The sequence below is a fragment of the Pinus tabuliformis genome, chromosome X (assembly GCF_031772625.1).
Source record: "Pinus tabuliformis cultivar Carrire ecotype Pingquan chromosome X, CPIR1, whole genome shotgun sequence".
Taxonomy (NCBI): Eukaryota; Viridiplantae; Streptophyta; class Pinopsida; order Pinales; family Pinaceae; genus Pinus; species Pinus tabuliformis.
The window spans coordinates 278,715,207-278,859,385 of record NC_142308.1 but is presented as its reverse complement, the minus strand read 5'-3'; positions in this window follow the sequence as shown (position 1 = coordinate 278,859,385).

Sequence of the window (144,179 nt, the reverse complement as noted above, 5' to 3'; positions counted from 1 at the left end):
CATCCATGTTTGGCATGGCTATCATGGTGAACATTGACAATGTTATGGTTAATCTTAGTCAACCATGGTTAAGATCAGCTATAGTCAATGATGGTCATGCAACCATCATCAACATATTTAACGTGGTCATAATGGTTGATGTCATCATCCATGATCAACCATGGTCTAACGTGGTCAAATATATAATAGATATTCAATTATTAATTATATTTATATCGTAAATTGTAATCATCCATTTTCATTCGTGGTCAACCATCGTCTAATATGATCATCCATAGTGAACCATATCACATATATTTCATTATTAATTATATTTATATGGTCAACCATTTTCAATCATTGTGATCCATGGTCAAGATAGTGAACCATGGTCAACATCCATGGTTAATATGGTCAACCATATACATGGTCAAGGCTAATTATAGGCAACCATGGTCAAGGTCAACTACAATCAATGATGGTCACAGTCAACACAATCATCCATGACTTTTTAATGGTCACCATGTTCCACGTGTTCAAGCATGGTAAACATTGCCATCCATCATCATCATGGACAACATGGTAAGTATAGTAAAGATATAATTTCGTCAAGGTCATAGTCAATGATGATCATGGTCAACATGGTAATCCATTTTCAACATAACCATCCATCGACAATGTGGTCACCATGGTCTAGAAGGTCAACCCATTTGTAGTGAGCTATGATGAACCATTTCATAATATCTCATTATTAATTACAATTATATTTTAATCAAAATTCTATTAATCCTCCCCCCCACACATCCAATATCAGCTATAAACAACCACATAAGTGAAAGTTGTTCATATAAGTAAATTAATGACATTTTATACCCATGAAAATCAAATGATATTGATCCATGTAATTTGAATTAAAAAAATAAACAAATATTATAAAAACATTTACTTTTATTTATTAAAAAAGAGGTTTGCACCTTGAGGAATTTGATCCCTCTTTGATATATTTAGAGTTAAGATGGATCTACGCTCATTTAATATTTTTACCTATTATGATTATTGGAGTTCTAATTTAATATAAGGGTTTTTAAAACTTAATACACATGTACATTATAGTGTCTTTTACCTTAAACATGTAATCGGTTAAATTCTTCGTGGATTAGAGCCTTGACCCTAAAATTATAATTTAATATAAAGGTTTTAAAACTCAATCCAAATATAGATTATATTGTTTTTGCATGTAACACTAGTTGAATTCTTCATGGATCACAACCCTAACCCTCATATTATAATTTAATATATGGATTTTAAAAACTCAATGCACATATAGGTTATATTTATTTTTACTTAAAACATGTAGTTAGTTGAATTCTTTTTGTAGTAGGACACTAATCTCAAAATATAATTTAATATAGGGGTTCTAAAAACTCAATACATGCATAGTTTCTAGTGTTTTTAACCTAAAATATGTAGTTAAAGTACAAGTTCTCCAACATGAAGCTAATGTACAATTTATATTACCAAACTTGTTTGAATGCTTGGTTTAATTTTTTTAATTACAGAATTGGTATTTAAAATGATTTTTTTTTTGAATAGAAATAAAATTCATTGAAATTTTATACCTTTAAATATATTACTTTAAAGAAGAATGCCATGGGTAAAACTATGGGTTACCAAAACAATCAGTGGGTTGTCAAAACTTAGAGTATGATAGTTAAGGAAGAATGCTATTGGAAAAACTATGGGTTGTTAAAACCATGGGAAAAGCCAAGGGTTGTCGAAAGTTGGATTTCTATAGTTTAATTTATTTAACTTTATGATTACATAGTTAAAAATATAATTATTAAATAGGTTACATTAAGGAAGAAAGCCATGAGAAAAACCCAAAGTACCATAATTTAATTTAGTTAACTATATAATTATATAGTTTAAAAAATAATTATTAATTTTATTTTTATAACTTTAATTATGAAAATATTTGTGTCTCTTCTTTAAACTATGGGTTAAGAAAACTACCCGTACATTGTCAAATATTAGAGTCAGATAGTTAAAGAAGAATACCATGGGAGAAACCGTGGGTTGTTAAAAACATAGAAAAGGTCATGGTTCTGAAAAGTTGGATTTTTATAGTTTAACTTATTCAACTTTATCATTATATATTTAAAATTGAAATTATTAAATATGTTACATTAAAGAAGAATAATATGGGAAAACCCAAAGTCCAATAATTTAATTTATTTAACTTTATAATTATATGCTTAAAATTTTAGTTATTATTATTATTTTTAATTTTATTTATGCAAATATTTGTGTCTCTTATTTAAATTATGGGTCATCAAAACCATATGTGGGTTTTCAAAACTTGGAATTCAATAGTTAAAGAAAAATATCATGAGACAAACCATGGATTGTGAAAACAAAATTTCATGGGTTGTAAAAAGTTGGATTTCAATAGTTTATTTTACTTCTGTATTCAGGTTTCTGTGACTCGTAATGAATTTAGCAAAATCTTTTGGTAGAAATCACATGAGAGAAATTTTTAGTTGAAACGTTTTGAACCAAAAAAAGTGCTGTCTTTAATTCATATAAAAACAAAACAAAATACATTATTTTCATTTATATTAAATTTAATTAATAAAATTATATTATATATATATATTTATTTATTGATTATATTACTATTCTTATTTTCTGTATATCAGAATATAAATATTTAATTTCTAAATATATTTAAATATAAAAAAATTATTAAATATTTTTCTTATAAATTTCACCCCTGTCAAGAAAAGAAAAACCGCATTTTTTTATTAAAAAAATAATAAATCCAATTACATTGAATATGCATTTTTTACAAAGTAATATGTATATTTAAAAGTAACACAATATATTTATGCAAATTGCATGGAAAAAGGATTCTTTAATCAGAGTGGACAAATATCTATATTTAAAAGTCACTACCAAAAAGAAAGTGAAAAGTCCAACATCAAACGTGAACCATGTAAGTGGAAGAAAGCTGTCATTTGTAAAATTGAAAAGTAAGAAATTTTCATTTTGTTAATAGATGTATAACCTCCCCTTTAGAGAGGAACATTCCACGCTTTTTCGACTGTCACTCGTTTATCTGTGGTGTGTACAGCGCCCGGCTGCACTACTGCAAATATTTCGGCAAAAAATTAGGGTAATAAATTTATAATTTTCTATTTTAGGAGCGAGATTCCACATATTTTTGACTGTCAGTCATTATACTAACATCCATGTCATAATGCTGAGTTGGCGATGACGGTTAGTCTTAATATTCATTTCGATGGGATTAACGGGAATCAAACTTGGTTAAGGCTTGAGGTTTGCCATTACACTAAATAAATATAAAGAGGTACGAGTAAATTTCCAAAATGTTATTAGTGAGTAAATTTCCAAAATGAATGTTATTATTGAGTTAAGAAGTTATTTCAGTATGTGTAATTTTGTTTGTCATCAAAATTAAATTGAAATTTTGTTCAAAATCTCTCAAAAACTATATAATTATACAAAGCATTTAAATAATATCCGCTCATAACAAAAATTACATATAAAAAAATTAAATCTAAAGTCTCACTGCTATAAATAATTCCAAAAAAATTCTCTCTAAAATCTCACTGCCATAAATAATTCCAAAAAAACTACTTCAACAGTCTCGCTGAATCGATATGAACTAATTCCGAAAAAAGACTATCGATATGAACTAATTCCGAAAGTAACCGCTTCTACCATCTCACTGAATCGATATCATTAACAGTTGTGATTATGTTATTTTTGGCCAGTCTATTTAGGGAGTGACATTCCATGTTTTTTTAACGGTCACTCTTTTAACATTTCGAAAGTCTGTCGTACTCGCGACGGTACTGCAGCCATCGTCTCCTTCCGGAAGTCTTGGAAAACTCAACTCACCACGCGACAACTACTTCCAGAAATACCGGAAAATGGTGTCCACCGGAGGACGAAGCAAAAGGATCAACCACCCTTGTTCCTTGATCGACAATAAAAAGGTCCTTCCTCTGCTTTGAGCCCCTTTGATCTTTCAACATAAGCTGCCAACAAAATCACCGTCTTCGCCTCCTTCCTGTCAGTGTCACAAACGTCAATTGACCACACGATAACTACCGGAAAGAAGTGGAAAATGGTGTGCACCGCAGAACAGAAGAAAGAAAAATCACCAACTAGCCTTCATTCTAGGATAACCGTCACGTCGACCACATATTCAACTTCGAAAACGAAGATTCGTAAGCTGCACACAAAGTCACCATCTTCATTGGAATATTCTTTGAAGGATAGGTTAAGGTTATTGTTGATTTATCATCCCTCCACAATCTTCAAATTATAATGTCACGTTTTATGAGAAATGGTTGAGATTAAAAGCCAATTATAAGAAATATAAATTGTGCCATTAATGTTTATATTTCACTCAAATTACAGTTAGAAAATAAAAATTAATAGAAATGTTTATATTAATAGTTTTCTTTTAAATTAAAAATAAGGTTAAATTTAATTAATTTGATCTCTATAATTTAAAAGATTGGAAACATATTTATTATTTTACTCATTGGGTAGAGGATAGATAATAATGGGAGAATGTATTGTTAAGTCACTTAGTAATGTGAAAGTTACAGGTTTAAAATTCAGTAGAAAAATGTCATACTCAGTTGGAAGGTGCCATGTACAATGGTATTACACAACTCTAATGACAACATTCTATAACATAATTTTAGTGATACTTTATTACAATTATACATAATATTCTTAAAAATAATATTAAAATTAATCTCTACTTAAACTTAACATAATATATATTATATTTTTGATATTTTTATAATTAATACAAACTTTTATATTAATAAATATATTTATATTAAAACTAATTATATATATATATAATAATTAAACAAGTAGGATATATAATTAATGCCTTGGAAAAAATATTTAAGATATATAATTAATGCCTTGGAAAAAATATTTACTTTTGGAATGTAAAGTTGAACATAAGATAAAAAATCATTTTATACCATTAAACAGTATGATATGGGCTTCTTTAACTTCCTAAATCTTACGGATAGCTAAATTAAATCGTTAAACGTTATGAATATTGGCTTTTCTTTGGCTGCTTCTTGAATCTCAAGAGGAGCTAAATTCATATACAATCTATATTAGTAAATCTTTATGATATAGTAGTTAAGGAACAATAACACTTACCAACTGATGTTACTGTATCAATAACATAAGTACAGAATATAATTTTGATTCATTAGTTTGCTATATTGGCTTTTTTTGGTTGCTTCCTGAATCTTACCAGGAGCTAAATTCATATACAATCTATATAAGTAAATCTTTATGATACAGTAGTTAAGGAACAATAACACTTACCAATTGATGTTACTGTATCAATAACATAAGTACGGAATATAATTTTGATTCATTAGGTTGCTATATTTAGGGAGGGATATTCGACAAATTTTCAACTATCACTCTTTTAAAAGTTTTAAATCTGTCTTACCCAGCAGCGGTCCACATTTTTTTCAACTATCAAAATTTCAAACTTTTACATTTCCCTTACATGGAAGCACTACTATGGCCATCACTTCCTTTGCGGAAATGTCATAAAGCTCAATTTATGACACATGAAAGATAGATTAAAGAACAAAAAAAATGTAGTGACAAAAAAGAAATGAAATTGTTATGTCTTTCACAAATTCAAATTATGAAAATGAATACATATAAGTTGCAAATAAATCATCATGTTCATCAATTACTGGATATTAGAAATTCAAAGAAAATAAAAAATAATGTACAAATGGGGGAAAATCATGCTTTTCTCCCTTTTTTCTTCTCAACCTTGCGCCACTCCCCTTGAGTCGGCATCAAAGATACAAGTGCAAGCAAAGTGTCAACTAAAGGTCGAGGGTTGTCTTTAAAGTAGAGTTGTCTGATGTATGTATCCATTTGGATCCACTGGTATCCATTGTTTCTCGTATCTTTGCCGACTACGAGTCCATTAGATCTTTTAGATTTGATTCTTCCTGCTTATGGTTCTTTGCTCATCTGACTGTTCTCGTTGGGTATGGGATGTTCCACATGAGCTTGATCCTCCTCATCGGACACTGGTGGGGGAAATTGACATCCCTTGGATTGTTTCCTTGTTTTCTTCTTTCTTTTGATATCTTTTTTGGCTTCAGGGCATGTATTTTGTAGATGTCCTGTTTGGTGGCAGATTCTGCATCTGAATGTTTTATTTTCATAAACTAGTATCTGTGTCCAGCAACTCTATTTGTGTTTCACTTGTATTTGGTTTGGCAAGTTTTTTCTGAGATCTACATCCACGCAAATTCGTGCGAATAGGAAAATTCTTTCCTCTAGTCTTTGTGTGTTTGTTTTATAAAATGCCCAATGGTGTTATCAATACCTGCAAGGACTTGTTGGTTTCAAATATGTAATGGGAGATTGTGCAAACAAACCCAAACTCACATCCCGGAAACAACCATTGTATTTACATCAAATTCTGGAAACCATGGTGTGATGAAAAGACCCGTGGATCCCCAAAACCATGGTCCTTCTCATAATATAATGTCTCCGGCTTCTGTTGAAGGGAAATTTGCAATGAAGAAACCCTTCGAAGAGAGGTGAATTTCATAGTGAGTAGTCTAGTTTGTGAAAATCCATTGAAGGAGCTCAACTGGTTTTGGCTAGAAATAGTTGAATTTACAAATTATAGGTTGGTTTCCAAATGCAATACAATGCTCATCTGTTTCTCATATATCTATATTTAGTTATGGGCTATAATTCAGTTGCTCCACAATATATGGACTGGGTTTGGTTCCAGCTTGCTTTGGTGTTGTTGATGGTGTATTTTCCCTTAGAGGATGTTCTTGAAAGAAGGTCCTCCATTTTTGTGCTTCTAATGTGTTTCTGTATTTTTTGTTGAGCTTCTCCCAATGCCCCCTCCCGTATAAATTGTTTCACTGTAGTCTATTGCGCCACCTCTCAGCTTCAGATTGAGTATTATGGTAGACACAGGTAAAATATTGTAGTCCATGAGGGCCTAGGGTCCTAGAGTGCTCTGCCCCCAAAATTTAGATGTTGTAATTCGATAGAATATCCAACATGATGGGAGATGAGATTCTTCAAATACAACAAACAGTCAGTTGCATGTACACATACCAAAAGTGACATCCCGGAAGGTGTTTTAATAAAAACATGAAAATGAAGAGAAATTACCAGAGGTTTGGGTTTTCTGTCTGAAGGTGATCTCCTTTAGGGTTCTTTTGCCATGTTTCCATTGGTTGGTCTCCCTATTATGATCCGTAGAACACCCAAATTTAGGTATCCCAAATAGCGTGGAGGACCAAGGTGTTCGCAAGTTGGTGGGGAGCATTATTTCTGCCCCCACATATGGTCCATGACACAGAACCTACTAGGTCACGTGTATATCCTTGATCTTGAATTACAGAAGGGATGGGAAATATTTGTAGCCGACTAATGCAGAGAGTAACCAACCAAATGGTCCTGCCTCCACCGTGGTGTCGTGATCCCAGTGATCCATCTGCCAAATCTCATCCTCGTTTGATCCATTCCCCCTTACAATGCCCTTGGTCATTAGGAGGCCCAAACTAGGAAGCATTTCACCAATCTGGCAGTAATCAATTGCTTTGTTCCCGGAGTAATATACAGTCTTTGTGGACCATGAATCGATCCAACATAGCCATGGTAGCCAAACCATCTTGAAGGATTTGACCTCTATGAGCTCAGAGAGATAATGAAGCCATGTGCGACAAATCAGCCATATTTGTTCCCATCGAAATGGTTTCTCATATAAACCCCATCCAGGAGACTGGAGCTGCCATCGATCCTATGCATCAGTATCCCTGCATCCCCACGAGCTGTCAAAAGGATGGAATATGGCGGCGATGCCTTAGGCCCCATTGTAGAGCAGAAAAACCCTATCTCTGTTTTCCATTTTCTTCGCTCCCTTCCCTTCTCACTCCCAAAGTCTTTCAATTTTATATATATGTAAGTTAAGTTAAAATTGAGATATATTAAAAATTAAAGAAAAATAAATGAGTCAAAAACGTAGAGTAACACATGTTTTTATTACTATAGTATTTAAGAAAAAAATGGATAATAAAATAGAGATGATTTTAAAAAATTAGTGATTAGCACAATTGAATACTCCTAGGAGCTTTAATCCCTCATCCATCATCTGGGGAAAATTCTTCTCATTCTCGTTATGGATGGACCATCATCCATCATATTCCTAAGCACCACTTTCTTGATGTGTTAGACGTTCAAAGCGCCACTGTTAGTTTTAGACTGATGTCGTATTCTAGGAGACGTGTAGCAGAAATTCATCATAGGAAGCTTCAATAATCACCTTTAAGCACAAATCCCATAGCCATGCTTAACATGAAACTGCTAAGTGGATTGTTTAAGGGGTCTCTAGCCACCTCAAGATCTGATGTCATCATGGCAGATGTGTTGAGGCTAGGATAAATTCCATGAGTACTAGCCAGACATTGGAGGTTACAGTGAACAAGATTGAACCCAGTGAAAGTTGAGTCAATGCTCTTGTTATGCTTGTAGAACTAGGGATGAATAAAAAGAAGAAAACAAAGAAATTAAGAGATGTTTCTAATTTTTTTGGGAATGGAATGAGTCCTACAATATCTTGAACGTAATGTCTTGTGCAATGAGGTAAGATGACTTGACTGCAACCGTAGTGTTGTTATGTCTACCCAAAGGCTTAGCACTAGGGTCTCGAGTCCTTATCATGTCTAATCATTCAACCCTAGAGGTTTTTGATGGCATTGAATCTATTTCCACCATTAAAAACATGATTCAAACATTGCTACTACAAGATTTTTTGAAATGTTTTGCTCAGATCCTGACCACTTTTGACTGTTGGAGTTCCTCAGCCTCGGTATCCTTCTTCTTATTTTTATATTTAATATCTTAAAATGGAGTTTAAGTAAAAGAATAGAAACTTTATCTTCAATTGATGTTGTCCTTGTGAGATTAGATACTAAATTAATGTATGGGATCTTATTATTTCCGGGACCTTCATGATTTGACTTCTAGAGTTTATTGAAGTGTAAATATTTTATTCCCCTTTGGATTTAAGCTTGTGACCTCTTACCAAAAAGAACACATGTTCTTAACCACCATGCACAGGTTTTTTTTAAGTTAATTTTTTTATCAATTATGAAGAGAAAATTTTATACAAAATTTCCAATATTATTAACCTACCACTTGAGAATCTAGATATGCAACATTGCAATTAGTCATTTTTTAAAAGAGTCCCTGCTATCTCCATAATAACAAGAAAATTAAGAAAGTTTTATATCAAAAAATAACATCTCATATTCCATAAAGAGATAGAGATAGAGATAATCGACATATATACTGGAAAAAGAATAAATACAACCCTAGTCATCCAAGAGACTAATCTATAATATAAAAAGAAACACCTAGTGGAGGGGTTGCAAAATATGAAGTTGATGCCTCTAAGATGAACCTAGAAGTCTGATGGACTAGACCTTGTTGAGTAGAATGTGACAACTTGGAAATGATTTCATTAAGTAGTAATTCAATTCTGTCTAATAGTAGCAAGATTTCTTCCTTCACCTCATTGTGACAAATAAGTAGTCTCCTAACAACTATTTTGAGATGCTAATAAAAATCAATGGAATTATAATATTTCACATCCTATGTTTTTTTCCTAGCCCTGCATCAATATATTAGTTTGGTATGGTTTCCTTGTCCTACCTAATTCGATTCTCCACTCTTCAATTTGCACAAAATGTGTGGAGGAACATTCTCTAAGAAGACATTGACCACTTCACAAGCCTAGAGCTAAATTTGAGAAGTGGAAGAATTCTCCTTAGCTCTATAATAATAGAAAAATATTTGTATACCTTATTGATCAAGATGTGAAGATTTATCTTGAGCCATGGAAGCACAAGAAAAGAGTGAGAAAAAGTATAATAGATACATCTCAATTATATAAGAGAAATGAGTGAAAAATATTAGAATAGAAGGGATTCATGACTGTGATGCAGGAAAGTGTTCCCTCTATAGACAGAGGCAACCCCTCTAGCCCTAGAGTGGGTCTAGTCATAGAAAGGACAAATCAATGATAGATTTCCTTAAACAGTCATAGTTGGAGGGGTACCTCAACTGGTGGTTGATGAAGTTCCATTGCGCTGCTCTAGCTTTCGCTTCCTTCTCCTCAATGATTGATCAACCTAAAACAATGCAAAGGAAATACAACAAAGCATGTAACCGGAAAACAACAATGATCTATTTACTCACAAAGTCAAGAAGTCATGAGCTATCAAGTAAATTACATATGAGACATAGGAAAACATCATTGATTGTATTAATAATGAAATAAGAGCAAGCTTACAACCAAAGTCTTGATGTCACAAGCCTTCTCGGAGGGTCCAACCAGTGTGTTTCTCAAGCATTCACTCTTTGAAGATGGATCTCCCAACATACAAAATCTCTCCCTCACTCATAAGCTCTTACACAAAGTTAAGGGCACTTCACAACCTTCCACAAGCTATCAACAATCCCACACTTATCACACCCACACCAACTATCTATTAAACTCAAAAGCACTAACAACACTGCTCAAACCAAGAAATTACCCACTAGCTAATCATAACAATGGTGAGTGTTTAAATAGGAGCAGGAGTCTCCATGAAAGGTGGAAGAGAGAACTTATCCCCAAGGAAGGTAGCACAAATGATGAAACTGCCATACCAAAGGAGGAAGGGCGACACAAACTATGCCAAAAACCAAGTCTAGAGACATCTAGAAGGCTAACTGTTGGAACGAATTCGCCCAATCTGGATCATTGCAAGTTTATAACTAAGATTTAGTGCTGACATCGCTAGTAGTTAATGTAGTCAGTCATACTGTCACTAAAGATAGCAAGTAGCCTAGCACTGTAGAAAGAAATCAGACCGTCGCGAGCAATAGATGTACTTTTGGGTTGGAAGCACGGATGGACTATTTACAACTGCTGTTCATCACGTATATTAAGTCCATTCTCGCGATGAGGTAGAAAACTTAGGAAAAGTGGGTCACTTGGCAACATTAGAGAGCATTTGTTCAGTATGAGCATGTTTTAGTTGGACACATGACACAGTAGAAGGACTGGGATGAAGGCAGTGAAAAATTATTGTGTAACAGATGCCCCCTAAAGTATGAAGCCCAAGAGAGTGGGAGGGGTGAAATTCTTTACGAAACTGACTGAGCTAGAACACCTTCTGGAAGAACCTGTAGGCACAAGTACAACTGATATCTCTAATAGTGAAATACATGTAGTCTAGGCGTGGGCACAACCATCCAAAAGACATACAAACTAGGTCTGTGGTATGGACACAACCACCCAGCTAATAAGACCATAATGATATAGGTATGGTCGTAGCCATCCATGAAGACTTAGGTATTGTTGTAGCCATCCATCAATGAGTCATGTAATCACAAACCAATCCATGCAGCCCGAACATGTGTAATCTGAGTTTGGGTTCTTGAACCCAATCGATCATAGTACAAATTCTAGCATGCGAATAGATGTGCCGAGGTCGAGCATGATAGAAAGTCGCTTGAGTACCAGTCAATGATGAAAAACGTTAACAAGCGCGAGAGAAACCACCAATAATGCCAATGGTTCTCAAGGTATTTTCTAGTATAATCCACGAAGCGTGAAGAATGTGTTGGAGTCAAACACTCGTGGAATCACCCAATCGATGACCAGTGATGAAAGTCGACCGTCAGGTGTGAAGAACTTGCCATTGAGACATGCAAGCTCCAAGGTACCAAAGGGGATCTCTAGATCAATCTCCTGGATAATGAGCTGATGTCGACAGGAGACGATCCGTCGTAGGAGGGCCATAATGTTTCCCCCATCAATGACACGAGATAAGGAACAAGTAGTAGATGGCGAAATAGAGTATCAGAAGAGGAGGTAGGTATGTAAACTGCAGAAGAATTATACTCTTGAACATGTCGGTGACAAGACTCTGGAGGGTGGCAGCATTCAGGTACCAAGGGATTAGAGGCTTGATGGAGACAGCATGGATTAGATGGAATGAGGCTAACTGGAAATCAAAACCCGGAGAAGGCCAAATGACAATGTATGGATGTCCCAACCTGACAAGAAGAAAAAGTGTCGATGTTCAAGAGTGACTAGCTGCCATGATGATTTCCAAAATTTCCCCCACCATTACTGGCGAGTACCCCAATTATTTTTGAAAACAAGCTTGAAGGGGATAGCATATGCTTGTAATATAAGTTCGACCTTCGGCCGAATCCAACCTAGTAATAGCTTAATGAGCCCTAAGAAGGAGAAGCTCGAGTCTCGTCATGGTGACGAGTCCAATGTCGTCAAGGTTTAACGAGCCCAACATAGGTAAAACTTGGAGTCTTTTTCATGTTTAGAGAGTTTGAAAAAGACATGGAAAAGAAAACTCCAGGGGGGTCCTTTTTTCTCTCAAGCCCGAAAAAGTATAAAACAATACCTGAGAGAACCGCTTGATCATTACGATCAAGGAGTACTTTTCGTGATTAGTGACCTCGACCTGAAAGAGTAGAAAAGCGATCGAAGACACGTCATCTCATAACCAATTTCGGACCTGAAACAACAAAAGCCCAGCAATCTTTTTGCGTTTATATGATCGGAAAAGAGCTTAAAGCAGACCTCCATTTTTATTCTCTTTAACGAGTCAAAAAGGGAAAAATACTCGGCAATCTTTTCATCTTTTACGAGTCAAAAAAGAGCTTAAAGTAGACTTTTCCTAGAGAAACGAGTGATATAAAGGGTAGCAACTGGTTCCGGCAATGGTGGAACTACTCAAAATATGTAATGGTCAAGAGGTTGGATAATAAAACCACTCATCATTACGGTTCCTTAGGAAAGGAAAAACGATCAAGTGAAAGCATATGATCGGCCAAAGAGATGGTGGCGATGGAGTGAAACAACCAAGGCTCATCTAGCAGAATTTAGCAGATAAAAATGGCAATCACGAGATGTAAATTGCCTATGGGTTCATTTTTACACAAGCTTGAACCATGGAGAACTTTGCTTGGATTCGGTTTCATGTTTACACAAGCTTGAAACGAAAAACTATGCTTGTTATAAGTTTGCATGCCCCCAGGCATAATGACGCAAATCGAGGTAAATGCCCCCCAAGCATCATTGCATTCAACGAGGTGGATGGAATGAAGGTTCACTTTTGAGATCTTGGAAAGACTCAACTCAGATTTTATCAGATCTTAATCAAAGACTCAATTTGGAAAGTGAGTTGTTTCACTTTTTAATGAGGTTGACTCAACACTCCTTGTTTCATTTTTTAACGAGCTTGACACAAGGTTAGGAACTATGCTCATCACCCCTATTTTCATTTTTTAATGAGGTTGAGATAGGAACAAACTGTCCTCGTAACCCTTGTTTCATTTTTTAACGAGGTTTACATAAGATCAAGAACTTTCCTCAAGACTCCTTGTTTCATTTTTTAACGAGCTTGACACAAGGTCAGGAACTATGCTCGAGGATCCTTGTTTCATTTTTTAATGAGGTTGACACAAGATCAAGCTATCCTCGGGACACTCGGTTTAATTTTTTAATGAGGTTGACATAGGAAAAAACTATCCTTGGGACACCCAGTTTCATTTTTTAGCAAGGTTGACACAGAAACAAACTATCCTCGGGACATCTGATCATGGGCCAAATGAGAACATGGCTCCCAAGAGGTCTTCACTAGATGGAAGAAATGCACTCTCGGAGGAACACATGTCATGAGGCACAAATGACAGATCAGGTTCCAATTCCCCTAGTACATGATGTACGAGATCATTTGCATGATCATCAGCAAAGGTGGAGATGGAACAGGTAGCCACATAATTGACCTGTGGCGAAGAAGGTACTACTTGCGAGCAAGAACCGATAGGGGATGATAGTTGTGCAGGAGGCACTGGGGGACTAAAGAATGATAATTGATCTATGGTCACCATTCTTCCATCATGTGGAAAACAAACCACACAGAAAAGTAAACAAAAGAGGGCCCGCATGGCATAAACATAGTCACGGCCAAGGAGAAGACTAAAATCTAAAGCACCTTGGACAACCATGATGTCTATATAGACAATTTTTCCCCCCAAAGTAACAAGAAGCTTCAAGATGATCCCTAAAGGTTGACTGGTTCCTCCATCAAATGCCAACAGATTCTATGTGACTGGCACAAGCTGTGGGGAGCCCAAAGCTTGCCAAGTAGTGGAAGGCATAAGACTGATAGACGCACCCTCATCCAAGACAGTGCCAGGTACTGCCTTATCATAGGCATGTACTGTAATCTAGAAAGGCACATGGGATGGAAGGCAGAAAGCAGTCAAGTGACTCCAGTTGAAGGAAATGACCAAACTACTTGGTGGGGGTATCATATGATTGCCCCCATGCTCTACAGGAATCGAAGAAGGACTCTCTGAATCAGCTGGGATAGGAGTGTCTTTCTCGAACTCAGCAGAATCTGACAAGACGAGAAGAACATGAGCATGATGCTCTTTCCAAACAGAGTGATCAACAAGTGGTGAACGTAGGTCGACACTCTCTCTGACCAATGGTTGGTCTGGAACAGGCTTAGCACAGCTAGGCTCGGAAGGAGGAGGAAAGAAAAGAGAAGAATCTAAGTCAATCTCTTCGTCGACGGGGAGAGGGTCTAAATAGAGCCTCTGATAACCAATGGGAAGTTGGGGTAAAGAAGCTGTAAGACTTTCCAAAATAGTGGAAGCTTTATCCATGAGCAGACAAAGGTGAAGGGGATGGTTGCCTTCACATAGCCTACAGGGGAATCAAATCTTCGCTTTCTTCTTACCATTGTTAGTTCATACGGTATCATTGCCATGAGCTTCAGAGGATGATGAGGGATGAGCCGGATCACGAGACCATACTTCTAAGATCCTAGGGATGCCAGGACAATCACGAAGAAAATGATCACCCTTGCACAATTTACAAGGAAATTTAACCTTCCGCGGAGGAGAAAAAGGTGGTCCGACCTGAGATGTACTCGGAGCAGGAGCTACACAAGTGGCCTTGCATTTATTGGACTTCTTCTTCTTCTTTAGCTTCTTCTTCTTCTTCTTAGTCTCCTGGTTACTAGATGTGAAACTTTCGCAAGGCAAAGGAGGAGATGAAGGTGAAGAAACAGGGGAAGAAGGCACAGGCTCAACCTTGGAATCAACGTGTCGTGATTCAAACGAAGGAGACGGTGGAATAGGAGTCATGACACTCGAGACCACCGAGGTTGAAAACAATCAAATGGGTAAACCGATGGTTAACACAGGCAAGGATAATGTTTCCATATACGGAGCACCAGCATTTCCAAAAGGTGGAAATGGACCAGGACTTCCATCTGGGGGAATAATTTGGTCGGTAGACTTGGGGAATGTTGGCATCAGGAATGAGCCTAAAAAAAAAGAACTGTAATGAAGACTCTAACTGTTACCAGGAATATTTTGTGGCCAGTAAATTTTTATGACACAGGAAGAAAAATTGACCTTTTCATGTTTCAAGAGTTGAGAAAAGGACGAAAAGGCAACTCTATCTCTTTCGAGGTTTAATGAGCCTGAAAGGACAAGTGCTCAGATGGACCTTTTCTTTTAAGTAGTCTGAAAAGGAACAAAAGTGACTACTCTGGAGAACTAGGCAAAAGGTTTACCAAACATCCCGTAAAACTGCATATACCCCTTGATGATCATATGAAAACCAAGGACTTTTCGTACGGCAGTCAATCTTCTGGAATTCTGTGTTTGGTGCGTTACGGTTTGTAAGGTGGCAGACATGACTTCCTAGGGATATAGGATGATAACCTAGTGGGGTCTCCCAACATATACTTGATGGTACTGGGAGTACAATTCCATGCTAGACCACTACTGAGTCATAGAAGGAGGAATCACCCAACCTTGAGTGAAAACAATAGCGACTAGGTTTAACGACGCCGGAGCACGTCTCTAGCCTAGACCTCTAAATAGTGTGCATTATGTCCCAATGCATTGTTAAGTTCATTCAGTTCATTTTAGATTTGATCTTGAATTATATTTCGGTTTCTAGGCCCTACCGTATGTATATCAAAAAACCTAGGATGCAGCTAGAATGAGTAAAGCATCTTTCATTTCGATGAACACCTACTTAAAGAAAGGCAGAGAGTTCATTCCCAAACCAAGACAACTAAGATAAGTGAATGCAAACACTAAGAAACACAATGCATCAATACACTAATGTCACGATACATTGATTCTACTAATGAAAGATTTAGAGTTCACTTTCCAATTTCTCAAACATGAAAATTCGTAATGCAAATGTACTTTCCCTTTCGTATGCTAAATGAACGCAAACTTTTGATTTTCTTTTTTTGAATTTAAAGAGACAAACAAGCAAGTGTGAACTGATCGATGCAAACAATTGTGATCTATGCTTGGTAGTGAAGAAATCGAATAAACATAAAAAATTGGTTCAATAATCGACACTAAAAATCAACCAGCAAGAAGACAACCAGCGATAAATCCTCAAGCAAATCAATAAGATAGTTGTGGATGAACCTTGAACAGATAAGTTACCCAAGAAAATGGTTTCTCGATGAAACTTCTAAAGGGCCAGGTCACATGGTCTAAAAACACAAGACTCACTCAATGAAATCAAAGAGACAGTACCCTAACCAAAAGCAATTAAAACAAGCTAATGAGAGATAGGAAACAATAGGGAAGTCTCAACCTCAGCCTGCCGCTTGTCCTCTTTTTGCTATTCATCAGATGTTTCCTTGTCTTTCCTTCTTCCTGTGATTGTTTGGCAACCTTTTTCTCTAATTGCTCAGTCTCTCTTAGCTTATCCAGCGTTTCCTGTAGAACAGTCTCAGCATCCTGTAGAGAGGCTGTTGTGTCCAACATTTTCATTCTTTCTCTCTAGGTGGATTTCTTTGTGCTTCCCCGTTCATAGGTGATGGATGCCTTTGAGGGAGACTTTTCCTTTTTTGTAGCTGGGGTGTCTAAAATTGTAATTGGCTCTTTTGACTGTGGTTAGTGTCTGCCAGTTTTTATCCGCATGCTCTTTCTTGCCTTAAAATACATGGAAGGCTCCGTCTTTCGCTGCCCTTTTTGCTTTGGAGATGTGCTAAGGGTAGCCAACATAGTTGTTGCCTCCCTGGCTAAAATATCAGGCGATTTCTCCTTTTTGTTCCTTTGTTTCCATACTTCCTGTAGAAAGTCCCGTCTCAACTGTTTTCTATCTTCCTGTAGAAACTTATTTCTAGCTTCTTGTAGAAACTGTCTTCTGGCTTCCTGTAGAACCTGTCTTCACTGTTTCGGTCTACTTGGCTAGGGGTGTCTTGCCTTTTAATTGTGGTGTGGTTGCCTTGGTTGTGCCCTCACTTGTTTGTACTTTTGCAGTCCTCTCTGCTCTATTCTGCAATCGTTTTTTCGGGGTGTTTGTGCCACTGTTCCTCCACAGTTTTAGGCTTCAACGATTTGGCCTTTGCTCCATTTCCTCTCTGTTCTTGCCTTTCCTAAATGTCTTGCATTTCTTCATCATTGATTTTCTCATCTTTTTCAATGTGTTCTTCTTCCTTGCCATCCTTTATTTTTCTTCAGCACTTCCACTAACTCATCAACATTAGTTCTTTGAGTATCCAGCCTTGTCCTCCCCCTCTCGCTTTTATTTGGCTACTTGTATTTCTTTTGATCATGTAAAAGATCCCACCTATTCATTGTATGACTGTACTATGACAAGACACAAACTTACTCTTCCTCGTCAGTTAATTACATGCCTTGAATGGTCCAATCCTACGACTCATTTCCACCTTACACTTATTTCATCTCATTAGTCTTATGGTGAATTTTAAGTCACACCAATGTTTGCTAAACCTTCATTTGTACAAATTTGGGCACCTTCAATTAATCCTTCTAGCTGTAGTCGGTTGTCAGCTGCCAAACCTGATCTGTTATAGTAAACAAATTTTGCATTCCTAGCCTGATCGCTTTTAGAAGCACTCTCAAAGTATTGTTCCCCTGTTCTCAATTTAGACAATTCCAAACTACCTTGGATCTGTAACAGAATCTTCATGTCTCTTGTTTGATGTGAGACTCTAATTCCATCCTCGAAGTCCCCCACCAACTTTAAGATTTCCATCCCTTTACAAGCCTGGATCACCTGCATCAAATTCTGATATGACGCCTTACTTTGTTTTAACAATTATGTTCATTCCTGCAAAAGACCCTAACCAAGTTTGTTCTTCGGTTCTCTTTTCCAGAAAACCTCCTTAATACCTGCAAAAGTCCATGTCCAAGTTTTTTCTTTTATTCTTTTCTTTTTTGGTAGAAAGAGATCTGAAGGGCATTAAAAATTCTTCAGCTATCTGGTTATGAGAGGAAGAGTTTTGCTTCTACAGCCAGAGGACAGAGACTAAGTTTTCTTCTCAGGACACATTCAGATATGAAAATTTTAAAATTTTCTTCCACAGGCTGGCTCTCCTAGCTGCATATGCCTTCCTTATAAGAGAATTTTAGACCGGAAACGTGGAGAGGAATTTTGATGTAGAAAATCTGAGAAATTTCGTGCAACACATAATCACACTGCTATTTTTGACTTACAGGCAGACTTGTCTCTAACTCTCCTACTCCAGACAGTTCAATTCACCACCTTTCAAAATATATCATGCACGGAAGAGTGTTTTCAAGCCTACCTTTCTCGGAACTCCAAATTTGACGAAGGAAAGCTTAGGTTTCTCTATTCCAGAAGGCTGTGCCATACTTCCTGTAGAAGACCCCCCCGTCATTTCCTATAGAACGCCCTTGCGCCTCAAAGTGAGCTCGATACGCTGGAGAATTTTGAACCAGGCTGAAAATCTCAGTGGAGGATGACGGGTTAATCACTTTGTGGAAGCGGAGGATGCATACTTTAGTTGAGGACGTTGCAAGTGCCAATGAACAACAAGTGGTGTTTCAGCCGAGCATTTTTAATTGCAGTGTGATTTGTGGTGAGGGAGTGAAGTGGCCAGGTGTACATGGCCACATGCAGACGACAATGTTGTTTATGAACTGTATGTTTTCTACCTGTATTCACTACCATCAATTGCACTGAGGTTTAAATGGTCACCACTGTCTGTTTTTTTATTTTTATTTTACGTGAGTTAACTGTACATGCATGCTGCATGATTTCCAGTGGAGCGCTAAAGACTGGAACATGCACTGTCAAGTTACTTTGCTAGCTTCCCGACTTAATCCCACCATTTCATTCGTTTATGCACTTTCCAAATCATATTGATGCAGATAGAGGAACTGGTTTAGATGCATACCTATAAGTCGAGGTGCTGCTGCGTCCTTTTTGCTGCTGCATGCATTTGTTTCTATGGTTGCATGATGGCTTGGTTGCTTATTCATGGCTTTTTTTCTTGTGCAGGTATCCTCCGGTTGGATCCGCACTGTAGGAATTTGTTTCCATGTTCAGATCTGCACCCTCGAGTTGCTGATGTTGAATTTCCACAGGACAGAAACTTATTTTCACCATTGCTCCCGAACGATAGATCGGATCGATCTGAAACTTTCTGAGCATGTTTCTATCATCATTGTGCACCTCCCATAGAAAAATTGTGATCAATGGATGCACAGATTTTGAGAAAAACAGAAAATGGCTGAAGATTACAGAGATCAATTTCTTGGAAACTGTGCATCGGAATCGCTTGACACTACTTGGGTAGGCCACTACCACCCATGTGCATCTCCCCATGAAACAAGTTTTGAAACAGTTGCACGGATATGGAGAAAATGCAAAAATGGCTGAAGGTGATGGGGGTTGATTTCTTGCAAACTGTGCACTGGAATTGGCTAAAATTGCTCGGCCATGTTGCGATCGTCCCTATAAAACTCCTCCTGTAACAATTTTTCAAATGGATGCATGGTTTTCAAGCTAGGGAAAAAACAAATTCTGTTCTATGTATTTTTTCTTCAAAGCATTCTGCAAGTTTTTGCATGGTAAAGAAAAATGAGCTTGGGCTGTGATGCAGGCATGGAGATGCTGGAGGAGGAGTTTGAAGATTGCAGGAAGACTTCTGAACCCTTGAGGAAGCTATCATGTTTGCCAAACAACCTTTTTGAAATCCATTTCTAGCTTCCTGTAGAAATCCTGTAATTTCTATAGGAACTTCCTGTAGAACACGCAGTTTTGAGGAAAGAAGCACAATGAGATGGAAAAAATGATGGAGAAGGGTGAGGGATGGAAACATGGATGCTTGCAGGCCTCATGGACATATTCCTAGCCTTCTGGTCCTCTTCGGAGATCGATTTTGGGTTGTTTGTAGGCTTCCTGTAGAGGACACAGAACTTCCTATAGAAAGCATAGAACTTCCTCTGACTTTGTTTTCAGTGATCCTCCTGACCTGCAATGTCCTTGCTTCAACCTAAAATTATTCAATGGAAATTCGGTTTATTTTTCTTTTTCTTTTTCTCTCTTTTTTTTTGAAAAACAACTAGGGCACCTCATGGAGGTTTTCACCCTAATTGCCTTCCCTGGGCGCCTCCAAGGGAGGTTTTCACCCAGGGATCTTATTCCCTTTTTATTTTCTCTTCTTTCCAACCCATTGACCGCCTCATGGAAGTTTTCAATCAATGAGCCAATCTAAGGTGCCTCCGAGGATGTTTTCACCTTAGATTTTTATTTTCTTCTTATTTTTTTTTTCTCTTTTTATTTTTTTTTCTACCCTACCCCACTTGAAAAACAAAATCATTTTCAAGTGTAAGAATACTTCCAATGGAGCCATGTGCACATCGATATTAGAGAGAAAATGATGTGGAGGCTTGAAATGCATGCTTTGATAGCTATCCGGATTTCAGAGACTAAATGATCTGACTTTGAAGGGATCAAACATAGCTGAGGAAGAGAGTATTACTGCAACTGAGTGACTGTCTGGAACCATATCTCAATATAGCTCTGAAATCCTTGGTCCTCTTGCTGATATGGATCATTCTTCATGTCACCTTCTATCATGACCTTCTCATCTTCCTCTTTTTGCTAATTTTTCTCTTGACCACATGGAGGATTTGATGGTAACCACGAGGGAGCTTTCTCGATCTCTGATTCTGATCTCTTCTCTTCATCAAGTGTAGCCCATGGTTCTTTGATCTCCACTCTTGAATCTTCTTTTGCTCGACGTGATCCTTCAGTGCCGTCAATATAATCTCTTTTCTCTAATACTCTTCTTGAGCTATGGTGAATATCTTGGAGCTCAAGAGGAGTTGTTTGGACATGTTGTGCCTCCACATTGTAATGGAGTTGAGCTACTCCAATGTGTGGATTTGGAAATGGTGGTACGGGTAGTTGAGTGGGGGTGTATATTTGAGATGGATGTGGAAGGGGTTGTGGTTGGGTAGGTGGTGGAGGAAAAAAAGCGGGAGGAGAGTTATACTGGGGCCTCCACCCCTGATGAGGTGCGTTCCACTGAGCCTGTGGCTGAGCATAAGAGTGAAATGAATGAGCAACTGGAGAAGCATGGTATTGAGGAGGATATGACCAAGGAGGGGGTGTGGACCAGGAAAGATGAGTAGGGGGACCCCAAGTAGGCATGGAAGTGGCTTGATAGGGGTCGTAATTGGTCTGGAATGTCCCTTGCATGCCCTGATGGTAAGTTATGGGTCCATGTGGCCTCCTTTGATTCATATAATAGAGTGGTTTAGTGATTCCTTTAGCCCTCTGATATGCGACTTTAATTCTGGGCAAGGAAGGGCACTAGTTTGTAGGATGGTATTCTTCACAGATGAAACACACTTTTAGGGAGTGCATTGGACATTTTTTCCCAGGATTCTTTCTAGTGAACCTGGGAAAAAATATGGCCAAATCCCTCTCTTCTTTCTCTTGCTTCCTGTGGATCCGCAATGTATCTAGTTGCATGGCAAGAAATTGCCTCATCTCGCTCTTGAAATCTTCCATTTGATTTGAAAATTTGTTTTTGGATAAGGTACTGCTCCCAAGATTTCTGTTTGCAGCCATTTGCTCCAGAGGAAGTTTTTCTTCTTCTTCTTCCCTTGAGGTTCTTCAAATATGTCTTGTTGTCCACCTAAGGGTTCTTTAATCACAACCATCGAAGAAGAGAGAAGGTTGGATGTGTGAAGTAGTGGGGGTGTTGTGCAATCATTTTTTTGAATTATCTCTACTCCTACAAGGCATGAATGGAAATCTTTTTGGTTGATTTTTGCTTTTTTCTTCTTGTACCTGTAATACTGAAATAGATTGAACTGAAACTAACTATCTTGCTGAAATGAAAATGCGGATTTGAAATGAAAGTAGGAAATGACTAATCTCTTTTGCTGAAATGAAATTGCAGGAATGAAATGCTAGGCTACGCTTGCAGAATTGAAATGCTAATCTATGCTTGCAGAAATGAAATTTCGGAATTGAAATGCTAATCTATGAAAGCAGGAAATATCTACTCTACTTTTGCAGAAATGAAATTGCAGAATGGAAATGAAATAAGCTACTTAGCAGAAGGTTGTAGTAGAAAATAGAAGAAAAGTAGCAATCACCAATACTCTGACGCTTCCCCGGCAACGATGCCAAAAATAATGGTGGGCCCTAGTATTGCAGCAATAATGTTGCAAATCCTGGAATTCCCTTCTTTAATTTTATCAACCTGGTAGTTCGTAACAAACTTGGAAGCGACAATGTTGTATGAACAAGTACTGGCTCTTGCCGTAGCTATCACTTTGTCAGCTAGCATAAGTCCGCTAGGAGCTTAAGCCAACTTCTATGAGCTCTAAGAAGAAACTTTTTAACTGATGGATGAAAGCTAACTCAAAGAAGGCTAATCTACTTGCAGAAAGAAACTGGAAAGCTGAAAGGAAATGTAAACCCTAGCAAACCCTAATTTTATCAGCTAGCCCTACTGATGCAAGAAAGAGGATGCAAGCTACTGAAAGAGATGCCATTGACTTCTAGGAAGGTAAGATGCATGTGTCTAAGCTACTTCTACAATAACATCTGAAAAGAAACATCTTTTTGTATTTTTGAATAAGTTGTCAGAATTATCATGCATGTGCTTTTAACTAGTTTTTGACTGTGCAGAGGTGGATTGGTGAGAGAAAATGCTTGCAGAAGGTTGGGAAGGTTTGAAGAGGGCCTAAGGGGTCCCTAGCACCCTTCCATAGAGTTTCACAGTGATCGGATCTCAAGAAAACGCTTTCGTGAGCTTCTACAGGAAATTTGCAAGGGTTCTATACGATGTTCTTGGAATTTTCTACAGGATGTCTGTAATTTTCTACAGGATGTTTAGAAATGGGATTTCGGAGGATAGATGGGGGAAGAAAGATGAAGGAGTGGGTATGGAGGTGAGATAAGGGTGTGAGGAGGTCCAGGACTTGGGGAATGGAGCTAAGAAGTGGCGAGGATGGTTGGATTTGTTTAAGGAGAGGTAGAGCAATATTGCACAACAATATGGGAATTTAGGGCAGAGTGAGAAAATAGAAAACGTAAGGCAAGGATTCTAAGTAGAGGATGAAGCAGGTGGGATTGATGGAGAATGGGCAGATAAAGAAGGATAACAGGTGCTCTGCAAGTTGTTTTTTAAACAAAACAAACACGGATTTGGAAAATCAAAGACCTAGTTACGTTATTCTATTCTGACCTAGATAACTGCAAAGAAATGGAACAAATGTTTATTTGTACTAAAATCAGATGAACTAACTATGCAATGAAGCAATCAAGAATCTGAACATGTAACCAACTTCTGCAATTAAAAATCGAACACTAATGATTGCATGGCGAAGCAAAGACAATGTTTTTGGTGGCAGCAAGCTCACCTTGATCCAAGCTCCTGATCCCACTGAGGGAAAGGTGAAATCAAAGGTGCTTGATGGCCCTTTTTCTGAAGATCTTCCCTGTTATTAACCTATCAACTAAATCTAAACATGAAAATCCCTTTTTATCATCAAAAGCAACCTAAATAACAAAACAAAATTTAAATCTAAATAGCAGATTTTATTGTAAGAATGCAGCAAAAACACATAAATGTAAACAAAGGAGGTACTGGGCACTTGAGATGGGCCCAACACTAAGATCTACAGCCTCCTAAGAGAGATTTATATCTGGTGCAAAGCTGGATTCATCTTTATTGATCAGAAGAATAGTTACATTCCAAAAACTGTCCACAAGGAAAACTTGAAAATGCGCTGAAATGCAGAGCTAACTCACTGCCTAAAAAATGACTAAAAGAATGATTAAAATCGAACTACAAACTAGCTAACTTCTACCTACAAAGTGACTAACTGAAATGAGGCCCTAAGCCTTCTTATTTATACAAATTGAGGACCCCAACAACCCTCCTAATCTTTAGGAACTCGGTTGCCAAAACTTGTAGTTAACAGCCACTTTACTAGCCCTTGCTCAGTTGCCCTTGTGATAATCGATTTGGTGGCCATTGAACTTCAAGCTGATGGTGGAGAATTCGAGGTAAGGGTCCATAAATGAAGGGGACACCTTCCTACAAATCCTCTCCCTTGTTCTCCCACAAATTTGGTTGCCAAGTGCTCATTAAAACCTTTGATTTTGTCCCAAAATTGACCAAAAAACTGCACAAAGCACCCATTAGACTCGTTGGCTTAATGACTAACCGAATTCACTCTATTAGCATAAATATAATAAAAAAAATGCAATAAAATAATGAGAATGGTGGATTAATTCGAATTAGGAGGCTGAATGAGCCCATATAATTATCCATTTTTGGGGCTCATCAATTGCAATATGGTATTGTGATTAACTATGCATCTAACTACTACCCACAGGGAAATGGTCTTATTGAATCAATGAACATGAATCTTATTCACATAATTAAGAAGACCATTTACTCTGAGAAATAGAATTGGCATTGCACCATGGAAAGTGCATTATGGGCTGACTCAGTTACACCCAAGCCCTCTTTGAACACATCTCCATACTTCCTTGTGTACTGTAAAGAAGCCATCCTGCTACCCAATATCTACCTTCCTCCTCTTCAATTATCATAAGAATCACGAGGAAAGTCGTTTCTGTTGAGTTGGCGTAGGATGGACACATTATACCAATTACAGGAAGAATGAATGAAAGCAAAAGAAAAATTTACACTTCACTAGAAACGTATCGAGATATGGTTCAGTTGTATGTCTAAAGGGAATGCTAGCTTCATTTTGGGCAAATGAGTCTTGAAATGGGATAAGCCCCATGGAGACAAGGGAAAACACATGAAGTTCCAGTATATGTGGATTGGCCTGTACATGGTTGACAGAAAACTTGGCCAACACAAATATCACTTGCAATCAATTGATGCGAGGATTGAAAACATTCCTTTCAATGGCCAATATTTAGAATGTTATTTTCAATGATCTAAGGCTGCACCCCAACCATGTACATAACATGCTTACTATTTCTCTGTTACTTTGTTGTTTTTTTTTCTACTTTACTTTTATTTTTTTTCTTTGTTTTGGTTGTCTTGTAATTTTATTTTTGTAAATAAGTGTTTTCCTATACCATTCTGGCTTTTGAATAAGCATGTGGCTGAGTTTAAAGAGTCTTGTGACACTACAACACCTGGCCAGTCCTCTGTCCATCTTCTTTATGTTTGGTTGTAATGTTTGGGTGACGAAGCCTAAATGGAAAATATGAACCATCTGTAAGAGAAGCCTTGGTCAAACCATGGAGCTATGTCCACACTAGGAAACCCCATGGCTGTACTCAATCTTCTGTTATGTGTTTTCAAGTTTAATCCAACTAGAAGAAATGGAGAAGGGGAAGATATGAATGAGAAAACATAAATCAAAGGTCTTATATGCTTCTCTGAAGGAACAACCTCTTATGATCTCAATAATTTTGGATCCCTCTTCCTCTCCAAAAATAAATAAGTGCCTATGCATAATCCTTTTTTCAAAAAATTCAAAGGCGAAGGAAGAGAAAGGCTTCATGCACAAAGAGGTGAAGCATGCAACTCCACTTGGGTATTGACCATGCTCACTGGTAGTGGAGCAATGCTTGTGTTCCTGTGTGACTCCACCAGGGTACTATTTAGGCTGACTAGTAGCGAATAAAAACCAGAGATGAAAACTTATACTCTGTGAATCATAAGCCTGCAAACCAAACTACCATTTCCAATTTTGAAACACTGTGATCTAGCTAAAAATTTTTGTATGTTTCACTAAGTTGGTGCACGGTGAACCACGTCTATCCATGGGGTAAGTGGGGATGCGAAAGTGACCTGCACAAGTAATCAATACTTCCTAAAATTCCAAGGCCCTGTACTGCAAATGAACCAAAATAGAGAAGTTAGTATTCAACCACTGTGTCACCAAGTGTTATAGTGGCTAAAACACCCTCCAAAATTTTGACATGCATCCAAACTTCAGAATCTTACTTGGTTTTCAACTTGATGGTTGAAAACACTCAAGCTCATCCCATGATCTCTTGCTGAGTTTTCACACCCTCTTCGCTTGATCAATCACTAGTCATCTTTTCGCATCTTGATCGCTATGTCCTACTTGTGAGTTTGTTATGCCATTTTGATGCTCTATTTTGGTGTGTATAAGTTGTTTTAACTTTGTTGACATTGGTCACACTCACACAATAAGTTGTAAAAATTGTTGCACAAGTGTCGTCATGGTCATTCAAGGACATATTCCAACTATCGCACTTGTCGCTCTTCACCTTTGAGTTAGTCTCACTGAGCACATGGTGTCTTGTTGGTTTGAGGTGTCATGTCATTGAGGCATGCTACTTATGTGATCACATTGTCGTCTCTCCATAAGTACACCTGCTTTCACACTTAATCATTTTTCATGAAAATCTATCTACCAAACAACCCTTCATTAATCGAACCCTATCTCAGTGACCTTGCACTGCTACCCAGAACTACGTAGACCTTGAGGGTGTACTCCAGGAACCCTACTCTATGCAATTCTAGAAATGAGTCAACTGACTCACTCCTAGAATTTTATGAAACCAGCTCAAGAAAAGTTAGATCAACACCTTAGAATTCAGCCTCTTCGAGGGGGAAACCTCCTTTACATTACATAAATGAACAATTCTTTGATGATTCAAATGACAAAACCTCCTTTCTATATATAGGAGTCTAAGGAGTCACAATATAATCCAGCCAACCTAACAATAATAATATAAAGCCACAAAAATAACAATAGAGGGATTCTATGGGGCACAGTAATAACAATATGGGGGCAATATGGGCACAACAATATTAATAAGGGGTATAACTACAATAGTAATGGGGTAATCACTAGTATTATAGGGACCCAACATGCCCCTTTCCTTCACAAAAGTGTTGTCCTCAACGCTTGAGTAGTTCTGGATACTTCTGCATAAAATTCTCATCCTCCCATGTGGAATCTTCAGCGGATAAGTTCTTCCACTTGATAAGATACTCTGAGATTGAACGATTTTGTAGCTATTAAGTTCTTGTTTCTGTGACTGCTTCCGGTTCCAATATAGTTTTTCCTTCCTCGTCAAGTTCTGGCAATATTGTTTGAACTGGGATCTTGTCGCCTATAACCTTCTTTAAACATGAAACATGGAAAACTCGGTGCAATTGAGAAGCTGCAGGAAGCTCCAATTTGTATGCCATAGTACCAATCTTTTGCAACACCTTGTACAGACCATAATACTTTGGTGATAATTTATTATCCTTCTTAGCTTGCTTGAGGGACATTTTCTTATATGGTTGTAGCCGTAGGAATACCCAATCACCTACATCAACACTTCTTTCACTGCGATGTTGATTTGACTGTTGTTTCATTCTATTCTGTGCCAACACGAGGTTATCCTTTAAGAGTTGGAGGACTTGTTGTTGATGTTCGATGTGATGTTCCACTGCCTGAACCTTAGAATTTTCTCTTAAATATGATGTGATGGATGGTGGTTGATACCCATAAAGTGCCATAAATGGGGTCATTTTTGTTGCTGTATGGAAGGAAGTGTTATACCACCTTCAACCAGAGGCAACCATTTGACCCATTGTGTCTGTTTATCAGATACAAAGCAACGAAGATATCCTTCCAAACATTTGTTTACTATCTCAGTTTGCCCATCAGATTGAGGATGATAAGATGAGCTCTGAGCTAACTGAGTACCGAGACAAGAAAATAATTCTGTCCAAAAATTTCTAGTGAAAATGGGATCTCTGTCACATACAATAATCTTTGGGTTTCCATGTAGCTTTTGAATTGTTTCCATAAATGCAGTAGAAACTATACTGGCTTTAAATGGATGTGATAATGCACAAAAGTGTGCATACTTGGTAAGTCTGTCAACTACCACCATGATGACACTCTTTCCATTAGACTTGGGTAAACCTATGATAAAATCCATTGAAACCTCCTCCCAACATTGGCTTGGAATGGATAAAGGTTGTAATAGACCCAGTGTCTTAATTGTTTCAACTTTATTTTGTTGGCAAACCAAACATTCCGCCACAAACTTTTGAATATCTGATTGAATATCTGGTAATTTTTTAAAAATACTGAGTGCCCTTCTAAGGGAGAAGTGTGCAATTCCACAAGAATCTTTTGTTTTAACTGGGAATTCTTACAGAGGTATGAGTGATCTTTGTACCATAACGAATCATTTTGCCAGCTAAATTTATCAGACATGCTGGAATCTTGTTGTAACTTTTGAATAAGTGCCCACACTTCTTCGTCCTTCTTCCATTCCTCCCTTGCTTCGTTTATCCAATCTAGTTGGATAATAGAAATGGCGCACAACAATGCTTCCACATCCTCATCCTTTCTTGAGAGTGCATCTACCACCACATTTTTCTTCCCTTTTTTGTAGATGATTTCAAAATCATAACCCAACATCTTTGTGACCCACTTTTGTTGCTCTTCAGAGGATAATCTTTGTTCTAAAAAGTATTTAAGGCTATCATGATCCGTTTTTACCATTAAGTGTCTTCCCATTAGGTAGGGTCGCCATTTCTTAAGTGCATGGAGTATTGCCAACATTTCCTTCTCATAAATAACTTTTCTTAAAAACTTTCCCTTGATTGGACGACTTTCAAAAGCAATGGGTATTTCATTTTGCATTAGAACAACACCAATTCCATTTCCTAAAGCATCACATTCCACAATAAAGGTTTTTGTGAAGTCCGGTGTAGCTAAGACCAGTGCTTGGCACATTGCCTCTTTAAGATGTTCAAAGGCCTTTGTTGCTTCCGAAGTCCATGAAAATGCATCTTTCTTCAATAATGTTGTTAGAGGTGCTACTATTCTCCCATAATTCTTAACAAACTTGCGATAATACCCTATCAACCTGAGAAATCCTCGTAGATGCTTTATGGATGTGGGGATTTTCCATTCCTTAATGGCTTTAATTTTTCTAGGGTCTACCTTAACTCCTTCATGAGATACAATATGACCCAAATATTCCACCTCCTGGACTCCAAAGAAACATTTGGATCTTTTTGCATATAATTGTTTCTCCTTCAATAGTTGTAGCACCCTGTCAACATGTTCAACATGATCCTTCCAAGACTTGTTGTAGATTAGTATATCATCAAAAAATACTAACACAAATTTTCTAAGGAATGGTTTGAAAATTGAATTCATCAAACCTTGAAATGTTGAAGGTGCATTGGTAAGGCCAAAAGGCATGACAAAAAATTCATAATGACCCTCATGAGTTCTAAATGCTGTTTTCAGAATGTCTTCAATCTTCATTATGATTTGATGATATCCTGAACGAAGATCCAACTTGGTGAAGTAAATTGATCCATGCAATTCATCCAGTAATTCATCAATGACAGGAATGGGGAACTTATCTTTAATAGTGAGCTTGTTGAGCTCCCTATAATCCGGACACATGCACCATGATCCATCCTTCTTGTGCACCAATACTACTGGAGCAGAGAAAGAACTTTGACTTGGTTGAATTATACCAACCTCTAGCATTTCTGCAACCATATGTTCAATTTCACTCTTTTGGACATAGGGATATCTGTACGCCCTGATGTTTGGAGGAACACTTCCTGGAATTAGATGAATAGCATGATCATGATCACGCATAGGTGGGAGACATTTGGGAGTCTCAAATACCTTGGAATGATTTTCCAAGACTTTTTGGAGATCTGGAGAAATAGATGATTCCGATGTGGAAACATCTACCCAGCATAATTATGCAATTACACCTCTTTGCTCCTTTTTTAGAAGCTTTGTCATACCATTGGAGCTGATTATTTTTCCTGGTTTCCCTGGAATACCCCTTAATTCAACTTTCTTTCCTTCCGTAGAAAATTTCATGAAAAGTTCTTGAAAATTAAAAGCTGTTGTACCCAGGGATTGTAGCCATTGGACTCCTAGTACAACATCAACACCTCCCATTGGAATAGAAAGCATTGGGCTAGTCAATACATATTCTCCCATGGATAGCTTGATATTATGGCACTTTCCAGAGCAATTTATTGTTCCTCCATTTGCAATCATTACTTGACACTCTGGTGCTAGATATAGGAAGCAATTCAATTCTTTTGCTACCTTACAATGAATAAAATTGTGGGTGCTTCTTGAATCAATCAAAACTATTACCTTTTTCTTCTTGATTTGTCCTTCTATCTTGATGGTTTGAGGAGTGGTAATTCCTGCTAATGCATTACAAGATATGGTTGGATTTATTTGTTCTTCATCTAGGCTTTGTTCCTGGAGTATATCCTCTTCTTTTGACCTTTCTTGCTCCCTTTCTTCTTCCTCTTCACAATCTATGTAGAATAATTTCTTCTCAGCACACTTATGACCTTTAGTGTATTTGCTATCACAACTGTAACAAAGCCCTTTTACTCTTTTTTCCTCCAATTGTTGTGGTGTCAACCTTATAGGTTGTGGAAGACTAGGGGCAACAACACTTCCATCTTTATAGTTGTGAGTGGTATGCTTCCTGGTTGCCATAATTTTGCTTTCCATTTTTCTTGCTAACCTGATTGCCTTCTCTAATGAATCAGGTTCCCAAAGGCGAACATCATGTTGGATATTATCCTTTAAAGACCCTATGAACATATCAATCCTATGCTCCTCTGGAATATCTTTTAACCTTATGTTCAATTTTTGGAACTCCTCAATGTGGTCCATTATTGAACCCTTTTGTTTGAGACTTATCAATTGGCTAAAAAAAGTGTTGCTTTTTGTATCCTCATAATGTGCTACCAATTCTTCCATAAAAATTGCCCAAGTGATAAATTGTTTATGAGAACAAAGCCATTTATACCATACAAACTGATTTGGTTCCAAATATAAAGTTGCCATACATACCTTTTGTGTGTTTTGCACATTATTGAGATCGAAGAATTGCTCCATCTATAATATCCATGTGGCAGGATCCTTGACATCAAACTCCCTCATATCGATTTTTGGAATATGGTGAGTCTTCGATCCAACATTAGCATCTATGGAATCATGATTAACATTTATTTTATTCTCATCATGAGTTTCCTTTAGTACCCTTTCACCCTTAGTGCCCATTTCTTGTAGCAACTTATTCATATTTATCTTCAATTCGTCCATGTCTGTCTTCAAATCTGTCTTCAAATCTGCCATGTCTCTCTTCAAATCTATCTTCGAATCATCCATCTTAGCTTCCATGCCCTTTATCTTAGATTCCACGCCATTTATCTTAGCTTTTGTTAGCTTTTTGTGAGCGTGACATTTGTTGCACTTGTTCTTGTAATTTTGATATATCATGTAGCATTTCTTCCTCTTCTTCATGAGTCATGCTAGAGCTTTCAAGTTCCTTACTAGGTGTTTTCATTTTCTTTCCTTGGGGCATCAGTTACCGATAATAATGCTTTACTATGCCCTTTGAATTCCTTCAAACCAAGCTTACGCAAAAATTTTAAAAAAACTACACACCTTTTTTCACTTTGTAGAAGCCTGATATTGAATCTGATGTATCTCTGTAATTTAGGATCATCTAGTTCTAAAATTGTGATTTGCAGTATCCTTCTGTGTCCTCTTTCCAATGCCACAATTCTGACACAAATTGGATTCTCCAAGGAAGAGTTATGCGAAATCTCCCACAGTGACTTGATTTTAGACTAGTTCAGTAGAGCAAACTTGTAAGACGTGCCACAAGTCACTGTTTCGACCTCTGGATCTGAAAAATGCATACAAGAAACTAATGTCTGTCCTATTCTTGTACCTTCTTATGAAATTTCAATCTGATATTCAGAGAGAAAGTTATGACAATTTTCCCCAAGTCACCTGTTTAGAATGTAATTCAGGAGTCTGCAAAAAGACCAACTTCCTCAGATCATAGCTCAGCAAATATAGCACGAAAAGATCTGAAATTTGGAGCCAAGGTTCAGCACGATTGCTTCTCAAATGGGTTTTTCTTGTGACTTCTGAAACGTCACAGAAAAAAGGTTATAGTGAAAATTCCACGATGACCTGTTTGGAGCAGCGAAACCCTAGAATCCAAAGCTCTGATACCAAATGTTATGAAATCAGCGCAAGAAAAGATAGAAAAGATAGATCAACGCCTTAGAATTTAGCCTCTTCAAAGGGGCAACCTCCTTTAAATTACATAAATGAATAATTATTTGATGATTCAAATGAAGAAACCTCATTTCTATATATAGGAGTCTAAGGAGTCACAATATAATCCAGTTGACCTAACAATAATAATATAAAGCCACAAAAATAACAATAGAGGGATTCTATGGGGCACAGTAATAACAATATGGGGGAAATAGGGGCACAAAAATATTAATAAGGGGTATAACTACAATAGTAATGGGGTAATCACTAGTATTATAGGGACCCAACATAGAACTACGTAGAAGTTGTCCTAGAAGCTGATCCACTTTGCGCTTCCCACAAGATCTCCCGTCAAGCCTCCCACTGATCAACAAGAGAAAGAACTTGATCTATGACCCCAGGTTGTATTGAGCTCTGGAATTCCATAGACTTGACTTGTCTTGCCCATCTTTCCTACTTTTCAACCAGCTCATAAAATCTGTAGTGTTGTCCATCCAATCCCTCTTTCCCACTCTGAAAATAAGCTAGGAATTGTGCAGTGATGTCCTGACAACCACCCCTTCTTGCCCACTCTACGAAAAAGCTAGGAATTGCACATATATTTCCTCTTTGATCCATTTTCCCCGCTCCGAAATCATCTTAGAAGCTGTCTAGAATGGTCTAGGCCCGAACTCTCTCTTAGGATTATGTAGTTTTGACCAACAACTCTTGCAGCCCGACTTTGTTGTCCTCTCAAAAACTAGTCATAATTTTCTTCCAATGCATCTTGCTTCCCACACTGTCCTCCCTAGAGAAATTTCTAGTTCCCAACTGGGGGACCTACTCAGATCTCCCCTAAAAAAATGTGCAGATTGGCCCAATAGCTCCATGACACCTCACTTGGCCTTCCTTCCGAAAACTGTGCAGTTTTGCCTCTAAGCTGGGTTTTACCCTACAAATGTCACTATTGTCTCAGATTGTGAAAATATTTCTCCCAGTGACATATGCACAGTTTCTCCCAATAGTTCTCTGAAGCCCCACATCATGGCCTGCATTGTGTTCCTGTAGTCTCATTTCCTTATCCATCTCCTAGTCACCTACATCAAAATGGAAAATAATGCATCATGGTAGACTAGGAGAGTTTTGGATTTTGTGTAATCTCATCATGAGTGTTTGAAAGATCAAGTATATCGATGAAACATGGCATGACAATGAATGAGATGGAAGAGAGGTGCATGCTAAAACAATTTCTCATGGTCAAATGAACACATGAAGCACATCGAGAAAGGGAGCGAAAGGGAGGCATGCACTTGCACCATCAAGCAAAGACCAAGACCATCGAAGATGCTGCACAGGTGGGCATGTAGAGTGAAGACATGTTACATGGAGATCATATCATTACATAACAACTTGACATAGACACAACAGTTAGTGAGTACATGTAAGCAGTCACATGTCAAATTGTATCATGAGTTGTCTCAGCCACATCACTACTAAGGGACATACTTGTTGTAACCAATGTAATGTAAAGTGGAAGTCCAAGGGACCCACATATGAAATCGAAGCGTATTGTAAAGTTAAAAATTCATAGGAATTCAAACAGTCATGAGGCAAGTCAAAGAGTCACAAGGGTGAGTTATACCCCCTTGGATATATATACCCCCTCACTGTATGAGAAAAGGACCTTTCACGTTACCTCCTCCCACATAGCCTTGAGAGTCTATAATCTATTCTTTGAGGAGCGAGGAGTGGCACCAATGTCCCACTCCTGGGACTAGTGATGTATGGTGTATAGATGTGTCTTGGATCATTTTCTTAATTTAGTAGTTTGTCTCAATCCCACATGTTTTCACACATGTTTTGTATCTGTTTGTAAGACTACTCTTTAAATGTTTGTAAGGAATGTTTTCTTAACCTGTACAAAGATAGTTGAACTACTTTGGTTATTTTATTACTCATATTGTTGAAGTTGTGTTGTATTATTTATCACTGTTGTCTCATTTGTGTTGACTACACCACCACACATTAGACATACCATCTTTGTGTTTTCTTAGTTTTAACGATCGTCACCCCCATCTGGACTACTCTGTTGAATGGTGTACATGTTTTCCATTAAGCTTTTGTTTTTCATGATTGCCACATCTATTGCAGACTATTCCATTAGATTCCAGGCTGACCCCTCTTGTTGTTCATGTGTTTTTATTCTTGGGTTGGGACTATTCTGTCTCATCAAGAGTCTCACTTTACCTTACCCTCTTGATAGTAAGAGAACCCGGACACAGATTTATATTACGCACTCACCAGGCACAATCACCTTGCTTTCTTAAAGTTACAAGAATAACACTCTCATGGATGAACAACAAGAGCTAAGGTAAATATCTAGGATAATGGCAACTAGGACATCGTATCGGATGGGACTCCTACACCAAGTGGTGTGAGGTCTCGTTAGGAATTCATACTCAGGAGATCCCCTGAATGTTGGTGGGTCCAACACCGTCAACAGATCCATGGTAGCACCATCGTATGATGCAATATGACACAATTATTCCACTTCTTGAACCCCAGCAACACACCTAGAAGTCTTTACATATTGTTGTGTCTCTTCCAATAGTGTTAAGACCATATCAACATGTTGTACATTATCTTCCGAAGATTTGTTATAAATTAGTATTTCATCAGAAAATACTAGCACAAATTTTCTAAGGAAGGGTTTGAAAATAGAGTTCATCAAGTGTTGAAATGTTAAAGGTGCATTTGGAAGTCCAAAATGATGTTCGGAAATGTCTTCTTTCCTTATTATGATTTGATGATATCCAAAATGAAGGTCCAACTCAATAAATAAAATTTCTCCATGTAATTAATCTAACAATTCATCAATGGAAGGAATAGGAAACTTATCTTTGATTTTCATTTCATTAATCTATCTTTAGTCTAGACATATACACCATAAACCATCATTTTTTATAACCATGACCACTCGTGAGAGAAAGCAATATGACTAGGATTAATGATGCTCACCTTTAAAATTTCTTGAATCATATGCTCAATATCACTTTTTTGTCCGTGTGATATTTGTAAGGCCTAATGTCAGATTGTAGAATTCCAAGTTGTAAATGAATAGCATGGTCATCAAGTTAGATAGGTGTTGGACCCTTAGGAATTTCTTCAAATACATTGGCATGAATTTTGATAATTTTTTGAAGATCCACTAAAGTAGAGGATAGATGTTATAACATTTAATGAACGTAATTTTGCAACTACAAATTGGTGTCCCTTATTTAGAAATTTTGTATATCTTATTACTTTACTAGGTTTTCCTTGGATACCTCTGAGCTCAACTTCATTTCCTTTTGAGAAAAATATCCTGAAAAGATATTGGAAATTAAGGGCCATTTCTCCCAATGATTGTAACCATTATACCCCTAATATAACATCAACACCACCAATTTGGATTGCAATGATGGGACTATCCAATAAATACTCCCCTATGTTCAACTTAATATTATTTCACTTCCACGAGAATTTTATGGTACCACCGTCTACTATCATCACTTGAAATATAAGTGTTGGATATATAAAGAAATTAGGAAATTTTTCCTATTTGTAATTGATGAATTTATGGGTACTAGCTAAATTAATCAATATTTTTAACCTTTTCATTTTTATATATCCTTTTATCTTGAGGGCTTGTGGAGTATTGATTCCATCCTATGAATGATAAAATATTGTTGGAGCAGTCTCTTCTAGCTGTAGATCTTATGAAGTTACACTTCTTGATGTTCCACATCTTCGCAACCTATGTAGAATAATTTATTCTCAGTATATTTGTTCCCTTTATTATACTTGTTGTCATAGTTGAAACATAGTCACTTTGTTATTCTCTCATCCATTTACTGAAGAGTCAACCTTTTCATTATTGGAAAGGGACCATGATTTTCTCAAAATTTATTAGTGAATAATTTTCTAGTGCCCATATTTTTTCTTCCAAATTTCCTTTGAAGACTGAAAGGATGATATAGAGATATATGTTCAAAGGGACACACCTCATGCTATATGCTTTCCTTCGATGCCTCCCAATGGTGTATACATATTGATATTTTGGTAGTGGTGCAATATCATTCAAGGTTTATTCAAATATGTATATGCCATGTCTATTGTCAAATAGATTTTGGATGAATTGAGATTAAAAGTAAATATTTTCATTGTAGAGTTCGATGGAGTATTGAAAGGTGTGCATGAATAGAGTACCTTAGAAAATGTATAGTTGTGATGTAGAAGGTAATGTGAGTCAAGCATAGGCATGAATTTTTTTGTTATATCAGAGGTTTTATCCTATAGCAACATCCATTACACCAAGTAGCTACCTGTCTATGGTCAACTTGTAGAAGAATGGAGTGAAATGGAGAATAGAGAATTGGCATATTTGTGTTGATGATAGTATTTTGATATTTTCGGTTGCAAAGATGTTGAGGGTGTGGGTGTTGTGTATTTTATACTGTTGATAACGTTTTGCAGGAAGATGTTTTTATTAGTGATGGTTGAGTTATGTCTTGCAGAGAACTTATATCACTATCATGTATTGTTGTAGATTGTTTATGAGTCTTATATGTTGTATATGGTTGAATTTTGAAGATTATAGTGATGTCTTGAGAGTACCTGCATGGATAAGAAAGGTTTATGGTTTTCTTGATGTTATATATATACATTTTTTTATTATAACAGTGTTGCTACTGCTAGTTGGATGAGTGAGTTTGCATGTTGGTCAGAATATTTGTATACAACACAGAGCCTTGTATTTTCATGGTATTTATGTAGAACTATTGTTAGTATCTTGTATGATGAATCTACATATTGCAAATAACTAAGTGGCTTGTTACTGTTGTGTGCCAGTTTGAGTGAGTTTGGTTGTTGTTGGTTGAAGTGTTGTTGAGGTTGATGAGATAGGGTTTTATGAGAAGAGAGAGATTTTTATGCTGAAATCGTATGTTTAGATGTATTGATGAGCTAAGTGTTGAGCCATAGTGAGTGAGGGAAGGTTTGATGAGTTGTGTTAATGAGTAGACATTCTTTTTCGGTCTAGTCTAAAAATCAGTCAAACAAGGCCTACAAGTTTTTGAGTTGAGTTTCATGGTCCCTATTCTGAATATGTATGAAAGGTGGTCCACAAACATTTGAAGCTTGGGGCCTTTAATGAGAAAGTGGTGGCTAACCAGCAAGTTGTCGATTACTAATTTAGGGAGTAGTGGCCTCCTTTGGGTTGTGGTTTGGGAAATTGGGAGTGGTGGATTCCCCTAAGTGGTGGCCCAAGAAACTATTGGAGGTTGGGTCCTATGTATGGTTGGAAGTGGTGGATTCCATTAGGTAGTGGCCTAGAGCAAGTAGTTGCTCGAGTGCATCACAAGTCGAGGCTTGCACACTGCTGGTGGTATTGAATTATGTAAAGAATAATTTTTAATAAGAAGAAGAAGTAGAATATGAATAAGATAGTGGTCTCTTTCCCAAAAGGGGTTCCACCTAGCATATAGTGACCTCATGTTTCTGATGGTGTTTACTTAATGTGTTGATTATCTCATGGTTTATTTGTTGATATGTATTCTTTCTCTTGTGCCTTCATTATGGTTATATTCAAATCTATTATTTATATGTCGTGTTTCTCATTAATGAGCAATTTAGCTGATGTGAAAGAAAAGAAAAAAAAAGGTGTAAAACTTGATCCATTGGTACAATATCAATTCACCCCCTTCTTAGCATTGTCAAGCTCCCAATGTTATGCTGAAAAATTACCAATTGAATGAAGAATGTGTTTATCTTAATATATTGATATTCTATTATCAATTTCTCTATAAAAGTGGACCACGATATATAATAATCCTTTTTTCTTTCACAAAGCCATTGATATAGTACATGTTGGTCTTGTTCTAAAAACATAATATTTACCTTTTTTAAGGATGCAACTTGGTGTAGATCAAAGTATTGCTTTATCTGAAATATTCATGTTATAGGATGATTACCATCAAATTTCCTCATATCAATCTTCAGAATGTGGTAGTTTCTTGGTGTTGACTTGAAGCCCTCTTGATATATATGGATATTGGATTGAAAATTCATGATTATGGTTCTACGATTCAAAATTTTTTCTTTCCAATTGTGATAGAATACTCCCCATATGAGATTGATTCTTAGTACTATTATTTTTATTGAGTTCATGATTTCCTTCAACCTTCACATCCATTTTAGGAAGCCTCTCCAAGAGAATATTTTGGAAATCATGGATTTTTATGTTTCCTCCTTATTTTCATTCAAATTATTTTCTATTTGTCTTTTAGTGTTTATTGAGAACCTAATAAATCCACCTTTTTCAACATACTACCATCCATTTCATTAACTTTCTTATGTAATTTAGATAACCTAAATTCTAAGTCTTCAATTATCCATGAGTGAATGATGGGACTTTAGTATATCTGGTTGGTGTAGTACCTCCCTTTAGATGCATTTTGGAAAATAATGATGTCACTTCTCTTTATTATAACAAAATTAAAACGATATTCTAATGAATAATCAGGTCACTAGTAAGTTGTGTATCTTAATTTGGAGAATATTAGAATGGTCAAAGCTTTATTGATATCCTCTAGTATTTGAGGCCTTTTGTATCTAAAAATTATCTACAATACTCTGATATGTAGTTTCTGAAATTCTGGAGGAGTGAATTGAATCTAATGTGCTAACTAAAATTTATGGTAACTTTCCCAAGACTTGGTGATTTGTTTGTGTCTTCCCACATGAAAATTTGTATAAAGTGCCACATATCCCGTTCTTAAATTATAATTCTAAAACTTGTAACTAATGTAATTTTACATGACTCTTGAAATTACTAAAGATTTCACAGTCCAAATATTTCCATACAAGAATATATAGAAAAAATACCAAGATAACATGTTTAAAATTTATTTCATGATTGTTCATAGACTCTAAATTCCATAGTGTATAACTCTTAAAGTATAGAAAACTAAATTCTAAAAATGCAACCAATTATTCCCTGATATTTTTCCTTAATATGGTCTAAGCTTCATCTTATTGAGACTTATAGAAAAAAAAAATTAGAGAAAAAATTCCAAATTAACCTATTTGTGACCGATTTCTTGAGCATACAAAAACCCTAACTTGCTTAGAGCATATCTGCAAAGAAATAGTGAAACAAGATCTCACCAAAATCTCTAGAGAAATTGTAAACCCTAAATTCCTTTGACCATATCACCATGATTTTACTCCACCATGGTCAAAGTTTCATAGTCAGAAGTGATGCAGGAGCATTATAAAACTTTTCCTCTATGTATTTTTCTTTTTCCTATTTCTAGAAGCTTAAGTGAGCGATGAGGTGTTTTTTTTTAATAAATGGCTTATTAATCCAAATTATGCTTCTAATCATTTGGAGATTAGAACCTATCTATTGTTAGGATTCATTTTATTATTTTAGTGAACTAGATCCTATTATTATGGATTTTAAATAAATATTGTTGGAACCTAAATTGTGCGCACGATACTATAATAATCATGCCTATGATGACGAGGGCGTTGTGGAGTGGTAGTCTTCTAGAATTTGTTCGGTGCACTTTATTTTGATTGTAATTACTACTACATGTGTATTGAGCATGTAAGAGTAGGCTGAGACTTGGCTTCATTTCTTGTAGAACTCCAGGTAAAGGTAATTTGGAAAATTATATAATCGTTGAGCATAATAATTGAGTTAATTATAGCTTAGTGTTTATAGACACTCTAACTATAACCAAAAACACAGTGTGAAACAATTTCTCTCTCGGTGTTAACAATCAGTAAGAGATGGACCTATGATTAATGAGTTATGAATTATATGGAGGAATAAAGTTTTAGCACCATCACATATCACATTTATAGAGGATTTGATTAGTGCGTATGAGGAAGGCATTGCCGAGATTGACCTCCACGTATTTTGTTTTGTAAGGCATATTGTGGTATGGTATCCATCCAATGTTGATATTAGATTATGATTTCAAATATTTTCGGTAAAGGCCGATAACAGTCTCTGTTGAAGGTCATAGTTTCATGACTCGTTTAGTTTTATTTTATTATATTTAAATGAGCATTGGTTAGTAATTGTAAGCATCATTTTGGTATGAGAACAGTAAGTCTCTCTGAAAAAAGGAAATTGATTTCCTTGAATTGTAAAACTGAATTGTTTATTGAGAAATGGAATTCAAAATTGGAAGTGGTAGAGGTCGAGGAAGAGGTCAACCAACTACAAATGTGGAATTGAGACATGAAGTAATAAGTGTTTGATGAAGGCTAGAAGCCATGAAGGCTTCCAGGCATCATGATCACTCATGGGATACCAGTGAAGAAGAAGAAGAGATAGATGAAGAAACCCTAGAGATTAGATTTCTAAAGTCAAATTTTGGTGCAGGTTTTGGGTTGAAGGCAGAAGTACCTACATACAATGGCAATTTAGACACAAAAGAATTAACATATTGGATTAATGCCATGAATAAGGATTTTGAGTATGCATAGGTGCGAAAAGACAAGAAAGTCATATTTTTTGTTACGAAGTTGAGAGGACATGCTGCTTTATGGTGGGATGGAGTGCAAGAAGAAAGGGCCTTGAAAAACAAAGCCAAGATCAAGAGCTGGAGTAGGATGACTGTTAAACTGAAAAGTAAGTTTCTTCCTAAATATTATCAATTTTTTTTTTTTAGGAAGATGCATAATATTAAGAAAAAGATGGTGTCTGTTAGGGAGTATACAAAGGAATTTCATAAAGTAAATATCAGATCATGATACATAGAAGATACACCTGAGAGAGTTTGTATATCAATGGATTAAGGTTTGATATTAAAGATGAATTAAGTTTAATGTCTTTGAGATCTGTTGAGGAAGCATACCAGGTTGCATTGAAGGCTAAGGAAAAGTTGATGAGAAAGCAAGGTTAGAAAATAAGAACAAGAAGTGCCGAAACAAAAGAGAAGCAACAAAAGGGAGAAGCTAGCAGCTTAAATTAGTAGTCACAACTCAAGAAAACTAGAGAAGCGAGAGGAAGGAGAACTCCTTTGAGGGCCAGAGGTGGAATCAGAGATCAGGTGAGATGTTTCACTTGTGGACAATTGGGACATTATTCATCTGAATGTCCAGAAAAAGTTGGAAAACAAAAAGGGATACAATTAGCACAAACTGAGCTAGAACCTAAACCTCCAAAGGCAGTGGAAGAATGTGTCAACCCACCAGAAGAAGGAGAAGCTTTGTTGTTGAAACAAGTGTTGGATGTAGATGAACTTGTGAAAAGAAGAAGTTTATTCAGGATAAGATGCAATGAAAAAGTTAAATTAATTATTGATAATGGAAGTAATGATAATTTGGTTTCTACAATGATCGTGGAGAAGTTACAGCTGGATAGAATGCCACTTTCTGCACCATACAAAGTTTCATGGATTCAAAAGGGACAACAAATGTTGGTGAATGAACAATGTTAGGTGGAGTTCCAAATTAGGCAATACAAAGAATGAGTTATTTGTGATATTGTAGAGATGGATACTTTCCATGTCTTTCTCAGAAGACCCGAGAAATATGATAGAAGGGTGAACTATGATGGCAAGATGAACACTTACAGTTTGGAGAAGAATGGACAAAAACATGTATTACTACCTATAAAAACTAAAGGTACCAGAGACACAGTAGATACAAACATATTTTTAATGAGAAAACACAGTTGGTTACTAGTAGTGAAAAAATTAGAAACCATGAGCAATTAACGTAAGTAGAGGTGATTAATCTACCTTCCACAAATAAGAATTCATTTAATTTTGAAGATGAAATGTTTCATAACAAGAAAATGTAAAATCAATAGTACTTTCCAAGACATAAATAGTTATGATAGAGGAGATTCAACTTAATAATCAACAATTCACAGTACTTGAGATCCGCCAACATGAAAATCTTGAAAATAATGCTACAAATGACAAGGGAGGAAGGAGCCTTGAACAGAAAGACAATGAGGAAAAACAACCCCAACATGCATGGTATTAAATGATCCTTGCAATTTTATGGATTTTAATTTCTTTAATAATGAAAAGAAGGATATGCCCAGTCTAGGAGGAACAATTTCATGTTCCATGTCGAAGGTGGAAAATCCAATTGCGGTCAGTGAACTAATGCAGAACGAAATGGATGAGAGAATTATTTAAATGGGGGAACCACCAAAAGAAGAAATCTTTGGTATCTATTTTATTTCTATAGAAAAGTAGTAGAAGGAAGCCTCATAAACAAGAGTCTATGAACAATCTGAAGCTTGGGTATATTATGCAGGAGCATCGTAAAAAGCATTTCTCTATGAATTTTTATTTTTCCTATTTCTAGAAGCTTAAGTGAGTGAAGAGGTGTTTTTGTTTTAATAAAAAAATAGCTCATTAAGCCAAATTATGCTTCTAATAATCCAAAGATTAGAACTTATATGTTGTTAGGATTCATTTTCTTATTTTAGTGAGCTAGATCTTATTATTACTGATCTGAAACAAATATTCTTATATCCGATATTATGGCCACAATAATATAATAATTTTTGCCTACGATGATAGGGGAAGTGTGGAGTGGTAGTATTCTGGCATTTGTTCGATGGACTTCATTTTGATTGTAGTTACTACTACATGTGGATTGAGTGTGTTAGCATTAGGGGATTTTTGAGGTCTAAAATGGGCCTCCTCAAAAAATGTAGAACCAAAATAAAATTTGTAAGAACCAATAGGATTCAATATGATGATGTCAACCATGGGGGATGGTTCACAATTTTTGGAGTAAAAAGGTAAGAATATTAAAAAATAATAAAGCAATAAAACTACTTTTTCAACTCGTATTTTCAACTTATCTCGCTAAGGTTTTACTCAAATTTCGAGTGGGAGTACTCGTTGGATGCAAAATTTAATTCCTCATCCAAGGAGTACCCATGTTGCATATTTTTGATGGACTTTGCTACCTGAAAAATGAGAAATACATGAAAAAAGTGTGATTGCAAACATGTTTTTTATGTATTTCTCATTTTTCATGTAGTTAGGTCCATCTAAAGTATGCAACATGGGTACGCCTTGGATGAGAAATGAAAATTTTCATCCAACGGTTGCTTTTGCTTGAAATTTTAGTAAACCCATAGGGAGATAAGTTCAAAATACAAGTTGAAAAAATAGTTTTTCCTTTCTTTCTTCTAAAATTTGATGATGTAATATAATCTTATTTTATTATTTCCACAATTATTTTATAATTTCATTAGGATGCCCATTTTAGACCTCAAAAATGCCCTAATGTGTAGCCTGAGATTTGACTTGATTTCTTTTAGAACTCATGGTAAAGGTAAATTGGAGAATTATATAATCATTGACCATAATAATTGAGTTAATTATAGCTTGATGTGTAAAGACACTCTAACTGTAACCAAAAACAAAGTGTAAAATGTTTTATCTCTCAACGTTAACAACCAGTAAGAGATAGTCTTGTGATTAATGAGTGATGAATTACGCGGAGGAATAAAGTTTTAGCACCATCACATATTGCAGTTATATAGGATTTCATTTATGTATATGAGGGAGGAAATGTTGAGATTGACCTCAACATAATTTTTTTTTTAAGGCATACTTTGGTATGGTATCCCTCCCATGTTGATATCAGATTATGTTTTCATGTATTTTTTGTAAAGTCTGATAGCAGTCTTTGTTGAAGGTCAAAGTTTCATGTTCTTTTTAGTTTTATTTTATTATGTTTAAATGAGCATTGGTTAGTAATTGTCAATAGCATGAAGCCCAAAAAAAAAAATGTTTATCGTGAAAATGTTGAACTAACCTGTTTGATACTAAATTTAGGAGCATTTATAAAACCTAACTTCCTTGGAGGATATTTATGGAAATATAGCGAACATAGGTATACAAATTGAAATAATATTTCCCTAGATTTCTTCACAATCTTCTCTAGCTTTCACCATCTTAAACCTCCCAAGAACAATTATAACAAAATTTCCATGATGATCTATTTGAAGTAGCAAAACCCTAGGATCAAGAGCTTTGATACCAAATGTTATGATCCTTACACCTTACAAAATGATAAGAATTCAATAATTATAATTCACTTTGAGGGGGAAACCTACTTTTACAATAGATAATATGAACAAGACAATATTTTATGATCCTAAGACTAGGTCTCTTTAGTATATATATAGGAGACTAAGGGTACAATCATAAGAGAATGGGACAATGAGGGGTTCCAAACCACATAACAATATAACAATATAAATGTAATCATTCAATATATACGGCTTAATAAGCATTTTTGGATTGACATAGGGCTTATATATAGATTAACATTAGATATGCCCCTGGTTGGTACACAAACAGGTGAGCTAATTTAGAACCCTTCACACCCTCCTAGAAGTAGTAACACTAAAAAGAGTTATGTTACTACAAATATTGGGAGACTCAAAACTAGTTATTGACTGGGAAAACACTAACATATCCATTTAGAACGTCTACTTACAACTAATATTATAGGACATCGGAGATGACCTATCGACCTTTGATATATATCTTTCTCTCACATTCTCAGAGAGATAAATAATACCACTATTTTTTTGTTTGTTTTATTTTTAGATATTTTTCCTTTTTTCTTTGAAATAATTACTTTGACATACTATTAAACTTATTTCTTCTGGAAATAACAAGGCTTGAATTCATTACAAGAACGGTCATTGTGTCACTTGCAAGAATTAAACCTAGGTGGAGAGTATAACAATCATTCTTCCCAACACCTGAGATAAACCCAATTAACTGTTAGGTCCCTAAACTATGAGTGTAACCCCTTATTGTTATTAGTGCAACCACATTATTCTATTATTGTGCCCACATAGTCCCCATGCTGTTATTATTATGCCCCGTAGAAGCCCACTATTGTTATTATTATGCCCCTACGATATTATTCTTATGTAGGCTCTGATTGTATTAGGACCCATTAGACTCCTATATTTAGAAAGGATCTCTTGTCATTATTATCAACGAAGAATTGTTCATTTGTATATTGTAAAGGAGGTTTCCCCCTCAAAGAGGCTAATTTATAAGTCATTGATCTATCTTTTCTACCTCTTTGTGAGAAGATTTCAAAAAATTTGATATCAGAGTTTTAGATTCTAGGGTTTCACTGCTCCAAACAAGTCACCATGTAATTTTCACTATAACGTTTTCGATAAGACGTTTTAGAAGCTGAAGCAAAACCCATTTGAGCTGAGATAATTTTGAACCCTGAGTCCAAGTTTCAGATGTTTTCTTGCTATACTGTCAGAGATATGATATAAGGAAGTTAGCTTTTTTGCAAGCTCTAGAATTCCATCTCAAATAGGCCATCATGGAATTTTCACTATACATTTGTTTCTACAAAGGTTCTAACTCTGAAATTAAAACCCATTTGAGACAAAATCTTGTTGAAGCTTGCACCCAAATTTCAGATCTTGTTTCACTGTATTTTCAGAGATACGGTCCAAGATATTTAGGGTTTATGAAGGCTACTAAATTACATCCCAAACATGTGACCTTGGGAAAATCGTCATAACTATCTCTCTGAGCATCAGATTGAAATTTCATAAGTTACAGAAGGAGGAAGGACTGTAGTTTTCTGTGTATTGGTTTCAAGTCCTAAGGTCGATATAGTGACACATGGAATTTCGTACAAGTTCACTCTACTAAAAATTATATAATTAGGTCATCTTGGGAGAATGGGCATAACTATTTCTTGGAGAATCCATTTCAATCAGACTAGTAGCATTGGAAAGATGAAACAGAGGGCTACCACCAGTTGTAATTTTAGAATTTTGATATTTGAAACTACAAATTTACATTATTTTCAAGATCGAGCTCCTAAAATAAAGAAAAATATATATGAGTAAGTTTGAGGGCAAGGATCACATAACATGGATACTACAGATGGAGCAATATTTTGATTGACATGATGTGAATTGTTACAAAAGGTACGTATTGCATCTTTATATTTAGAACCGAATCACTTTATATGGTAAAAAGGGCTTTGTTCTCGTAAATCACTTGTCACCTGGTCAACTTCCATGGAGAAAATGATAGCACATTATGAGGAGACAAAGATAAACACCTTCTTTAGCCAATTCATAAATCTCAAACAAAAGGGTTCAATGGAAAAGCACATTAAAGACTTCCAAAAATTGAATATAAGGGTAAAATATACTCCAGAGGAGCATAGGATTGATTTGTTCATATGGACTTTAAAAGACAACATCCAACACGAGGTTCGCCTTTTGAAACCTGATTCATTGGAGAAAGCATACAGGTTGGCAAGAAAAGTGGAAAGATAGAAGTGTTGTTTCTCCTAGCCTTCCGCAACCTACAAGGTTGACACCATAACAATTGGAAGAAAAAATAGAAAAATGACTTTGTTACAATTGTGATAGAAAATACATTAAAGGTCATAATTGTGCAAGGAAGAAATAATTTTACATAGATTATGAAGAGGAGGAATAGAAGGATCAAGAAATGTCAAAAGAAGAGAATATACATCGAGAGCAAGCCCTAGAGAAAGAATAAATGAATGTAATCATATCTTGTACTATGTTGGTAGGAATTACCTCTCCTAAGAGTCTCAAGATAGAAGGACATATCAAGAAGAACAATGTTCAAGAAGTGAAATATCAGGAAGAAAAGGATCAAGAAATCTCAAAAGAAAAGGATACTAACAAGGAACCAACCCCAGAGAAAGAATAAATGAATATGACCATCTCTTGTAATGCATTGGCAGGAATTACCAGTCAAACTCTCAAGATAAAAGGACTTATCAAGAAGAAAAAGGTTCAAGTAGTGAAAGATCACATCAAGCATAAAAAATAATTTCTCCAACTTTTAAAGGATAACCTCACTATGGCATAGAATTGAATGAGACAACAGGTAGATCAATATCGCAGTGAAATAAGTTTTGATGTAGGTGACTGGACACCATACAAAAAACTGTTCCTCAAGGAAGCTAAGAATGATAGTAAAGTATGACCAAAGTATTATGGTCCATACAAGGTGTTACAAAACATTGGTAATATGGAATACTAATTGGAGCTTCCTACACCTTCTTGATTGCACCCAGTTTTCCATGTTTCATGCTTAAAAAAGGTTATAGGTGAGAAGATCACAGTTCAAACAATATTTCCAGAACTTGACGAGGAAGGAAAAATCATATTAAAACCAGAGGCAGTCACAAAAACAATAAATTGATCAATTTTAGAGTATCTCATCAAGTGGAAGAACTTACCCATTGAAGATTCCTTGGCCTACTACATCCTTGCAAGTTGCTGAGTAAGGACTATTGTCCACATAGTAAACCTCATTTCCCTTCCTATGCACAATGCATGCTTTCCAAGTTTCCAGACCATGGGTGGTTCTCTTGCAAGCTCTTTTGTCCTCTTCCTCCTACCCTGCAGACACTTCTTGGCCTTCCTATGCCTGCGCTGTGGCGGCCTCTGTTGTCTCTGCTACTGCTGCCACTTTGGCAACCTTTTTCTACTCTCCAGCTGCCTATGCTACTTCGCAGATTGCCCTGACCTCAGTTGCCGCTTTTTCGTTCCTTTTCTCTTGGCCAGTTGGGTGACACACTGCTTCGCATCATCCTTCCTTTTCTAAGTTCCAATCTTATCCAACTCTGCCAAATCTAGGGAACACCACTCAGGAAGCCATGTATCTAACGCTGTAAAGATCACGTCGTCAGTGGCTATGAATGGGAGCTTTGTCCAGTGTTGCACTGGATCTTTTTGCACCCAGATGTAAATGTTGTGCATGTCTGCCTTAAAGTCTGCAAAACTTTGCAGACTGTTGGGCACCATGGGGGACAGGCGTGGCCTCCTTTTAATCCACATTCGTATGGTTGCCTCCACGAGCACCTAGAAAATCTTGTTATCGCGAATCCGTTTCACATCCTTGGTGGCCCAGAGTGAAGCATACTTTGCGGCCTTTGGTAAGTCTCGGTCGATGCTTGGGAACTGGCTTTCCTCCGGAAATTCCACTGTTACTAGAAAGATGGATAAGAGCAACATGCATAGTGGAAGGTCTTACCCTGTTCTTGGGCCTCCTAGCAATTAATCAAAAAAAATTCGCAGAGAAACTCAGCCCAGTTGAACTGGACCCCTTCCACACACTGTTCGGCCAAAGCAACTACCCAAGCTGGTACTTCATCACCGGGATATTTTCTCATTACCTTACCAGCCAGGAGTTGGGTGGATACACGCACCCCTTTATCCTTGATACTGGTGATAGCATAACCCATCCTTTTCTTCTCGAGCTTATATTTCTTTTTCATGGATTCTACAAGAGCCAAGTCACTTATTTTTCCTGCTATCATCATGGGGTCCTTTCTCTTACATGGAAGCCTAGAAATTTGGTGGATGAGATCTACCGTGATGGGAATAGGCTCCGCTAGCCATAAGTACCCATCATGCACCAGGAAAAGCAGCTACCTGATGACAAAAATGGTGATCGATGCGCGGTGAAAATGTGGTATCCATAGCAAGATGAAGCAACCCGGCCTGTTCCACACCACGCAGCCATTTTCGTGGCTCCAATGTTATCACTGGACCCTTTGTATTCTTTTTCATTAGGCTCATCATCTCTAAGTGTGGGAACTTCTTGCTATCCATGAGGTGCCAGTCTTCAAATTTCATGGTGGGCACGCGGCCTAGGAACGGACCCTCAAAGGTAATTCCATTAGGGATGAGTGGGGTCTAGAGTGCACTCTTTGTTTCACCCAAATCCTTTGGGACTTTCACTTTCTCTTTTCACGGAGGGACATACTCAGGCAATTTTGCTGTGCAGCACATTGTTTGGATGTCTTTCTCCGAGTCTTATTCTTCCTCTACTACGGCAATCAGATCCTACAAGTCCTCCTCCTCTTCATCTGTTTCAATGGTGGATGCCTTTCCTTTTTCTTCCATTGATATCTTGTGCGGTAGATTCCTCGAGGACATGTGTACTGGCGCCATTGCCTGCTTATATTTCTTTGGTCTTGGTTTCCAAGGTGATTTAGTGATTTCCGGCACAGCCCCAGTCCCTGTTGGAACATTGTGGATCTGTGGGGCCTCGCTATCAGTTCCTTCTTGCCCAACCCATCCTTGGTGGCTGTCATCCTTTCTACACTGTATGGGTTTTTTCACAAACTTAAAGGCTCTATTATCGCTTGACTCTCAACGCACTGCGCTCTATTCAACTGCACAAATATCAATTGCCCAAGTGTTGTCTTCTAGCTATCCCTTGCGGTTTTATAATGCCTTTTGAATTCGAATTCGACTGTTCCCTCCAATTTCGAGCCATCAATGCTTTCTTGGCAGTTGATTTTATGAAATCTTACCCATAACTCCCATCTTAAATGCTTGTTGCCTGCTCCATTTGGCCTTAAATTAGACATACCATCATGAACAGTGATGCCAAGGATCACTTCCCAGCCTACCCATGTGGTAGCATACCCCCCCTGCACGAGCGCGAACCTTGTGACCGGCTATTCTTGCATGCATCTATCAGAGCGCACAGCTGCCAGGCAGAATCATTTATAGTCCCGCACTCTCTTCCAGCTTCCTGGAGTGTTAAGACTATTATTCCTATGGTTAGTCAGGTGGTCGTGTCGCTTATGCAAGGCTCCGTCTCAGCTTCGAGTATAGTCCATGGAAAATCCTTAATTGCCCTCGCGACAACCAGCACCATGTGCTATACTATATGCAGTGCATTCCCCTAGCTACTGCACTTGGTTATATGTGGTCCGAGCCATGGTAGCATACCAATCAATTTGCAGCAATAGTCTTCTAATTCATTGGTATGATCATTTGCACCTTGCATTGCCATGCTTGGTTTATCGACAAGACATGCTTGCTTGATCTCGTTTTCCACCCTCTTGACCTCCACGTCGATCAAAATTCTTTTCTTCCTTATTTGTACCTGGTCCTTTTTGAGTTTGAAAAGTCTAAGGTTCCCTTGTCGAATGGCTTTCTAAAACCTTTTGTGTTCTACCTCGTGTAGCTGTGTGATTTCTTCGTCTTGGGCCTCATGCACTGTCGCACCTGTGGGTGTTATTATGTGTGGATTCAACGTTGAATGCCCTTCAGAAATTATGGTCCCTACCTTGTTCCTCAACCTTAGAATTGTTTTCGCAGTCAAGGTTTTGCACATGGTCCTATAGGCCCATCGAATAGCTGCTATGCGTAGGTCCCAGTCAGTGCGTCTCACTTGGTGAACCCTGTTCAGCACTTCACACACCCTGTCGAATGCTTCTTCGTGGATATTTCTTGGCATGCTTTGCCTATCCTGTTGCTGCATTTTGTTCCGATTGTCTATTCTAGGAGTGGTGTGTGCTTGCGCAGGCTACATGTCATATGTTTGTACCCATTAAGAAAGGTGGGCACGCAAGTTGTTCTTCCCCTAGTAAGCGACTCTCATCCTTAGCTAGGGTTTTCCAAATCATAGGCACGTCATCCTCTTACATCCATGCTAGTCCTCAAAACTGCTCTGATGTGTACCCCACCATCTTACAGGCATCGCTCGTAGTGCCCATTTCAGAGCATCGAACCTCTGTTATTCTGTTTCTGCACTTTCAAATTTGTTTAGGAATTCATCCACCACTGTCAACCCATCATATGTAGGCAGATCCCTTACCTCTATTGTCATGTAGCGAAGTGATCTAACCATCATGTTGCAATTAAGCATTGTTACTTCATGCAACTGATTCTGCCAACACTCTATTTCTTTGTCTGAAGTCAAAATGCAAGAGCTTTCGTGCTACGACGAAATCCTACCATGTACAATCAAGTTTACCCAATCATGTTCTCATGTGGTTATCTTGTAGATGTAATTGATATCATCATCACTATCATCGTCGCACACCAGTTCAGTGTATCACGCTCCTTCGGCTGGATCTAGTGGTACCACTACGTGTAGTGACTTTTTCTCAAAAATCATTTTGCACTTCTTCAGGTTTATGACTTGTTCATATCAGTGGCCCAATATGTTCCTAGTAGCATGGGATAGGGATTGCTGTCATCAATAATCTTTATGACTTAAAAATCCACCTACGCACTGACACCTTCAATATCCACGTTACCCCTTACAATCTTCCCATGGGCAAGATCTTATGTTGGTTCACCATTTGCAACTAAATAGGAGACCATTGTAGTGTGGCTCTACCCATGTCTTCCCATGTTTGTTCTGAACATACATTCACATATGATCTAAGATCCAAGATTACCTCATTTATTTCATACTCGTCGAGCTGCGCAGTCAGCCTCATTTCCCTTCCTGTGTGCAATGCATGCTTTCCAAGTTTTCGGACTGCACGTGGTTCTCTTGACCCTATGCACCTAGTGATAAGTTCATGTAGTCCTTTTACTGCCTTGCTATCACGTAGCAGTTTCATGCATGTCTCTAGAAAGGTAGTGAGCATTGAAGGATCCATCGTTGGTTCTAGTTGATCCTTACTACCTGATGTGGAGGCCTCCATGAAGCTCTTCTTAGCTTCCATGAATGTCTCCTTTGTGCCTTCTAAATCAAATTTGGGTTCCTTTATAGGAGCTTTCTGAACTCACACACTTTCTTTTGACTGCTTACCGTTATCATCGCCAGTGGTTATATCACTCCTGAGCACTATGTTTTCATTTAGGTCTTCTTCACGTGGCTCAGACCTCATCATCTGCAAATTCTGAGTGGGGGGAGGCTGGAGTACTCCTTTTTCGTGTAGCCTCGCTATCAAGGTAGGGCAATCTTCTTCCTCATGATAAAATTGAGTATAGTACAAACATGGTGTCCTTGTTGGGTTTGTACAATTGTGGGAGGAATTCCCTGGCCTTCCTCAATTATAACAAATTAGTTCTCTGCGACCCCTTCCTCGTCCCATTCCACCTCGACCTCATTTGTGTGGTTGAAATCCAGCACACACCATCCCTATATATGGGTCGAGGGCTCACATTTTGGTCTGCACCCTATAGGCAGGAGTCTGATCCATCATTAGTTCATAGCTTTTGAAGGTGCGTTCACCATGGCCTACTGACCTGTAAAAATTACAAAACAATTGCTAGGACATCTGCATATGCCTCTACAATAGATGACAATTATCCTTAGTGTGTTTTCCTACTATCTGACAGATCGCGCACCATAGTGCAGGCACCGTGCTTGTTCCTGCTTGTGACTCAAGTCTTAACTACATTGGCCCTCCTCCCGCCAAGTAATTCATGAACACTGGGCAATGGTCCTTGTCATGCCCCTAGCCATTGTATTTTATGCACCATACCTCCTTGCACGCCTCTGGAGGAGGTGTCCTATCCTATTTAAAACTCTACATCTCCAGACATAGATTTTGCAGTTGCGCGTGGATTTGTTAGATTCCCAGACCAGGGTATTGTATAGGGGTCTCATGCAATCTCATTACCATCTCCAAAGCTTCAGCTTGGGTGGAAAGCTTTTGTTGTGACAGCATCATCCTTCAATGCGGTATTAATAACACTACAAACAATGTGTGGTGTTTTCCATCCGTTAAAATCATGTTGGCCTCGCGAATCACACTCTTCAACCTTTGGTCTAGATCCCAGGGGGTCTCGCCTGGGAGCATCGCGATCTCCTTAAACCCGATAATTGATTATGTCTCTGACATTGGCCTGCTAAATTCCTTGTTCAGTGTGGTTTATATTTTCATGATTCCTACGTTTGGATGGTCATTAGAAAGCTTGATGTACCATGTTAATGCGTAATCCTGCAACGCGCTTACCAGTGTAGCCTTCTTGATATTATTATCCACGAATCCTTGTGCTTCCCATACCACCCTTACCACGAACCAGAATTGGTCTGGATCTTCATTTCCTACTCCTTTGAATACCAATAATTTGATCACACTCACCATACTGAACTGTGGTGGTGGCAGAGGTGGGGTGGCTGGAGATGAGGTGAGGAGGGTGAGATGGGTGGCGATGTAAGTGGAAGTGGTAAGCGCAAAATTTGCTGCCTTCTCAGACTGACCACGCTTCTCAGAGAAACTCTTGCGAGCTCTTCCTCGCTTTCCCGCGAGGGTGAAATTAAGGGGCTAGCTTCTAATTTTTCACTACCTTCACTTCTGTAGATCTTCCCACTTCACGTAGTCCCAAACATTAATTTATTCACATAACCCGCTTTTCACACAATAGCATCTTAATCCAAATGTTTAAAGATTTAATATACTTACCTCACCGTCCCTTGAGGAAGCGTCGTTCTACCTCACTATAGATGACGGTCATATCTATCACGAACTCAGTGATAAATCCTCCTATAGTTCGATCGAGCGATTGGTCCACAGCTCGCGCGATCTTATCTCCTGACGCTTCTAGTCTGTGTACTAATTTTGGAGTCCACACGATTGGTTTGTTGAGCCTACACCTTCCCTGACTATCTACTAGCTTCGCGATTCACTCATACAGCTCGGAAGGAAACGATGTAAATAAAATTTCGTGGATTTCCATATATAAGTAGCACTCCAACCATTGTTCCTTAGATACTCACGAATTCCTATTTTCTTATGCCACGAACTCGTGAATCTTCTTGTTTAACCACCCTTCAATTTCTTTCTTTATTGGATTCGAGTGACACGAAATCAAACATCCCTTATGCAGATCTTGGTCCCAGCAACAGAACCATTTTTTGGCTTATAGGGACCTAACCTAGTTTCAGAGATGTTTTAGCCAAAAACATCCCAGTACTACTAGCCATTTTGGCAACAGTCCACAGAGCATAGACTGAGGTCTCATTTGAGGTAGTATGGGAGGGTGCTAGAACTAGGTTTCCACACCCTAGAGATGTCTGATGATTTTCAGTCAACCGTAGATTTGCCCTATGCACATCACTATGCGCATCTATCAGTACCTCACAGCCTGCAATGCTGCCTTCGTGCAGCCCTGCTCGAGGCGTGATCCATGTTATTTCCCAATTCCTTACTATTAACCCAATAACTGTCAATCGCTTAGCTAATCAGTATGTTTCTAGTTATATTTAACAGTGTTCAGTATTCATATAAGTGTGCTGCTAAAGAAAACAATATACTTAAATAGGAAATAGCACAAGAACATATACAAAAGATTTTGGATCAAACTTCTCTTTATTATTCTTATTCGTTGATTACAGACTCAACTTTGCCCTGTGCACTCAGCTGCAGGGATCCATGCACTTAGCTACAGACTCTACTAGGCCTCCGTGCACTCAACTGTAGAGCCTCTTCCTACTACTATGACCCAAGACACTTAGACCTTTTCTCTATGCTTGCTATCTTCTAGACCCCATTCATTTTTCTATGTTTTACAACTGAGGGCCTCACTCTATTTATACAATCCCATGGTCCATGGACCATGGGTAGGCCGACAGTACATTACAGACAGAGGGCAGACAACCCTATGACACAACATAAATTTTGCGCTCTGCGCCTGCAATTCATGGAGTCTTACAACATTATTTGACCAAAACTTGGGCTTTGTGCCCCAAAACAAGTTGTGGGGGGACTCCATGGGCAACAAGAAACCTCACAACCTTTGCTGAAAAAGTGATCAAAATGTGTTGATATTGAGGGATTTGATTTTATATTTAAGTTGGTCTTCTTGCCTTCAGAATAACGATATATTGATAAAGGAAAATCCTCAATTACATAAAGGAAGGGTGTAGTACTTGTCATATAAAGGATCATCCAAAGAAGAGGATTTGTAGTGGTGACATCATGTAAGAGAGGAATAGTGCCATTGCGTGAAAAATCACATCATTGCAAAGAGGTTCTGTGGATATAATAGTGGAGCAATTTTGAACTTATAATGCCAAGGAATGGCTCAAACAATTCCAAAAAAATCTAATGGTCCAAGCTATTAATATTGTTTTTTATGATGGTAATAGTTTTCTTAATATGCAGGGGGAGATTTTGTCAATTAAGGCTCATGCATGTCACGTTATAGTTGATAGAGAGCAACATTTCATTTAAGAATGTTTGGGCCATAAGTAATGCATCGACAATGGAGGCCAATGGCATTGGTACTCTAGAGAGAAGTCTTGCAAAATAAACATAACTTTTGTCAATTAAATGAGAAAGAAAATTCGTATTTGATTTGAAGGGAAAGAATTACAAGAGTTTAAATGTGAGATCGAGGAAACAATATTAAAAAAAGAATTCAATGAGCATGAAAATGATAAATACAAAGCTAAGGATGGTAATTAAGCCAAATAAACTGAAGCAAATAATCTTTTAGATGAGAAGGTAGTGGAGAAGGAAGAAATAAACGTTTTAGGGATTATAATACAAACTAACATTAAAGTGGATCCCTGGAGCCATAGTGGATTTGTGGTGATTCATGGAGCCACAAAGACTTTAGGGTGTGACCCAAAAAAATCCCAACCAAAATATAGGGAAGAATTGAATCCATTCTTGATGTGTAGAGTTTAAGGAAGAATCTAGTTAGTGTCAGTGTCGTAGTTTTTATTTGAGTAGGTTTGATAAGTGTAGACTATAGTGGAGAGAGCTACAACTAGGATGAGAGATTGGTACAAGCCAATTTGGGTTGAGTTATTTATTTTTTGCACATTGTATGAATGTGTATTTCCGAGGGAAAACATACCATATGTGCATTGAAATGCTTCAATGGTTGTGGAAAAAGTGAATGGAGCACATTAAAAATTTGCAAACCTTGTTGAAGAGAGATCACATGGATTTGGTGAGTGAAAATATTTTTGAAAGGAGAGGTCAAGGTATGGATCAACACAACTAGAGATGTAATGATAGAGTGGCCATATGGATGAGAAAAAAAATTGGAGTCAAAGGTTTGACGATAATGAAGGAGCGAACATGTGATGAATGTCGCAGTTTTGTTATAACATTAGTGGTGTAAGAATACCCTAAGTATTTTTTATGCAAGTTGTGAAATCCTTCCATACACAGGTGTATTCCCTGAAGACGTTGTAAGACCTATTGTTGAGGCATAGATGTTCTGCAATAGAACATGATTTTGTAAGGCCTTAAGAATTTGATCAAGCATATATGTACCACTTGGATAGGTACCAAGCTGGCAGGTGCAGTGGTATCCTAGCTTGAAAGGGTGAATTTGAGAACTTAGGTGAGATGGTTAATGAATGTTTGGGACTAGGTTAATCTCCCCGATTCAATTTTAATGGGGGGAAAACACCCTCCATGACTTTCTATACACATACTTTACCAAGTCATTCATGCTTGTTAGGATCACGACACATCATGATAAGTGGTGGTGTCTCAAGACATCATTGTTGGTATCCGACTAGTCCCAAAAGATAAATTTACCTATAGTCTTTACACCACTAAATAGGTTATATTACACATGAATAATAGCTTGGAAAAAACCATGGGTTCTCATAAATTTGGACCTCAAAATCTTCTAGTAACCTAACTAAGTCAAGTTTACTTGAACCACCCTAACATTAAACCACATTGTATATGAATTTTATATTTCTTAATAATTATTTTTTATTTTTAATTCCTTTTCCTTTTTTGTTTGACAAAACCATCTTTGACATATTACCAATCTTCATGTTTCTAGAACTAACTATGTACAGTGTAGGGAATTTCCCACATTCTACACAGTGGTTTTCAGAAGCAAGAAGATCAACAGTATGATTTCAAACTATTAAAACCTAGATATTGAATAATTTTGACATTTTTTAGTCATTTAGGGGCTACTTAGACTTAATGACAAGGCTTCAAATTGCTACAACAAAGTTCATCATAGAACTAGAAAGAATGAAAATAAAAGGCAAATATATATATATGAAAATGATTTTTTTTTTTAAATTTTATTTTTATATTGTTTTATATTTGTCTTTTATTTTTAATTTAATACTTTTCTTCTAAATTAATTATGATTTTTTAATTTAAAAATAGGTTATATTTATTTAAAAGTATACTTTTTTTCTTTAATGCCTTGTAATTTTATCAGAAAAATATCTTGACATGTTTTGGTCCTCAGGGGACTATTGAAAGCCGAAAACAAGGCTCTAAGTCATTATGAAAATTTTCATCATGTCACTTGAAAAACGTGAACCTAGGTGGAGATCATAATAATTCTTCCTCTGAACCACTCAAGATGAATCCAATTGATTTACTCTTTATAATAATAAAAAATTCTTTTTTATATTATTTTATTTCCAAGTGTGTTTGTTTTCTACAGTGATGGTTTAAAAAACATTACAACTTTAGGCACAAGAAAAAAAAATTGACTATTCATAACATCACGTTTCAATTTGTTATAGCATCATTTAGCACTCATGTAGACTTGATTACCTTACATAGCCTTGCGTAGCCTTTTCCCATGCAAAGTTGATCTTATTTAAAAAAAAAAATATTAAATTCCATACACGACTCTACCCATTCAAAAGTGCATACATACATGGGTGCTATAACTACATAACCGTGTATACCTTTTAAAATATGAAAAAATAAAATAATATTCAATTTTTTCGGTGGCGTTCACATGTTTTATCTAGATCCCACCTAAAATAGCTTGTAGTACAACAGAATTAACTAATTTCAGGTGGTACATATACACCCCTTGGTTAGGCCTAAAAGATACAAGACAAAGGTTATCGACATTATACCCATTTTTCTCTCAGATCAAGTCTGATTTTCTAGTGCCTCCTGCACTCCTAGTCTTTATGGAAACCCTGGTTTCCTTTCCATAGATGTTCATCATCTTTATATCATCTCCTTGCATTTTTTAGAGAGGTTTTCTTCCTTTCTTGGGATAGACAGATCCAGAGAAAGGCTTTGTGTGCTTTGGGTTGGATCAGGTTATACCTTTCCTGTATCTATTATTGTTAATCAATAGAAAAGATCATGTTTTGTTCTTGATATGTTATTTCCTCATCAATAGTAATGTGTATGATTATATATGATGATCAAATATATATTTTATGTATGCACATTCAATTATCTATCATGTATATGATTATGTGAATTGAGTTGAATGTGTGCTCGTTCTAGAGGAAGAAGAGGGTTTGGACCCTATGAGAACATCATCAAACGTAGGACCTTCGGGTATGTTTTTAAGTCCACATTTAGTAATTCACATGTTTTGCATCCTTTTTTGACCACTCTTTGTTTATTATCTTGTTCTGCTTGATTGAGGTTGTCAGCCCTTACTTTAGGGAATGTTTCTCACCAACACAATTTATGACTCCGCTGGGGATATACCATCAAGTACTTCATAGAAGAATTTTTATCCTTTCATATGGGTTTCAGTTTGCTATTTCCTTATTTTTCTAGCCTTCTTGACTCTTAGGCAATCTGGTCATTCAACCTAATCTCTTGGATCAGGATTGTATTTTTATTTTCTCCTAGTTTTCCATTTACGCGCACATTTTGTTGTATACAGAAGCGTATAAATGTGTTTTCTTCCAAAGAAACTTGTGTATACACTAGCTTCTTCAGAAATAGTGACATACATTGTTATCACAAAAAATTGATCATCTATCCATAATTTACTAGATGGGTCTAAATACACCATGTAGGGACAACTTTACCATAGTAAAATTGCTTTCACTGTGAGAAATTACTTAATCAACCACATTTGTTAAGTCATTTATAATTAAAATCATGAAGAATAATTAAATAAATCACTATTTATTTAATTATCTTCTAGGAATAATTAATTAAACCATTCTTTAATTAGTATTTGTTGTCACATTTGACCCAATTATGATAAATAAATAGATAAATCATTAATTATCTTATTTTTCTCTAGGAATAATTAATTAATCACTAATTAGTTATTATTCCTTGTCAAGTTTGATCAAATCCCTTGGGAATAATTAAATAAATAATTATTTGTTTATTATTCCTTAACCGTATTTATTGAGATGATAAGCAAATCATTTATTTATTTATTATTTCTAAATAAAACTTTAAATACTTTTTCCCTCAAAACCAAATATAATAAAATATTTTGAATGGTTAATTCTAGAATGGGGTTAATAATATTTATTATTGCTCATTATTCGAGAATAACCTAATATTTTGTTATAAATAGAAGGGTTTTCCATTCATTCTTCACTTTCATTTATTTTCATTATTGTACTCACTGTTGCAGCTATGATTATTATTACTACCGCACACCATCTTATTTTTCATTTCAATTCTCATTGAGTTCAAACATTTTATTTGCTAGGTTTTATACATTATAGAGGAGAGAGACTCTACAAAATATGAAGACATTTGAGGATAGCCAAGAACCCATCCTGTAGAGGGGGACTGGTAACATTATTTTTTCCCTTCAAAGGTTTTGTTTAATAAAATATATTCTTTATATATCCGGTTTACGTTGGATTATTGAAGTTATTTGCACTTATTTTGCTCTTCCATTTTGTTGTTTAACTATAATTGTGGCATAGATCAGGGCTTTGACAGGTTTTGTTTCTATCATTTGTTGCAGACCTACAATGTTTAGTAATGGTTTTCATTGTTAGGGTTGTTTGTCATCCAGAGCTTAAAGTTCGTTCTTTTTGTACACATTCAAGAAGAAAACACAATAGCAAATTGGCGACTCCATTGGGGATTTTCTTATTGTCGCTAACAAATTGGCGACTTTACTACATTTTTAATTATGATCCAAAAACCTAGGTGACCATCAATTTTTACCTTAGGTTTTTTCCTTTTCTTAATGTTGTTTACTAGCATTCTAACCCTAGATCAGTAAATTTTCTAACTTCTGCAAGTTTTCTGGTCTTTCCCGGAGGTCATAGGAACCATCCACGATAGATATGGAAACATTTTTTGAGACTTGCCAACTGAGAATCAAGAAGCATAAATCGCACTTTTCTAACCCAAAATTGCGATCTGGAGGTCCAAAGCACACTTTCTAGCCCAAAAATTGTGATCCCCCCTACACAGTTCAATACCTGTGGTTTTTAGGGTTTCTGGGATTTTTTATGTCTATTTATGGCCTTTTCTGAGAGCTATGTACTAGGTTGATTGAGCACTTTCTTAACCCACTTAGGCCATTATAACTCATTTTTTCTCATCGAAGTGGAATTTAGCCCCTTTAGGGCTTCTGGTATGCTTCCACCTTTATAAGAGGAGTTTAGCTAAGTAAGAAGTTTAAGTTTTTGCAGAGCCTTCAACTATATTTTCTAGATTTGTACCTTCCCATTCCAAATCTTCAAAGATATGTTTTTTCCATCCAAAGTTTCATCTTAAACCTTGTTTGGTCATTTGCCTTAGGATCCCATTGGATTCCCTAGGCTTCACACCCATACCCCTATCTTTTCACAATGAATTTCCTCCCTCATCTTTTGATGTTGTTGCACCACTTTCCAGCAACATAATGTCGTTTGATCCTAGTCACCCTGAACCTTAGAACTCTTGGCCTTTTTTCGTGTTTTCATTTGACTTTTCCACCAACCAACAAAGTGTTTACAGACCCAGTTTGGGTGGGGTTTAGAAAGTTGATTTGTTGTTCATTTTCTATTTTTAATTTCAGTTTATTTCAACAATATTTTTCATTTTTCAAACATGATCTGGGCTTAATTAATAAACGCACAAGAGCACACAAGCACACCTTAAGTTAAGGGCACTTGGTTTAGATTACCAAACCAAGACTTAAATTAATTAATTTATCTCCCCACATAGAGACAAAAACATCTTGTTGATCTCCCTTCACCATTTCAGTGTCACTTCTGTGTTACCACCATTGGGCCATGAAGGTGTTTGTCACAGGGACTTTTAGGCCTTCATCCCTACTTTCCTCTTGGGCACATTACTCCTCCCGACAAGGTTCAAGTTCATAGTCCCCCGAGTCCCCATGCCGACTCCTCTTCTGGTTCATCTAATTCCTCATCTGATTCTAAGCCTCCTTTAATGTATACCATCATCATGTCAGGACCCACTGTATGTGCAGGAACCCAACCTGGTGTTGGCTCCAATTCTACTCGGGTGGCCACATCTAGTGGGACCATCTCAGGACCCATTCCAGCATATCCAATACTACCTTTGATGGTTGGGTTAAGCATCCCAGATTTTAGCTAGCTGATTAATGACCCTATACACCATGATGATGCTAGTTGGCTAGCTATGCCAATTAAGATCCCCTCTGAAATTTGCAAGTTTGAGAGTAATTCTAGAGGGGACCCCACTAATCATGTCCACTCCTTCCATATGTGGTGTTCATCCAATTCCCTCGCCAATGATTCCATTTGTCTTCGGTTGTTCTAATGCACGCTCATTGGAGATGCTGTGAAGTGGTATGTTGACCAACTCGCCACCTCTTGTTCCATTTTCGTGACACTTGCTAAAGAGTTCCTCTCATATTTTTAGTTACCTATCAGATACGAAATTGGTACGGAGCTCTTGAACTCATTCTATAAATCCTCTACAACCCGTCTTTCTGATCATGTCCATGAATGGTGTAGAAGGAGGAGCATGTGTGGTGGTTCGCCCTTCGAACACTGTGTCTACCTCGATTGGCTCCTCATAAATCTTTTGGCGCCTATTACCAAAGATGCCATGTCTCATTTTCCTCAGACAGAGGAAGAGGCTCTCTAGAATGCTTGAGATATAACTTGATTTATGCTTAATCCTATTATTTCTATACCATTATACCAAACCCCCCCTATCCTCGTGGTTCCAATGCACCGAGCGCATCCCACACCATTGACACTATCGTTGGAGCTATTTCAGGTCCTTCACCATATACTCAACAGAATTATGGCTATCTGCACGGGGGCACCAGTTCCTCTAACCTTTATGCCCCTCCTTCCAGCGACGTGTATTTAGGAAAAATCACATCTTATGCATTCACCCAACCACATTAACATATGTTAGGGCCAACTAGTTCTTAGCTTGTCTACCAGACAATTCCCTCTTGACCATCTTATACCTATTCACTGCAAAGCACTCCAGCCCCTCAGGAATTAGCGTCGTACCCTCCCATGCATCCTCAGCTCCAACAGCCACTGCCCCCATAGGGTCAATTGTTTTCAAAATAGAGTGCGACCAATCCCCAAAATTTGAAGAAAAAGAATAAGGGAAAAGGTAACAAGGGTAACCATGGTAACCAAGGTAATCAACCTAATGAACCCCAGGGGAACCAACCTAACACTAAAATCCAGTAATAGGGCGACCAACCCAGGTAGAAGAAGGCTCTTCATACGAACAAGACTTGTGGATGTTGTTGTATACATGGCCAACCTCACCAAAGTCAAGTAGCCCACCTTCCCCAACCTTTCGGCCCTGGTGACTACCGGATCCTTATGATGAAATTCTGATGGGGTCAATCCCTATGATATCAACCTGCAAACTTGATCACGTCAATATGACAAACCATCGACTTCATCTACCACTAAGTCCAAAACCAAAGCATCTACTAAGCCTCTTATGACACCAAATGGTCCAATACAGATCCCTCAACCTAAAGTTGAGGTAATTCCTAAGATTTGCAAGGGACCATTACACAATAATGCGACTTCTAACCGAGTTGCCCATACACATAGTATAGTAGATGACTTGGAAAAATCCTCTACGACCATGTTGATGCTGGAAGTTCTCTAGTCATGCCCATCTCAAAAGAAATATCTACTAACTTATTTGGGAGCAATAGATCCTTCAGAATATCGTTTGATTGTCTTCCCTGTTGACACATCATAACATCCTCCATTACCTCCATCCATTGCTTTTCAGATACTAGGCAAAGTCCATAATTCGATCATCTCTTGATGCATTATTGATGAAGGCACATTCACCTACGTGATGTCCTCTATTGTTTGGAAGCAAGTCAATTCACCTGAACTATCCCCATCCACCATCACTTTTCTTGATTGGGATGGTCACTCCTCCTAGCCTCTCGACATGTATCGTAATTGTCCCGTGACTCTTGCAGGCAAGATTGTTCATGTAGACATCAAGTTTATTGATGCCCCTCTAGATTACAACATTATTTTGGGTTGTACTTACACTTATGGCATGTCATTTGTCATGTCTGTGATTTTTCACAAGTTGTGCTTCCCCCGTGAAGGGAAGATCATCACCATCGATCAGTTGACATACTATGAGCTGTCAACCTTGACCTCCCTAGACTCCATTATCTCATCGATGTCTAAGAAGTAGTCTACCACCCCTCTCACCTTTGTTTCACCTAGAGTCTACAAGGATTCCTCATTATTGGGTGCTTTCCCTAGTCCTCCCCATCCTATCTTTGAGCCTATCTCTTTGACTGTTTTCATGTTACAAGCGTCACAGGCTTCTCAAAAGTAGTCTGGTACATTTGATCTGCAACTATCTCCTTAGCACCATGTTGTTACCATCTCAACAGAGTCATCCAAATCCAACTCCCCAGGACCTACTCCATTTGTGGGTGCCTCTACTTTGTTCCCACAAGGAACTATTCCTCCATGTCTTAACAATCCAAGAGCTATTACGCTAGGAAATTTCCCTGTAGGATAGATATATTTCTTGTTTCCTCCTCCTGGAATATTTTCTATCCTTGTCATGGACTCGTTGGCTCTCCCTAATATTACTTTGGGGATCCTAGTGTGGCACATTGACCATATCATGCTTTGACTCTGGTTCATCCAGTCCCTATAACCTCTGTCATTACCAGAGTTCCAACACAATCTCAATAGGAAACCACTCCTCTTACGAAAGCATCCAGACAGGGGGGAAAATCCAAGAAGAAGGAACCTAAGGATAGGACTCCCCAAGCACCTCCAACTGCCAAAGCTCCAAATCCAACACCTTCATGTGCTTTGTGTGAGGTTGTTGGGAATGCGACTAAAAATTGTAATGAACTTCCTCATCTCAAACCTTTGGTTCATGAAACATTCCCTGAGTCAAATATCCCTGAGCTTCAAGTTATCTTATCAGGACTAGCCAAGAAGCTAAAAACATTGTGCACAAATCACCCTCATTCCTTGTGTGATCATTATGGTCACTATTCCCATTTTTTCCCTCATCTCAGTGAATTCCGTGATTTCTTTCCAGAGCTTTGTGAATATGAGGCCACTCATAGTGGATCATCTACTCCTCTGCCTTTGGATTCCCATACCACCAGTGTGCCAGAATAGGGTGACACTGGTCCCACCATCCTGATCCCTCCCCCCCATGTCGAGATGATAGACTCCATGGTGCATATGCTTTACCCATCTTCATCCTTTAGTTCCTCGTAGGAAATGCTTTCTAAGGTTTCTGTGTGTGCTTTTATCGAATGTCCTTCATGAGAAGCCCAAGTCTCAACATCAGTAGATTTTTCATCTACTAGCTCATTGTCTACCATTCCAAATGATGCATATGTGAACTCTCTTTCTTAGGATGATGCACCAGGTCCCACCGCTGCATCATGTAGTCAATATTCCTCTAGTCCTCCCATCTTCCATTCCAATGATGACATCATGGAATCCATGACTACCCCTGATTACCCTTGCGATGATATGCACCATTGTGCATAATTCCTGCCATATTTTCGAACCTAGAAGTTTTCTCCCCACTCTGAATACATTTGGTACGCCCATAACATACTCGAGGGTAGATAAGCCCCTACATCTCCTTATCATACTTTGGAGTATCTCATGCCAATTTGGGTCGAGATTCTTGAGTCCCTTTTTCAAGCACTCAACACACAATGGCGTTCCACCAACTCCTCGTGCTAGGGGGCATCATTCCCACCTTTGCATACTAGATTAGTCCCCTCCATCACATATGTTTGCGTACATTATCCCATGCTTGGGGGTATGGTGGTTTTTTCACTAGCCATATTCTCAATTGATTAATATAAGTCTCGGCCTAGATCCCACTGAATCTAGATATGGTGGATTATCCTCCCATTCCTTAGATAGTTTCTCCTGTCGGCCTCTCCAATGGGCCATATTCACATTGCATATCATAGATGTTTGATACCATATTTTCAAATATTATACTCTATGTCATAAGTCACATTTACCACATAATCCCCATGTTTGACTTAGTGGGTGAGGATGATTCTATACCTCCTCTGTTAGTTCACTCTCGTTTTTCTCTTCCCTTGATTCTTCACCAGGAACCAATGTCCCAAGAAGCATTAAGTCCATATTTAGATAGGTAATACCACTTTCTTGGAAGTTGAATATCCCGATTTCAATGGTCGGTTTGTCCGCTATGATCTCCACAAGATTTAAGGCATTCTCCACCTCTCAAATTGCAGGGAAAACACCCTTTGATAGAAAAACCCATAATTTTTATGTCACCCATTGCGACCAATCCGTAGCTTAGTTTCATGAACCATTAGCACCATTGGAAATCTCTCATCGAGTAGTATAATGGGCCTTTCTTAGTTTTTGATGATTTGACACTGCACCTGAAAGCCATTTTTCCAAGGAGGGTCACTTTGTCACCTCTTAAAATCTAATTTATTCATAAGTGACACTTGTACTTTGGAAGCCACCACCCCTTGCCACCTTTCGTCTCACGTGTCAATTTTCTTCATGAGAAATAATCATTATATCATGTCTTCATGGTCCTCGCCATGCCTATTCTGTGTGGCAGTGTCATCGAGTCACCCTTGTTCAAAGCATACGTGATGAGTCACCCTCCCGTCCATCGAATTTGTTCCACATCCCATTGTATCATGTCATATTATTCCATGCATATTTGTGTACCATTCATCATGTGTTCCCCCATTTTGGCCTTCAGTCATCTATCCACCATCCCCTCCGGAGTCGAGTCAGTCGATGCCAGGACAACCATGAACTTTATGCTATGACAAGGGAAGTCATTTGTTTGTTCCTCAGTCCCATTTTCCCCATTGCCCCTGGTGTCAATCCATCAGTCACATTACTATTCCCCCCTATGCCTTAGTTGAGGATCCTCATTGCCTCACCTATGGCAAGCCTTATTCTATCGACATTAGCACATCTATTCCAGAAGAATGGCCTAGAGGGTAGTGTATCTTGGTTCCATCTTCCACTCTTGTTTGGTGCCTCAGATCAAGAAAATGGAATCATCATTTCCCTTTGACTTGGTTGGTTCGTGCTCCTAATTCATACACATGATGGTCTGGTGATGCAGCAGATTGTACTAGTGATTCTTGGGTATTTGTGAGATGTTTCAGACCTCATGGGGGGGTGGCCCTTCAGGTATCCCCTTACATGCCTGGATGCCTTCATATTATGTTACAACCTCATACGTAGTTCGATAGATTTTATGGGTTCGGTTCCTACCACTTACAGTGCTCGTGACATGCATGTCTCCTTCAGATGATCCATTCAGTTTTGAAGACCCCTTTCTTGTTCAGTAGGGCTTCTTTGGTTGTTGTACTCTCCCTCCCACCCATTTTTGGATGAAAGGGCCATTATATCTCATGTACTCAGATGTTATTGTATTCAGTCCTGGCTCATGTTTTTTCTAGGTGCATTATGTATATGGGACACATTGTATTATTTTATGGCTCATTTATGCCAACATGTCATGTACTGTTCAATATGTATTTTATTTCTTGGTTACATGTTTTTGGGCGCATCATTATTTTTGTACTAATTTATCTCAGCAAGTATAGTTATGCCTCCCCCGCCTCACTAAGATCTAGTACCAAAACATAAAAGGAGACTTGGATTGGTCTCACCCCCTCTGTCACTATCCTCTTTCACTTCAGCTCCATTGGTCTCTCTCTCTCTCTCTCTCTCTCTCTCTCTCTCTCTCTCTCTGAATCCACTTCGTTGTCTAGCGATTGTTTCCTTACAACATACTTCGGTGATACATTTTTCTCCTAACATGTGTATGTGTATGTTGGCAAGCAACCTGTTATCACAAAAAATTGATCATCTAACCATAATTTACTAGATGGGTTGAATTACACCATGTAGGGCCAATTTTACCATAGTAAAATTGCTTTCACTCTAAGAAATTACTTAATAAACCACATTTGTTAAGTCATTTATAATTAAACCCATGAAGAATAATTAAATAAATCACTATTTATTTAATTATCTTCTAGGAATAATTAATTAAACCATTGTTTAATTAATATTCCTTGTCACATTTGACCCAATTATGACAAATAAATAGATAAATCATGAGTTATATTATTTTTCTCTAGAAATAATTAATTAACCACTAATTAGTTATTATTCTTTGTCAATCTTGACCAAATCCCTTTCGAATAACTAAAGAAAACATTATTTGTTTTCTATTCCTTAACCATATTTCTTGAGATGATAAATAAATAATTTATTTACTTATTATTTCTAAATAAAAGTTTAAATAATTTTTCCCTCCAAACCAGATATAATAAAATATTCTAAATGGTTAATTCTATAATGGGGTTAATAATATTGTATTATCGCTCATTATTCGAGAATAACCTAATATTTTTTATAAATAGAAGGGTTTTCCATTCATTGTTCACTTTCGATTATTTTCATTATTGCACTCAATTTTTTAGCTCTCATTATGATAACTATTGCAAACCATCCTCTTTTTCATTTGAGTTCTCATTGAGCTCAAACATTTTATTTACTAGGTTTCACACATTATAGAGGAGAGAGACCCTACAAAAGATGAAGACATTTGAGGATAGCAAAGAACCCATCCCATAGACGGGGGCTGGTAAAATTATTTGTTCCCTTCCCAATTGTTGTTTAATGAAATATATTCTCTATATATTTTGTTTCCATTGGATTATTGGAGTTATTTGCACTTATTTTACTATTCCATTTTGTTGTTTAACTATGAATGTGGCATAGATGAGGGATTTGGTAGGTTTTGTTTCTATCATTAGCTGCAAATCTACAATGTTTAGCAGCCATTTTCAATGTTAGGGTTGTCTTTCATCCACAACCTAAAGTTTTTTTCTTTTCGTACACATTTGAGAAGAACACACAACAACATAGATACATGTTTCTGGAGTTACATAGTCATGTACAATTTTGAAAAAGTGAATTTTTTCATTTCTAACTTTTGTTGGGGGTTTGGCCATATTTGCTTATATATTTCTAGTTTGAATCAAGCTTGGAATTATCATTTTATTAGCGGTTGTTGGTTTCCTCCATGCATTTTGTGAAAATCTTATATCAACCTAGGGTTTGTAGTTTTTGAAGATTTTTGTATCTAAAATTGGGTTTCATACTCTCTTTAAGAAGTGTCTCGATGTCCTATGCTTTTGGTAAAATTTGTTGTTTTCAACTTGGTTATAACCCAACCTTTAATATTGCTTCTTTTACATTCTTGAATTTGGCATGTTTCTTGCTTTTCATCGGTTGTTTAAGAAAAGTGTTTGAAATTCTTGGGTAAATGAGAGGTTTCAGTTCTCTGGAATCTTTTTGATTTCAAGAATCCTTTGTGTCTTCCTGACCAAATCACTTAAGGTTTTTTAGTCTCTTGTTCACATTAGCCTTATAATTTTTTGGGATGATTAATGACTAGTTAGATTTGAGTCTATTTCTTGTTGTTGGTATTGAATTTGATACTTGCTTTCACTTTGTGAAAATTTCAGTCTTCAAATCTTTTAAAGAAAAAGAAAAACATTTTCTTTGTTGATTTTGTAGTCTTTTGGGTTTGGAAAATGTGTGAATTCTTATTATAAGGTTAAAATTCCTTTCTTCTTTGAGGAGAATTATTTATCTCGGGATCTACTTCTCTTTTCTTCTTGAATTGGCCTTTACCTTTGTGATCACATTTTTTTACCTTTAAGTCTCTTTCTCAATCTTGCATTTTCATACTAGTGTGCATTATGTTAGGTGCATTATAGACATAATTTTGTTAATTTTTTTGGTTTTGTTGTTACTATGAATTAGGTGTTGTCCTTGATGGAAACCTACTTGATGAGTTGTCCTTGATGATAAGATGAATGATAACCTACTTAATGAGTTGTCTCTTGATGGAAACCTACTTGTTGAATATGTAAACAGGATGTGACAGAGTGTTTTACAGATGTGACAAAGTGTTTTGCAAAGGAATATTAGTTCAAAGGAAGATGTATGATAAAGTTGAAAGTTCAAGAAGTATACATGGTTTCTAGTAAGAAAATCTACGTAAACATGTGAAATTTAAGAATAAAATACGTGTACAGTGTCCACACTATGGTATTCTGAATACCAAGGGTCCTTACCATGGTATTGCCTTGTGGTATTGAGCCCAATAATGGATTTTTTGATCCTGACTAAGAAAACCATCAGCTGGAGTATGGTTTTGACCTATGCTATTCAAAAAGTCTATGCTATATAAAGTGATGAAGATCAAAGTGGTAATGTATCATGCAGTGTGTGCAAGTAATGGAAATCTTATGAATAGTTAGATTTGAAGCAAAAATGCATGTTATGGGCTATTGATGATTTGCTTGATCTAAACTAAGTATCCACATGGAAGTTTGATAAAGGATCATATCCAATAGGTCTGAGATGACAATCATGATTATGAGATGATCTATTTTGTGTTAATGCATGATTTTTCTGTGTATGCCAAGATATGGGTATGTCTGAAGTTTTGCATTGGAGCAAAGATTTGACTTTGAATTTATAGATTTGTACACAAGTTTTATAGCCTACAAGGTGTGCACACATGCAAATGTGTTTCTGGTAAGTCATGTATAGGCGAGTTTGGTTCCTGAAATGAACATACACATGTGGATATGATTTGAGAAAACAACGTACATAAGGTAGTGTTTTGATGGAAAAGAATGTATGATTAGTTATTCAGCTTTTGATGTATTTCTATTATCTGTGAGTGAAGTCTTCTTAATTATCGGTTCCTAAACAGTGATGGTCTAACTGTGACTTGATTAATTGAATAATATTGAAGTTACTTGATTATTAAGATTGAAGATGAGAGAGAGTTCTTTGATTGGTTTAGATTATTGCAATAGATCTAAGTATGATCCATTATTTGTTTCAGAATGGAAGTTGTTCAGTTTTCAGAGGCTTAAGATCTATACGCGGTTATGATTCATGAAAGGCCTATACACATGTGGGTTTTCTACTATAAAGTAGCATATACATTTTGAAAGATGGTTGATCAGGGTTTACAGTAACAGGATATGGATTTTACGATGTGCAGTATGATGTCTAATATTGTGGTTATAGTGATCTAACTGACTGGTTGAGTTTTGATTTAGTTTCAGCAGATTGGGTTTCAGTGATTGGTTGATTTAGTTTTGTCAGAGTTTGATGATTGAGTTACAATTTGATGATTGATAGTGAACTTAAATTTTGGTAGTGGGTCCAGTCTAAAAATTTGATGAAACATGGGCTACAAGTTATCATGTGATGTAGAAGGTTGATCTAGTATGAAAATTTATGAAACGTGATCCCTAGAGTTGAGGGAGTTGGAGCTTCCTTCCCATAGTAGCTGGTAAATTAGATCAGGGGGTTAGAGATCCATTCTAGTAGCAGCTAAAGAATGAGTGAAGGTTGTAGATTTTAGGAGGTTGGTGCATGTGTACTGGTACTAGTTTACACCATTACAAGAGCCAAGGGGTTGGAGCTCCCCTCCAGTAGGAGATGGAGAATGAGTGAAGGTTGTAGCCTCTTGTAGGTGGGTGCTTGTGTACTGGTCTGAGTATGCACCTATACAAGATTGTAGAAATATTTTCTTTAAATTAAAAGAAGACAAAGATGACAACAACGGGTGGTTTTTTTCCCGCATTCAGTTTCCACATTAAATCCTAGTGTTCATGTTTGTTTCTTATTGTGACGGTCTATTTTCGTCTTATTACACATGGTTACTAGCTATCTAATATTTAATAAACTACTAATGCATTGGGTGAAGATAAGCAGATGATGAATTAAATGAAACATAAGTTTACTAGATGTACACTAGTTGTCTTTAGAACAATCACGTACACACGCGTATTCCTTTAAGTAAATTTATGTACATGAATTAGAATATGAAATGAAAAGTTTGTGATTTTTGAAAATACTGATTCACTCCCACCCTCAATATTTTTCCCAACAAATGGTATTAGAGCAAGTTCTTTGGCAGAAGTTTGATCGCTTGAAGGAGATCCATCAAGATAATGGGAACGAAGGAAAGGAAGATAGTAAATGGAAGCAGATAATTAGAAGCATTATCCGGTATGGAATTTTTTTCTCAATGTGATCCATTTCCTTTTCTATGAAAAAATGATAGTGATGAAGAAGATGAGTTTGATCAAGATTGTCAATTACTTATGGCATTTGAAGATGATTCTGATGATAATTTCATGGATGTCCTAAAATAAAAAAATATTTTTATTGAAGAAATATCCCATCTTAAGTTTTTTTTAGAAGAAGCTAAATTAGGATAAGAAAATTTAAAGAAACAAATTGTAGAAAACTAATAACATATAATGAAATAGCCAGTCTAAGGAAAGAACATGTAAAAGAAAGAAGTATTAATCTTAGATTTTCTAGAGGATCTAAAACCTTGGATGAAATCATCAAGTTTCAATGCTTACCTCTTATAAATACAAGTCTTGGATACTTTGAAGAAACATTAAAACCTATAAAGTCTTCCACAAACACAGGAAGCTATCTCAATGTAGTAAAAGGAAGTAGTCAACGTCACTCTATCCTACAACAAAAGAATAAAGGACCAAATATAGAAATAAGAAGTTATTTCAATGCAATGAAAGGAATAAATCAACATCTTTATGAATTACACCAAAAAAGTAAAGGACCAAATACCTCCAAGATAAACTCTTCTTGGTTCAATCAAAATGACAACACTATAAGGTACTATGCTCCTAGATGATTCTACTCTAATGGAAAATGTTTTTCTTCTCACAATTTTGGTCATAGGGCTGCTCATGTGTTGCTTACAAAACCATCATGACTAGGGAAGCAAGAAAACAAAAGAATGAGAATTTCTATCACACTCCTTTCTCTCCTCTTCAATATGAAACTGAATGCTCCCTTTGCAATAATTTTGGGCATAATGAATCTCAATACAGGAGAAAAGGACGATCAATATCTCAGGATAAACAAATGGAAATAACATCTAAGTTATGGAAGAAGAAAACCATTGAATCTTAGAACCGTGGAATAGATTTATATGTAGGGGATTAAGAAAATCCATGGTACATTGATAGTGTATGCTCAAAAGACATGACAAGTGATAAAGATAAATTTATGACTCTTAACGAAATAAATAAACAAAAGAACATAACCTTTGGAAAAAATACTCTTGCTACTATCAAAGGAAAATGAATTGTTCTGTTAAAAGAAAAGGTTAAAGCTGGAAATGTTTTATTTTTTGATGGATTGAATCATAACTTGTTAAGTGTGATCCAAATATGTGATCAACAGAATGACGTTGTTTTCAAATCAAAGAATTGTGTAGTTCAAAGTCTCGATACATGAAAGACCATAATAAAAGGAACAGGAAGTCCAGGTAATGTTTATGCCTTGGAAGGTGGTCTTGAACATTGTTACTTAAGAAAAGCAGAAGAAGGTTGGTTATGGCACAAAAGGCTAGGACATCTAAGCTTCAACCAATTACATAAGTCAAGAAATCTAGGAGAAGTTTGGTATTTTTCAAACATCTCTCTACCAAAAAATACCATATGCAAAGCATGCCAATTTGGTAAGAAAACCTAGTGATGAGGCTCATAAATAGGTAAAGTATATGGACATTAATGCCACTGTCCGACTTATTAAAATCAACTTTTATCACATTTATTTACATATTTTATTATATTTTTCTTAGTGAGAAGCGTAAAGGCGAGATGTTATGGCATGTGGCTTAGTGAGCATTAATTGTAGGATATGGAGTAGTTTTGGGCTAATTTAAGTGAAGGAACTCAAAGTAGACAAGAAAGAGGGATTCTAGGAGATTAGGTCTCCCTCCTTAACTCCTCAATCACTAGAGGATTCCCTGACCATATCTCATCAAGTTGGAGTTACAAGTAGCCAAGCCCACCGAGCTCATTGGTAGCCACGCCAGTGACAGTTGAAGACAAGTTAATCTTGAGTTTGGGAGCCAAGCTTCCCTACTTTTAAGTTGTTAGTAGCTTCAGTTTTATAAACAAAGAGGTCTAGGGTCCCATTAGGAGTGGACTTTTTATTGTAGCCAAGAGGCAATTTCAAGGTTAAGATATTGTGATTTTTATTCTCATATTATTTTTCATATTTTCATGATAATGAAAAGGGTTTCTTTGATCCAACACTGAGATGACTAAGAGTTTTGAAGCTCCTGGGTTAGGTCCCAAACCTAGTAGCAGCGGTTCCTCTTATTTTTATACATGTATCCTTATATTAGAGTCATAGATTAGTTTCTGAAGTTATTTATGTTTTGTTTAATTGTAATTCTTTGAATGATTGGTTAGTTTTGCTTCCATTAGTTGGAGAAGTAGATCAATGTTATAGAAATGAAAGAAAATGCTTCATAAGAGATTGTGACAGTGGTCTCATCCTCATCTCCCTCACGAGATGATGATTTGAGGGCCCCACTCTCACAGCCCAAAAATATAATTATCTTTTCATTATTACATAGCTTAGGATTTATTGTTGAGTATACCATTGTTAATGACTTTTTAAAAGTGCTTGAAATTGTCATTTTGGTTTCTTAAAGTTTTTTGTAGGTTAGAAAGGATTCCATTCCATAGATTTGATCCAGTAGCCACCAATAAATCATTTTCTCAAATTCAACTCTTATTTTCCCCATTGACATAAAGTTATGCATAAATGAAGAAATGAATATGTGTTGTTGCAGGAGTTTTTGATCTGGAGGGAGGAACACATCCCACCAGCCTCATCTAAAATTTTGTCCACCTCTCGCCAAACACCACCAATCACCAATTTAGATTTCTATTTTGTAGCCACCATGGACAACCACCTTGATCAAATACAACCATGTTGAAGAGTTGGGTTGATCCTTGGGTAGTTTACACCTTTCCCATACCTTACTCCACCATCCTATACCTTCCAAAAACTTCCTTTCAACTTACCTACCATAGTACATATTTCATCTAAGTTTCCTGTCGTAAACCAAGACATCTTGTAGTAACTACAGGAAATCCTGTAGGAACTACAAGAAACCATGTAGCAACTTGTTTGAGACTATTTTGGGTAGAAATACTAATTAGAGCCTAGGGCAAGACTTCAAATTGACATCCATACCTGTCAATGCCATTCTTGACATGTTTTCCTGTACATTCCTCCCCTGCAGAAGATCCGCTTGTTTAGTTTAACATTTACATTTCTAAATTGAAAACCAAAAGACTCCTTTCTACAATGTTTAGCTAGTGCATGCATACATCATTCTTAGAAATGTTAGGATTATTTCCATGCTTACTTAGTCCAGAGAACTAGATGATAGAATTCAAGGTTAAATTAGGTCTCTTCTGCAGGAAATGTGTGGTAATTCCTAGCTAGGTGATTTCATGTCATTTCATAGCACTTTCTATTCAACATTTTCATTTCATTAACATAGGAAAGCATTTACTTTCTGCATTAAAAATAGATTTATATTCATTGTCAATAGTTAGCCTCCTTCTAGTCAATAGAGTATCGGTTTGAAAATACCTAGTGGTCTATCGCCCCAGTTAAGAAGTGACAAGAGTAGGTTACTACATTTGTGTTGACAGTGATGGAGTCGCCAACAAAGGGGATCCGCTTGGTATGAACTCCGAACTATACCTCACACCGTTTGGTGTAGGAGTCCCATCTAGTACAATGGACTGGTTGCCATTATATTAGAGATCTTCCTTGGATCTAGCTATCAAAAGATGAGAGTGTTACGTTGGTATCTTCAAACAATAAGGTACATGTACATGGTGACTGTCTAATCTAACTCATGGCTAGGTTCTCTTTCTATAAAAGGGGAGAGTGAAGTGAGGCTCTTGATGAGAGTGAATAGTCCCAACAAAGGAAGAAACACATGTGAAAACAAAAAGGGTCTATCCAGCATTTAGTAAGTAGTCCACAGAGGATGTGGTGGTTGTTAAAACCAAAGTTCAAGGGAAAAAACATAGACCCTCTAGAAGAATAGCCCACGTAGAGGTGACTGCTATTAAAGCTAGGAAAACACAAGGATGGTTTGTCTAATGTCTGATGGAGTATTCCACATGGACGGGACAATAGTGATAAACAATATAACACATCTTCAACAATATGAGCACTAAAATAATCAAAGTAGTTGAACTCTCTTAGTAGAGGTTAAGCAAACTTGCATTACAAATGTTTAAAGAATAGTCTTACAAATGGATACAAGACATGCGTCAAAATGTGTTGGCCTGAGACAGGCTTCTAAATTAAGTAAAAGATCCAAGACACATTTGTACACCATACATGACTAGTCCAAGTATTGGGACATTGGAGCCACTCCTCACTCTTTAATGAATAGAATACAAACTCTCAAGGCTATGCAGGAGGAGCCAATGTGAAAAGTCCTTTGCTCATACAATGAGGGGGCATATATAACCAAAGGGGTATAACTGAACCTTGTGAATCTTTGACTTCCCTCATGATTGTTTGACCTCCTATGACTTTTCGACTTTACATGACTTTTCGATTTCATATGTGGGTCTCTTGGAATTCCACTTTACATTACATCGATTACAACAAGTGTGGCCCATAGTAGTGATGTGGTTGAGCCAACTCATGACACAACTCTACATGACACTACTGACATGTACTGGCTAACTGTTCTGTCTGTGTTGACCTGCTATGCTTCTAAGTGATGATATTCTCTCGGTATAACATGTCTTCACCTCCACATGGAAAATTGTGCCCGGTCTTCAATGGTCTCAGTCCTTGCTTGATGGTGCATGTGCATGTGTCCCTTTCGCTCACTTGCTTAATGTACTTCATGTGTTTTTCTTACCATGAGAAAGTCTTCTAGCATGCACCTCTCTTCCATCTTGTTCATCATCACACCATGTTTCATAGATGTACATGATCCTACTAACACTCATGAGGCGACAACATCAAATCCAAAAATCTCCTAGTCTACCATGATGTATTCTTCTCCATTTCGTTGTAGGTGACCGAGAGAGTGAGAAGGCACTGAGACTGCAGGAGCACAACATAAGCTGGGATGAGGCGCTCTAGAGCACTGTCAGGATGAACTCCATAGATATCACTCAGAGAAAGATTTTCACAATTTGGGACTAGTGATAACTGAGGGGAAAAACCCATATTGGAGGAATAACTACGCAATTTCTGGGAGGAAGGACCGGTGGGATGTTGGGGAGCTTCTCAAAGAATATGTGTTATTTTTCATGGGAGGAATGAGATGGTCACCTAGCTGGGATTTGTGCAATTTCTCTAGGGAGGACAATGTGGGCAGCAGGATGCACTGGCAGGAAAATCTGTGTAGTTTTCGAGAGGAGCACAAAGTCATGCCACGGGAGTTGCTAGTCAAAACTTCACAATATTGAGTGGTAGTCGAGGCCTGGACTATTCTGCACAGTTTCTGAGCTGGTTGCAGAATGGGCAAGGAGGGCTGGCTGTTAGGACAAGAAGGGATTGCTGGATAGCTCTGCGCATTTTCTAAGTTGGCTGTAGGGTAGGTAGGATAGGTAGGAGATGATAGCTCTATAGAATTCTATAGCTTAGTGTAGCCCAGGGTCATAGCTCAATTTCTTTCTCTAGTTGACCAGTGGGAGGCTTGATGGGAGATCTTATGGGAAGCGTAAAGTGGATCGGCTTCTGGGACAACTTCTGTGCAGTTATGGGAGTTATTTGGCTCATTTCTAGAATTTCGCAGAGAAAGCTACCTAGAGGACATCTTCATGCTCTGTGTATTTCTAGGTAGTAGTGCAAGGTCAATGAGATCGGGTTTGATTGACGGGGGATTGTCCGATCGACAAATTTTCAGTAAAATTGGCTAAGTGTAAAATCAAGTGTACTCATGCAGACACAACAATGATAACATGTTCAACATGACTTGATGACAAAACTCCTGAAACCAACAAGACAACATGTGCTAAGTGAGATTGACTCGATGATTGAGAGAAACAAGTGTGACAATTGAAATATGTCTTTGAACGACCGCGACGACACTTGCATGACAGTGTGTACAACTTTGTGTGTGAGTGCAACCGATGTCAATAGAGCGAAAAAAAATTCGTACACATAAATAAAAACCTTCAAAAATTCCAGAACAAACTCACAAGCATGTCATAGCAATCAACATGACAAATAAGAAAGTTGGTCAAATAAGAGAAAATGAAGCAAGACTCATAGAGGAAACACATGAAATGATTGTTTCCTTGCAATCATGGATTTTATGAAAGACATAATGATATGACAATGACAGGTAGTCCTTCAATATTCACTAATATATGTACTTTAAAAGATATTCTTCACTTACCATACTTACCCTTGAGATGATCATGCATCCAAAATAGTTTGCATGAGGTCCCGATCATAACCTAGTTTCTTGTTCCTTCAACTAAACTCCTTGAGAGTGATCTAGCATGTCATATTTTACTGTAATCACTGAGAGATATATCTATGTAGTTTCACTGGTTAGAGACTGCTGCCAGGATGATCTACATAGTTTTCTAGAGCAAGGTTGGTTTCTTGCACTGTGCAATTTCTGAGTGCAAGACAGATTGGATAGCTAGGATAATGTTGTGCAATTTTGAGATATAATACACTGTTGTAGGTTGGGTCCTAGTAGAACACATCTGTGAAGTTTCTAAATTCAAAGCTATCGGACTGCTCTATGCATTTATGGGGAGCAATGTTGGCTTCCTAATGGCTCTGCACATTTCAGGAGAGAAATGTTGGCTAGGCACCTGTGGGACAAAACTACACAATTTATGCAAATAGTGGGTTCCAGCCGAGGGAAGGGCACTAGAAGAAACCACTGCATAGTTTTGTATACCAAGGGAGGCTGTGATCTCCACGCACTATGCAGTTCCAGTAGATATGAAAAAAAAACTTGAGGGTTGCAGAAGCAAAGCGCACAGTTCTAAGAAGCTGGATGAGGCTAGGTTTTGGGGGGAATTGGCTAAGTGTGAGATCAAGGAACAAATGTAAACAATGATAGGAATCGACTATGATCACACACAAAAACTTAGTGATACAACATAGAGCATCCAAAATTTGTAAAACATACTCTTCTTGATGCAAAAACCCTCACGACAAGAGTGCGTGAAGTGAGTCTAAAACATGTCAATGTAATGAAAACAACTCATACACATAAGATTTCCCTTGAAGCAAAACAACATTCCCTTTGAATGAAAAACAACAATCCCTATACCCAAAGATGACACATGCTTCATAAATATGAGAACATGAAAAATTATTAAGATCAAGGAGGAGAGCTTGAGATCATCATCTTAGCAACAAGTGACCAAGGAATGATTGATCGTAGGATCCAAGGTAGGCTCTGAAATTTGCATGTGAGCCAAAATTTTGTAGGGTGGTTGTAGGTGCTATAACATTGGAGACACACTGGCAGAACTCTATATCTCTGTATGGACCTTGTTTCATGAAAAGTGAGTCTAACCCAAAGGACTGAATACAACAGGTGGTACTAGTTAACAGTGAAAGCGTTGTGTTTTCAACAACACTCACTCTGGATAGAATGTATTTTCCATTAGGGTATCATCGACTGAAGACAACAAGATCTTCGTAAAGAGAGATGACAACAGACAACCTGATGTTGATAGTTGTACAATTCTTCTTAGAATTTCCTGGCTTGTTTTGAGAACTAAACATGGTTTCATGTGAGGCTATCCTACAGACACAAATAAAAAAAGGAAAAAGAAGTAGTAAAGTGAAAGAAAAACAAGTAAGAAAATAAATAAAGAAAGCAAACCAAAAAGAAAAGCAAAGAAAGAAAGGAAACACTACTCCTACTCCTATGCTAAACAGTTGAGTTACGTGAAATGAAATTTCCAGTGAAGCCACTGTAGGCATACCTGACCTACAACCAAGTGTAAGAAAAAATAAAAAAAGTTAACAATCTTGCACATGAGAGAGAAGGCCTTTCCTATGGGCATAAATATGGCTAATAAGCACCCAACATACATGCTTACCTCTTCGATGACTATAGTTTTTCAAAAAAACACATAAGCCTCCTGCAAGAGTGTGTACATCTGCACCAGGCTTCCTAGTGGGCATGAGGAAGGACTGAATCTTGTTACTTACAACATGGCTTCCCAAGTAACATTGTTCCAACCATTCAAGGATTGGATCATACAATTGAAGATGGAATTTTTTAAAGACTCATGATATTTGAAAATATGGATTTCTTACTCGAGAGAGTAGATCATGATGGGAATCTGGTACAGATATATAGATATGATCATTCTCACCATTCATGTCAAGATAGTGAGTACCTACTATAGCAATTAATGCAGGCTGAGGTGCCTCACCTGGCTGACAAAAGTCTGAGGAGAAAGATGTTACACGATGAAGATCACAGTGCATGAAGCAACTGTCATTGAATGTATTATTGGGAAAATGATAAACAACATGATAGTCACCCAAGATAGAAGAAATATCAGATGAGTTGATCAAGATGCCAGATTACTAGTTTGACATGAAAAAAAGAAATTTATTGAACAATCTTTTGAAAGCTCTGAATGATGGAACAAAGTTCATTGTGCACTAGATATGACAGAACACCCACCTGCAACTCCTAAAAAATTGCGTAGGCATCATGGACATCACATGAATGTATAAAGGATGCCAACACTACGAATGTGTGAAACCAGTTGGGGTGAGGTGAAATGAAAGGAACTTGATTCACATGATAGCTTGTGTGCTTGTCATCACACAGGAAGATTGTTGGTGTGATGAGTGGGAAAATTTGAAGTGAAATATTAACAAGAACTCAAAGGAGTTGATCACAAGAGAGAACATCCGATAAGTATGATTCCAAACAAAACATTATTTGAGATAATCAACTTGAAAGTTACATGATTGCATGAGAGATATACACTCCCAACTCAAGTTGAATGTAAGAGATGTGCGTGAATATGGATAGGCTGTAATAGATTCATGGATTCGGTCATGACTAAAGTTTTTGAAACTTGAAATATCACACTAAGAGTAGTAAACATTTTTTACACGGGGATCCATGTCGAGTGAAACCATGTAGAGAGATAGATTGTGGGTGAGAAAAAATATCTTATTTGGCTCAAGGGGCATACTAGAGTCGCGAAGTCTTGACATAACCATAAATGGATGTTGAAGTGCCATGACTACCTCGCACATCCCAAAAATTTCCAGAATTAAAAAATTGCATTTTGAGATGTGAACCATATCATGCATGGCTTGAGGATGGTTGTCGTTCATGATTTAGAAACTTCTCTTAGGATGGAAGTCGTCTCTATCACAGGCTTCATCAAACTTTTCATGTTCATCAAGTTGACTTGACGAGTCATCTTCATGCAACATACAAGATGACGATGAGTGGGAAGAGTCTTGTACACTAAGACAATTTTCATCATGGACAACCTCACTTCCTTTTATCGATTGAGGAGATAACTCATCAGATGAAGAAGCAAGAGAACAAAGAATATCTTTGCTACATGTAGATGAGCTGTAAATGGTAGGACACACGGTCAAGTGAGATGCAAAGGAAGTTTCGATATAGACGTTTGCTTTAACCTGAGCACATTCCAAATCTGAGTTAGAGTGTACATGAGAGAACAAGAGATCACATGATGTTCTTGGGAATTCATCACAACATATGGAAGCATGGGAGTGATGATAGCACAAGGCTAGAGGTTGATCGAAATAATTAATCATGCATGATGTTTCACTAAGATGAGTGGGTTGAGAATCGTTCAAGAACGGAAGCTCACTGTCTTGATGTGAACCATTTCAGAGCATAGAGGAGGAATTGATTGTGTCTTCACCTTTATGCTCCTTCGCCTGTGTAATTAGACTGCCTTGCACATGACCGCAATTTGAGCCATCAACTTGAGAATCAAGGGAATGCCCACAACTAGCTGGTGAAGCGGACTGATCAAGTGAGTCATGGTATAAGGAGTGATGGATTGTAGATGATGGAGGATCGTAGAGATGCAAATAAAACTGGAGACTTGGGTTATGAACCGTGATGTCCTCTTCTAGAATGGAGGAATGAGACTTTGTTGTAGGCTTTCTAAGCCATTTTGGAATTTCCTCCATTGGAGGGGGAGGGGCTTAGAAGATGGGCTAGGAACATGCTGTGAAAATTTCTTAGTTTTGTGACTGCTGCATGTAGGTTTTAACCCCGTACAAAAATCACTTACATACGAATTATAAAACACAAAAAGGAAACAATGCGAGAGCATAACACATAAAAAAAATATACATAGAGATTTCCCCTGGATCCCAAAATCGGGACTACCAGCTTGATTTTTCATTATGTTCCTTTCAATGTTATAATACATATTTATACATGCTAAAGCATCCAATACCATGGACTGAAAACCATCGTGTCCAATACCATGGACCAAAAGCTGTCACATCCAAAAAAAATGTGCGAAAATCATGCACAAAACCATAGGTGGGTCCGCCCAATGTAACATAGGGTCCAAAACCAAAATTTTCTGGTGTGCTACCCTGGACCCCATAAAGTGGGGCTACCAGTGCCCCTCAAACCCCCTGTGACCTCCCCCCCTCTAACCCCTGGTTAAGTACGTGGGTTAGTCATGGAAAGAATATAACACAACCCAACACTGCGAGGGGGCACCCTCAATGCATATTTCTCAACCTTGCGACCACTATGAAGGGTAAACCTCTGCGCATATTTCTCAGAATTTCAATCGCTACGAGGGTGGACCCACTTTGAGACCTGAAAGGGAGGATGACAGGGAACAAATGGTGTGTCGGGATCCTCCTCTACAAACTAAGGGGCCTCATGATCCACAAGAGTCGAGGAAGAAGGGAAATCAGGAGATTCACCATGTCAAGAAACATGAATGAAGAGTTTCAACTCTTAGCTCATGAAGTCAAGGTCCAACAACTATTCAGGAATTTTGTGACAGAGGTGAAGGAAGTGTTTAGCAAAATCCTCGACTGATTCTCCAGGATTCATTCTTAAATGAGAGATTCTTTCATATACATCTTGGTGGTTATACTTATCGAAGGCTTGATGGAGGTCCTTGAGGAGAGTAAGAAGGTAATGGATAGAACCATGTGCCAAGGTGTGACACCACCAATTAGCCCAACCTTCAATGGTGAAGAAGAAAAGCACACAAGCATACTCTTCAATATCAATTTCATAAGGTTCAAAAAATTGAAGAGAATCATAAATGTGCTTGGTTATGGACATCCCTTCCTCACCATAAAAATTTAATTGGGACAAGTGATTTAGAATCTCATCGAGGGGTGAAAATTGATGAAGGGAAAAATTAGAGAAACACCCTCGGAGTATGATTTATGTATGAGCAATTTTAGATAAAATATTTAAACCAGATGCAACGGGATCAACTTGTCAGCTGGCCCTCTAGGGAAAATTTTAATAACCCCCCCTAAATTTATATGTATAATAAATGGGCGAATCTCCATGGTATATAGGAAAAATGGAAGGTGATTTTATCAATAATATAATATGTATATATAATTTTTTGGTGAATCTCTCACCAGCCATGGCGAATATATTACTCAATTATAAAATCTTGTAAGATCTTGGCGAGTCTTTGACTAAATAATAAAACTTTGTAAGGTCCTAGTGAATCTTAGCATTGTGAACTCTTAGAGAATTTTTTGAAAAAGTATAAAAACATATATGACAAGAGCCACATGGTGCCAATATCACTGTTCTTTTTCACATTTCCACAACATGGAACTTGTTTATAAAATTATAAAAAAGCTAACCAATTCCCTTATAATATGTAGGTAAGCTTATAACAGAGTCTGATACATCTACTATGATTGTCTTCATTCAAGTGCCGTAGCTTCTATACTTAACAATGTGAATCATAGCTCTCTCAGAACTCAACTCTATAGTGTAATTAAAACCTTTGGAAATTGAATCTGACAACTCTATAAAAAGGATTAGTGAAATAGAAGCTTTTGTGAATGAGCCCACTAATTATCACTACTAAACAATCAATCTAGACTATGAAGTCTTCCATCTTGATCACAATCATGCTCACGATCAAGGGAGTGCGACCACCTAGCCTAACATAATGGCCATCATAGCTTCCAATAATCAACAACCACCTTGCAAGGACATCCTAGCTCATGTCTCATGAATTTTATTCATCAATCTTAACTGATATAAATCTTATAAAGATAATATTAGAATCCTCTTCAGATTCACTGTTAATACAAGGGTAAAGGAAATTTTCTAGCTCAAGGCACTAGCCAATACCAACTTTGGTATTTGTTACCCCTTTGTGGGGATGCACCTACCCTACCCCGTTGGGTTTCTGCCTTGTAACATAGTTAAAGGATCACAAGACTTTCCAATCTTCCTACTCCATTAGATACACTTTATATGCTATACATAGTGAATGGAAACGAAGCATTATAGAACACACAATTTCACAGAAGGAAGAAAAATCTTAGCCAGTTCAATATCAAAATCTTAACCACTGATTAATAAAGAATAACAAGTAGTGGAATGAATTGTTCTTAGTTATTTATTTACAAGCTATAAAGAATGTAGTGGAATGGAAAATATTTCTTTGGAAACCCTTCAATATTTTATACTAATATGGCTATGCATGTACATATGAAATTAAGAGCATTGTTGAATACAAAGTTTCCTTTTCTCTTGCCTCCATTTTGACAAATCAATGTGAAATCAAAGTCACTTTCAATTTCCTTTCCTATGAGGGATCACATCCACAATTGATTAGTAAAATATAATCTACTATATATTATGTTCAAGAAACTGACTGCAATCTACAGTGGAAACGAGACCTCAATTCTTATTCTGAATTTGAATATTTCAGGACAACATAAGAGATAAAAATGCATATGGCCTTAGTAGCTAGAAAACAATCACTCCATCATTACAAGACCACCTAGATTTTGGCACTTAATCTAAATAATTGCACTAGCTGTAGTGCTTATTTGCATTAACACCATGGAAAAGCAACAACAATGTTTCAAAGCACACTTACTAGAAAAGTTGTAACGTTATGAGAATATTTAATGATAGCATCTGAACCTCATAGCTATGGTGGGGAAACTAGGGGATTGAAATATTGGAAGATATCTCATACCAAATCTGAGAAAAAAATAAAAAAGGGAAAAAAAATCAAAATCTATAATTCAAGCAATGAATTGTTTACAAATCAAATACAATTCCTTTAACTAACAGTTAAATTGTGGTGATATATTTAAATATTTAGTAAGAGGGTAACTTCAAACCATGGAATATTACCTTTGTCATTATTGTCATCCCTCAATGACTGAGATTACAAATCAATACTTATGGAAAGATTGTAAGAAATTCTGTGAAATAGTAAAGCGTAACCTCTATTTTCAAGCAACAAAATCAAGACATTGTTACATCAAGAGCCATAATTGATACATAATCAATGAATCAAGTCCTTGTATGGCACAAGCTTGTTTCACAACCTCTATTTTCTCAATAACAAAATCAAGACATTGTATGTGGTTATTGCCAAAAGGAAACTGCGTTCTAATTTGGAAGAGGATCTTATCAAAAGAAATGGATTTATTCAAAGCTACAAAGCCTAATGGGTTACTGAAAAATAAGTTGGAATATGGGATCATGATACTTAAATTGAAAAAATATGATTTCCTTTTAGAAACATTACAGTTATTCAATGCTTTTTGAAAGAATTAGAATTTGAAATTGGGCCTTTCTATCAAGACAAATTTTCATTAATGGAATGTACTTTCCTACTTGAAAGGTTGTAGATATCCAAGAAAAACTTGAAAAGCATAAGAGAACTTAGCATAATGTACTTTCTTTCCTTCCTTAACATTCTTAAAGAGTTGAGGTTCTCCAAGTCATCAGGTAACTTTCAAAGGAAATGACAGTTAGTAATAGTCCAATTCACAACTGAAGATGTGTCACAAATACGAGGGGGAATCTCCTCCAAATCACAAAAGTGCTCCAGGTTAAAATCTAGCATTATTGGAAGCTTAATGCTCGACTGGTTGTTATTGAACCCAAACATTTCTCCATTCCTCACTAAAAGCTTAAAGATAGCTTCTCTAAGTTCTACATGTCTTTACTATGCTCTTGAAATGGGGGCACATGCAGACTCTCCAAGTGAATAGTCTTAAACTAAGTGAAGATAAGGCTGATAGATCATTCAGTGTGGATCTCTTTAACCCATATTTGAATACTATGTCTCTCTTGAACCCATAATTGAATACTATTAGTACTTTCAAATTTTTCATGGAACTCAAAAATGTTGGAAGAAAGTATTTGCTTCCAAAAAGAGTAAAACTAAAGCCTTTGCTTGAGGACAATTGATGTCACACCACTAACACTTCTCCATGGAATCTATATAGGTAAACCACAAATCCAGAATTCCATTAGAATATTGTGTTTTTGAATACACAAATGAAATCAGAATATTGTGTTTTTGAATACACAAATGAAATCATTACATTTCTTTAAAATATCTTTTGAAATCAAAATTACCGAAATTACATATCGATAACCTAGTGGGTGTAGGATACAATTCACCCGTTTCATTCACAGAAAGCATGAGAAAAAATCTAATACTATATATAAAACCAAGAAAAATTCAAATTCATCACTTATAGGGACATCGTAACCACCCTGCCAATACACAAGTTTGTTCCTGTTTGCAGTTAGAAAAATTACCCAAATTACAATCTTTTTACTCGAGCATATGTTGGAAAGTTATAGAAGGATGACTACTGCAATCAATCCATTCCTTTTAGCCCTGGATTTGTTTCAGTTTAAAACAGAAGTATACAAATATACTTGTCTAATGTCTATGCTTTAACCATTCACCTTAAGATGTTTTTACAAACTTGTCCAATGTCTATGCTTTAACCATTCACCTTAAGATGTTTTGCAATATAATTTCCTAAGTCTATTTAATATCTTCATTATCATAAAAACCAACCTATATCCATCTTAACTCCACATCTACCACTCTTAGGGGGATGAAATCTATTTATCCCTCGGAGCATTTGGTAGACCCAGAATTAAGTTGGATCTAAGATGATAGAATTTCCCCTTTAAATAGTCTATGCTCACATGAATACCATGGTATTACCATGGGTCAATACCATGGGTTATCATAAACCTGGAGCTTAAAAATTACTATTAGTAATTTATAAAAACTAATAAAATTAATAGTTGAATTTTATTTTATTTTTTATTTTAACCAAGCTAAAATGTTTAACATACATTAAATTACAACATCCATTTTTACTCTTGATCCACCAAGCCCCGAGAGGGATCAAATATTTTTTCACTCTATGCTAGTTTGCATATCACGATATTTGATACCTCTCGGGGTTAGTAGATCCAGAGTAAAGATGGATCTATGCTGGTTTAATTCCCCCATTTAAATAGGCTAAATTCCAGGTGAATACCATGGGTCAATACCATGTGCCATTTTTATTTTTATTAATACTAATATTAGGATTAATAATGTTTTTTTCATGGTATTAATAACAATCTAGTCCATGGTATTTGTCCCATTGTATTTTGCCCATAGGTTTCACCTAAATATAACGCATTTTTTGAGTGTTCGTAAATATAAGGTGACTTATGGAGTAAATATAAAAAAATGTTTTATTTGTTTACCATACCTCTCGTTTATTTATATTTTTGTTAATTTACCATACCTCTTTTACAAATATGGTATTTGGCCCATAGGATTCACTTAAATAAAACCTCTTTCTTGAGCCTTCATAAATAGAATGAGGGTTATGGACTAAATATAAAAAGAGGTTTTATTTATTTACCATACGTCTAGTTTATTTATATTTTTATTTATTTACCATACCTTTTGAGTAGGTATAAAAAGATGTTTTATTTATTTACCATACCTCCACTTTACTTATATTTTTGTTTGTTTACACCCTTGCATGGATATAAGGTGACTTATGGAGTAAATATAAAAAATGTTTTATTTATTTACCATACCTCTCATTTATTTATATTTTTATTAATTTACCATACCTCTTTTGTACACCATACATCACTAGTCATAGTAGTGGGACATTGGAGCCACTCCTCACTCCTCAAAGAATAGACTACAAACTCTTAAGGCTGTGTGGTAAGAGCTAAGGTGAAAATTCATTTTCTCATATAATGAGGGGGTATATATAGCCAAAGGGGTATAACTGACCCTTGTGGCTCTTTGACTTCCCTCATGAATGTTTGACTTCCTATGGCTTTTAGACTTTACATGACTCTTTGATTTCATATGTGGGTCTCTTGGACTTCCACTTTACATTACATTGATTATAATAAGTATGGCCCATAATAGTGATGTGGCCAAGACAACTCAAGAAAAAACTCGACATTACATTGGTGACATGTACTAGCTCACTGTGGTTGTCATATCAAGTTGCTATGCTGCTGAGTGATGATATGCTCTAGTTATAACATGTCTTCGCCTCAATGTGGCAAATTGTGCGAGGTATTCAATGGTCTTGGTCTTTTCTTGATGATTCATGTGCATGTGTCCCTTTCGCTCGCTTTCTTGATGTGCTTGATGTGTTCATTAAACCACAAGCAAGTCTTCTAGCATGCACCTCTCTTCCATATTGTTCGTTATTGCACCATGTTTCATCAATGTACCTTTCCCTGTAAACATTCATGATGATATGACATCAAATCCAAAAAATCTCCTAGTCTACCTAATGCATTGCTTTCCATTTTGGTATAGGTGACCAGGAGAGGGACAAAACACTGAGACTGTAGGAGCATAATAAATGTTGAGATGCACGGATCCAAATAACTGTCAGGAGAAACTACGTAGATGTCACTGGGAGAGAAATTTTCACAATCCAAGATAGCAGTCGTAGTTGTAGGGTAAAATCTAGTTGGGAGGGATAACTGTACAGATTCTATGAGGAAGGCCAAGCGGGGTGTCGGGGATCTACTATGCCAATCTGCACATTTTTTTAGGGGATAACTTGGAATGTCACCTAGCTAGGATATGTGCAATTTCTCTAGGGAGGATAGTGCGGGTAGCAAGATGCAATGGAAAAACCATCTGCGTAACTTTCGAGAGGAGAAGAAAGTCAGGCTATGGGAGTTGTTGACAAAAACCACACAATCCTAAGATATAGTCTAGGATTAGAAAATTTTGCACAATTTCTAAGCTGATTTCAAAGTGGGCAAGAAGGGTTCATTGTATGGAAAGCTATCCACAATTCGTGGGTTGTTTGTAGAGTGGGAAAGAAGGGATGGCTAAACAACTCTACGCATTTTTTGAGCTAGTTGGAGAGCAGGAAGAATGGGAAGGATAGGATAAATCTGAACAATCTTGGACCTCAGTATAGCCTGAGGTCACAACTCAAGTTCTTTCTCCAGTTGACCAATGAGAGGCTTGATGAGAGATGTTGCGGGAAGCAAAAAGTGGATCATCTTCTGGGACAACTTCTGCACAGTTTTGGGAATGAATTCGTTGGTTGATTTTCATAATTGCATAGAGCAAGCTACCTAGAGGATAGCCTCAAACTCTGTGCAATTCTAGGCAGTAGTGCAAGGTAGCTAAGATAAGGTCCAGTTGACAGGGGGTTGTTTGGTCGACAGATTTTGAGGAAAATTAGCTAAGTGTGAAAGCAAGTGTACTCATGTAGACACGAAAATGTGATAACACACTCATCACGACCTGGCGACAAGAAAACTCAAACCAAGAAGAAAACATGTTCTCAGTGAAACAGTCTTGACTTTTGAGAGCGACAAGTGTGACAGTTGAAATATTTCTTCAAACGATCGTGACGACAATTCCACGAAAGTGTGTACAACTTTGTGTGTGAGTGTGACTGATGTTGACGTAGTGAAAACAAATCGTATGCACAAATAAAAACCCCTAAAAAATGCTAGAAAAAAATTGCAAGAATGACATAGCAATCAACATGCCAAAGAAGACAACTGGTTAAACAAGAGAAAAGGAAGGAAGACACCTAGAGGAAACACATGAAATGATTTTGTGCTTTCAAACATGCATTTTATTGAAGATAGAATGATATGACAATGACAAGCAATCCTTCAATATTCACTATGATATGTACCTCAAAAGATATTCTTTACTTACCATGCTTACCCTAGAGATGATCATGCATCCGACAGAGTTTGTGTGAGGTCCTGAACATAACCTGGTTTCTTGTTCCTTCTCCTTAAATCCTTGAGAGTGATCTAGCATGTCATCATTTTTGGCAATCATTGAGAGATAGATCTATGCAATTTCAACGGTCAGTGGTTGTTTCTAGGATGATCTGTGTAGTTTTCCAGAGCAAGGCTCGCTTCCTTCTCTGCATAATTTCTTAGTGCGAGATAGATTAGACAGCTAGGACAATACTGCATAGTTTTGAGATACAAGACACTACTATGGGATTGGTCCTGCGAGGACACCTCTGTACAGTCTTTGAATGCAATGGATTCATACTAGTCAACACATTTCTTGAGAGAAATGTTGGTTTCCTGACTACTTTGCACATTTCTGGAGAGCAGTGCTAGCTAGGCAGTTGAGGGACAACACTACACAATTCTTGAAGACAGTGGCTTACGGCTTGGGGAATGACACTAGAGGATAACGCTACACATTTTTGGATGCCAAGGGAGGTTTGAGTCTCTGTTCACTATGTAGTTCCAGCAGGTATTAAAAAAAACTTGAGGGTTGTAGAAGAGAAGTGCACAGTTTTGGGAAGCTGGATGAGGCTAGGTTTATGGGGAAATTTTCTAACTGTGAGATCAGGGAACAAATCTAAAAAGTGATAGTACTTGACTATGATCACACATGAACACTTAGTGATAGAATGAAGACCATCTAGAATTTATAAAGAATACTCTGCTTGATGCAACAACTTTTGCAACAAGAACTGTGCATGACATGAGTGTGAAACATGTTTATGTAATGAAAACAACTCATAGACACAAGATTTCCCTTGAAGAAAAAAAACATTCCCTTTGAATGACAAACAACAATCCTTATGCCCAAAGATGACACATGTTGCATAAAGATGAGAACATGAACAACTCTTAATATCAAGGAGGAGAGCTTGACATCATCAGCTTACCAACAAGTGACCAAGGAATAGTTGATCGCATGATCGAAGGTAGGCTCTGAAATTTGCATGCGAGAAAAAATTTTGGATGGTGGTTGTAGCAACTACAACAATCCATTGTTCATATAACATTGTCATCTCCAATTTTTTACAAACCTCCTGTTGATAAAGTAAATTTTGGCATTGTTTCCAGGGAGGTGTCTAAGTCGATGTTATTTCTTCTTTCCATTCTATTTGACATCAGAAAATAGATGAAATGCTAATTTTCCTTTTTTTTTCATTCAATAGATAGTTTCAATTTATGCTTTCATTCCATTCTGCAAGTAGTTCCATTAAACAAATAGTTTCAATTTCTGCTTTCCTCCATTTTGCAAGTAATCATGAAAAATCCCTAAAAGAATAAAACAAATTTATTTCATGTCTTGTAGGATTGGAGGGGACTTAGGAAAAATTCTTCCAAATACCCCCACACCATCAAACAACCAAGCTTCCCTCTTCTTCAGTGGCTGTGAGCTAGATGACCCATTAGGCGAACAACTAGAGATCTTTGAAGAGCCTATTGGGGAAGAATAAGAAGAAACCATTCCACCAACCTACACCATGGCTAAAAATAGAAATGGAGCTGAAAACATAATTGAGGGTGCTTTTCCCATTAGAGAAATTAATGGAGATTCTAGGATGAAAAACATAAGCCCCTCTACCCTTCCTCACTTCCATGGCTTAACATCAAAGGACCCCAATACCTTTTTGTTTGAATTTGATGTCATCTGCAAAACTTATGATTATACCTCTCACAACTAGAAATTGAAGTCGTTCCCATCCAACCTTAAGGATGTAGCCTTGCACTAGTTCATGGGCTTACCTAGGGACAACATCATGACCTAGGTTCAAATGAAACAAGCCTTAACAACAAGTAAATGGATTATTGTAGGTCCAAAGACACCAAAGAGAAAATATTTAGAATGACCTTGGGACATGATGAATCTTTGGAAGATTATGAGGAAAGGTTCCAACTTAATACAAAATGGCCAAATGCACCCTCGATCTTGAATCAATCAATATATTCCTTAGAGGGATTACGGAAGATCTCCTAGAAACCCTAAACATTTTTTCGAGAGGGGACATCTACCAGTTATCTTATGATGATATCAAGATAGTTTTCAAAAATCATTCTAAGGAAGCAAAAAAGAAGGGTAGGGATAGTTATGCTTTGGCCAGTTCATCCACCTCGAACACATCCATCAAAAGTGAAAATTGGGAACATGTTGGAAGAATTTAAGAGTGAAATGTTGCATACCATTTCTCTGCAAATGGACACCATGCAAATCAAGAGGAAGTAGTAGGAATCAGAAAGAGCCTTAGTTGTATTTTCCCCTAGATGCACCAACAGTAACCTTTACAATCAATGTCTATTGAATTTTATAAAGCTTTTCTTGGCCTCTGAGGAGAACCACTCCACCAACAAGTTCCCTTGTCTTCCTGGATTGAAAGTTGTGTATCAAGGAACTAAAGGTGTGGTTGAACAACTCTACTATATCAACCAAAGGAGGCCTTAAGGATGTCAACCATACCAACAGGGAATGCAAGGGGTGTCCTATTAATATTAAAACCCTAGCCAAAATTCATCCATTCCCCCTTGGTGTCCTCCTTCTTATCCTTCATGGTCCACACCTTCTCCCTGGCCTTTTTCACCTCAATACCACTCCCAACTTGGAAATCAATAATTTCATCCATATTCTCACCCACAACCTCAGTGGAATAGACCATCACAGGAGTGGAGGACCCCATACAACTGATCTCCATCCTTACTTCCTCCACCTCCATCTCATCCATAGCTCTTTCACCATCCTCCACATAAGAAGTCTCAGATGCCTTTTCCGCCAAATCTCAACTCGAACAACAAGCAGGCATGATGGGTCTATAGGGTAGAGATATCCTAACCTATCTATGATGTGGAAATTCAAGAAATCAACCTCAGCTCTGGAAGAGTGCTTCTACATAATCAACCTCCATATCCAACTGAGGAAATTGATGAGGAAAATGAAGAGAGTGTTTCTCAAGTGAATCCACCTCCTTTTCCTAGGAGATTAATCTATCCTAGCTACCACATGCCAGAAGAGAATGAACTTCTAGGTGAATTGAAAAACTTATGTGTTAAAATCCCACTCCTACAAGCTATCAAAGATGTCCCCATATATAACATGTTAATCAAGGATAAATGCTTCAAACATCCTGTGGGGAGAAAGAAAGAAACCCATACCATTAATGTCATTGGACAACTATCTAACTTAACGTTGGGGAGAGTGATTTGCCTGAAGTATCTAGACCCTGGAAGTCCATTGGTAGATGTGCACATCAATGGTATCGTTGTCCCCTATACCTTGATTGACCTTGGGGCTGCCATAAATTTCATGACTAAGGATACTATGCTTAAATTGAATCTCCAAGGATCATTAAGGAAGACCACAAAAGTCTTGCATCTTGGAGATAGATCCATACTAGCTGCTAAGGGGTTTTTTTAGGATGTGATGGTCTCGATTGATTCCTTGGAATTGTTGGAAATAATACTGAGAGGGGGGTGGTGGGGTGAATCACTATTATCAAGTCAAAATTTTTTCATTTCCATATTCTAATTCATATACGCTACTTCAGTTAATGAAACTTGCATGTATATGCAACTGTATATAAGGCAACTAGCATATACCTTGTAAACTTGTAATTTAGTTAGTTCTTCATAAGTTGGTCTTTAATATGTGCATCAGAAACATATAAACAGTAACCAGGAGTAGTAAAAACAGAACAGATAGTCACACACATGAACACAAGATATAAGGTTGAAACCTAGTGTGGGTGAAAACCACCTGCTGCAATTGTCTCTATGTTTATTTTAATAAGAAACTTCTTTTTACAATATTTTGTACTGGTGCAGTCTTATACCAGTACACAGGCTTCTACCTGCAGAAGGCTACAACCTTCTCTCATTCTCCAGCTTCACCTAGAAGGGAGCAACAACCCCCTAGGTCTTGTACTAGCTAATGTACTAGTACATAGGTGTTGACCTACAAAAGGCTACAACCTTCTATTTTCTTCTAGGGACCATGTTTCATAAATTTTTAGACTAGATCCATCAATCAAACGTCAAATATATCTGCATCAACCAATCTCCTTTGCACCAACCAAAAACTGAATCAAACAATCACTTCTCTAAATGCTGTAACAGAATACAGTAACAGTAACCAGAACCCAAGCCAGAACCCAGAACACTGCAACAGGAATCAGAAGTAGCTAAAGCATATTTTATGAGGTGTACACTACCTCAATGTGACGAACCTATGTGTATAAACACCTGTATGAAGGAAAACCTGCGTATATGCACTTTTGAAATGCCAAACTAGCGTGTATACGTGCCTTTGCTATAATGAACCTGCGTACAGATCTGTAAATGATATTTACAATTATTCAGACATCAGTTATACCCAAATAATCATATTTACAAATTATGACATGTGCCAATTATTCAAATAAAAGATCAAAACCACAGAAAGTTACTTCTCTTCAAGCCTTGAGATCTTGACCCATCAATAGAACTTATCCTTCATTAAGCGCTCAGGTTCATCCTTGATTCAGATCCAGTTGTGCACCATAACCCAATCATCTATATTCTAGATCTTGTTGTTCATTAGATATTCAATTCATGAGTGCCTTTGCCTAATGGTCTTCTCATCCTTTTATAGTCTTATGCCTTACTCAATACCATGGTCCAAAACCACTTAGAAGAAATATCTTGGACCAAATACCTGGGGTCAACACTTCAGACAGGATACCTTGGACCAATACCATGGATCAAAATACCATGGACCAAATACGACAGACAAAAACTAGATTTCCAACATGTACATGCCTTTCTTTGCATGAAAGTGCATGTGTACGCTATACGCGCCTTTCGTTCTGCTAACCCATGTGTACACACGATTTGGACAATAGGGAACCTACGTATACCTTTATTTCTTCATTCTGAGAGCATGAACTATGATCTATCATCTATGTGAGTTGCCATCAAGGACAACACCTGTGTCATAGTGTAAAATATGTATCATAATGCCAACAGGAATACCTTGCTGACTTCTTAGTTCTCCAACCCAAGACCAAGTTCAATGGTTATCCTCTCATCCTTGGAAGGTAATGGCTAGCCATTGTTGATGCTTATGTAAGTTGCAGGGCTAGGAATATTTCCATTAAAAATATGAAATTGTCCAAACAATCGGTCTTGTACCCTCCTACTCAACCATCTCTCAAGCATGAATTACCCTTATGGTTGGAAGAGAAGGAGGAAGAGGAAATCTACTCTACCACATCTTACCAAATCTGTACCCTAGATGATACTATAGGAGGGAGGTAACCTGATGAACAAGACCTGATTGATAAAATCCTCCATAATTAGCCCCCAAACACCATGTCGCTTGATGAGTTAGTAACGAAAGTTCAAGATAACCCTTAGAATGATTTGTGTCTAGCTGAATCAAGCACTACTCATGTTAAGATCATATAAATTGGTCGACATAGAACATTGAAAATCAACCTGTTGGCTTAATGAGTCCTGACCCAAGTTCAAAGTTAAGTTTTCCATACAAATCCCTACACTGCTGGCCTTTTGGGCATTAATCCATGTAGTGTAGACTGAAGTCTCACTTGAAGCAGTATGGGGGGATGTTGGAACTAAGTTTCCACACCCAGATATGATTGTAATGTCGTTTTGTGCCCTAAACCTACCTTCGTGCAGATCGGTAAGCCCTTAAGGCTTATCGATATAACGTCCCTTTATCAGCCTCTAGACCTTAACGAAGGTCTACGACTAGCTTTGAGGGACCCTAAATAGATGAGTCAACTACTTATGTGCCTCTGTAATCACTCCTACTTATTTGTTTACCAAGATCAACTTAAGTGTCGGATAAATTTACCATGCATTAAGATATTCTTCGCGTAAATAGATATTATTACTTGTATTCTTGTAACAATGTAAAATATGTCGGATCATGCATCAATACAATATTAAATCATAAACCCATTATTCATAATGAAAAAAATGCATTCATTCATAACAAAAGTAAATCTACAAAACACAGGTATTTCCAAAATAGTCTCTTTATTGATACATTAGATTTGCTTACAGACTCAAGACTTTACTCTTCACTTCTAATGAACCATTACATTCATTCTTCACGCATGACTGAACTTAGACTCTCTAAGAACCTCTTCTTTATACAATCCCATGGTCTGCAGACCATGGGTAGGTCTATACAAGCCAACACAACTTACATAAAAGAAGGGAAAATCCCTTTATGACACTTACAATATATGTGCTCCACAACCACAAATTATGGAGACTTTACAATTTACATAACAAAAACTTGGGATTTTTGCCCCAAAACTTGGGCTTTTGCCCCAAAATTGACTGTAGTGTACCCTTTCCCACCAAGCCGCCAACACAAATATCATGACTCACCCTTGAGTCACTCTTTTGGCATGAAGATCTTACTACAGATACCTCCCAGCTCGACTTGTGCCACTGTTACCTCAGTCGCACTCTGTGTGGCTGCGTACTTGATCTATTCCACCAGTAGCTCGGTTGTTGTTCCTACACTATCTTCCATTACCTTCTGTTGTGTCCTAAGTAAGCTCACCAGCTTCTCCTCAATGGTAACAAAGATAACATAGGCCTTGTCAAGCCAAGGCCCCAATCTGGCCTTGAGGACTGCCTATTTGCATTGTGTTGCCTCCACCTGTTCGAGCAACTGCTTTACCTCATGCAGCTTAACCAATTACTGTGATATAGTGATGGTGCACATTGTCGTGCTTGCTTCGTCATATTTGTACTACAATTCCCAGGCCTCTGTGTTCAACCTATGTAGGCTAGGATCCTCCTCCAAAGTCATAACAACCTCCATAGACTATTGAAAGAGCGTGGTACAATCCATCACTGTGGCATCTGCTATTGTGACTCCATCGTTGAAATTTTCCTCACATTGTTCTCTAACCTCTAGTGGAGTTGAAGGGCGTGACTTCAACTCAAGCTCTATGATTTTAAGGTTCAGTTAAAACTAAACATTAGCCATCTCTGTCCTTGCATCATGCGCACATGCAACGAATTTCCTCATCTTAGCCTCCAACGATGCTTCTTCAGGTATGTGCAGTTCTAGAACAATTTTGCATGCTTCGGCTACCACTACTACAGTGTGCTCATTCATTCTTCTCCTAAACCTTCTTCCATGCTTCTAGTGTGGCTGTCTTCTCAATGAATATCTGTTCATTATCGACTTTCCTCTCATTGATCATGCTCAACATGCGCTGCTCTTGGGCCCTAATTTCTTCAATCACACCCACTTGTAGTGTGTGAAGGAATTCACTGGGTAGCATGACCAAGTTAAGACCAATATTCTTTAAAGTGCTGATAGTAGCCTTGTTAGCTTCCACCTCTGCACTTAGATCTCCATTCAGTAGTGCAACTACCTAGAGATCCAAGGATCCAACCAACTCTGCTACTTGAGTGGTCGCCGATGCCAAACTAGTTGAAGTCGTGCTGCTCTGCCCCGCACCTGCCTGTAGTCTAGTTGTCTAGATCTGCAATGCACACAGACCCATCTGTATAGCAACCAGTGCTTGCTTTTTTTGCTGCTCAAACTATTGCAGCAGTTTCGCTACTGCGTCCCTTACCTTGTCACCAATATCATCCAAGTGATATTACGTCATGGTGATTGGATCGAGGGACAATTTGGAGGCTTTGGTCTTGTTTTGTTGTCCCTCCCTTTCCTATTCTCTATGTTGCTTTACGTGAAAAGGAGTGCTCCCCAGATCTCCACTGCCTCGTTCTAATTGTTCTTTGTCCTCTATTTGGGGCGAATGAGACTTCTGACTTCTGTCAGAGCTGCACACTTCCTGCTTAGCTTGCTCCTTGGTGGCATGCTATGCTTTTGTGCAAGACTTCTCCTCAGTCTCCTTCTTCCTCTTTTCTGTCAACTATTGCAGCTTCAGTTGGGCCGCTTCCTTTTTATGATTCTTCATGGACTTGCTAGTCCTAGTGGCCAAATCTGATGGTGTGTTCCAATCAGCTGGCCATCACTTGAGGACCTCTGCGATGGAATCATCCATAGCCAAGTAGAGAAGATCATACCACTTCTGATCTAGATCATTTAGCGCCCAAATGTACACATAGTGGATGTCCTCTTTGAACTTTGTGTAGCCAGATAGCTGCTCAAAGGCGGTTGGTTACAATTGCAACTTTCCGTTTATGGTCATATGAATGCTCATCTCAATCAATGCCGAAAAAACTTTAATTTCTTGAACCCAAACAATGTTCTTTGTGGCCCCTAGAGAAGAAAACTTCACTGCTTTTGGTAAATTTGTCCTAATTAGAGGAAATTGGTTGTCCTCCAACAACTCCCACATGACCAGCACAATTGACAATAATAGCCATGAGGAAGGGAAATTTTTAATTTGGTACTGTGCCTCTCTACAGTTCTCGAGGAAATCGCTGCACAGGTAGCGTGCCTAGTTGAACTGTACACCCTGCACACACTGAGCCACTAATGAGACTATTGGTGCCAGCACCTTGTTCGATTTAATAATATTGTATTATTGCTCATTACTCAAGAATAACGAAATATTTTGTTATAAATAGAAGGTTTTTCCATTCATTGTTCACTTTCAATTCTCATTGTTGCACTCAATTTTGTAGCTCTAATTATTATCACTATCGAACACCATCCTCTTTTCATTTGAGCTCTCATTGAGCTCAAACATTTTATTTGCTAGGTTTTACACATTATAGAGGAGAGAGACATTAAAAAAGATGAAGACATTTGAGGATAGAAAAGAATGCTCCCATAGAGGGGGATTGGTAACATTATTTGTTCCCTCCCCAGGTGTTGTTTAATAAAATATTTTCTTTATATATTTGGTTTCCATTAGATTATTGGAGTTATTTGCACTTATTTCACTATTCCATTTTGCTATTTAACTATGGCTATGGCATAGATGAGGGCTCTGGTAGGTTTTGCTTCTATCATTAGCTGCAGATCTACAATGTTTAGTAGCCATTTTCATTGTTAGGGTTGGTTGTCATCCACCACCTAAAGTTCTTTCTTTTCATACACATTTGAGAAGGAAACATGACAACATAGATACGTGTTTCTGGAGTTACATAGTCATGTACAAATTTGAAAAAGTGATTTTTTTTCATTTCTAACTTTTAATGGGGGTTCGACCATGTTTGCTTATATCTTTCTAGTTTGAATCAAGCTTGGAATTATCTTTTTATTAGCGGTTGTCGGTTTCCTCCATCTCTTTTGTGAAAATCCTATGTCAACCAAGGGTTTGTAGTTTTTGAAGCTTTTTGTATCTAAAATTGGGTTTCATACTTTCTTTAAGAAGTGTCTCAATGTCTTGTGCTTTTGGTAAAATTGGTTGTTTTCAACTTGTTTATAACCCAACCTTTTTTATTGCTTCTTTTACATTCTTGAACTTGGCATGTTTCTTGTTTTTCATTGGTTGTTTGAGAAAGTGTTTGAAATTCTTGGGTAAATGAGAGGTTTCAGTTCTTTGGAATCTTTTTGATTTCAAGAATCCTTTCTGTCTTATTTTATGAGAAATTTTTCGGCATAAATCAATTAAGGTGTTTTATTCTCTTGTTCATGTAAGTCTTTTAATTTTTTGAGATGATTAATGACTAGTTAGATTTGAGTCTATTTCTTGTTGTTGGTATTGAATTTGATACTTTCTTTCACTTTGTGAAAATTTCAATCTTCAAATCTTTTAAAGAAAAAGCAAAACATTTTCTTTGTTGTTTTTGTAGTCTTTTGGGTTTTGGTAAATGTGTGAATTCTTATTATAAGGTTAAAATTCCTTTTTTCTTTGACGAGTGTTCTTTATCTCAGGATTTGCTTCTCTTTTTTTCTTGAATTGGCCTTTACCTTTGTGATCACATTTTTTTACCTTTAAGTCTCTTTTTGAATCTTACATTTGCACACTAGTGTCCATTATGTTAGGTTCATTATAGACATAATTTAGTTAGTTCTATTAGTTTTGTTGTCACTATGAAGTAGGTGTTTTCCTTGATGGAAACCTACCTAATGAGTTTCCCTTAATGATAAGATGAATGATAACCTACTTAATGAGTTGTCTCTTGATGGAAACCTACTTGTTGAATATGTAAACAGGATGTGATAGAGTGTTTTACAAATGTGACAGGGTGTTTTTGCAAAGGCATATTAGTTCAGAGGCAGATGTATGATAAAGTTGAAAGTTCAAGAAGTATAAATGGTTTCTATTAAGAAAAGCTACGTACACATGTGAAATTGAAGAACAAAAGACGCGTATAGTTTCCACACCATGGTATTCTAAATACCAAGGGTCCTTACCATGGTATTGCCTTGTGGTATTGAGCCCAATAATGGATGTTTTGATCCTATCTAAGAAAACCATTAGCTGGAATACGGTTTTGACTTATGCTATTCAAAAGGGCTAAGCTATATTAAGTGATGAAGATCAAATTGTTAATATATCATGCAGTGTGTGCAAGTAATGGAAATATTATGAATAGTTAGATTTGAAGCGAATATGCATGTTATCGGCTATTGATGATTTGCTTGATCTAAACAAAGTATGCACATGGAATTTTGAAAATGGATCAGATCCAATAGATCTGAGATGACAATCATGATTATGAGATGATCTGTTTTGTGTTAAGACATGATTTTTCTTTGTATTCTGAGATATGGGTATGTCTGAAGTTCTGTGTTGGAGCGAAGATTTGACTCTAAATTTATAGATCTGTACATGAGTTTTATAGCCTACAAGGCACATACACACACAGATGTGTTTTTTTTTAATTCGTGTATAGGTGAGTTTGTTTCCTAAAACGATCATACACATGTGGATATGCTTTGAGGAAAGGGCATAGATAAGGTAGGGTTTTGATGGAAAAGAATGTGTGATTAGTTAATCAGTTTTTGATGTGTTTTTGTTATCTATTAATGAAGTCTTTTTAATGATCAGCTCCTAAATAGCGATGGTATAATTGTGAATTGATTAATTGAATAATGTTGAAGTTACTCGATTATTAATATTGAAAATGAGAGAATGTTCTTTGAATGGTTCAGATTGTTGCAATAGATCTGAGTGTGATCCATTGTTTTTTTGAGAATGACAGTTGTTCAGCTTTCAAAGGTTTTGGATCTGTACGTGGTTATGATTCATGAAAGGCACGTACACACGTGGGTTTTCTACTGTAAAGTAGCATATACATTTTGAAATATGGTTGATTAGGGTTTACAATAACAGGATCTATTTTCTGTGATGTGTAGTATGATGTCCGATATTTTGGTTATAGTGATCTGACTGATTGGTTGAGTTTTGATTTAGTTTCAGTTGATTGGGTTTCAGTGATTCGTTGATTTAGTTGTGTCAGAGTTTGATGATTGAGTTACAGTGATGAGTTATAGTTTGATGATTGGTATTTATCTTAAATGTTGGTAGTGGGTCCAGTCTAAAAGTTTGATGAAACATGGGCTACAATTTATCATGTGATGTAGAAGGTTGATCTAGTATGAAAATTTATCAAACATGGTCCCTAAAGTTGAGGGAGTTGGAGCTTCCTTCTAGTAGTAGCTGGTAAATTAGATCACGGGGTTGGAACTCCCTTCTAGTAGCAGTTGGAGAATGAGTGAAGGTTGTATATTTCAAGAGGTTGGTGCATGCGTAGTGGTACAAGTTTACACCAATACAAGAACCAGGGGGTTGGACCTCCCTTCCAATAGGAGATAGAGAATGAGTGAAGGTCTTGGCCTCCTGTAGCTGGGTGTTTGCATATTGGTATGAGTATGCACCATTACAAGATTGTAAAAATAATTTCTTTATATTAAGAGAAGATAAAGACGACAACAACAGGTGGTTTTTTTCCCACATTCAGTTTCCACCTTAAATCCTAGTGTTCATGTGTGTTTCTTATGTGTGACGATTTATTTTGTTCTTACTACACATGGTTACTGGCTATCTAATATTTAATAAACTACTAATGTATTGGGTGAAGATAAATAGATGATGAATTAACTGAAACATAAGTTTACTAGATGTACACTAGTTATCTTTAGAACAATCATGTACACACGTGTGTTCCTTTAATTAAATTCATGTAAATAAATTAGAATATGAAATGAAAAGTTTGTGATTTTTGAAAATACTAATTCCCCCCCCCCCCCCCCCCCCCAATATCTTTCCCAGTAATTGGTATCATTGGAGTTTCTTTGGCAGAAGCTTGATCGCTTGAAGGATATCCATCAAGACAATGGGAATGAAGGAAAGGAATATAGTAAATGGAAGCAGATATTCAGAAGCATTATTATTTATGGAATTTTGTTCTCAATGTGATCCATTTCCTTTTCTATGAAAAAATGATAGTGATGAAGAAGATGAGTTTGATCAAGACTGTCAATTACTTATGGAATTTGAAGGTGATTCTAATGATAATTTCATGGATGTCCTAAAATGAAAATATATTTTTATTCAAGAAATATCTCATCTTAAGATTTGTTTAGAAGAAGCTAAATTGGGATAAGAAACTTTAAAGAAACAAATTGTATAAAAATAAGAACATAATGAAATAGTGATTCTAAGGAAAGAACATGTAAAAGCAATAAGTATTAATCTTAGATTTTCTAGAGGATCTGAAACCATGGATGAAATCATCAAGGTTCAATGCTCACCTCTTATAAATACAGGTCTTGGATACTGTGAAGAAACACAAAAAATGTAAAGTCTTCTATAAACACATGAAGCTATCTCAATGCAGTAAAAGGAAGTAGTCAACATCACTCTATCCTACAACAAAAGAATAAAGGACCAAATATAGAAACAAGAAGCTATTTCAATGTAGTAAAAGGAAGCAGTCAACATCTCTGTCTTACACCAAAAAAATAAAGGACCAAATACCTCCTAGATAAACTCTTCTCGGTTCAATCAAAATGAAAACACTAGTAGGTAATATACTCCCAGATGAATCTACTCTAATGGAAAATGTTTTTCTTGTCACAATTTTGGTCATAAGACTTCTCAATGTGTTGCTTACAAACTATCATGACTAGGGAAGCAAGAAAACAAAATAATGACAATTTCTATCACAATGCTTTCTCTCCTCTCCAGTATGAAACCAAACGCTCCCTTTGCAATAATTTTGGGCATAAAGACTTTGAATACAAGAGAAAAGGATGACCAATATCTTAGGATAAGCAAATGGAAACAACATCTAAGGTGTGGAAGAAGAAACCCATTGAATCAGAGAACTGAGGACTAGATTTATATGCAGGGGATCAAGAAAATCCATGGTAAATTGATAGTGGATGCTCAAAAGACATGATAGGTGATAAAGGTAAATTTATTTCTTTTAATGGAATAAATAAAGAAAATAACATAACCTTTGGAAAAAATACTCTTGCTATTATCAAAGGAAAATGAATTGTTATGTTAAAAGAAAAGGTTAAAGCTGGAAATGTTTTATTTGTTGATGGATTGAATCATAACTTGTTAAGTGTGAGCTAAATGTGTGATCAAGGGAATGAAGTTGTTTTCAGATTAAAGAATTGTGTAGTTCAAAGTCTCGATACAGGAAAGATCATAATAAAAGGAACACGAAGTCCAGGTAATGTTTATGCCTTAGAAGGTGGTATTGAACATTGTTACTTAAGAAAAGCAGAAGAAGGTTGGTTATTGCACAAAAGAATGGGACATTTAAGCTTCAGTCAATTACATAGGTGAAGAAAGCTAGGAGAAGTTTGGTATTTTCCAAACATCTCTCTACCATAAAATACCATATGCAAAGAATGTCAATTTGCTAAGAAAACCTGGTGATGAGGTTCTTCAATAGTTTAAGTATATGGTCCTTAATTCCACTCTCCCGCTTATTAAAATTTTATTATATTTTTCTTAGTGAGAAGGGTAAAGGTGAGATGTTATGTCATGTGACCTAATGACCATTAATTGCAGGATTTGGAGTAGTTTTGGGCTAATGTGAGTGCAGGAACTCAAAGTAGACAAGAAAGAGGGAATTTAGGAGATTGGGTCACCATACTTAACTTCTCAATTACTCAAATATTCCTCGACCATATCTCATCAACTCAGAGTTAAAAACAGCCAAGCCCACCGAGTTCATTGGTACCCAAGCCAACAATAGTTGAAGACAAGTTAATCTCAAGTTTGGGAGCCAAGCTTCCCAAGTTTTAAGTTGTTGGTAGCTTTAGTTTAATAAATAAGGAGGCCTAGGGTATCATTAGGATTGGAATTTTTATTGTGGCCAAGAGGCAATTTCAAGGTTAAGATATTATGATTGTTATTCTCATATTATTTTTGATATTTTCGCGAGAATGAAAAGGGTTTCTTTGATCAAGCACTAAGTTGACTGAGAGGGATGAAGCTCTTTGGTTAGGGCCCAACCCTAGTAGTAGAGGTTCCTCTTATTTTTGTACATGTATCCTTAGATTAGAATCATAGATTAGTTGCTAAAGTTATTTATGTTTTGTTTAATTTGTAATTCTTTAAATGATTGGTTAGTTTTGCTTCCATTAGTTGGAGAAGTATATTAGTGTTATAGAAGTGAAAGAAAATACTTCAGAGAATATTGTGACAGTGGAATCATCATCATCTCCCTCATGGGATGATGATTTGATGGCCCCACTGTCACAGCCCCAAAAATAGAATTATCTTTTCGTTATTACATATCTTAGGATTTCTTGTTGAGTAGACCATTGTTAATGATTTTTTAGAAGTGCTTGAAATTGTCATTTTGGTTCCTTAAGTTTTTTGTAGATTAGAAATTATTCCATTCCATAGATTTGATCCAGTAGCCACCAATAAATCATTTTCTCAAATTCAACTCATATTCCCCATTTACATAAGTTGTGCATGAACGAAGAAATGAATATGTGTTGTTTCATGATTTTTTGATCTGCAGGGAGGAACACATCCCACTAGCCTCATCTAAAGTTTTCTCCACCTCTCGCCAAATACTACCAATCACAAATTCAGATTTCTATCTTGTAGCCACCATGGACAACCACCTGGATCGAATCCAACCATCCTGAAGAGTTGGGTTGATATTTGGGTATTTTTCACCTTTCCCATACCTTATTCCACCATCCTATACCTTCCCAACGCTTCCTTTCACCTTACCTACCTTCCTACATCTTTCATCTAAGTTTCCTGTAGTAAACCAAGACATCTTGTAGTAGCTACAGGAAAACCTATAGGAACTACAAGAAACCATGTATCAACCCGTTGTAGACTATTTTGGGTAGAAATACTGATCACAGGTTAGGGTAACGCTTCAAATTGACATCCATACCTCTCAATGCCATTCTTGAAAATTTTCCCCATACCTTCCTCCCCTGTAGAAGATCAGGTTGTTTAGTTTAACATTTACATTTCTAAATTCAAAACCAAAAGAGTCTTTTCTGCAATGTTTAGCTAGTGCATGCATACATCCTTCTTAGAAATGTTACAATTATTTCCATGCTTACTTAGTCCAGGTAACTAGATGATATAATTCAGGGTTAAATTAGGTCTCTTCTACAATTAATGTGTGGTAATTCCTAGCTAGGTGATTTCAAGTCATTTCATAGCACTTTCTATTCAACATTTTCAGTTCCTTAACATAGGTAAGCATTTACTTTTTGCATTAAAGATAGATTTACATTCACTGTCAATAGTCAGCCCTCCTTCTCGTCAATAGAATATCAGTTTGAAAATACATAGTGGTCCATCACCCCAGTTAAGAAGTGGCAAGAGTAGGTTATTTCATTTGTGTTGACGGTGCTAGAGTCACTAATAAAGGGGATCTGCTCGGTATGAAGTCCCAAATAGACCTCACACCTTTTGGTGTAGGAGTCCCATCCAGTACAATGGCTAGGTTGCCATTATCTTAGAGATCTTCATTGGCTCTAGCTATCAACAGATGAGAATGTTATGCTGGTATATTCAAACAATAAGGTACATGTGCCTGGTGAGTGTATAATCTAACTCATGGCTAGGTTCTCTTGCTATAAAAGGGGAGTGGGAAGTGAGGCTCTTGATAAGAGCAAGTAGTCCCAACCAATGAAGAAACATATGTGAAAACAAAAAAGGGTTTGTCCAGCATCCAGTAGAATAGTCCACGTAGGGGTGACGACTATTAAAGCCAGGAAAACACAAGGATGGTATGTCTAATGTCCAACAGAGTAGTCCACATGGACGGGACAATACTGATAAACAATATAACACGTCTTCAATAATATGAGTATTAAAATAACCAAAGTAGTTGAACTATCTTAGTAGACGTTAAGAAAACATGCATTACAAATGTTTAAAGAATAATCTTACAAACGGATACAACACATGCGTCAAAATGTGCCAGCCTAAGACGGGCTTCTGAATTAAGTAAAAGATCCAGGACACATTTTTACACCATACATCACTAGTCTGAGTAGTGGGACATTGGAGCCACTCCTCTCTCCTTAAAGAATAGACTACGAACTCTCAAGCCTATGCAGGAGGTGCCAACATGAAAAGTCCTTTGCTCATACAATGAGGGGGCATATATAGCCAAAGGGGTATAACTGACCCTTATGACTCTTTGACTTCCCTCATGACTGTTTGACTTCCTATGACTTTTTGACTTTACATGACTTTTTGATTTCATATGTGGGTCTCTTGGACTTCCACTTTACATTACATTGATTACAGCAAGTATGGCCTATAGTAGTGATGTGGTCGAGACAACCCATGACACAACTCTACATGACACTACTGATATGTACTGGCTAACTATGGTGTCTGTGTCGAGCTATTATGCTTCTGAGTGATGATATTCTCTTGGTATAACATGTCTTCACGTCCGCATGGAAAAGTGTGTAGGGTCTTCAATGGTATTGGTCTTTACTTGATTGTGCATGTGCATGTGTCCCTTTCGCTCACTTGCTCAATGTGCTTCATGTGTTTTTTTTTTTTACCACGAGCAAGTCTTCTAGCATGCAGCTCTCTTCCATCTTGTTCATCATCACACCATGTTTCACAGATGTACATGTTCCTACAAACACTCATGAGGCGACAACATAAAATCCAAAAATCTCCTAGTCTACCATGATGTATTGTTCTCCATTTCGTTGCAGGTGAAAAAGAGAGTGAAAAGGCACTGAGACTATGGGAGCACAACATAGGCTGGGATGAGGGGCTCTAGAGGACTGTCGGGACAAACTCTATAGATATCACTCGGAGATAGATTTCAAAATTTGAGACAATAATGACAACTGCGGGGTAGAACCCATCTGGGAGGAATAACTACACAGTTTTCGAGAGGAAGGCCAGGAGGGATGTTGGGGAGCTGCTCGATTGATATCATAGTTTTTCAGTGGAGGAATGAGTAGGTCACCTAGTTGGGATCTATGAAATTTCTCCAGGGAGGACAATGTGGGTAGCAGGAAAATCTATGTAGTTTTCGAGAGGAGCACAAAGTCGTGCCACGGGAGCTGCTGGTAAAAATTGCACAATATTGAGTGGAAGTTGAGGCCTGGACTATTCTGTATAGTTTCTGAGCTGATTGCAGAATGGGAAAGAAGGGCTTGCTATTAGAACAGCTCTATGCAATGCCTGGGTTGTTTGCAGAATGGGCAAGAAGGGATGGATGTATAGCTCTCGCATTTTCTAAGTTGGTTGGAGAGTACGTAGGATAGGTAGGACATGATAGCTCTATAGAATTCTATAGCTTAGTACAGGTCAGGGTCACAACTCAAGTTCTTTCTCCAGTTGACTAGTGGGAGGCTTGATGGGAGATCTTATGGGAAGCGCAAAGTGGATCGACTTCTGGGACAAATTCTGCACAGTTCTGGGAGTGAGTTAGTTGGCTCATTTCCAGAATTGCATAGATGAAGATGCTTAGAGGACATCTTCATGATCTGCATATTTGTGGGCAGCAGTGCAAGGTCAATGAGATCAAGTCCGATTGATGGGGGGTTGTCCAGTCAACAAATTTTCAATAAAATTGGCTAAGTGTGAAATCAAGTATACTCATGCAGACATGACAATGTGATCACAAACTCAACATGATTCGATGAAAAAACTCCTGAAACCAACAAGACAACATGTGCTAAGTGAGACTGACTTGATGATTGAGAGAAACAAGTGTGACAATTCAAATATGTCTTCAAACCACTGTGACGAAACTTACACAACAATGTGTACAACTTTGTGTGTGAGTGTGATTGATGTCGACGGAGTGAAAAAAAATCATACACATAAAGAAAAGCCTTCAAAAATGAAAGAAAAAACTCGCAAGCATGACATAGAAATCAACATGTCAAAGAAGAAAGTTGGTCAAATACGCAAAAAGGAAGCAAGACTCATAGAGGAAACACACGAAATGAATTTTTCCTTGCAATCATGGATGCTATCAAACAAAAAATTATATGAAAATGAAAAGTAGTCCTCCAAGATTCACTAATATATGTACTTCAAAAGATATTATTCACTTACCATAATGATCATCCAACCAACATAGTTTTCATGAGGTCCTGATCATAACCTAGTTTCTTGTTCCTTCTCCTCAACTCCTTGAGAGTGATCTAGCATGTCATCTTTTACTGTAATCACTAAGAGATATATCTACACAGTTTTAGTGGTCAGTGACTACTATTGGGATGACCTGTGCAATTTTCTAGAGCAAGGTTCGTTGCTTGCACTGCGCAATTTTTGAATGCAAGACATATTGGACAACTAGTACAATATTGTGCAGTTTTGAGATACAATACACTGTTGTATGTTGGGTCTTCAGAGAACACCTCTACGTAGTTTCTAAATGCAAGGAAGTTGGAATTCTCTATGCATTTCTGGGGAGGAGTGTTGGCTACCTAATGGCTCTACACATTTCAGGAGAGAAATGTTGGCTAGGCACCTGAGGGAAAAAACTGTGCAATTTCTGAAGATAGTGGGTTATGGCTGGGGGAAGGTCACTAGAGGAAACCAGTGTGTAGTTTTCTATGCCAAGGGAGGTTGGGGTCTCTGCGCACTACATAGTTCTAGTAGGTATGTAAAAAACTTGAGGGTTGTAGAAGAAAAGTGCACAGTTTTAGGAAGCTGGATGAGGCTAGGTTTCTAGGAAAATTGGCTAAGTGTGAGATCAGGGAACAAATGTAAACAATGATAGGACTCAAATATGATCATACAAGAACACTTAGGGATACAACATAGAGCATCCAAAATTTGTAAAACATACTATGCTTGATGCAGAAACCTTCACGACAAAAGTGTGTGAAGTGAGTCCGTAACATGTCAATGTAATGAAAACAACTCATACGCATAAGATTTCCCTTGAAGCAAATCAACATTTCCTTTGAATGGAAAATAAGAATCCCTTTACCCAAAGATGACACATGCTTCATAAATATGAGAACATTAAAAATTCTTAATATCAAGGAGGAGAGCTTGAGATCATCAGCTTACCAACAAGTGACCAAGGAACGATTGATCATAGGATCCAAGGTGAGCTTTGAATTTTGCATGCGAGCCAAAATTTTGTAGGGTGGTTGTAGGTTCTAAAAAATTGGACACACACTGGTAGAACTCTAGCTCTCTGTATGGACCTTGTTTCGTAAAAGGCGAGTTTAACCTCACTGGAAGTATTGTTCAATTCTTTCATCGTGATGGCTTCCATACTAGCTTGTGTGAAAGATATAGTCCCTACAGTTCTCTTAATCGGTCAAGACACATTCCAAGCCAAGTCAACTAAGTTGTTTTCATTCAAGATGAGGAGTATATCGGTGCACAAGTAATTTAACTGACATAGGTGATGTTTCCTCTATGGTGTTTCTCCGCTACCAGCAAGCTTGGACAATACCCCCGCAGAGTCATGCAGGAACACAAGAATTACTCTGCTACCAGTGAGCCTGGTCAGTACCTCGGTGGAGTTACTTGTATCACCTCTCTACACATGAATCCTTTATCTTCTTTCAACTTAGTTTATGTCTTCCATTTTATCATTTTTCATTTTTTTTTCATTTTCAAAGAACTATGCATAGGCACTTATTTATTTCAAAGGTGAAAGAGGGATCCCAACTTATTGAGAGTAGAAGAGGTTCTTCCTTCGGAGGAGTATGTTATATATACCTCTAACATACTTGTTAATGTTTCCCCCCTCACATTACTCTACTTGAATGAGTTGACAAGGGTTAACCCAAAGGACCGAATATAGTAGGTGGTACTAGTTAACAGTGAAAGCATTGTGTTTTCACCAACACTCACTCTGGACAGAACATATTTTCCATCAGGGTATCATCGACTGAAGACAACAAGATCTTCATAAATAGAGAGGAAAAAAGATAACCAGATGTTGATAGTTTTACAATTCCTCTTAGATTTTCCCGGCTTGTCTTGAGAACCAAACACAATTTCATGTGAGGGTATCCTATAGACACAAAGAAAGACAAGGAAAAAGCAGAATTAAAGTGTAAGAAAAACAATCAAGAAAAGAAAGAAAGAAAGTAAACCAAAAATAAAAGAAAATAAAGAAAGAAAACACTACTCCTACTCCTATGCTAAATAGTCGAGGTTACGTGAAATGAAATTTCCAGTGAAGCCACCGTAGGCATACTCGACCTACAACCAAGTCTAACAAAAAATACAAAAACTTAACAATGATGCACATGAGAGAGAAGGTCTTTCCTATGGGTAGAAAGATGTGTCGTAACCACCCAACACACATTCTTACATCTTCAATGACTGTAGTTTTTCAAAAAAGCATGAAAGCCTCCTGCGAGTGTGTGTTCATCTACACCAAGCTTCCTAGTGGGCATGAGGAAGGACTAAATCCTGTAACTTACAACATGGCTCCCCAAGTAAGATTGTTCCAACCATTCAGCGATTGGATCATAAAATTCAAGATGGCTATTTTTAAACACTCATGATATTTGAAAAGATGGATTTCTTATTCGAGAGAGTTGATCATGATGGGAATCTGGTACGAATATATAGATATGATCATTCTCGCCATTCATGTCAAGACAGTGAGGACCTGCTATAGCCATCAATGCAGGCTGAAGTGCCTCACCCGACTGATAGAATTCTGAGGAGAAAGATGTTACACGATGAAGATCATAGTATGCGAAGCAACTGTCATTGGATGTACTGTTCAGAAAATGATAAATAGCATGATAGTCAACCAAGATAGAAGAAATATCAGATGAGTTGATGGAGATTCCAGATTCCTAGTTTGACATGAAAAAAGAATTTTTTTGAATAATCTTATGAAAGCTCTGAATGATGGAACCAAGTTCGTTGTGCGCTCGATATGACAAAATAGCCACCTACAACTCCTGAAAAATTGCTTAGGCATAATGGACATCACATGAATGTATAAAGGATGCCAACACTATGAATGTGTGAAGCCAGTTAGGGTGAGGTGAAATGAGAGGAACTTGATTTGCCTGATAGCTTGTGTGCTTGTCATAACACAGGGAGATTTCCTGTGTGATGAGTGAAAAAATTTGAAGCACAAGATTAACAAGAATACCAAGGAGTTGATCACAAGATAGAACATCCGATAAGTATGATTCAGGACAAAACATTATTTGAGATAATCAACTTGACAGTTACATGATTGCATGAGATATAGAAACTCCCAACCTAAGTTGAATGTAAGAGATGTGCAAGAATATGGACACACTATAACAGACTCGTGGATTCGGTCATGAGTGAAATTTTTAAATCTTGAAATATCACATCGAGAATAGTAAACATTTTTTACACGGGGATCCATGTCGAGTGAAACCATGGAGATAGACAGATTGTGGGTGAGAAAAAATATTTTATTCGGTTTGAGGGGCATACTAGAGTCACAAAGTCGTGACATAAACATAAACGGATGTTGAAGTGCCTCGACTCCCTGGCACATCCCACAAATTTCCAGAATTGAAAAATTACATTTTGAGATGTGAACCATATCATGCATGGCTTGAGGATGGATGTTGTTCGTGATTTAGAAACTTCTCATAGGATGGAAGCTGTCTCTATCACAGGCTTCATCAAACTTTTCAAGTTCAGCAAGTTGACTTGACGAGTTGTCTTCATGCAACATACAAGATGACCATGAGTGGGAAGAGTCTTGTGCACTGAGACAATTTTCATCATGGACAACCTCACTGCCTTTTACCGATTGAGGAGATAACTCATCAGATGAAGAAGCAAGAGAACAAGGAGTATCTCTGCTACATGTAGATGAGATGTGAATGGTAGGACACATGGGAAAGTGAGATGAAAAGGAAGTTTTGATATGGACATTTTCTTTAACCTGAGCATATTCCAAATCTAAGTTAGAGTGTACATGAGAGAACAGGAGATCACATGATGTGCTTGGGCATTCATCTCAACATATGGAAGCATGGGAGTTATGATAGCCCAAGGCTAGAGGTTGGTCAAAATAATTAATCATGCATGATGTTTCATTAAGATGAGTGGGCTGAGAATCGTTTAAGAATGGAAGCGAATTGTCTTGATGTGAACCATTTCAGAGCTTAGAGGGGGAATTGATTATGTCTTCACCTTTAAGCTCCTCCACCTATGTAATGATATTACGTTGCAAATGACCACAATTTGACCCAGCAAATTGAGAATCAAGAGAATGCACACAACTGGTTGGTGAAGTGGATTGATCAAGTGAGTCATGGTACAATGAGTCATGGCTTGTAGATGATGGACGACCATAGAGATGTAGATAAAAATCAAGACTTGGGTTATGAATGGTGATGTCCTCTTGTAGAATGGAGGAATGAGACTTCACTATAGGCTTTCTAAGTCATTCTGGAATTTCCTCCATTAGAGTGGGAGATGGCCGAGAAGATGGGCTGGGAACATGCTGCGCAAATTTCTCATCTTTGTGACTGTTGTGAGGGGGGTACCCTCAGTGCATATTTCTCAACTTTGTGACCACTATGAAGGGTAAACCTCTACACATATATCTCATATTTTCAATCACTACAAGGGGGCACCCACTTTGAGACCGGAAAGGGAGGAGGAGAAGGAACAAATAGTGTGTTGGGCTCCTCCTCTACCAACTAAGGGGACTCATGATACACAAGAGTTGAGGAAGAAGGGAAATCAAGTGATTCACCTTGCCAAGAAATATGAATGAAGAGTTTCAACTCTTGGCTCATGAATTCAACATCCAAAAACTATTCAGGAATTTCGTGACAGAGGCAAAGGAGTGGGTAGCAAATTCCTCGACTAATTCTCAAGGCTTCATTCTCAAATTAGAGATTCTTTCATAGACATCTTGGTGGTTATACTTATCAAAGGCTTGACGGAGCTCCTTCGGGAGAGTAAGAAGGGAATGGATGGAAGCCTGTGGCAAGGTGTGACACCACCGATTAGCCAAACCTTCAATGGTGAAGAAGAAAAGCACACAAGCATACTCTCCATTATCGATTTCATAACGTTTGCAAAATTGAATAAAATCATGAATGTTCTTGGTTATGGATGTCCCATCCTCACCATCAAAATTTAATTGGGACAAGTGTTTGAGAAGCTCATCGAGGGGTAAAAATTGATGAAGGGAAAAACTAGAGAAACACCCCTGGAGTATGATTTGTGTATGAGCCATTTTAGATAAAAGATTCAAACCAGATGCAATTGGATCAACTTGTCATCTGGCCCTCATTCTAGTGCCATTTTTTTGACAGTGTTGGAGTCTCCAACAAATGGGATCATGTTGGGATGAAGCCCCAACTAGACCTCACACCATTTGGTGTAGGATTCCCATCTAGTATGATGGCCCAATTGCCATTATCTTAGATATCTACCTTGGATCTATTTGTCAGCACATGAGAGTGTTACATTGGTATCTTCAAACAACAAGGTATGTGTGCCTTGTGAGTGCGTAATGTAACTTGTGTCTAGGTTCTCTTAGTATAAAAGGGTAGAGTGAAGTGAGCCTCTTAATGAGTGGGAGTAGTCCCAACCTAGGAAGAAACACATGCAAAAAACAATAAGGGTCTATCCATTGTCCAACAGAATAGTCCACAGCGGATGTGGTAGTCGTTAAAACAAAAGTTCAAGGGAAAACATGTGTACCATCTAGCGGAATAGCTCATGCAGGGGTGAAGGTCATTAAAGCCAATAAAAAACAAGGAGAGTCTATCTAATATCTAGCAGAGTAGTCCACACAGACAAGACAATAGTGAAAAACAATACAACACATCTTAAACAATATAAGTATTGAAATAACCAAACTCATTCAACTATCTTAGTACAGGTTAAGAAAACATGCATTAAGAACATTTAAATAATATTAGTCTTACAAACAGATACAACACGTGTGTGAAAGCATGTTGGCCTGAGACAGGTTTATGAAATAAGAAAAATATCCAAGACACATTTGTATAACATACATCACTAGTCCCAGTAGTGGGACATTGGAGCCACTCCTCGCTCCTCAAAGAATAAACTATAGACTCTCAAGGCTATGTGGAAGGACCCAAGGTGAAAATTCATTTGCTCATACAATGAGGGGGTATATATAGCCAAAGGGGTATAGCTGACCCTTGTGACTCTTTGACTTCCGTCATGAATGTTTGACTTCCTATGACTTTTCAACTTTACATGACTCTTCGATTTCATATGTGGGTCTCTTGGACTTCCATTTTGCATTACATTGATTACAATAAGTGTGGCCCATAATAATGATGTGGCCAAGAGAACTCATGAAAAAACTTGACATGACACTGGTGACATGTACTGGCTCACTGTGGTGTTCTGCTCAAGATGTTATGATGTTGAGTGATGATATGCTCTAATTATAACATGTCTTCACCTTTGCATGGGAAAGTGTGCAGGGTCTTCGATGGTCTTGGTCGTTTCTTGATAATTCATGTGCATGTGTCCCTTTGGCTCACTTGCTTGATGTGCTTCATGTGTTTGTTCAACCACGAGCAAGTCTTCTAGCATGCACCTCTCTTCCATCTTATTCATCATCGCACCATGTTTCATCGATGTACCTTTCCCTATAAACACTCATGATGATATGACATGAAATCCAAAAATATCCTAGTCTACTTGATGCATTGTTTTCCATTTCGATGTAGGTGACTGGGAGAGGGACAATGCACTAAGATTGCAGGAGCACAATAAAGGATGGGATGTGGGGCTTCTAAGCACTGTCAGGAGACACTGCGTAGATATCATAGGGAGAAACATTTTCACAATCCAAGACAATCGTGACAACTGTAGGGTAAAATCTAGTTGGGAGGGAGAACTACGTAGGTTTTGGGAGGAAGGCCAAGCAAGGTGTCAGGGAGCTACTTGGCCAATATGCACATTTTTTTAGGGGAGAACTCAGCAGGTCACCCAGCTAGGATTTGCACAATTTCTCTAGGGAGGATAGTGTGGGTAGCAAGATGCACTAGAAAAACATCTGTGCAACTTTCGAGATGAGCACAAACTCAGGTTGTGGGAGTTGCTGACCAAAACCACGTAATCCTGAGAGACAGTCTAGGATTGGAAAATTTTGCGTAGTTTTTGAGCTATTTTCAGAGTGGGCAAGAAGGGTTCGCTCTATGGAAATATCTCCACAATTCATGGGTTGTTTGTAAAGTGGGCAAGAAGGGATGGTTGAACAACTCTATGCATTTTTTGAGCTAGTTGGAGAGCAAGAAGAATGGGAAAGATAGGACAAATCTACACAATTCTGGAGCTCAGTATAGCCTGAGGTCACAACTCAAGTTCTTTCTCTGGATGACCAGCAAGAGGCTTGACAGGAGATCTTGCGAGAAGCACAAAGTTGATCATCCTCTAGGACAACTTTTACATAGTTTTGGGAATGAGTTAACTGGCTGATTTCCATAATTGCGTAGGGAAAGATGCCTAGAGGATAGCCTCAAACTCTGTGCAGTTCTAGGTAGTAGTGCAAGGTCACTGAGATCAGGTCTAGTTGACGAGGGGTTGTTTGGTCAACAAATATTTAGGAAAATTGGCTAAGTGTGAAAGCAAGTGTACCCATGCAGACACAACAATGGAATAACACACTCATCATGACTTGGCAACAAGACAACTTAAACCAAGAAGAAAAAATGTGCTCAGTAAAAAAGACTCCACTTTTGAGAGCGACAACTGTGATAGTTCAAATATGTCTTCAAACGATTATGACGACAATTCTGTGAATATGTGTACAAATTTGTGTGTGAGTGCGACCAATGTCAATAGAGTGAAAAAAAAATTTACACACAAATAAAAACCTTAAAAAATGCCAAAACAAACTTACAAGCATGACATAGCAATCAACATGCCAAAGAAGACAGCTGGTCAAACAAGAGAAAAGGAAGGAAGACACCCAAAGCAAACACATGAAATGATTTTGTGCTTGCAAACATGCATGTTATTGAAGATATAATTATATGAAAATGACAAGTAGTCCTTCAATATTCACTATGATATGTACCTCAAAAGATATTCTTTACTTACCATGCCTACCCTAGAGATGATCATGCATCCGACAGAGTTTGCATGAGGTCCTGACCATAACCTGGTTTCTTTTTCCTTCTCAAATCCTTTAGAGTGATCTAGCATGTAATCGTTTCTGGTAATCACTGAAAGATAGATCTGTGCAGTTTTAGTAGTCAGTGACTGTTTCTAGAATCACCTGCGCAATTTTCCAGAGCAAGGCTTGCTTCTTGCTCTCCGCAATTTCTTAGTGTGAGATGGATTAGACAGCTAGGACAATACTGCACAGTTTTGAGATACAAGAAACTACTATGGGATTGGTCCTGGGAGGACACCTCTGTGCAATTTTTGAATGTGAGGCATCCATACTTCTCTACGCATTTCTTGAGAGCAATGTTGGTTTTGTGACTGCTTCACACATTTCTGGAGAGTAGTGCTAGCTAGGCAACTGAGGGACAACACTGCGCAGTTCCTGAAGACAGTGGTTTCTAGCTGGGGAAAGGACACTAGAAGATACTATTACACATTTTTGGATGCCAAGGGAGGTTGGGGTCTCTATGCACTGAGTAGTTCCAACAGGTATTAAAAAAAAGTTGAGGGTCGCAGAAGAAAAGTGCACAGTTCTGGGAAGCTGGATGAGGCTAGGTTTATGGGGAAATTTGCCAAGTGTGAGATTAGGGAAAAAATGTCAACAGTGATAGGACTTTACTATGATCACACATGAACACTTAGTGATATAATGTAGAGCATCCAGAATTTATAAAGCATACTCTACTTCATGCAACAACCTTTGTGACAAGGGTGCATGAAGTGAGTGTGAAAAATGTTTATGTAATGAAAACAACTCATAGAGACAAGATTTCCCTTTAAGCAAAAAACCATTCTCTTTGAATGAAAAATAGTAATCCTTCTTCCCAAACATGACACATGTTGCATAAAGATGAGGACATGAACAACTCTTAAGATCAAGGAGGATAGCTTGACATCATCAACTTACCAACAAGTGACCAAGGAACAATCAATCGCATGATCGAAGGTAGGCTCTGAAATTTTCATGCGAGCCAAAATTTTGGACAGTGGTTGTAGCTGCTACAACAATCTATTGTGCATATAACACTGTCATCTCCAAGTTTTTACGAACCCTAGGAGTTGTAGCATCCTTGCTACAATACTAGGGCTCATCAATTTTTGGTGTTGTTACCGGGGAGGTGTCTAGGTAGATGTGATTTCTTCCATCCATTCTATTTGACATTTAGTAAATAGATGAAATTATTATTTTCCTTTTGTTTTTCATTCAATAGATAGTTTCAATTTATGCTTTCTTTCCATTCTGCAAGTAGTTCCATTCAGAAAATAGTTTGAATTTATGCTTTCTTCCCATTCTGCAAGTAATTTTGAGAATTCCCTAAAACAAAAAAACAAATTTATTTCATGTCTCGTAGGAGTGGAAATAACTTAGGAAACTTTTTTCCAAATAGCCCCACACTATCAAACAACCAATCTTCCCTATTCTTTAGTGGTTGTGAGCTAGAGGACCCATTAGGCGAACAACTAGAGATCTTTGAACAGCCTATTGGGGAACAAGAAGAAGAAACCATTCCACCTGTTATCACTCCGGTTGTTCCCTTTGAATCCTAAGGGAATACGGCCGAGGTAACCACAGACCAATCTTTGGATTGTAGGTCCTAGCCTACCTACAATCAGAGAGGGCTCTCTCTTTATGATTTAGCTCTATTTTGGGGTGATTTTAGGCTAGTTATGATGTACAAGGGTTTGTTTTAAGTTTGGTGGGATGGTTGATGTTTTCATACAGAGTTGGCATGTAAAGTGTAAGAAGTTCAGACCATTGGGCATGGAGTCAATGAATGTGAATTGTTGGGTGTGTTTTCTTTGGTAGAAGAGAGGAATACAGAGCAGGATAGCTACACATGGCACAATGTTAAATGTTGGAATAAGATGAAATGGAGGTCAGGGAATGAGAGGCAATTAAGGATCTCTCATTCAACCAACAGAGGGAAGGTGAATGAATGATATCTAGGAGCAATGAAGAATTCCTAAACAACATTCAGAAATGAGAGAATTAGCTTAAACATGATCAATGAAGTATGCATATTCATGACTAATTTAGAGGAAAACATAGAGAAATCATAGAAATTGAGCACAGAGTACAGCTAAGTAACATCTGAGCTATTATTTCTTCCTGCAACTTAGATCATGATATATAGATGATATAGACACATAGAAACAGAAAACAGAGATGAGAAAGACTTATTGATCCATGAGGAAGCACAAGAATTCCATAAAATGCTCATCAGCCATTAAAACCACAACCAGCTAGTTCAAATGCAAACATTCCAGCAATCTTAGATTATAAAACCTCTCAGGCTTACAGCGCAAGTCTAGAATGAGTAAGTCAACCAACCAACCCTTTAAACATAGCTCAGGGTGGTATAAATAGGAAAATATCTACAAAAATAGATCTGAAACATATCTGAGGAAAAATATCTAAAAAACCTAACTTCTACTGCAAGAAACATGAAAATATCTATCTAAATGTTGCGCTGGAGGCAGCTACATCAAAAATGAGGCTTTATGGAGTCCTTTGAGCTATGCGCTGTCCATTCTGCCATAACTTCTCTTTAATCTCTTATCTGCACCTCTTTGTCAGTTCTGTTGCTCTTAGGTGGCTCTGATTCTTATTAAATCTGATATGATACAGCTTTAATGGCCTTTAACTCTGCCCTGATCCTCTTTGACTTTCTGTGATCTTCTTTAATGCTGATCTGCTGCGGCTTTAAGTCTTCCACTGATATTTCTTTTAATTCTTTCTCTGATACTCTTTTTCGACGGCTCTGATACACTTTACCTCCACTGATACACTTTAATGTTGTTAAATTTCCCTTGTTTTATCTCTTTATGGTGAGATATGACTGCTGCAATGCTTTCCGTGGCCTTCTGTGGTGTTTCGACGCTTGGCCGATTAAAATCCTATCAAAAATGAATAAATACTGCAAAATAAAGGAGGATTTGTGGACTGGTGGCTTGTTGAGGATGAAATACTGCTGTTTGGAGCCAATTTGGGCTAGAGTGATGCAAAATGGGCAAAGAATGACCTTGTTCCCTTTGCTGATGGTGCGTGCATGGGCGCAAACAGAAGAACACAAAGAAATGCCTTTTTTCCCTATAAAAGGAAAAAACCATATTACATGGGAAAATTCATGAAAAATGGGGCGGGAGCGACACTGTAGCTTTGAACATATCATGGCCGTTGGATCTAGTGCGGGCCCATTCAACGGCTGTGATCAAATCACAATATTGCTATCGGCAGGGACATGGGGGCGGGCCTTTATATATATATATGGCTAGCGACACAACGATCGCCGATATTGCATCGGCAATCGGCTATTGGGGGAAACCAGGGAGGCTTTTGAACATGGGAAATCTGAAGCGATATGGCATGGGGCGATATAACGTGGACCGTTGATAGGGGGGGAGATCGGATGGCTGTCGCGCGATCGCAATATCGCGTCGGCGGGAAACATGGGGTATGAACCATTATATGTGCGATGGAGCAATTTTCGACTTGCGATAACACGAAAAAGCGATAAAGGCTTGTGACGAGATAATACATAAGTTTTGCAAAAAACTTAAGTTTTGCAGCAAAACTGAAGAAATGCAGTAAATGAGATATAACGGTAAAGCAGAGTATTATGGATAAAGCGGAGAATGCGATAATGAATGGATTGCGATGCGATATCGCTTCGGGTGTGATAGCGATATCGTATCGGAGCAAAAGGAGTGAAGGCATGCATTCGGAGATATATGTACAGTGACTGCCGATTGCGATAATCGCATCGGCGGAATGTTAATCAGGGAAATGTTAAGGGGCCAAGACTGCTAGCACTGCCACCTCCGACAGCGATATTGCGTCGGAGGGGAGGAATATGGATCGAAGGAATGTTTTATATATTGGCTAAGGGTCCATGCGATCGGAAGGGGTCTTTAATGGATCGGAGATGGCTTATGCATGATCGGAAGGGTTCCGATAGCATGAAAGAGGGTTTTTTAATGCTTGGAAGGGGTTCCTTTGAATCGGAGAAGGGATTCTTGAACTCGGAGGGGGTTTTTATGCCTTAAAAAGGGTTTTATGCATAGGAAAATGGTTTTATGCCTTGGAAAAGGTATAATCAAGGAAAAGAGAGGGTTTTTATACATTGGAGGGGGAGTTTTATACATTGGAAGGAGTCCAAATGCATTAAACAAGGGTTATATGAGCAGAATGAGGGTTCTTACTAAGTTTCAGGCGAACATAGTAATTCCCAAGCAGACTTATGATTATTTTTCAACCAAAAAGAGGGGATATGTAAATAAGGGGGTTTTTATCATATTTTTAATCAGGGGAGGGGGAAATCATGGGGATTTATATAGTAGAGTTAGAAGTTAATATGAAATTTGAAGAGAAAGCGCTAAGTATAGGAAAATTAGGCTCTAGAAGGGGAGAAAGGAGTTAAATGGAGAAATTTAGGAGTATTGAGCAGATCTCAATATCCTTTGGGGAAATTATTGAATGATTTGGGGAAAAAGGATGAAGGGTAAGTTAGACATGCCTCACTTGAGCTGCTCCAAGGGAAAATGCCTCTATACCTGTGATCTGAAGTAGATTGACACTTTCAAACACAAAATTGATCACAATTCATCATTCTGCAACCTCGACACTGCCTACCCAGCCTACTTATCTAACATTTTGTCTTCTTTTTGTTTGGGTGCACTTGAACTAGCGAACCCAGCTTTTCATCTTTTCTTTTGGCTATCCTCCTATCTAAATCTACCCTTATACCTTCCAGGGGCTCAGATTAAGCTATTGAGCACCCTTGCTTCTCTACCTAGCTAATAATCTGCCAATATTAAATAGTTTGGATAGATATCATTCTCTATCTCTAAAACAAGAAATTTAAACCTAGGGAAGCCAAGATTAAGCTGTTTGGCCTTCCCTTAACTTAAACAAAAGTGGTGATTGCTTGGAAATATGGAACCTTTGCAGCAATAGAAAGGATGAACATATTTGGCACTTCCACAGTCAATCATGAAAAATGGCACCTATTGGAATAGGAAGCTAACAGTGGCTCCACTTGGGGATGGCTTTTCCTTGTGAAAAGTCAAGAACAGTAGGTCAGATTGCCTTATATTCACTTTTTGCTGTATTCTGAAAATTTCCCTTTGCTGGTTGCCTTATTTGTGAACATGATATCATACTGGAATAGCTTAGGGCCTTCTCTTCGGGCTTCAACTGCAGCAAGCTTACTATCCAAAACAAAAATTGAATTCCTACCTACTTACTCTAATCAGCACCTTCTTAGCTGTTAGGTAAAATGAAATAGCCAATGCAGCCACTTAAGCATTATAAACCTCCACGAGGTTTTCTGCTTGTGCTTGCTGGTGCTTAAAACTGAGATTTCGCAATTAGATGTGGCTCTGTTAACCATTGAGAAGATCAAAAAAGTCCTGATCTCCTTTGCTAAATCTAAACACTGTACAAAAGGGTCCTGCAACATATATACATTATTGTTGAGCTGAATTAAACAACTGTACAAAAGTTTAGGATCGCTATCATGCCTTGGAATCTGGAAATCACCAAGATTTTGATGTTGAGGCACACAACCTGCTAATGGAGAAGAGAGCTGATTTATTCTTTCATACGACCTGTCATCTGATGGATTGCATAAAACTTGGAAGGATACTTGCAATTCATTATAAACAAGCTCAGATGGCACTTTACTGACTTGCACAGGCTACCTCTTCCTTTCTTTAAAAAACTCAGATGACTGAAAACAGAGGAGCAGGGAAACAACTTGGATCATTTTATCATAAGTTTCTGCCTCCAAGTCCTCTTCGATCTGGCATTCAGTGGAACTTTGGGGCTGCAATTCTAGAGGTAATGCATTATGAGCAAGGATTTGACTCTCCTCTAGATGGTCAGTATCAAAACATGGTGACACTTGATTATCAACTGCATGATAATTATCCCTACTAAACTGAAAAGATTCGAAACAAAAGGGCAAAGTTCCTTTGCTGAAATCAAAGTTCTCTGCATTTTCCTCCTCCTCTTCATAGCTGAAACAAACAGACCGATCACTGGATTTAGGCTGTTGAACCTGAACATTGCTATCTCCCAAAATAGGCTCTGATTCCTCTATAAGGTTGATTTGGATTTGAGGTGCATAATCATCATCATATTGATCATATTTTGGTAGACAACTGAAAGAAGAAAAGCTACCATATTCACATAGTATATCAGGAGATTTCTCCTTCACATATTGCTCTATGAATATGCCATCTGATTTGGGGGAAATGGGCTCATGAATATCAATTTCTTCCCTTTGCAAAACAGATGTGTTCTGGCACTCTAGACCTTCAACTTTCAATGTGATGCTCTGCATTATTTCCTCTGACTTCTGAAACAAGCTATGAAGCTTCTCCTCTTGCTCTGCTTTCCTCTTTTCTTCCCTGATATTCCGATTTGCCTCCACGTCCACTGCCATGTCCTGCATTTGTTTCATAGTGGACGGGATTCTTTCTCTCAAACGATATTCGATTTCTGCATCAAAAGCTCTTGGATACTACAATAGAGCTAAATCAGGTGGAGGTCTTATATTTAATGGCATGGAATGATAAATTTGATTGAATCTATCAGAAAATTGTTGAACTGTTTCATTCGGAAGCCTTTTTAACTGATTATATTCTTCAATGAGCAAGAGGAGATTAACTTTGATCATCCATCTATCAAGGAAAAGATTGAGAAACTGCTCAAGATTAGAGATGCTAGCTTCGGGAAAGGATTTAAACCAAGTCCTAACTTCGCTTTGCAAAGAAAGGGTGAACAGCCTAATACTAACATCCTCATGGTCAACTTCAAATATGTTGAGATAGTCCTCAAAAGCTTGGATATGCTTTTGAGCAGTAACACCATTCTCTCCATCAAATCTTGGGAGATACTCAGGATGATCTCTAGGTAAAGGATTGAGCGTGGGAGGCAAAATAAGTGGCTTATATCTATCAGGAACTTTACGAGGCATGGGAGTATGTACAGGGATTGGAAGATTGGGCTCGATTTTTGGTTTCTCCCTGACTGTATGATGATCTTCAACAGCGTTAGAAGATTGCTATTCTAATGTGCAAGCAGGCTTTTCAACAACTTTTTTCAAAGGAAAACTATAAAAATTATCTCTAAAATATAATATACATAGAAAAATCTTATGGATGGGAAAGAACATGATCTCTTGGAAAATAATATAGGTGAAAAGCCTGATCTGCTCATACAGTTCTTTCAGGTTCATTTATCCATCAGAGTCTTTATTATGAGGATGATGTGGAGTCACCAGGTGGAAGATTTCAGCTTTGAAGTGTCTGATCTCTGTCCACCGTCACAGACCAGAACTAAACATGAAGATAGTTTTGAAGAAAGGGGCACTTTCTCCAGGAAACGAGAGTTTTGGAGATTTTGATGGTTATTTTGATTTTTTGTGGGATTTTTTCAAAACAGAATAAGGATTTTATTCAAGAGGCAAACTGATCAAATATTGGATTTGGAGGAATAACAAATGATTTAGTTCCCCAGCGGAGTCGCCAATGATGTTATCACTCAGGTTGTTCCCTTTGACTCCTAATGGAATACGGCCGAGGTAACCATAGACCAAACTTTGGATTGTAGGTCCTAGCCTACCTGCAATCAGAGAGGGTTCTCTCTTTATGATTTAGCTTTGTTTTGGGGTGATTTTAGGCTAGTTATGATGTACAAGGGTTTGTTTTAAGTTTGGTGGGATGGTTGATGTTTTCATACAGAGTTGGCATGTAAAGTGTAAGAAGTTCATACCATTGGGCATGGAGTCAATGAATGTGAACTGTTGGGTGTGTTTTCTTTGGTAGAAGAGAGGAATACAGAGTAGGATAGCTACACATGGCACAATGTTAAATGCTGGAATAAGATGAAATGGAGGTCAGGGAATGAGAGGCAATTAAGGATCTCTCATTTGGCCAACAGAGGGAAGATGAATGAATGATATCTAGGAGCAATGAAGAATTCCTAAACATCATTCAGAAATGAGAGAATTAGCTTAAACATGATCAATGAAGTATGCATATTCATGACTAATTTAGAGGAAAACATAGAGAAATCACAGAAATTGAGCACAGAGTACAAATAAGTAACATCTGAGCTATTCTCTCTTCCTGTAACTTAGATCATGATATATAGATGATATAGACACATAGAAACTGAAAACAGAGATGAGAAAGACTTATTGATCCATGAGGAAGCACAAGAATTCCATAAAATGCTCTTCAGCCATTAAAACCACAACCAGCCAGTTCAAATGCAAACATTCCAACAATCTTTGGTTATAAAACCTCTCAGGCTTACAGTGCAAGTCTAGAATGAGTAAGTCAACCAACCAACCCTTTAAACATATCTCAGGGTGGTGTAAATAGGAAAAGTATCTACAAAAATAGATCTGAAACATATCTGAGGAAAAATATCTAAAAAACCTAACTTCTACTACAAGAAACATGAAAATATCTATCTAAATGCTGAGCTGGAGGTAGTTGCATAAAAAATGAGGCTTTATGGAGTTCTTTGAGCTATGCGCTGGCCATTCTGCCATAACTGCTCTTTAATCTCTTATATGCACCTCTTAGTCAGTTCTGCTGCTCTTAGGTGGCTATGATTCTTATTAAATCTGATATGATTCAGCTTTAATGGCCTTTAACTCTACCCTGATACTCTTTGACTTTCTGTGATCTTCTTTAATGTTGATCTGCTGCAGCTTTAAGTCTTCCGCTGATATTTCTTTTAATTCTTTCTCTGATACTTTTTTTCGGCGGCTCTGATACACTTTACCTCCACTGATACACTTTAATGTTGTTAAATCGCCCATGTTTTATCTCTTTAGGGTGAGATATGACTGCTGCAATGCTTTCCGTGGCCTTCTGCGGTGTTTTGGCGCTTAGCCGATTAAAATCCTATCAAAAATGAAGAAATACTGCAAAATAAAGGAGGGTTTGTGGACTAGTGGCTTGCTGAGGATGAAATACTGTTGTTTGGAGCCAATTTGGGCTGGAGCGATGCAAAATGGGCGAAGAATGACCCTGTTCCCTTTGCTAATGGAGCGTGCACGGGCGCAAATAGAAGAACATGAAGAAATGCCTTTTTTCCTTATAAAAGGCAAAAACCATATTACACGGGAAAATTCATGAAAAATGTGGTGGGAGTGACACTGTAGCTTTGAACATATCATGGCCGTTGGATCTAGCACGGGCAGATTCAACGGCTGTGATCAAATCGCAATATCGCTATCAGCGGGGACATGGGGGTGGGCCTTTATATATATATATATATATATATATATATATATATATATATATATATATCTATATATATATATATATATCTATATATATATATATATATATATATATATATATATATATATATATATATATATATATATATATATATATATATATATATATATATATATATATGGCTAGAGACACAGCGATCGTCGATATCGCATTGGCGATCGGCTATCGGGGGAAACCAGGGAGGCTTTTGAACATGGGCAATCCGAAGTGATATGGCATGGGGCGATATAATGTGGACCATTGATAAGGGGTGGAGATCGGACGGCTGCCATGCGATCGCAATATCACGTCGGCGGGGAACATGGGGTATGAACCATTATATGTGCGATGGAGTGATTGCCGACTTGCGATAACGCGAAAAAGAAATAAAGGCTTGTGACGAGATAATACATAAGTTTTGTGGCAAAACTGAAGAAATGCGGTAAATGAGATACAACGGTAAAGCGGAGTACTATGGATAAAGCGGAGAATGTGATAATGAATGGATTGTGATGCGATATCGCTTCGAGTGCGATAGCGATATCGCATCGGAGCAAAAGGAGTGAAGGCGTGCATTTGGGGATATATGTACAGCGACCGCCGATTGCGATAATTGCATTGGCGGAATGTTAATCGGGGAAATGTTAAGGGGCCAACACTGCTGCCACTGCCACCTCCGACAGTGATATCGCGTCGGAGGGGAGGAATATGGATCGGAGGAATGTTTTATATATTGGCTAAGGGTCCATGCGGTCGGAAGGGGTCTTTAATGGATCGGAGATGGCTTATGCATGATTAGAAGGGTTCCGATAGCATGAAAGAGGGTTTTTTAATGCTTGGAAGGGGTTCCTTTAAATCGGAGAAGGGATTCTTGAACTCGGAGGGGTTTTTTATGCCTTAAAAAGGGTTTTATGCATAGGAAACTGGTTTTATGCCTTGGAAAAGGTATAATCAAGGAAATGAGAGGGTTTTTATACATTGGAGGGGGAATTTTATACATTGAAAGGAGTCCAAATGCATTAAACGAGGGTTATATGAGCAAAATGAGGGTTCTTACTAAGTTTCAGGCAAACTTAGTAATTCTCAAGCACACTTATGGTTATTTTTCAACCAAAAGGAGGGGATATGTAAATAAGGGGTTTTTTATCATATTTTTAGTAAGGGGAGGGGGAAATCATGGGGATTTATATAGTAGAGTTAGAAGTTAATATGAAATTTGAAGAGAAAGCACTAAGTATAGGAAACTTAGGCTCTAGAAGGGGAGAAAGGAGTTAAATGGAGCAATTTAGGAGTATTGAGTAGATCTCAATATCCTTTGGGGAAATTAGTGAATGATTTGGGGAAAAAGGATGAAGGGTAAGTTAGACATGCCTCACTTGAGCTGCTCCAAGGGAAAATGCCTCTATACCTGTGATCTGAAGTAGATTGACACTTTCAAACACAAAATTGATCACAATTCATCATTCTGCATCCTCAACACAGCCTACCCAGCCTACTTATCTAACATTTTGTCTTCTTTTTGTTTGGGTGCACTTGAACTAGAAAACCCAGCTTTTCATCTTTTCTTTTGTCTATCCTCCTATCTAAATCTACCCTTATACCTTCCAGGGGCTCAGATTAAGCTGTTGAGCACCCTTGCTTCTCTACCTAGCTAATAATCTGCCAAGATTAAACAGTTTGGACAGATATCATTCTCTATCTCTAAAACAAGAAATTTAAACCTAGGGAAGCCAAGATTAAGCTGTTTGGCCTTTCCTTAACTTAAACAAAAGTGGTGATTGCTTGGAAATATGGAACCTTTGTAGCAATGGAAAGGATGAACATATTTGGCACTTCCACAGTCAATCATGAAAAATGATACCTATTGGAATAGGAAGCTAACACCACCAACCTACACCATGGATAAAAATACAAATGGAGATGGAAATAGAACTGAAGGTTCTTTTCCCATTAAGAAATTAATGGAGATTCTAGGATGAAAAACATAAGCCCCTCTGCCCTTCCTCACTTCCACGACTTAACCTCAAAGGACCACAATACCTTTTTCTTTGAATTTGATGTCATCTGCAGAACTTATGATTATACCTCTGATGACTAGAACTTGAAGTTCTTCCCATCCACCCTTAAGGATATAGCCTTGCACTGGTTTCTGGGTTTACCTAGAGACAATATCACTACCTAGGCTCAAATGAAACAAGCCTTCAACAACAAGTACATGGATTATTGTAGGTCCAAATACACCAAAGAGGAAATATTTTGAATGACCTTAGGACATGATGAATCTTTGGAACATTATGAAGAAAGGTTCCAAAATCAACTACAAAATGGCCAGGTGCACCCTCAATCTTGAGTCAATCAATCTAGACCTCAGAGGGATTAGGGAATATCTCCTAGAAGCCCTAAACATTTTGTCAAGAGGGGACATCTACTAGTTATCTTATGATGATATCAAGACAGTTTTCAAAAATCATTCTAGGGAAGCTAGAAAGAAGGGTAGGGATAGTCAAGCCTTGGCCAGTTCATCCTCCTCTAACACATCCATCAAAAGTGAAATTGGGAACGTATTGGAAAAATTTAACAGTGAAATGTTGCATACCCTTTCTCTGCAAATGGACACCATACAAATTAATAGGAAGCAGGAGGAAGTAGACAGAGAATTAGTTGTCTTTTGCCCTAGATGCACCAACAAGAACCTTAGAAATCAATGTCTATTGAATTTTATACAGATTTTCTCAGTCTCTGAGGAGAACCACTCCATCGACAAGTTCCCTTCTCTTCCTATATTGAAAGTTGTGTATCAAGGAACTGAAGGTGTGATTGAACAACTCTACTATATCAACCAAAGGAGGCCGCAAGGACCTCGACCATACCAATAGGGAATGCAACGGGTGTCCTATTAATATTACAACCCTAACCAGAATTCATCCATTCCCCCTTAGTGTCCTCCTTCTTATCCTTCATGGTCCACACCTTCTCCCTAGTATTTTTCACCTCAATACCATTCGAAACCTACCAATCAATCATTTTAGCCATATTCTCCCCCACAACCTCAGTGGAATAGACCATCACAGGAGTGGAGGTCCCCCTACAACCAATCTCCATCCTTACTTCGTCCACCTCCACCTCAGCCATAGCTCCTCCACCATCCTCCACCTAAGAAACCTCAAATGCCTTCTCAACCAAATATGAACTCGAACAACAAGCAGGCATAGTAGGTCTATAGTGTAGAGATATCCTACCTTGCCTATGATGTGGAAATTCAAGAAATCAACCTCAGGTCTAGAAGAGTGCTTCTAGATAATCAACCTCCATATCCACCCAAGGAAATTGAAGAGGAAAAGGAAGATAGTGTTCCTCAAGCCAATCCACCTCCTTTTCCTGAGAGATTAATCCACCCTAGCCAGCACATGCCAGAAGAGATTGAACTTCTTAGTGCATTGAAAAAATTGTGTGTTAAAATCCCACTCCTACAAGCTATCAAAGATGTCCCCATCTATAACAAGTTAATCAAGGATAAATGCTTCAAACATCCTATGAGGAGAAATAAAAACACCCATACCATTAATGTCATTGGACAACTATTTACCTTAATGTTGGGGAGAGTGATTTTCCCGAAATATCTAGACCCTCGATGTCCTTTGGTAGATGTGCACATCGATGGTATCATTGTCCCCCATACCTTGATTGATCTTGGGGCTGCCATAAATGTCATGACTAAGGAGACTATGCTTAAACTGAATCTCCAAGGATCATTAAGGTAGACCACAAAAGTCTTGCATCTTGCAGATAGATCCATAGTAACTCCTAAGGGAATTTTTGAGGATGTGATGGTCACCATTGATTCCTTGGAGTACCCTGCTAACTTCTTAGTTCTCCGACCTAAGACCAAGTTCAATGGTTATCCTCTTATCCTTGGAAGGAAATGGTTAGCCACTGTTGATGCTTACATAAGTTACAGGGCTAGGAATATTGCCAATAAAAATGGGCATTTGTCCAAACAATTGGTCTTGTACCCTCCTACTCAACCATCTCTCATGCATGAATTACCTTTATGGTTGGAAGAAAATGAGGAATAGGAAGTCTACTTTGCCACATCTTACCCAATATGTACCCTATATGCTACTATAGGAGGGAGGCAACCTAATGAAGAAGACCTAATTGATAAAATCGTCCATAATTAGCCCCCCAACACCATGTCTCTTGATGAGTTAGTAACGAAAGTTGGAGATAGCCCTTGGAATGATTTGTGTCTAGTTGAATCAAGCACTACTAATGTCACGATTATATAAATTGGTCGACATAGAACATTGAAAATTAACTTGTTGGCTTAATGGGTCCTGACCCAGGTTCAGAGTTAAGTTTGCCAAAGAAATCCATATAGTACTTGCCCTTTCGGCATCAATCCATGGAGTGCGGACTGAAGTCTCACCTGAAGTAGTATGGGGGGATGCTAGAACTAAGTTTCTATACCCAAATATGATTGCGATGTCATTTTGAGCCCTAAACCTGCCTTCGCATAGATCAATAAGCCCTTAAGGCTTATCAACATAATGTCCTTTCACTAGCCTCTAAACCTTCAAATAGATCTATGACTGGCTTTCGAGACCCTAAACAGGTGAATCAACTACTTACATGCCTTTGTAATAACTCCTACTTATGTATTTACTCATATCATCTTAAGTGTCAGATAACTTTACCATGCATTAAGATATTCTTTGCGTAAATAGATATTATTATTCACGTTCTTATAACAATGTAAAATATGCAGGATTGTGCACCAATACAATATTAAATCATAAACCCATTATTCATCATGACATAAACGTATTCATTCATAATATATGTAAATGGAAGAAACACGGGTATTTCCATAATAATCTCTTTATTGATACATTAGATTTGCTTATAGACTCAAGTCTCTACTCTAGGCCTTTGTGCACATAGCTGTAGAGCCTCTCTTCTACTCTAAGGCTCTTCTCTCTTCACTTCTGATGACCCATTACATTCATTCTTTGCTCATGACTGAATTTAGAATCTCTAAGAATATCCTTGTTATACAATCCCATGGTCTGCAGACCATGGGTAGGTCTATACAAGCTGACACAACTTACATAAAAGAAGGGAAAATCCCTTTATGAAACTTACTATCTATGTGCTCTAGGACCACAAATTGTGGAGACTTTACACTTTACATAACAAAAACTTGGGTTTTCTACATAAAACTTTGGACTTTGCCCCAAAATTGATAGCAAGGGGCCCTGTCCCAACAGGCCCCCAACACAAATATCATGACTTGCCCCCGAGTCACTCTTCTGCCATGGAGATCTTACTGGAGAGACCTCCCAACTCCACCTATGCCACTGCTACCTTAGTCACGCTCTACGTGGATGCTTGCTTGATTTGCTCCACCAGTTGCTCGGTTGTTGTTCCTGTGCTATCTTCCTTTACCTTTTATTGTGTCCTATGTAGGCTCACTAACTTCTCCTCAATGGCAGGAGAGATAACATAGGCCTCATCGAGACAAGGCCCCAATCTAGCATTGAGGAATGCCTTTTTTCATTGTGTTTCCTCCACCTATTCAAGCAACTGCTTTACCTCATGCAAATTAGCCAATCGCTGTGATATAGCAATGGTGTGCACCATCGCGCTTGCTTCTTCATATTTTTGCTACAATTCCCAAGCCTCTATGTTCAACCTTTGTAGGCTAGGACCCTCTTACAAAGTCATAACGACCTCCATAGACTGTTCAAAGAGTGTGGTGCAATCTGCCACCATGGCATCTGTTGTTGCGTTTTGATCCTTGAAAGTTTCCTCGCGTTGTTATTTTAACTTTAGTGGAGTTGAATGCTATGACTTCAACTCAAGCTCTGTTATTTTAATCTTTAGTTAAAACTGAACCTTGGCCATCTCTGTCCTTGCATCATTCACACATGTAGCCAAATATGTGTAGTTCTGGAATGGTTATGTATGCTTTGGCTACCATTGTTGTAGTGTGATCGTTCATTCCTCTCCTTAATCTTCTTCCATGCTTCTAGTGCGACTGTCTTCTCAACGAACATTTGTTTGTTGTTGACTTTTTGCTCACTAATCATGCTCACATGCGTTGCTCTTGGACCTTAAGCTCTTTAATCACACCTACATGTAGTGTGTGAAAGAATTCACTTGGGAGCACAACCATGTTCAGACCAATATTCTTCAAAGTATTGACATTAGCCTTCTTGGCTTTTGCCTCTACGCTCAGAGCTCCATCCTATAGTACGACTACCCAAAGATCCAAGGATCCAACCAACTCTACTACTTGAGTGGTCCCCGATTCTACACTAGTTCATGCCACACTGCTCTGCCTTGCACCTACCTGTAGTCTAGTTGTTTGGATCTACATCTCACGCAGACCCATTTGTATAGCAACCAATTCTTGCTTTTGCTACTGCTCAAACTATTGAATCAGTTTCGCTACCATGTCCCTTACCTTGTCGCCAATATCATCCAATCCATCCTACGTCAAGGTGGTTAGATCATGTAACAATTTGGAGGCTTTGATCTTCTTTCGTTGTCCCTCCCTTTCCTGTTCTCTAAGTTGCTTTACACGAAAAGGAGTGCTCCTGTTATGAAACCAGCTCAAGAAAAGATAAAAAAGATAGATCAACGCCTTAGAATTAAGCCTCTTCGAGGGGGCAACCTCCTTTACATTACATAAATGAACAATTATTGGATGATACAAATGAAAAGACCTCCTTTCTATATATATGAGTCTAAGGGGTCATAACATAATCAGAGCCGACATAACAATAATAATGTAAGGGCACAATAATAACAATAGTGGGCTTCTATGAGGCACAATAGTAACAATATGGGCACTACATGGGTACATAAATATAATAAGTGGGTTGTACTAATAACAATAAGGGGTTACACTAGTAGTATAGGGGTCTAACATGCCCCTCTCCTTCAAAAAGCATTGTCCTCAATGCTTGAGTAGTTCTTGATGCTTCTGTATAAAATTCTTGTCCTCCCATGTGGAATCTTCAGTGGGTAAGTTCTTCCACATGATGAGATACTCTGAAATTGATCGATTTTGTAGCTGTCAAGTTCTTGTTTCTGTGACTGCTCCAGGTTCCAATATGATTTTTCCTTCCTCTTCAATTTCTGGTAATATTTTTTGAATTGGGATCTTTTGAAACTTTTGAATAAGTGGCCATACTTCTTCATCCTTCTTCCATTCATCCCTTGCTTCGTTTATCCAATCCAGTTGGATAATAGAAATAGCATAGTTGGATAATCTTTGAAGAGTCTTCCCATTCGGTAAGGTCGCCATTTTTTAAGTGCATGCAGTATTGTCAACATTTCCTTCTCATAAATAGCTTGCTTGAGATGTAGCAGTAAAAATACCCAATCACCTACATCAAAACATTTTTCACTACAATGTTGATCTACCTGTTGTTTCCTTTGATTTTGCACCGAAGTGGCGTTATCCTTTAAAAGTTGGAGAATTTTTTGTTGATGCTCGATGTGATCTTTCACTGCTTGAACATTTTTCTTCTTGATATGTCCTTCTATCTCTAGAGTTTGAGGAGTGGTAATTTCTTCCAATCCTTTACAAGATATGGTCGGATTCATTTCTTGATGCTCAATGTGATCTTTCACTTCTTGAACATTTTTCTTCTTGATATGTCCTTCTATCTTGATAGTTTGAGGCGTGGTAATTTCGAACAATGAATTACAAGATATGGTTGGACTCATTTCTTCTTTCTCGATGTGATCTTTCACTTCTTGCACCTTTTTCTTCTTGATATGTCCTTCTATCTTGAGAGTTTGAGGAGTGGTAATTCTTGCCAATGCTTTACAAGATATGGTCTGATTCATTTCTTCTTTCTCTGGGGTGGGGTCCTGGTGTATATCTTCTTCTTTTGATGTTTCTTGATCCTTTTCTTCCTCCTCTTCATATTCTATGTAAAATAATTTCTTCTCAGCACACTTATGACCTTTAGTGCATTTGCTATCACAATTGTAACAAAGCCCTTTTTCTCTTTTTTCTTCCAATTGTTGTGGTGTAACCCTTGTAGGTTGTGGAAGGCTAGGGGAAGCAACACTTCCATCTTTATAGTTCTGAGGAGTACGCTTCTTGGTTTCCATAATTTTGCTTTCCACTATGTCACAAAGCCCTTTTACTCTTTCCAATTGTTGTGGTGTTGCTCCAAAGAAGGAGTTGCTCTTTGTATCCTCATAATGTGCTATCATTTCCTCTGTGAAAATTGACCACGTAACAAGTTGTTTACGAGAACAAAGCCCTTCGTACCATAAAATTTGATCTGGTTCTAAATATGAAGATGCAATACATAATTTTTGTAACAGTTGTACACCATGTAGATCAAAATATTGCTCCATCTGAAGTATCCAATTTACCGGATCCTTGCCATCAAATTTCCTCATCTTGCTTTTTCTTGATTTTAGGAGCTCGACCTTGAAATGACTGTAATTTTGTACTTTTGGATCTTTAAGTTCTGAAATTGTGAGCTATAGTAGCCCTCTGTGTCCTTTTTCTAATGCCGCTAGTCTGATCCAAATTGGATTCTATAAGAAAAAGTTATGCACAATCTCCCATGATGACCTGATTATAGACCTTTCCAGAAGAGGGAACTTGCATGAAGTTCCACGTGTCACTATTTCAACCTTTGGATCTAACAAATATATACCAAAAAAACTACAGTCCGTCCTCTTTCTGCACCTTATTACAAAATTTCAATCCGATCCCCAGAGAGAAAGTTATGACGATTTTCCCCAGTTCACCTGTTTTAAATGTAATTCAGGATTCTACAAAAAGACCAACTTCCTCAGATCATATCGCCGCACATATCGCCCAAAAAGCTCTGAAATTCGAACCCAAGGTTCAGCGCGATGTTTTCTCAAATGGGTTTTTTTTGTGACTTCTGAAACGTCACAGAAATAAAGTTATAGCGAAAATTCCACGATGACCTGTTTGGAGCAGCGAAACCCTAGAATCCAAAGCTCTGATACCAAATGTTATGAAACCAGCTCAAGAAAAGATAAAAAAGATAGATCAACGCCTTAGAATTAAGCCTCTTCGAGGGGGCAACCTCCTTTACATTACATAAATGAACAATTATTGGATGATACAAATGAAAAGACCTCCTTTCTATATATATGAGTCTAAGGGGTCATAACATAATCAGAGCTGACATAACAATAATAATGTCAGGGAACAATAATAACAATAGTGGGCTTCTATGAGGCACAATAGTAACAATATGGGAACTACATGGGTACATCAATATAATAAGTGGGTTGTCCTAATAACAATAAGGGGTTACACTAGTAGTATAGGGGCCTAACAGCTCCCGAGATCTCCACCACCTTGTTCCGACTGTTCTCTGTCCTTCGTTTGGGGTGAAGGAGACTTTTAACTTCTGCAAGAGCTACACTCTTCCTGCAAGAGCTACACTCTTCCTCCTTCGCTTGCTCCTTGTCAGTTTGCTCTGCTTTTGCACAGGAATTCTCCTCAGTCTCCTTCTTCCTCTTTTCGCCAACTGCTGCACCTTCAGTTGGGTCGCTCTCTTTTTCTGCTTTTCTGTGGACTTGCTAGTCCCAGCGGCCAAATCTGATGTTTTGTTCCAATCAGCTAGCCATCACTTGAGGAACTTTGTGATGGCATCATCCATAGACAAGTAGCAAAGATCATACCACTTCTGATCTAGATCCTTTAGCACCCAGATGTACACACAGTGGAAGTCCTCTTTGAATTCCGCGTAGCCAGATAGCTGCTCAAAGATGGTTGGTGACAACTATGGCTTTCGGGTGATGGCCATATCAATGCTCATCACCATCAATACCCAAAAATCATTACTTTCTTGAACCCAAGCAATGTCCTTTGCAGCCCATAGCAAAGCAAACTTCACGGTTTCTGGTAAATTTGTCTTAATCAAAGTAAACTGGTTGTCCTCTGACAACTTCCAGGCGACCAACACAATTGATAGTAGTATCCATGAGTAAGGGAATGTTTTACTTTGTTCATGTGCCTCTTTGTAGTTCATGAGGAAATCTCTGCACAGGTATTGTGCCTAGTTGAACCCTACACCCTCTGCACGCTGAGCCACTAATGAGACTACTGGTGCCGGCACCTTTTTCTTGCATCACTTTCTCATCACTTTTCCAACCAAAATTTTGGTGGCCACCTTCATCATGGGGTCAGTAATGCAAGAAATCCAATACCTGCGTGATTTCTTGATAGGTTTGAACTTGTCCTTCGTCTTCTCGGTGAGGTCGTGCTCGCCTGTCTTTCCACCAAACACATTTTTCAAATTCAGTCCAGAGTGAGGTAACAATGTGATCTAATGGATCAGCATATCAGTGATTGGTATTAGCTCACTCGACCACAAGCACCCTTCATGCATAAGGCACAGCAACTACTTAATGACTATCAAGTTTATGGGGGCACGGTGCTAGTGAGGCACCCATAGGCGGTTCAACGACGCTGCCTTGTTTACCCCACAAATCCATTCCACCGGCTCCAGCACGGTGTGATCTAAAAATGGGGCACTTAGGCTTCTTGTCTAACTTACAAGAACCTCTCCCACTTCCAAAGCTTATTTATTCCCAAGTCTTTATGATTAACCAATGTGGAATTGATAATATGCTTGAAAATATAGGTGTATGCTTATGTTTGTTTTAAACTGTTTATGTGCCTTTAAAATTCTGTTGTTTGTGCTGATATGTAAATACATATGACAGTAGACAAATGCAGCAATAAGCAAACACATAAGACAACAATTTAATATGGATTTCACCCAAAACTCTTGGGCTACATCTCCTTGAGCTCTAGTCAACTCAACTAGGCTCTCTCGAATTATGGTCTAAGTTATTTTACAAGCTCTTGGCCCAACTCCATTGTTTTACACAAAAACAATGGGTTTAGACATCATTTTATCCCTGGATCTTGAAGCTCTCGGCTCTCTAGCTCTCGCCTCTCGCTCTGGCTCTTGAAGCTCTCAGCTTTCTAGCTCTTGGCTCTCGCTCTGGCTCTTGGCTCTCGCTCTGGCTCTTGGCTCTGGCTCTTGGCTTTGGCTCTGGCTCTTAGCTCTAGCTCTTAGCTCTAGCTCTGGCTCTTTAGCTCTAGCTTTGGCTCTGGATCTGGCTCTTTGGCTTTGGCTCTTGGCTCAACTACATTGTTTTACATAGAAACAATGGGTTTAGACACCATTTTATCCCTGGCTCTTGAAGTTCTTGGCTTTATGGCTCTCGGTTCTCACTCTGGCTCTTGGCTCTTGGCTCTGGCTCTTCAGCTCTAGCTTTGGCTCTACCTTCTTTGCCTCTACTTCCTACTTTGGCTTAGATTTCTATGCTCCTGTCTCAGCCCCCTAACTTTTCTGTCTGTGTTATTCTTTGGCTTTTAAGCCAATCAACGTTGTCTGTTCGTTTTCCTCTTATGGGCTCTCTGGCTCCTAGCCTCTGTCCACTCAAATATCCTTCTAAGTGTTAGCAATCATTGGTAAACACCTTCAGGGATGGTCGCCACCTATTCTATAACGGAAGGAACCATCGGCGCTTGAAATCCCCAGAAACAGTCGTTCCCTGTTTACACATAGCAACACTGTAAAACACAGGAAAATCCACCAAAATGTGGCCTATCGGACTTCAAATTATATCCCATCCACCCTAATATTGCATTAGGTCCACCTTTGGCTACTATCGTGCTTTCCACTATCGATCTACAAGATCTCTAATCCAACAGTCACCATGCATTTTCGGACGGCTTAGGAGTACGGTGGTTACTCACCCGAAAAGGCGATTTCCATGTTCCTCTACCAAGCCACGTGTCATTCATTGCATGGGATCTGGGGAGCGAGCCCAAAAACATTTACCACTTGGGGCCCACCTGAAATCTACCTTTACGGAACTCAAATTATATAGATCACACCTAAATTCCCCTTCGGGTCCATTTTTATCACTTTCGAGCATTTTCCTTTGTATTTGTAAGAATACATTAAGACACTAAAATACTGTCGAATGGCTTTATGGTGAGCTTCAAACAATATACATTTGCATTTATGAACCCTTTCGAGTCTGGATTGATCACTTATTGCATCGCATATGTGTTTTGGGTAAAATCCAAAACACATGGGAAATACATGAAAATTTGAATTCTTGGACCTGAAATTTTATACAATCGGGCTTTGAAAACTTATTGGGTCTAGCCTTTTCATCGACATTGCTCATCGCATTTGCCCTGTGTATCAGGGACAGCCGATCTCTCGATCTACAAATTTTAGCGATTGCAATGTCACTCGGCCCGGGGTCCCGCCTTAAGTCCCATGCCATCGGCGACGTTGATCTGCCTATTTCGGTGATCGACATATCGCATTGGCCCGGGGGGTCCTTACCTTATGTTATATGCACAAGCCTGCCTTCGACCTGATATGTCAGGGATCAGCAGTCGAGGGTGGCTTCTCTCTCCACTTAAGTCCACCTTTTGCCCTCCTCCAATGTGATTTCCCTTTATATGGGTTTTTGCTCATTTTAGAGGATTTTTCCTCCTTTCCCAAAGAACAGAGGGCATCTTCTTTTGGTGATAACTTCTGCATCCTAAGTCCATTTTTTCCCATTCAAGTTGCAGTAGATTCAAAGTGAAAATATCTCTACAATGGGGCTATGTCCAGGAACTTCCTTGGACTTTCATTTTCCTCAGTGAGGAACACTTAGACTTAGGAGTCTATCGAAAATCCATTTTGGATCACAGTGACACTAGACTCCTTGTAGAACACTCGCTTCATGAGGGTATCAGTGGCTAGGTGGGGAAACTGCTCAACGTCTCCCAAATCCCAGTCTTCAAGTTTCATACGTGGGATGTGCACCAAGCACAGACCTTCAAAAGTGATTTTTTCTGGCAGCAAAGTCATGTTAAGGAGGAACTAACCCTCATTTGGGTCCTTCGGGACCTTCACCTTGCCTTGGCGTGGAGGGATGTACACTGGCAGCCTCAAAATAAGGTTTACCCTATCAACATCTATCTCTTCCATGCCCTCATCATCCTCCAGGTCTACCACTTTGCCTTTCTTCTGCACGGTTGGCTTTTCTTTCCACTGCGCCTATGTAGCTACATGTTTCCTTGGTCACTCGCACACCGGCAATGCCTTCTTCTATTTCTCTTTCTTCAGTTTGGGAACCTCTCTTGGTGGCATAAGCTTCGGCCTAGGTGACCTCGGTGCCATATGCACTATTGTGGAAACCTCCATACTCATGACCTTAGGGGCAGTTACCTTAGAGGTGACAACACCCCCCAGTACTAGCAGTCTCAGCTAGTGCAGACATGAAGTTGTAAATGAAGTTCTGGTTGAAGTCTGACATAGGGCTTGCAAGAAAACTCTCAAAGAGCTCATGCAATAGACATCAACACTTAGAAATTCTCAGAATGAAAAGTGTTTCTCACTAGATGACCATCTGTAATTTATAGGCAATTTTGAATTCAAATTTGACCATTCCCCCCAAAATCTATTCATAAATGCGAGATTGGCGGCTGATTTCCAAATATTTCACACTTGATTTCAGCCTTAAATTCCTTAAATGTTAGCCGCCCACTCCTCTTAACCGTCTTCTAGTAGTCAAATCATGAATAGTAACCATAACGGTCACTTTCTAGCTTGTAGCATAGCTCCCTTTGTGTGTCTTCTAATATCGTGATACCCTTTTATTCCACGTAGACCACTCATCACGCAGCTCTACAACCTGGGCAATGTATTTTATAGTCCCGCACCTCCTTGCAGCTGCCTTGAGCACTGAGACTGTGCTACCATCATATAGTCATATGGCTAGATCCCTGGTGTATGGCTTTAATCATCTACCATTTACCTTTCCAGGAAATGGATCTCCATTCAATTTCACAAGTTGAACTACTCCACCATTAGTAACCTCGATCACATATGGCCCCAGCCAATGCATCTGAAATTTTCTGGGAAATTTATCAAACTTGTTGTCATATAATAAAACTAAATCTTTTACCTTGAAGGTGTGCAGTTTGATCTACCAACCACACCATGCCTTTTGGCGCTCCTTCTAAACTTGTTGATGGAATCCAGCCAAGAATCTACCTTCCTCCAGCTATTTCAGCTACATGAGCCACTCTTCTAAGGCTTTGTGGTCTGCCATTCCTGTGAACACTGCTATGCATAGCCTAGGCACAATATACTCCATAGGCATCATAGCCTTTATGCCATAGACGAGCCTAAACAACATCTGTTGAGTCATATTTTTACAAGTAGTTCTATAATCCCATAGCACCGCTAGTACGTGCACATCCCAATCATTCCTCTGTGCATTACAAAGCTTTGTCATCACATTCTCCAATATCTTATTAAACACTTTCACCATTCCATTGGCCTGAGGATGATATGGCATGCTCTTTTGATGATAAACTTGGAATTCTTCCATCAGTGTGCTAATTGTTTCATTAAAGAAGTGCGTACCGCGATCACTCATCAGAAAGTTTAGGAAACTGAACCTGGTGAGCACATATTCAAATAGGAACTTCGATGTTGTTTCACCTGTACAATCCTTCACAAGTTGTGCTTCCATCGACCTTGTCAAATACTCAGTTGTGGTGATGATATACCTCTGATGTGCAGGAGCTTTCGCAGTCCCATGCAATAAGTTCATCAGCCATCGGATTCACCCAATCTTGATCTTGCTCCGTTATCTTATAAATCTAGTCCAAATCATCATCACTTTCATAATTGCAGACCGATTTAGTATAGCGTGGTCCTTCTGTAGGGTCCAAAGTTACTACTATGCGGAACAATTTTCTTTCATATGACATCATCTGCTTCTTCAAATTGATCACCCTATTCATGTCAATATCGCAATCGATCCCAAGGAGTGTGGGGTAGTGATTCTTGTCATCGACAATCTCTATCACTTTGAAATAAGCCAACATGCTCACGCCTTCAACATCGGCTATCACTCCCTGCAATCCTCCCATGGGGATAATGTTTTTTTGATTTGCCATCGTCAATTGAATAGGATACCACTACAGTGTAGGTGGTGGGCTCCAATATTGCAGCAATAATGTTGCAACTCCTGGGACTCCCATCTTTACTTTTATCAACCCGGTAGTTCGTAACAAACTTGGAAGCGACGGTGCTGTATGCACAGGTACTAGCTCTTGCCGCAACTGTCACTTGGTCAGCTGGCACAAGTCCGCTAGGGCCTCAAGCCAACTTCTATGAGCTCTTACAAGAAGCTTTTTAGCTGATGGATGAAAGCTAACTCAAAGGAAGCTAATCTACTTGCGAAAAGAAACTGAAAGCCAAAAAGAAATGCAAACCCTAGCAAACCCTAATTCTACCAGCTAGTCCTACTGATGCAAAGGAGAGCATGCAAATTACTGAGAGAGATGCCATTACTTCTATGAAGGTGAAATACATGTGTCTAGACTACCTTTGTCTAAAGAAAACATCTTTTTGTATTTTTGTTTAAGTTGTTGGAATTATCATGCATGTGCTTCTAACTGGCTTTTTACTGTGCAGGGGTAGATCAAGGGGAGAAATGCTTGGGAAAGGTTGGGAAGGTTCAGAGAGGGTCTAAGGGGTCCCTAACACCCTTCCAGAGAGTTTCACAAAGTTTGGCTGCCAAGAAACCGCGTTTATGAGCTTCTACAGGAAGTCTGCAGGGGTTCTACAGGATGTTCAGGAATTTCTACAGGATGTTCAGAGATTTCTACAGGATGTTTAAAAATTGGATTTTGGAGGATGAGTGAGTGAGGGAAGATGCCTAAATGGATATGGAGGTAGGATAGGGGCCTGAAGTGGCCCAGGGACTGGTGGATGGAGTGGTGAGAGGATGTGGAAGGCTGACTTGGCTTAGAGAAGGCTAAGACAATGATTGAGCAAGGAGGTAGGGTTACGTGGGCAAAAGGGAAAGTGTGAGACGAGGAACCTAGCTAGGAGATGGACCAACTGGTTCTGATGAAGCTGATGGGGACGAGAGAGAGGTAGAGATGCCCTGCACAATGTACATTTAACTGAATCAACAAAGCCATACAACTGATCAAAGCCCTAGCTAATCTAATCTAACTGTCAGTAAAACGAATGAACAACAGCTTTATTTGGAGATGAACCGTGTATATCAAAGATGCAATGAACCATTTCAGAGATCTGAACACTTAACCAACTTCTGCAAATGAAAACAGTACACTCAGGATTGCATGGTAAAGCAAACTAGTGGTTTTGTTGGGACAACACTGTTTCTCCAATTCCAGCCCCTGATCCAATAAGGATGAGGTGAGACCGAGAGTGGTGTTGACCCTTTTCTTGGAGCACTTTCCTGTTACTATCCTACCAACCTATTTTAAACATCTGAAGCAATTCTATTCATAAGCAGTGACCTATCTTAACCAACACAATTAAATCTGCTCAACAGAAATACGTTCAAATGCATAAAAGGAAACAACGATGCATAAAGGGAAAGTAACAATACAAGAAGGAAACCCTAGGCTCTCAGGTTGGGCCCAACCCCGAGAGCTATGGCTCCTATAGAACACTCAGAGCTGATATGAAATCGGACTGCTTCCCATTATCAAATAATAACCATAAGTTCAAGAGTTATGCCAAAATGGCTACAAGAGAACAACGTAAGGCTAACAACACTGTAGTGCAAAAAAATGCAATGGTTTCAAAAGTCTTTTTACGAAGGCTGAGGCCTTATCCTTTATACATCACGAGGGCCCTAGCTGGCCTCCTAAATCAATGGGACTTGGCTGTTCAAACTGTGAGTAGACAGCCTCTTCCACAATCTGCTTGGCTGCCTTCTAGATCCGGTTCTGGTGGCCTTTGGAGCTCGGAGTTGGGGGTGAAGATCCCGAGGAAGGGTTATTTAATGCCATAGACAACCCCCCTACAAATCCTCACCTCAAGCTTGGCTGTCTTCTAGCCCATAATTGGTCGGTTTTGCTCCAACATGTATCCAAAAACCTGAAATGAGCACGTGTTAGCCACCTAGGAAGAGTGACTATCCTTATTCGTACAAATGACATAAACATACTGAAAAATAATGCATAAGCTATGGAGAATGAAGGATTGAACAAGGACTGAACAAGGATAATTAGGCCAAATGAGCCCAACAAGTTACCAAAATTGGGGCTCATCATCACCCCCCTGCTAAAAGGGTTGCTCATCCTCTGAGAAACTAGTCCAGCTCCTCGTCCTTCATTGCTTTGATTGCCACCCTCACATCCTAGGCTTCTGAAGTAGTATCCTCCTCACTGTCATGGAATCCGGCTTTCCTTTCCACCTCTTCCCACTGTTTACGCTCTTCTTCTTCTGTTCTTCCTTCTAACAATCCCAAAAGCAGAGGTGGACTTAGCTTGAGGCCTATCCAGCTGGCCTGGAGGTTCTGCATAGCCTTCTTGTAGAGGGGCACTCGTGCCAAGGCCTCTCTCATTCTAGTCGGAGTGTGATATTCCCTGATTTTGAGGCTGTGGGACAATGTGTTCCACCTACGGGTGCAAGCATGAACACAATTGTCCCCTAATAATCGCTCCATATCCTCGAAGTGTGCTATGGCCTGAGCCTGCCGATCCATGTACTCCAAGAATGTCTGAGAGTTGGTTGCTAGGTGCTGGTGAGCAGATATCAATGCTGTGGGGTCCCCTGGCTCTGCTTTGATTAGCAGAGGTTCATGTAGTTCTCGGTCCATAACACTTCTGACCTCTGCCGCTCTCTTTTCTTCGTGGTTTAACCAGGAGGTCATTGCCATCAGCTGCATGTCCCCCACTGCTGGGTTGGGGTCCCATGAGGTTACATTTGGAAGGGCCAAATTATGAAGGTAAAACTCTGAAAGCTTAGCCTTGTCTTCCGATGAACTGTTGTTACATAAATCCACAAACTGCTGGGGGTTTTGGATTTGGGAGATACCTCTTTGTGCCAGTGTGTTGATTTGGAATTGCAGCCACTGATCCCTCAAGTATAGGCCATAGGATTTGGCCGGCTGCCTACATTGCAGAGCTTCCATTGCCCAACTGGCCATGCAGGCTAGTTGGGCCTCTTTTTCTTGCACCAGTTGTTTCAGAGATTGGATCTCTATGTCTGCCTGTAATTCCCTTTCCCGCAGCTGCCGGTTTAGTTCCTCGAGATCAACTTGCCTTCCTTCCTTTTCTTGAGGTTCTGTTGTGGTGTCTTTGTCCGTTGTGTCCTCTTCCTTCCTCTGTCCCTGTAGAAATAGCTGCTGTCTAAGCAGCTCATTCTCTTCCCTTAATTTGGCCTGTTGGGAGCTTTCCACATGTCGCACTCTTGCTAACTCCCTTTGTGTTTCCTTGAGCCTCTCCTCTAGAGGCCCTATATCTGCTACCCCCTTGGATTTAGCGATCCTCATCCAAGTGTGGGTTCGCACTCTTTCTTCCTCTAGTGCTAGAAATAGTGGCACTGTGAATTTTTGAGGAATAATTTTTGTTGGCATTATGATACATATGTTGTACTTGATGGCAACCTAATAAATTATAGTGTAGAGAAAAGTTCACGCACTTATATGCAGAGAAAAGTTTATTTCATGTAGAGAAAAGTTCACGCACTTTTATGCAGAGAAACGTTTATTTCATGTAGAGAAAAAGTTCACGCACTTTCATGCAAGGAAAAGCGCGTATATGTTGGAGAACTTGGTCCATGGTAGTTAGTCCTTGGT